The sequence below is a fragment of the Symphalangus syndactylus genome, chromosome 4 (assembly GCF_028878055.3).
Source record: "Symphalangus syndactylus isolate Jambi chromosome 4, NHGRI_mSymSyn1-v2.1_pri, whole genome shotgun sequence".
Taxonomy (NCBI): Eukaryota; Metazoa; Chordata; class Mammalia; order Primates; family Hylobatidae; genus Symphalangus; species Symphalangus syndactylus.
Window position 1 is genome coordinate 64,043,573 of NC_072426.2, and position 126,005 is coordinate 64,169,577.

Sequence of the window (126,005 nt, forward strand, 5' to 3'; positions counted from 1 at the left end):
GAAAAAAAGTGTACTGGGCACTTCACAGAGAAATAATAATAATAAAACATGCATGTGTCCACCACTAAGACTTAGAGCTAGAACATACCAGACCCTCAGAAGCCCTGGAGTACCTATCACTGAAGGCATCCTCTTCTAGCTCCAAAGACAACTACTCTTTTTTCCTGATTTTTTTTCCTTTGTTGTTGTTATTTGTTTCTTTGTTTGCTTTAGACAGGGTCTCGCTCTGTCATCTCGGGCTGATCATAGCTCACTGCAGCCTTGAACTCGAGGCCTCCAGTGATCCTTCTGTCTCGGCCTCCCGAAGTGCTGGGATTACAGGTGTGAGCCACTGTGCCCAGCCAACAACTACACTTCTGATTTTTTTGGCAGTGATTCCCTTGCTTTTCTTCATAGTTTTACCACTTAAGCCTGTATCCACAAACAATATATTGTTTAATTTTCCCTGCTTATAAAATTTATATAAAGGAATTATTTGGTCATAAAATGAGCTTCTTTTCTATTTTTCTGATTGATCCAGGTTAAACAGCTTTCCAGATTAATCCATTTTCATGTGCATAGCTGTAATTCATTTTTAAACTGCTGTGCAGTATCCCATAATAAAACTATACCATATTTTAAAATTCATGTTACTGTTGGCATTTATGTGGTTTCCAGTTTTTGTTTTTTTGTTTTTTGTTTCTGCGATCATGAACTCTTTTGTATGTGCCTTGAGATACAGAGGTATCTCTCACCAGAAGTATGTAAGAGTATTGATAGGCCCACATCCTTGCTGAAACTGGTACTTACCTAACTTAATAATTTTTGCCAATGGCTGGGTGCGAAGTGGTATCTCATTTTGGTTTCATTCTGCATTGCCCTTATTACTAATGTGACTGATCACCTTTTCATGTGGTGTTGGGGTCACATTTGTGTTCCCACTTCTACCCATCTATCTACTACATTGCTAGTCTCTTTCTTATTGACTTTAGGAAGTGTTTACATATTCTAGATTTATATCTTCCTTTGTCAGCTATATATATCAAAAATTTATTTTCAAAGCTTGAATTTTGTATTTTTACCCTCTTTATGATATGAAGACTAGAGATTCTTAATTTTAATGGCAACTTTTTGATATTTTCCTTTTTCAGGGAGTCTTAAGAAATTTCTCCTTACCCCAAGGTTGTTAAATACACTCCAATAAACTCTTCTGAAACTTTATAGTTTGACCTTCCAAATTTAAGTTTGTATTCTACCTTGGTTGTATGTACAATGCTTACAATAGGGATCTGTTTCATTGTTTCATGAATGGAGAATCAGTCTTCTCAGCTGTATTTATTAATAGTTCATTCTTATACTGCTCAATCATCTTTCAAGTTTCTGTGTGTAGCTCTTTTTTTTTTTTTGAGACAGAGTCTTGTTCTGTCACCAGGCTGGAGTGCAGTGGTGTGATCTCGGCTCACTGCAACCTCTGCCTCCCAGGTTCAAGCGATTCTCCTACCTCAGCCTCCCAAATAGCTGGGATTACAGGCGTGCACCACCATGCCCAGCTAATTTTTGTATTTTTTGTAGAGACAGGGTTTCACCATGTTGGCAGGATGGTCCCGATCTCGACGTCGTGATCCACCTGCCTCGGCCTCCCAAAGTGCTGGGATTATAGGCGTGAGCCACCGTGCCTGGCCATGTAGCTCTTTTTTATTCTATTCACCTACTTGTCTAACCTGAAAGAGTACCATACTTCTTAGTTACTATTGCTTTATAATAATTTCTGGTGTCTGATAGATCAAGTCATTCTATTTAATTCTTCTTCATGTGTAACTTTCTATTTTTCATTGAGTCTATATTCATTTGCATTTACCTACATATTGACCCTTTCAGTTGTTTATTTTTTGCTGTATTTTCATGAGTTCATCTGGGATCATTTTATTTTTGCCTGAAAATTTTTCTTCAATATTTGTATTGGTACAGGTGTTTTGTTGTCCAGTTCTTTGGGTTTTTGTTATCTAAAGTCTTTATTTTGCTTTCGCCTTTGAACACTATTTTTGCTGGCTGGTTGTAGAATTCTAGTTATTTCAACACATTGTTCTATTTTATTTTATTTTATTTTATTTTATTTATTATTTTATATTTTATTTTACTATTTCATTTTATTTTATTTTATTTGAGACAAGGTCTCCCTATGTTGCCTAGCCTAGTCTCGAACTCCTTGGCTCAAGTGATCCCCCCATCCTGGCCTCCCAAAGTGCTGGGATTACAAGTGCGAGCCACTATACTCAGCCAATTATTATATTTTCTGCTGGCATTCATGAATTCCATGGACAAATTATCTGACCATCTTGTTCATTTGAAAATAAAGTTTATTTCAGGCTGCTTTAAAAAATTTTTAAAATTGTATTTATGGTTGATTTGTATTTATCGTTTGGCTTTGTAGTGTCTCAACTTACTATTTTTCATTATTATAATGTTTTCACGTATGATCTCTTCAAATATTGATTTTTACCCCAGTCTTGTTTCTGTCCTTCTACAATTAAAAAGCACATTAGAAGTTTTTTATGTTCTTATGCTTTTTCTGTACTTTCTATTCTTTTTTATTTCTCTTTATGCTTCAGTATGGATGTTTTCTATTGATCTATTTTCTTTTTTTTTAAGATGAAGTCACACACACTATGTCACTGTATTGCCCAGGTTGGTCTTAAACTTTTGGGCTCAAGCAATTCTCTAGCCTCAGCCTCCTGAGCAGCTGGGACTACAGTGTGCTCCACTACACCTGGCTGATCTATTTTCTAGTTCATTAATTCTTTTTCAGCTGTGTTTCATCTGCTGTTAAACCCATTTAATAAGTTCTTACTTTTAGTTATTGTATTTTTGAGTTATTATTATTATTTATATATATATATATATATAGAGAGAGAGAGAGAGAGTCTCGCTCTGTCACGCAGGCTGGAGTGCAGTGGCACGATCTTGGCTCACTGCAACCTCTACCTCCCAGGTTCAAGCGATTCTCCTGCCCCAGTCTCCTGAGTAGCTGGGATTACAGGCGCATGCCACCAGGCCTGGCTAATTTTTGTATTATTAGTAGAGCTGGGGGTTTCACCATGTTGGTCAGGCTGGTCTCGAACTCCTGACCTCGTGATCTGCCTGACTCGGCCTCCCAAAGTGCTGGGATTACAGGTGTGAGCCACTGCACCCAGCCTTTCGAGTTTATTATTTTTAAAGATCCCATTTCTTACTGAAATTCTTTTTCTCACTGTGTATTTTTCAATATATAAACCTAAGTTACTTTAAAATCCATGTTTGATAACTTCAGTTGTTGAATCTCCTGTAGGTCTGCTTATTTGGCCTTTTTTTTCTCTTGTTTTTTGTCTAATTGTCTTATCCCCTGGCTTGTCTGGAAATTTTTTATTGAATGCCAGATGTTGTATATAAAAATTTGAAGACATAATCAGAGATTCTGAATGGCATTATGTTCCTTCAGAGAGAGTTCACTTTTGCTTGTAGCAACATTAAAGATGGGGTCAAATAACTTTAATTCCATTAGGGAATGAATATTTTGAATTTGTGTTTCTTTGTGAGGGCTGGACTGTTTCTAGTTAGATCTTTGGCCTACAATGTAGGTCTTCAAAGATCTTATGTGAAGCCTTGGGTTGGTCATCAGGGCCATTCTTCTTTGGCAGGTCCTAAATTCTGATTTTTGTCTCCTAGCCTCATAACAATGGCAAAAGCTCTGCTCAACTTCTCATGTTACTGCTATTTTCTGTATTCTTCTTTTAGCCTGCTGTTTACAAATTAGCAAACGCTGGAAGAGGAAAAGTGACACACTGAGTGTCACGTTTATCTCTTTGCATTTCTCATTCTTTCTTAAGATCTTAGCCCCTAGAATCCTCATTGCCTTAGTATTTATCTGATGCCTTCAAATGGATTTTTTTAATCCAGTTTTCTTAATTATTCTTAGCAGTAGGTTTCTGATAAATCCAGATGTTCATAGCTAGACCTTCTCATGTGAATTTTAGAATTAGTTTGCCAGGTTTAATGGAAAAAACATGAGATTTTTATTAAAATATTATTGAATTATCTGGGGAGAATTAATGACTTTATAACATTAAGACTTTCTATTAATGAACTTAGTATATCTTCTTTTAGGCTATCTTTCAATCTTTAATGTCTTTCCCCTTTTTTTTTTTTTTTTTTCAAGAGACAGAGGCTCACTGTATTGCCCAGGCTGGTCTCAAACTCCTGGGCTCAAGTCATCCTCCTGCCTCAAGCTCCCAAAGTGCTGGTATTACAGGTGTGAGCTACTGCACCCAGCCAGTGTCTTTCCACTTTTAATTTTCTGCATAATGGGCTTGGACACCTGTTAGATTTATTCACGGTTACTTCACATTTATATTACCATTATAATTTACTCATTTTAACCACATTTTCTAGTAAGCATTCCTGAGATATATTTTGTGTTCCTACTTATAATTTAACTATAGATCATTTTGCATTTTATCTGGACAGCTATATCATCTGCAAATAGAGTGTAACTAAAAATTTTAAATCCCTACATATTTTAAAAATCTAATCTTACTGCTTTGGGATATTATCGTGCTGTCAGATTACTAAGATACCTAGAATAGGTATCCCACTGAAAAGAAGTGATGATAGTGTTGCATCCTTAGTCCTGATCTTAAAGGGAATACTCTCAATATTTCATTATTAAGTATTATGTTTGCTGGGAGTAGCAGACTTGATAGATTTCATCAAGTTAAGGAATTTAACTTTTCTTTATATTTTTGCTAAGAAGTTCTGTTGTGAATACATGTTGAATTTTATTGAAAATTATTTCTGCCCCTACTCAAAATATGCTTTTTTTTTCTCTTTTGCTTTGGTCCTATATTGAATGATGACTAATGATTTTAAATATTTAACCAATCTTTCATTTATTATATAATTACCAATTGGCTATGAAATGTTATTTTTCCAATATGCTGCCAAGGCCTTTTTTAAATATTTTGTTTAGACTTTTTGAATCTATATTTGTAATTGAGTTTGACCTGTAATCTTTCTTTCTTGTGCTATACTTGTCTACTATAGAAATAAGGATAATACTCCATAAAATGAGGTGAGGAGTGTTTTCTTTTTTCTATTATATAGAAGAATTTGTATAATATGAGAATTACGTGTACCTTGAATATTTGGTTGAATTTGCCTGTTGTATCAGAGTTCAATCAAGGAAGCAAATCATTGAGTAATATGTCATAAAAATAATTTATTATAGAAATTAAACCTTACCTAATTGCAAGAAGAGGTGGGAAAATAAGGTAAAGAAAGGGGATTTGGAGGATTAGAACAAAGTCACTGATCAGCACTCCGATGCAATGGGACGCATGGACAGGTTGGAGTTGGCTGGGAAACCCATGAAGTCAAGCATTCCCCGCTTCGCAAGTGGAAGGGAGCGTCCAGTGGAGTGGGCAGGGAAGTCTATGGAAGGATGCTGTGTCTGTGTCTGGTGGTGGGCCTGGAATCATCAGTGTGCATCAGAACCAACAGTCAGGAAAAAGAGATTTAGAAAACACTAAGGAAAGGACAGTGGTGACAATCCGCAGGCTGACAGCAACCACCACCAGGAAAAGTGAGGATGAGCTGGCACCTGTGCATCTGTCTTTTGCTGCATCTAACCACAGTAACCAACTGTAACCCAATGATATGCAGGGATGAAAGTCTGGGAAACAGTTACAGCTTACCTGGTTCACACAGTAGAAAACTGCCAGGCATGTAAAGCCTGGTGTTTTCCTTGTTGCTAGCATATGGCCTCTAGCTACAGAAACCCTGTCAAGTTCCAAACAGGAAAGTTTGGAATTCCTGTTTCAGAATGAACCAATGTGGAAAAGAGTTTCTCATTTAAAGACTTAAAGAATGAAGAGGAAATAAAAAGAAAACAAACCAAACCATAAAATCTTGCCTGTCACAGCTACTTAAATTGACTAGATATTTTCTGTTTCTTTCAGCCTTTTGTTGGTTTTGGTTGCATGTGTATGTGTGTTTTTTAAGGATTTATAATTTAGTGCTGCTATTACATTTTCAGTGATCACACAATAATCATTTATTCTCATGAAAAGAACATCAATTGGAAATCAAGGCTAATAGTTGGACTGGAATCATATGGTTTCAAAAGAGTACAATGTGTTAAGCCTTTATTAGAAGCTAGAAAAGAGGCCAATATGCTCATTTTTTACTTAGTAGGGGACATTTAGTCAAACAGAAGCTCAATCAGGCATTGCGCGCAATGAGACCATGAGAGTTAGGGAGGAAAAGTATTCAGTCTGGAAAAAACACAAATTGAGTTTTTACATGAAAATGCTGTTCTTAAAACTTGAATTTTTAAAGAAAAGAGGACATTACTGGTAAAGATGTGAAGTTGCAAGAAGAAGATATCTTTGCAGGGTGGCTTGGTGATTAAAAAACACAAAGTGCGTTTTTTCTTTAATCTGACCAGGAGCTGGTAGATAGCCTAGTCAAAGACTTAGCAGAGTCGCAGTTTCTAAGGTACCAGAGTCATTAAGAAGGAAACAAGGATTTTCTGGTACAAAGATAATGGTATGTTATGGGTAGCTGTGGTCTTGTGTCATTTCTTTTGTCATCACTGAACCCCTAAAATACAAAAATGTAATCTAAACCCAAAAGTGAGCTTTTGGAGGAAGAAAAAATATTCACACTTAGGGAAAGAAAACTTTGGGGGAAATTATGGTTATTATTTTTCTGAGGCCAGTGACTCAGCAGAAATAGACAAGTCTTCTGATCCTCCAGGATATTAATTGTCAATGAAAGCAAAACCGAATATAGAAAAATCTAAATTGGCTGGGCTAGGTATCATACTGAATAATTAACTAATATCCACAAACCTCAAGTCATCCTCCCATCACCAAATCTTTACCAAAATTCCTATAAAGTATCCATTTGAAAACAGGTACTTCAATTTCTTTTTATTCTGATGTCTGGTATCACCAAAGTCCAAGGAGTTGAGAAATGAAAGATAAACAAAGGGACTAGTTACTGCATAAACTGAATGATTCAAAGCCCCCAAAATTCAAAGTTACCATATCAGGTTGTGTTATCTGTAGTAACAATATCTTGGCTGCAAGAAAAATATTTAATTAGAATACCATGTGAAATTTTAATCTATAGAGTTGTAGATTTAAAATTTTTTTTAAAGAGTTACAAGGCTGGGCACCGTGGCTAATGCCTGTAATCTAGTATGTTGGGAGGCTGAAAGTCAATCACAATTCATTTTGCAAAATTACCAGCATGACCTTGCTTGAGGCCAGGAGTTCAAGACCAGCCTGGGCAACATTGTGTGATCCCCATGTCTACAAAAAATAAAAATAAAAAACTTAGCCAGGCATGGTGGCCTGTGCCTGTGGTCCTAGTTACTCGGGAGGCTGAGGCAGGAGGACTGCTTGAGCCCAGGAGTTTGAGGCTGCACTGAGCTATGATTGTGCCATTGCACACTCCAGCCTGGATAACAGAGTGAGATCCTATCCTCTCTCTGGAAAAAACAAACAAACAAACAAACAAACAAAAAACAGAAACATCCGCAAGCTTGACAAATCATTTTGGTTCAACTCTAGTACTGCCTTAGACTATAATTAACTACTTAATCAGGCATACAATAAAATGTTTACGTTTTTTGGTGATTTTATTTAAATAATTAGAAGAAATTCATCAATGTCTATAATGAAAATAAATCGGGCAATTTACTTACAATCTTGTAACTGAAAATACATACAAATTCTGTGCAATCACACCAAGAGGGAAAATTCTGTAGGGGAAAAGGACAGTAATGACTGAGAAACCCCGAAGCCTCCTGTGTAATATTTTAAAAATAAAATGTTTTCATTCAAATTTTTTTTAAAAAAATAAGCCATCTAATTCTGAAGAAATCAGTTTCTAAATTACATTTTTCATTGATTCATCACAACTCATTTTGCAAAATCATCAGAATGGACCACGCCAATGAGGAGTTAAATGCCTACACTGTATCTTAACGGTATTGTAATATTCCAATCATTTCATGAAATTGATATAAATGTTCTGTCCAGGTCAAAGAAATTACTTTGTAACTGACCAAACCAGTGTGATTGTCTGCTTTAACCCCTAATTTCTTCTGGGGCTGCAGGAACAACAAAAACAAAAATCTATTTGTATTGACTGCTGAAGACAATACAATTTACAAAGCACTGTTGTCCCAATTTGGGTTTCTAATAAGTTACCTAGTGATTCTCCCAGTGATTCTCCCAGTAATTATTTCCTAGTGATTCTTACTTGGAAATAAGACTGCAGTGAGACTGCTAAAAAAGAGCAAACAAAAGCACAACTACATATCTGTCTCCAGGCATTGAGTAGGTGATTAGTCGTAGAGACTGTGGAACCAAAACCTATAGTTTTCCTCTACTTTTGAAAGAAAAGATACTGTGCATCGACGTAGTTCATTCTTCTTGACTTTCCTTTTAATTCCAGTTTTCACTGAGTCAGCTCCATTTGGTGTGGTGGGTCCAGGGCCCTTTGTTGCCATAATGGGTTAGCTGATAGGAGAGAATGGGGCTTCTCAACACCCCCTTCAAGGGGCTGTGTCCCATAGGAGGGCATATGAAAGCTTTGCTCCATTACCTGGGGACAGGAGCCCTTATCACTGGATACTGGAATCCAGAAGCCTTGCTCTGTGCCCATTCCACATAACTGGGGCTCCTGCCTCCATGAAGTTGGTTGCACTGACCCTATACAAAAGACAAAAGAAATTTCAATATTCATATCATTCACAATAGATAGGCAAGAGAGACCCTAAATGGTAGTGGTTGAAGAACTGGCCTGAAAATAAGACACAAAGATAACCCATTTTCAAACTACTCTGGACACATTTTTTTCTTCTTTTTTTTTTGATAAACATCTCTGTCATCCAGGCAGATTGTGCAGTGGCACAATCACAGCTCACCACAGCCTCTTCCTCCTAGGCTCAGGTGATCCTTCCACCTCAGCCTCCTGAGTAGCTAGGACTACCCAGCTAACTTTTGTATTTTTTGTAGAGACAGGGTTGCCATGTTGGCCAGGCTGGTTTTGAACTCCTGGGCTCAAGCGATTCGCCCACCTCAACCTCACAAAGTGCTAGAATTACAGGTATGAGACACCGCGCCCCACCCTCGGCCCAATTTTTAAAAAATTAAAATAGGCCAGTGCAGGGGCTCATGTTTGTAACTCCAGCAGTTTGAGAGGCTGAGGTGGGAGGATGGCTTGCACACAAGGGTTCAAGACCAGCCTGAGTAACATAGGGAGTCTCTATCTCTACATAAAATAAAAAACTAGCTGGGCATGGTAGTGCATGCCTGTGGTCCCAGCTACTTAGGAGGCTGAGGTGGGAGGATTGCTTGAGCCTGGGGAGGCCAAGACAGCAATGAGCCATGACCAAGCCGCTGCACTTTAGCCTGGGTGACAGAGTAAGACCTTGACTTAAAAGAATTTTTTAAAAATTAAAATAGTCTTGGTTGGTTCAGATGATTTAAAGAACTGTACTACCTGACACATTGCTCTTTAGCTTTTACCATGTACTTCTGTCTCTCCATCTGGACCACAAATGACTTGAGAGTAGATAGAGCTCAAGTTTTTTGTTTTTTGTTTTTGAGATGGAGTCTCACTCTATCTTTGTTTTGAGATGGAGTCTCACTGGAGTACAGTGTTGAGATCTCAGCTCACTGCAACCTCCATCTCCCAGGCTCAAGGGATCCTCCTACTTCAGCCTCCCGAGTAGCTGGGACTACAGGTATGCACCACCATGCCAGGCTAATTTTTGTGCTTTTTGGTAGAGATAGCGTTCCACCATGTTGGCCAGGCTGGTCTCAAACTCCTGACCTCAAGTGATCTGCCCACCTTGGCCTCCCAAAGTGCTCGGATTACAGGTGTGAGCCACTGTGCCTGGTCTGAGTTCAGATTTTAGATGTATTTCTTTTCCTTTCCCCTGGCATAGTCAGCTGCCCCTAGCATGCACTCTGCACTTAACCTGTGTCAACTGATATCGGCTGAGCTCAGTGAAGACGGTTTTATGGAACTACACTAGCATTGTGCTGTAATGAGTTTTCCAGGAGCAGAGAAGAGACTGGCTCAGAGCCAAACTTGATCTTTTATTTCATTCCTCACTCGATCTCCCCCCACCCCAATCTCTATGTGCATTTTCACCCCAGGCATTTATGAGACAGCTGGACATGAGCGGGGATGTGATCACTCATGCTGGGAGGCAGTTATACGAGTGGCCCACAGAGAATGGGTCAAATTGTTTGCAGTACAGTGCGGGGGGAAAAAAACAACAACAGCAAAAGAGACATTCTAATATATTCCTGAGTACTCAGCTAACTGTAATGAGTCCTTAGTTCTTTTCTAAGTTTAACCAAATTCCTGTAAAATCATTGTGCTATTAGCTTGCAAAATTATATTATATGTGCCTCTATAGTGGGCTACCATTATAGAAAGAATTATGCACTTTTAGCTGCTCAAGGAAAAGTAGTAGCTACAAATATTCCATTACTTTTTAATAGTGCTACCAATAACAATAAGCACTGAAGCAAATTTTTGAAAATGCTAAATTTTTTCATTATCGGGGAAAGTAATGATCCATATAAAAAACTACGTTATTTATTGTAGTTTTCATATTCAATTCTTAAGTGTACCTTAATATCCAGGCCTTCTTCAAATTAGGTAATAAAGTTGTACTGAATTCAGTATTTGGGGTTTCATGGCAACATAGGTATGAGAAGGGAATTTAGAGTGAGTTTTCCAAAACAAGAAGCCTATGTTCTTTCCAGAAAGAAATCTGAGGAGGAGGTTATGATAATAAGCACATTGAAGAAAGAAAAATATAGAAAATTTAATTGGAGTTGATATTTCATTAGCTCCTTTCATTAGCAGAGGAACTGTTTTTGTTGGCCAAAAGTTTCTCTAAACCTTTCCAAAGGCTCACAACACAAAGGCCTGTGAAACAACATCCTCTGGCCTGTGAAACAAAACTCAATCTGAGACCCAAAACCAAAAGGTTGATCATAATACAACTCTTAAGGGTATCTGAGTTCATTTCTATCTGAAGTAGACTGAGTTCCTGAGAACCTGGGTTGATTTTATGGTCTCTCCACAAGTGGCTTGGCTGGACTTCACAGACAGCCAGGCGTCTGGCTAAGGTCATGCCCCTGATAAGACCTGAATACTCTGAAATCCCCAGGACAATCCTCAGATCAACTTAAATTTACAGAAACACTTCCCAGTAGATGGGTTGAACATGGAACATGTTTTCTTGGAGCCATTTACAACTTAACTGGAACTATACCTACAGCTACCAGTATAGATCCTGGACCCTAAGAATGACCTCAAAACACAATTCAAATCAAGGAGTCATCCATTGTGTTCTTGCTCAAAGTGCAAGAACACGGGCGGCCCTGTGACTAGAGTTTTGAGTGAACATGGTAACCTCATATAAGATAGAACTCCAGTGCAAATCAGGTCCATGGCATTTCAATACAGCCCAGCTACTCACATAGCTTATACAATTTAGTTATTTTGTTTGTGTGTGTGTGTGTGTGTGTGTGTGGTTAAATGAGACTTTTTATTGAAAAACAGTCAGGATCTAAGTAAAAATAACCATTCACAGGAGCCAGGGATAAAAACTGACCAACATCTGCTGCCTGTCCATCCTCACCAGCCACTGGTTGACTCCCATTCCTGAGGTCTTGGTGTTCCTTTACAACCACAAACTGCAGACAACAAAAAGGAGGGAGAGAGGATATTGTTAAAATTCACAAATTATCTCAACGTACATTGAATCAAAGTCTATGGCTTTACGACGTTCATCCTATGGAAAGTGAAAGTCAGAAGAAAGGCCCTGTGAAGTTAGTCTTTCTAGCTAAAGAGAGATTCAACATTCAGTGAGGAGCCTTGTGTTACTTTCTCTTAAAGCAACTAGGCACTACCAATATGTTAACTGAAGAATCTATTCTAATTATGGAATCTCAGCTTTTAGGTCACGGATCCCTGGAGGCCACTGATTTACTGTAAGCAATCCAAGAATCCATAAGTATTCTAAGAACTGCCCATAGGCCAGGCAAATAATATCTCATATATGTGTGTGCTACAACTTTTCATACACACACACGCACATACACGCATTAATAACACTCATTTAAACATGCTATCAAGTTCTGAGTAATTTGGGGCCATTAAAGGTAGTAATAACTGCTACTGCAATGACAATTTTGCAAGCTGGTTGAACAGCCTAGGGACCTAGAATTTTAATAGGGAGGAACAGAAAACAACATTTCTCTTCAGTCAACAAAATGATTACTTTTGTCATTATCTGTATTATCAAAAATTGGGCACTTGCAATGCAGGCTGACCAGAGTTCACTGGCTCACATTCACTCTAGATAGATTAGATATTAAAACAGATCCATGCTACAAGGAAAGAAAAGAAGTGACCCCATACAACAGGACAAAGGACATCATTTGGTGAAGTCCTTCCTTGTCAATCAGTAACCAGTGCAAGGACTGCCCCAAGGTTTTGGCCGATCAGGCTTCATTGGTTCAGAAATGGGCGCTCCACAGAAAGTAGCATACAACTCAGAAACAACAGAAAGAGGAGTAGAAAACAATCTCTTTCCCCATCTTTTCCTTTGAGAAAGGTGTAGAAAGGCATAATGACTGGGGTCAATTAGGGAGAAGACAGGGAAATGTTGGTAAGGGAAGGGTGAATCCACAGAACATGTATTTTCATTTTCTTATTTTTTATAATACAAATCATGCTTCATCTCCTCCTCATTGATGATCTCCTGCAGCAACACATTGCTAAATCAACACACGACCCACTGTTTAAAGACACATGCCCATTATTTCTGTCTCAAGTCAAAATCCAACCCGCTGCACTGCAAATTTTCTAACCTCGTGCCTCTCTGCCAGAAGAACATAGGTCCCGAAATTCTGGGCTGAGGTGGGGAAAGGAGCTGATGGAACTAGATTTGTTTCTGCTGTTTCTTCTCCTAGTTTGAGCGTTCAGCTCTCTCCAAATCCCACTGATATCTACGGCAGCAGTTGCTGTCAACGACAGTTACGACGGCTGTGGGGGACTGAGTTCGGCAGCCCCAGGCCTCCTAACATAGCTCTGAGCCAACAAGCTGCTCATGACAGCAGCAAATGCTTTCGATTTTTTAATAGACATACACAGATTGTGTTTCTCCTTCATTCCCATGATGATGAATTAATGAGATGAATTAAACCTGCTACTCAAAACCTGAATGAAATACCATGTAGACTGACAAGTGAAATCTGGGTAATTTAGAAGTTCACAAAGTCATGAGGCCTCAAAGAACCAACACATTCTAGAGCTTAGTCCTAGAATCACACACTTGTGGAATTGATAAAGACTGAAGGGATCTTAGAGATCATCTAATCCAAACCCCTTGTACTGAGCGGGCGGCAGAGGTCTGCATACGTTAAAGAATTGCTGAAGATTAGATAGCCAACTGGTGGGAGAATAAGGCTAGAACTCACGTTCTTTCTCACTTTTTAGAGACAAGGTCTCACTCTGTCACTTAGGCTGGAGTGCAGTGGTGCTATCATAGCTCACTGCAACCTTGAACTCTTGGGTTCAAGTGACCCTCCTGCTTCAGCCTCTTGAGTACCTGGAACTGCAAGTACCACCACACCCAGCAAAGTTTTTTTTTTTAATCTTTTTAAAGAAATATGATCTTGCTATGTTGTCCAGGCTGGTCCCAAGCTCCTGGCCTCAAGCAATCCTGCCTTGGCCTCCCAAAGTGTGGGGATTACAGGCATGAGCAAACTTGCCCAGCCTCTATTTTTTTTTTCCCCCATACTTGAGTCCGGCCAAAAAATAAATAAATAAATAAGGAAACACTGAATGCCTGTTACAGGTAGGAAAAGATGACCACCTGGCAGTCAAAAGCACAGTCACAGGAAAGCTACTTTCTGAGAACTCACAGTGAGATGGGAGCTGGGGAGTAGGGGTAATAATGTGGGAAGGACCCCAAACATTGCCTTTGCTCCTCCATTACCTCTCTCTAATAGCTCTTCCCTAAGGATTCAATCCTCCATGGGCCTGCCATATATTCCAGTCTCTTCCACAATATATACCACAAATAATGCCAACAGCACACACTGAATCAGTCGTTAACTCTGACAGGTTTCTAGAAATGGAAATTCCCTTAACTGATTCAAGAATGTGTAGCCTGTTTCAAGACTGCCCTCTTGTGTTCCAAGATCAATTACTGAAGTGGGTGATTAATGAAGCATCTTGAACTTCCCAAACCTCTGTGCTTTTTGGAAAATATCTAGGATTGTCAGATAAAATACAGAACCCAGTTAAATTTAACTTTGAATTTAAATTTGAACTTTCAGTATAAGTATGAATTTAACTAGGCATCCTATATTTTTATTTGTTAAATCTGGCAACTATTTTGCTACTGAAGTTTAGGGAGTTGAAATGTGTAATATTAAGAAAATTAGAGCTGAGTGCAGTGGCTCATGCCTGCAATTCCAGCACTTTGAGAGGCCCGGGCAGGTGGATTGCTTGAGCCCAAGAGTTTGAGACCAGCCTGGGCAACATGGTGAAACTCTGTCTGTACAAAAAACACAAAAATTAGCTGGGTGTGGCAGTGTGTGCCGGTAGTCCCAGCTATTTGGGAGGCTGAGCTGGGAGGATCGTTTGAGCCCAGGAGTTCGAGGCTGCAGTGAGCAGTGAGTGGTTGGACTACTGCTCTCCAGCCTGGGCAATAGAGCAAGATCTTGTCAAAAAAAAAAAAAAAAGAGAGAGAGAGAGAGAAAAAGAAAAGAAAGAAAAAAAAAATTAGAAGCATAATCTTGGGTTTTTAAGACATCTATCTGGAATGTATCAACTAAAAATATGGGAAGTCTTCACATAACACATACAAATCTAAGTTATAGAAAGAATCTACATGAAAGAAAAAAATTCCAAAACTTTATTGTGCCATTAAATTATGGCATTATTATAACTCATCTGATTCCTTTAGTTAACGACACAGTTCCCCCACCCTCCCACCCAGGACCTCCCTAGCTGATGTGGTCTTGGCTAACATTGACACCAGCTGGAAGCTATAACTGATTCCAGTCATTCTGAACTCAGTGAAAAAAACAGAAAAAATGAACAGGGGTTAATATCAAGCCAATTCCTTGCTTCATCTGCTTTGGTCACATTACCCAAGGTTGAGGGCCAGAGGACATCCCATCCTCAGTGTCAGCAGGCCTGCGACTCCTCACGTCTCTGCTCGACTCCTCATAAGGATTCTTTGGATTTTTCGATAGCAGCTTCTGAGTCCTGTGATAAAGCCAAAATTTGAGACAATCTCACAACAAAACAAAATACTCAGCCCACTCAGTGATGATCAGGGACAACTAACTGCTTTTGCTACTAAAATTTAAGTACTTGTGTGGGAGAGAAGAAATATGAAGATAACTAGGAACATAACTTTAGATGTTTAAGGCATTCTTTTATGCAGAACTCAAAATACTTTCCAGATAGTGTTTCACTCTTTCCAAGGTTCTGTGAGGTAGAGGGTGTGGGTGTGTGTGTGTGTGTGTGTGTGCGCGCACGTGTGCTTGTATGCCCATGCATGTTGGGGGGAATAGCCTTGCATTCATTCATTCACAGTTATCTACTGAGTACTAACTATACCCCAGGCACTATCCTAGTACTGATGATATAGCAATGAAAAAACAACTTACTAATTTTGCAGGGAGGAGTGGGGCAGTCTGTGTAAAAAATATCTCAGCAACTGTGTGAGGCAGACTATGTTAGCTCCATTTACAAGTGAAGCCATGGGGGCTTGGAAATGGCAGTGACTCACCTAAGGCACACAGCTACCAAGGGTAGTGTAAGAAGTGGGTCATAATGACACAAAGCCTAGGCTGCTCTTACTGGCCCACTGCAATCTCTCACTCATAAAGAAATTACAGGCAAAAACAGAAGGAGTGGATGACCCAAGATAAGAAAATCTCACAGTGGCTAAGCCAGAAAATACACTAGGTATCTTGCTTCCAAATCCAGTTTTTTAGAGTACTGCCTTGTTTGACGTTCAACGCTAAGTCTATACACGGCACGGTGCCATTCACTAGGGGTGGGGGTGGGGAGATTTAGCATGGAGATGGATCCCCATCCTCAAAGCAGTAGCCTCTAGAGCGGTTCATCTGTGAGACTCCACAATAGCACCATTGTCCTGGGGCAGATAGGCAGCTTAATTGCCTCTAGGAATGCAACCCTCTGTCAAAAGCCCTACCTGGACATTCCGGGAAGAGTGATAAGGATAGGAGGGGCTGCTGTGAATCTGGCATCACAGACAGTACCAAGAGATGGTATGGGTTATTATGTGTTTTAATCAAAGGCTTCAACGAAAAAAATTGAAGCAAGTGGCTAAAATAAACAATTGCAAAGTTGCAAAGGTACAACGTTATAATTTGTACCAGTCAGAATGGCTATTAATAAAAAGTAAAAAAAAAAAAAAAAAAGATGCTGGTGAAATTTTGGAGAAAAGGAAACACTTATACACTGTTGGAGAGAGAGTAAATTAGTTCAACCATTATGGAAAGTGGTATGGTGATGATTATTCAAAGAGTTAACTGCAGAACTACCATTTGACCCAGCAATTCCATTACTGGGTATATACCCAGAGGAATATAAATCATTCTACCATAAAGACACATGGATGTCAATGTTCATAGCAGCACTGTTCACAATAGCAAAGACATGGAATCAACCTAAATGCCCATCAATGACTGACTGGATAAAGAAAATATGGCACATACACACCATGGAATACTATGCAACCATAAAAAGGAATGAGATCATGTCTTTTGTAGGAACATGGATGGAGCTGGAGGCTATTATCCTTAGCAAACTAACACAGGAACAGAAAACCAAATATCACATCTTCTAACTTATAAGTGGGAGCTAAATGATGGGAACTTAGGAACACAAAAGAAGGGAACAACAGACACTGGGGGCTACCTGAGGGTAGAGGGTGGGAGGAGGAACAGGAGCAGAAAACATAACCATTGGGTACTGGGCTTAATACCTGGGTGATGAAATAATCTGTACAACAAACCCCAGTGACACAAGTTTACCTGTGTAACAAATCTTCACATATACCCCTGAACCTAAAATAAAAGTTAAAAAAAAAACCCACAAAAAAACAAAGTTATAGTTTGTGATGAAATACTTCCTGTTGATTTTCTTACAAAGGAGTCCTTCCAAGAAATCACATGTTGTCAACTAATAATATTTGAATACTTGAAAAATTTATTTAGTTTCACAAACATTAGTCTTTTTTGTTTTGTTTTGTTTTGTTTTTGTTTTTGAGACAGAATCTCACTCTGTCACCCAGGCTGGAGAGCAGTGGTGCAATCACGGCTCACTGTAATCACTGCCTCCCTGGCTCAAGTGATCCTTCCACCTTAGCCTCCCAAGTAGGTGGTACTACAGCTGTGTGCCACCATGCCTGGGTAATTTTTTGTAATTTTAGTAGAGGCAGGGTTTTGCCATGGTGCCCAGGTTGGTTTGAACTCCTGGGCTCAAGCAATCTGCCTGCCTTGGCCTCCCAAAATGCTGGGATTATAGGCATGAGCCACCACACCCAGCCCACAAACAATTAATCCTTTGAGAGACACAGAAGACAAACAATATCAAACAAGCTAGACAAGACAGGCAAGGAATGGTATAAGGGAGGAAATAACTGATTTTAACCCTTTAAAGAAAAACATTTAGCATGTCTAACTGAAAAACTCAATGTTAGAGCTGTATTTGTTGGTACAGTTGAGTATGACATGGCAACATTCAGACTAGCAGTTTTAATTTGATCTTGTCAGAATTGATCTATAGTGCAAACGTAGTTATGCACATAGCTGAAATTTTGCAGAGAGGTAAGCAGGTACACTGATCAGAATTGTTAGGTAAATAACCATAGATTCACTCAGAAAGAATTGTGCAACTCTGGATGCATTTCAGTGAAGAGAAAAAGAAAGGGTTCTGACAAGCTTTCTTTTTGAAGGAATAGTCTTTTCACTTCTGATTTTAGGTGTATGAGAGTCTGAGGTTGAAGATACTCTTACATGTATGTAAAGTCTATATTCATCTTTCAGCTGAACTGGTCTTTGAATTCCAAGTTTAAAAAGTCAGCAATTTGCTGTTAGCTTTCAATCCAGATCTCTGAAAAATGCCAGTAGAACATAAGACATACTATGTCATAACACAACAAATAGGAAAACACAATAGGAAAAAACACTTAATAATTATGGCACACATGAACTTAAGTTTCTAGTTTCCACTTTTTTTCCTGTCTTTTGGCAATGATCCAACGGGATGAACCATTGATCATTCAATATTCTTTCTACACATATCCAAGATATTGATTACACACCAGGCTAAAAAGTACAATGTTATCGATGGACTACTGAATTAAAATGTCAAGTTTGTGCCTAAGAATCTTGTCTCTCAAGAGGTGGTAGAAAAGGGCTTAGAGCATATGACTCTTTTGGGGGAAGGTTACAGTTCATAAAAAATCAAAATAATAACAGATAGCATTTATTAATTCCTATATGCCAGACCTACACTAAAGCCTTTACTTAGGTTAACCAAATTAATCTCACAATAACCCTTGAGATAAGTACTATTCTTGTTCCTACTTTATAGCAAAGGAAATTAATGAATACAGAGGTTAGGACACATGTCTGGTGTTATTTAGACACTAACTTGGATTTGAACCTGTATAATCTGATTCCAGAGCCTGTGCTCTTAACCACTAAACTAGGCTATAGCAGGATCTCTGATAAGTACATCTTGGCTGATATGTTGAATTTTCCAGAACACAAGACAGTTGCCACTGGAGTGGTTGTGTAGTACCCGTAAATGTAGTTAAATTTTTATCTACAGATGGTGGCAGATATTTTGTACATTCTCAGAGAATTGGGACCTATTAGTCAAGTGGGTCTTAGGTCCTCCAGCCATGAAATGATAAGATTGAACTAGATAATTCCATAAAGTCCCCTTCAGCCCTAAAGTTTTATGACTCCCTGATTTTGTACAGCACAAACTATAACCGTACATAAAATGCTTTTCAATATTGATGATAATAGAGGAAGCTGTCCTACTTTCTAAGAAAACAGAAAATGAGCAGTGTGATGCCTGTGCCTGCACCCTAATGTAGTGTTAGTTTTAAAGAACTAAATGTATAAATGTTATTGTTCTACAGTTTTTAATTGTTAACTTGAAATTATTAAAAGCACAAAATCTGAGGACCAGAAATTTCCTTCCAAATTAGGGAAGATACTGATTTTCTTTTATGACAGTTAATATTTTGTGGGAAATCAACTCAATGGAAGGCAGCCATGAAAAATTATAGTTATGCTGGCTATGGGGGGGAGCATATAATATTAAACGAAGAGAGTGGGACGCAAAACCATATTATGATTGATAAATAACACACATACTATGCAGGTGTATGGACAATGACTGGAATGGAACAAGGAAAAAGTAAAAGCACTGATGTTTCAGAGCAATGAAATCCTGAGCTAACAGTAAAAATTGTACTGTTATTTCACTTTTTTTTTTTTTTTTTTGACATGGAGTCTCGCTCTATCGCCCAGGCTGGAGTGCAGTGGCATGATCTTGGCTCACTGCAACCCCTGCCTCCCAGGTTCAAGTGATTCTCATGCCTCAGCCTCCCGAGTAGCTGAGATTACCGATGTGCATCACTACGCCTGTTACTTTTTGCCTTTTTAGTGGAGACGGGGTTTCACCATGTTGGCTAGGCTGGTCTCGAACTCCTGACCTCAAGTGATCTGCCCGCCTCGGCCTCCCAAAATGCTGGGATTGCAGGCATGGGTCACTGCACCCAGCCTATTTCACGTTCTAAATGTAGTATGTAGATGTACTATCTCATACATCTCATCTCAAGGAGGCAGGCATTCCCCTGGGAGGTCTTAGAAAGAGGTTTCCAGTACCAAAGGAAAGACAGGGTCACCTGTAGTAGTGGGCCCCCCACAGGCTCAGGAGGAGCAGCACGACAAGCACCACCACGCAGACAGCCACCACGGTGACCTTCCGCTGCTGCCCGTGGCCAGCGTGGCGCAGTTCCCACCACTTCAGGTCTTGGTACTGACATCGCTCCCCGATGTAGCCAACAACACAGCTGTGACAACACACAAACAGAGGTCATCAGAGATGCCTGGCCAAAAACACTGATAGTTTTGACACTCAATATTCAGCTATCTCTCAACCTCTGCATTTCTAGACTCAGCTCTTTGGAAGCATATAGAAAATCCATCAGGGGTCAGTTGAAAGTGCTATGATTTACAAGTTAATGCAGCATGGACTTCTCCCTTTCGTCTGTTTGCTCTGGGATTTATGGGGGATTATTTGCATACTGCCTCTATAAGGCATTACAGGACATTGATTAAAGATCACTTTCTGTTAGGCTAAAATCCTGAGGAGCCACCTTTTAAAACCAACACAAAGCAACTCTGCCCTAAGAGCCAAGGGAGTTTTGGAAACAAATGTTTGGCCAGATTGCAATGAGTATAGGTGAAAGGAAAGGAGAATTTGAAGGCAGAGTTCCTCACTCGAAACCAGGCTATAAAAGAAGAATGTGTGCAGTTTCTGAACAGAACACATAACCTAGTCTGCAGGGAAAACTTTTTTCCTTTAAAAAAAAAATCACTACTAGTGCAAGGGAAGACCCAGTAACAACATACATACAGGCATTTGCCTATTTTCTTCAATGGGGGAAAAAGCTCTACGGAGGAAAAACGGTCGTTCACCTACAAACACCCTGCTGTCCTATTAGTGAAACTGTCACTAGAGTGAACTGCTGAACTTTTTTGAAGTAAATGAAGCAATGCTGCCATCTACTGGGAATGTGCATTTCTAGAAACGATTAAGATCTCAGGTAAACATCTGTATTCTATTATCCTTTGCAAAAGCATCAACTTTGAAAAACATCCTATTAAACACTCTGTAATGCCCATTTATTAAAAATTCCTTCCTTTGGGCCCTGAATCAACTATTTATTCATCCATGTCCCCATTTTATTCCAAAAGGACTTAAAGGAATAAAAATACAGAGAACTGACACCAGTGCCCATAGTGAGAAGAGGCAGCTTGGAAAAAACACTGGACAAAGCTCCAGAAGATCTGGGCTCTAGGCCTGTCTCTAACCTTTAGCTGGTCAGAGGGACTGGGCAACTCACTCACAGAGGAAGGAGGGAAATGAATTAGTACTTGTTAACCATCTTGTGTGTTTGACATCCTGCTAGGCACTTTTACTCATTTTATTTTTGGTGGCATATTCCTGTATTACGGATAAGGAAACTGAGGCTCAAGGAGTTTGTACAAGGTCACACAGCTATGAGTGACAGGTTTGACTCCAATGGTTCTCTGATTTCAAAGCCTATGTTCTTTCCACTATACCATGCTGCTTCCAAAAAGAGTTTTATGCTCTATTCACCTCTGAAAAGCTATCTTCCGGAACTAACCATGCAAGAGCTATCAGGATCTTAGTGCAGAAGCATAAAGGACCATCATTCTTGCAGGATTTCTTGGATGCTGTTTTAATTCTAGCTATTTTTGGTTACAGCCATTTACTATCAATGCCTAGCAGCACCACTTTTAAACTGTTGGATGTTAATGGGCCACACCTCTGATCCTTTCAGAAAGTCTGGGATCTTAAGGAATATGTTAGTCCCTTAGCCAAGAGTTCTGGAGATCCAAGTCAGCTGCAATAGTAGAGCCTCACTGAGTCTTATAAGGCCCAGAATAGTCATTCAGCATTTTCCAAGGTGGGAGTGGGACACAGGATACTAGTTCTTTGGTTATGAATTAGTTCTTCTGTTAAACTAAACAAAAGATTCTCTGGCCAAATAAGTTTGCCTTTCCATAGTCAAATAATTTTGAGACATTTTAGACTCAATACAGATAAACAAGGCTTATTTTATTTTATTTTTTTTTTTATGGACAGGGTCTCACTCTGTCGCCCAGGCTGGAGTGCAGTGGTGCCATCACAACTCATTGCAATCTCAGCTTCCTGGGCTCAAGCGATTCTCCCACCTCAGCCTCCCAAGTAGCTGGGAATACAGATGTGTGCCACCATACCTGGCTAACTTTGGGAGGCCCAGGCGGGCGGATCACGAGGTCAGGAGATCGAAACCATCCTGGCTAACACGGTGAAACCCCATCTCCATTACAAATATAAAAAATGGTGGCAGGCGCCTGTAGTCCCAGCTACTCGGGAGGGTGAGGCAGGAGAATGGTGTGAACCCGGGAGGCGGAGCTTGCAGTGAGCCAAGATTGCGCCACTGCACTCCAGCCTGGGCAACAGAGCGAGACTCCATCACAAAAAAAAAAAAGAAAAAAAAAATTTGGTAGAGATGGAGTCTCACCATGTTACCCAGGCTGGTAAACAAGACTTTTTAAAGTGTTGTGGTATACTATGAATCAAGAATTGAGGGCTAGACAAAAGATTAGAAATTATAGTTTAGGAGTCATGCAGCTGGAGGCTACAAGATTCTGAACCTCCCTATACTGCTCCTAAGATCAATGCTTGAGATATTCTGTAGACCCCGCACTTGATGGATCAGCTGACACCACCCAGATCAATTAACTGGCTCATCTGAACTTGTGGCCCCCACCCAGGAACTGACTCAGCGCAAGAAGACAGCTTCAACTCTCTATGATTTCATCCCTGACCCATCAGCACTCCTGGCTCACTGGCTTCCCCTAACCCACCAAGCTGTCCTTAAAAACTCTGCTCCCCGAATGCTCAGGGAGACCAATTTGAGTAATAATAAGATGATGGTCTCCCGAAAAAAAAAATTGAGGGTAGAGTATGATGCATCTCTCAACATGATCTGACCATACAGCCTGTTTTTAAAAAGCATTTCACAGGACTGATGGTGGGGGGTCTTGGTCTAAAGAAGACCTGTTCAGAAGGGTGTTTGGCTGAAAGACAGAATGAACGAGGACCTCCTCTGAGCCCAGAAGGTTTGGAGCCTCCTGAGCATCTCCAAACCAGGAAATCTTCGAGGAATACCTTGGGCATGGAGATTCCCAACTCTCACTTCCTCTGCATCACCCCGGGGGCACCCTGTGGTTTCTTGTGGCTGAGGGGAACTTCCAGTGCCTCTAAGAAAGGAAGAGCTGGCTCTTCCAAAACCTGCTTACAGCATGAAGAACACTCTGTACAGAATGACACCTGCCTAGAAAGTGTTTCTAATAAAAGTTGGACTGGTAAAGCACTTCCTAGAGACTTGTTATTATGGAATTAATAAAAGATAAGGTGAGGTCATCAGGGCAGGAGGAGGCAAGGGTTGAATAGTTAATTAAACCACACTTTTATTAAATATACAATTTAAAAACAAGATTATGATCCAGATTACTGTGAACTCTGGTAATATTTTAAATATTGCTTTAGGTTCAAGGTCCTTAAATTTGAGTCTTATCTCCAGTTTGTCATTTGTAGCAACTCATGTTTAAAACATTATCAGGGAAATATGATATTTTCATCAGGATTTAATGACAGAAAGAAAAGCAGTGTGCTAACCAGTTCATCAATCATTTAATAAATGGAGGCTATCAGATCCAAATGAAAACATTGTTCTCAATGCAATATGTAACCCTGTAGTACCCTTTATATTATTATAATGATTTTTATAATCTAAAGTATCATGGAGGAAAACAACCATGACCTAATACATTCGGACATTTGTTTTTGTAATTTCATTATTTGGGATGATCAGAAACAATGAACAGGCAAAACCAATTAGATTCTTAACATTAAAACTAGCAATAACTATTGCAAATACCCAATTTATCATAGGTTAGGAAAATTATAGCATGTAAATATGAATATGAAAACAGAATTCTATAAGGACTGAGTCATTTTTACTAGTATTCATGAGCAATTTTTCACTATTTTTGTCATGCGGACATGATTTCTAGTGCAAGGCCATACGCTTTGTCACAGAATATAGCTTACTCTTCCACGAATTTAGTTACTCTGTTCATTATTACTGATGAAATAAGAGAAGACTTTAAGGTTATAGTAGCTACTTGTGAGGATCAGACTATTTCATTACCCCTCCCTCAGGCACAGAGAAAATTATCAATGGATCAGGAGCCTGACCCTGGGAGACCTATTAGTTTTTTGGTATCTATCAGTTTCCTCCTATTGCCTTGAAAATATGAAATGAATTAAAAGTAAAATTTGAGGCAGAACTGGCTATTGTGGGTTTGGGTTTTGTTAAAGGGTCCACAGGAAAGGTTTTCGGAGTGAGCACAGTGGGAATGCCTCATAGTTTTAGGGCTTCCTCAAATCTCCTTTCCAGGTTGACACGTCACCCACTGTGAAACCCTCATGGGGGCAAAAAGGGAGCAAAAAGCAGCAGCTGCAGTATCAGCAATTGTTACTAAACAACAAAATGTAAAAGTCAACTGTTAGGAAGTGAAGAAAAAATATACATATGTTTAGTTTTAAAGAAAAATATTTTTGGACTCTGGCAAGAAGTCCAGTGTGAATATGTACCAAACTTTTGTAAATCCAGAAACAGATCACGGATGCTCACACATAATATAAAGCACATTTGATGGAAAAAAAAGTTTTAAGGAATTATCTCACAAACCTAAGTTTTTCAACCAGGATGAGACATTTAATTCCTAGACTATACTAGTAGTAACATCAAATTATTTCAGTAAAAGGGGAAATCACCAACTCCTTAGATTTATACCTATCACCGGTAACTGGAAGGGGGCATCGTGATACACAAGGAGGATGCAATGAAGTGCACACACATGGTTCATATGTGTATGTTTATATTTTTCCAAAATAACACCTAATTGCAGAATAACATCCTGAGTGTAAATTTTACAAATTAGCTACAAGTTATGGACTGAATAGCATCTCTCTGTGCCATCAGCAAGACAGTTTAACTTACTTGCATGCATACTTGTCCAGTGCTTCAATATACATGCACACACCATCATGGAGACAGTACCCATCGTGGGACAGGGGACATCCAGAGTCACTATTTCTTATGGAATAGTGGTGGTCATCTTCCCTGAGGTGAGGGGGTGGAGTAGAGTCTAAAAGAACCCAAGACATTACTTTTACTTTCTGAATGGATTAGTGTCTTTCAAGTATCAACATCAGGAACTAGTTTCTGTGAATAGTTTGTGACATAAATCTTTTAGTGACAGAAGAACTACTAGAAGGAACAATAGTTTCACTTTCCTAGCTGGACCTTAGTCATTCACTATGAAACCAGCCGTTCTTCCTTTGGGCTCAGTATTATCTGATACATAAAGCATATTGGAGGCAGGTAAAAGAACGCCCAGTCCTAAGTCGCCATGTGAATTCAGAGTCACTGATCTCATAAAAACAAACCTGTCACACACAAACATACACTAACCATGCGAAGTGACAGTTAGCTTCAAGGTCTCACTGAACAACTGGTAACGCTATGGTTTAAAACCTACCCATCAATGTGCAGTCCATTACCTCCAATATCCTGGAGTCTCGAAAATTTTTTTCTCACAGTGCTTTCTTCTAAAAACTAACTTTCAGAGGAGCCCTCAAGGACAAGACTGTAGCAACTCTGACAGGAAGAAAATGTTCCCATAACAGAAGGTATGCCAAAATATCATAGTAAAGTCTCTTTTATTGAATGGTTCACTGCTCCTTAAAAGGTAAACATGTGCAGCTGACTATATAAATATAAGCAGTTTTTCAATACCTTTAAGAAGAGCAAATTATTTGAGAAAAATAATATGCTAAAAAAAAAAAAAAACAGAGACCAAGTAAGCACAGAATTTTTCTTCTTAGGATGTTTTCTGCTTATAGGGCTGACAGGCAAAAAGTGGGCAGCGATGGGAAAGATCCCTATCCTGGTCTCCAGGGTCTAGGTGAAGTCAGCTCCCCTTCTGGGGTGCTGATGGTGAGATGATACTGCTGTTATGGGAAGAAGGTTCAGGAAGCAAGAGTCAACCATTATGAATACTGAAAAAAGAAAGAGAAGAGAGCTGGAGTTCTAATTCAAAACAAGAAATACTGCCTTTTTAAAGTAACATTTTAAAATCCTTGAAAGTGATTTAAAATGCTGAGTCCAGACACTCTCATCGACCTGCCTAGCCCTGCAAAATTTCTCCAGCAGCCCCACAAATCAACATTACAAATAGTGAGATTAGTTGCACATTTAAAGAGAGACACCCATGTTCCCATCTTAATTGGATTGTGAGTAATAAAAAAGGATTTATTCCAGATGCTATTAAATTAAGAAAACTTGGACCATTTCAAATTCTTAAGCCCAGCATCGTCCTAATCAGGAAAGCCAGCTCTGCAGCCTGACTGAACTGAATGATTTTTAGAATCTCTAATGCAAATAGAGATTAGGGTATAGAATATCCACGAGCCAAGTCCCTCCCTTCAATGTAGACCACCCACCAACCTACCAGGGCAAATCAGTCCTGGTTCAGACAGGCGTCCAGCACACATGCAGGTATAGCCTCCCTCTGTATTTGTGCAGCTGGCATTCTCTCCACAGCTGTGCACCCCCAGCTGGCACTCATCAATATCTGTCAGAAAAGACAGAGTAGGGGAGAGAAAAGTGGGGTACAGAAAAAGAGGGTTTTACAGTTGGACAGCCTCTGGAAGAGGAGCTTCATCAGCTTCTGTCATGCTATATGTTCTCAGAGACCTATGCATTTTTTAAATATTTTATTATACTTTAAGTTCAAGGGTACATGTGCACAACGTGCAGGTTTGTTACGTATGTATACATGTGCCATGTTGGTGTGCTGCACCCATTAACTCGTCATTTACATTAGGTATACCTCCTAATGCTATCCCTCCCCCCTCCCCCCACCCCACAACAGGCCCTGGAGTGTGATGTTCCCCACCCTGTGTCCATGTGTTCTCATTGTTTAATTCCCACCTATGAGTGAGAACAAGCGGTGTTTGGTTTTTTGTCCTTGCGATAGTTTGCTGAGAATGATGGTTTCCAGCTTCATCCATGTCCCTACAAAGGACGTGAACTCATCATTTTTTATGGCTGCGCAGTATTCCATGGTGTATATGTGCCACATTTTCTTAATCCAGTCTATCATTGTTGGACATTTGGGTTGGTTCCAAGTCTTTGCTATTGTGAATAGTACTGTAATAAACATACGTGTGCATGTGTCTTTACAGAAGCATGATTTATATTCCTTTGGGTATATACCCAGTAAAGGGATGGCTGGGTCAAATGGTATTTCTAGTTCTAGATCCCTGAGGAATCACACTATCTTCCACAGTGGTTGAACCAGTTTACAGTCCCACCAACAGTGTAAAAGTGTTCCTATTTCTCCACATCCTCTCCAGCACCTGTTGTTTCCTGACTTTAAAAATATGGAACGCTTCACGAATTTGCATGTCCTCCTTGTGCAGGGGCCATGCTAATCTTCTCTGTATCATTCCAATTTTAGTATACGTGCTGCCAAAGTGAGCACAGCCCTATGCATTTTTAGGTTTAAAGGGACTTTCATGAATGTTGGAGAGATGAACTAGGTCCTACAACGCATGCCCATGCAGGTGTTGTTTTCCTTTTTTGTTTCCGTTATTTCTCTCTCTCTCTTTTTTTTTTTTTTTTTTTTTGAAAGAATCTTGCTTGGTTGCTAAGGATGAGGTACAGTGGTGTGATCATGGCTCATTGTAGCCTTGACCTCCCAGGGTCAAACAATTCTTCCAGCTCAACCCCCCAAGTAGCTTGGACTACAGGCTTGCATCACCATGCTTGGTTAGTTCTTGTTTGCTTATTTGTTTTTAAATTTTTTGTGTGGAGAACAGTGTTTCACTATGTTGCCCAGGCTGTCTCAAACTCCTGGCCTCAAGTAATCCTCCTGCCTTGGCCTCCCAGAGTGTTGGGTTTACAGGCATGAGCCACCACACCCAGCCCCATGCAGGTGTTCTAAGCTCCTGTGAGAGGCTGGAAGCTTTCTTCCTGCTTTGAAGGAAAGGAGACTTCCCAAAGTTGGAGATTAGTAAACAACCTCTAGGCAAACATTTAAAAGTTCAGATCCTAAAGATTCATACTTAACTTTTTTGAATAGACATCCTGTCATTGACATACATATTACATCAAATACAACAGTTTTGCTTTTTATATAAGAATAAACTATATCAGAAAAATCATCCTTTCTTTCCCAACTACCCACCATTTTTTCTTTCTCAGCTACTGCCACCCTAACATTTAGGGCCTCTCTTCCTCTCAATTTCACATTACTGCAAGAACAGCCTTACTCATTCCTGGATCCCATGTTTCCTCCACGCCATGCCTAAACACCAGTGCCATATTATTCTCCCTCCAGCACAACAATGATAAACCCATCATTGCACCACTTTACTCAAATGCTGCCAGTGGCTCTCTGTTGCCTAGAACTTTGCTGTCCAAATTCCTAGCCATCGCCATATGAGAGTATTAAGTACTCAAAATGCATCTAGTTCATATTGAGAAGTGCTGTATAAAACACACATTAGAGTTTGAAGACTTAGTACCAAAATAAAAAAGAATATTAAATATCTCAATAATTTTTACACTGATTATGTATTAAAATGTTAATATTTTGGATATATTTGAATACATAAAATATTATTGCTAAAATTCATTTCACCTGTTTCATTTTACAGTTGTAATGTGGTTAGTAGAAACTTTGGGACAACACTGACTGTCTGACCCTCAGCCAGTTTCACTGGAGAAGTGAAACCTCAGTGACTAATCCTCAGATTTTAGTCTTCCACAGAGGTAACCCAACCCATCTCTTACAGGCTGAAATGTGTCCCTGCCCCTCCAATTCATATGATGAGCCCTAGCTCCCAAAGTGACTGTATTTGAAGAAAGCATCTACCAAGAGGAAAGTAAGGTTACCTGGGGTCATAAGGGTGGGGTCCTAATCCAATAGCATCGGTGCCCTTAACAGAAGAGGAAGAAAAAAACAAAAGAGGAAGAGAAACTAGAGCGTTCTCTCGCTCTCTGTCTGTCTCTCTCTCTCCACATCAAAGAGGTAAGGCCATGTGAGAACACAGTGAGCAGGTGGCCATCTGCAAGCCAGGAAGAGATCCTTCACCCAAAACCAAATCAGCCAGCACCTTGATCTAGGACTTCGAGCCTCCAGAACCATGAGAGGATATATTTCTGTTGCTTAAGTCATCCAGTCTGGGATATTTTGTTACAGCATACACTACTTTATCAGCCTTAGTTTCTGTTCTTCCCCTCATATAACCTAAACTTAGTGCTCAACTAGGCTACTCTCTACCCTTAATGGCAGTCATGTGATCTGTTCATGCCTGGACTCCTCCCATCCCTTCATATTTCTGCAAATGAAATTACTTATCCCCCATGCTCCTTCCAAAATGACACTTCCTCCCTGAAATCTTTCCCAATACCTCAAACAAATATTTCTCCCAGTTCTGAACTTTCATTGTGGTTTTTACTTCTCTTAAGATGTGCACCCTTCTTCATCACTGATCACAGTTATATTTCTTTTAGGTCACAGTTTCCTTGCAATCAAAGACTACCTTTCTCATCCTGATATTTCTCAGGGTTTCTAGCACTGTGGCCTTATTCTTAATAGGGGCCAATTAAATATTTAACACATTGAATTGCTATCCTGGATGGCCCAAACTGACTCTTTTATGAGTTCCTGTTATAATTTCAATAAACTATCACCTTGAGAGAAAGAGAGAGCTTTTCCAAAGCAAAGACAAAGACGTATGCTTGACCAAGAAACTCAACTACTCTTAATAATAAGAAGGATAACAATTTTACCTAGCACTTTTTATGTGCCAGACAAGGTTCAAAGTATTATAACTACATATATATATGGGGCGGGGAGAGAGAGTGAGAGTGAGCTGGGGGAGAGAGAATAGAGGAGCAAGCCCACTGCTTTCATGGAGTCTGAGGACTCCATGCCAACCACGCAGGCAGGGTGAGCACACCCCATTGTCTGCTCGATACTGGAAGGAGATGAGTTAGTAACAGTGTGAGAAACCAGAGCCTAATGAGTTTAAACATCCAAGAAGAGATACCTTCCTTTTTCTTCAAAGGAAATTAAATATGAAATCAGCTTGCCTAAATTATCTATGGGCCTGCTTAATTAGAGCAGTGACATTTTCCTGACTGACAGCCAAATATGTGCTTAAAAGAGTGTTTACAGATGTCTGTGGATTCCACAAAACTAATCCAATAAAGGTCTGATTGAAATCAACCAGATTCAAAAGATTGATAGTTATGATTGATATTTCATCTTTAACCTTAACAAGTGGGAGAAAGCCGTATAATTTGAGTTTCTTATCAGTTTCTTATGTTTTCAGAAGGAGGGAAAGAAAATACTGAAAGAGAAGTTTTAAAGCGCTGTAAAACTTCAGATAATCACTTCACCATGCCTCAGACGGCTTCAGGCAGGTTTTCACTTGTACATGGTGCGATGCTACTGACACCTGGAAATGTACGAGACATCCACGACACGAACTCCCAATCCAACGTGCCACACCCAGACCTCGCCAGAGGACGGGGATTACGAAAGAGGGTTGAATCATTCTTTACTTGTATCTCAACGTCAGTGGCTTGACCCTCCCACCTATTGAACTTATCAAGAAATGTGAGAGGAGCCCTTTGACAAGCCACACCTCCTTTTCTTTATATACACAGCAGTGACTTCCAACAAACTGTCATCAGCTCTGCAGTTCACCACATTTCTCTTACCAAATTCACTGACCAGTAAATGCTGTCCAACTCCCCCCATGATGGCTCAAGGTGGGAAGTATTGATGAGACACTGGTGTCACTCAAACCCCAGAAAGAATTAGAAAGGCAGAGGAGTAAGCAGCCTCCAAAGGGGCTTGAAGCTGACTAGGGCAGTAATAACACAAGGGCACAAACTTGGCTGTTCACCAAGAATGGAAATATGTCAGTTTGAGCAGGTCGTACAACTCTTTAAATCTTGACATGTGTGTCACCCCAATTATATCCTGTCTTCTCTCTGCTCACTGCACCCACACTATTTCCCGATTTCTGAGGCCTGCCTCTGCCCTCCTCCCTCAGCACATGTGTCCTCTTACCAAGACAGTGAATCCCATCTCCTCGGTAGCCTTCTGAGCACCGGCAGACATAGCCACCTTCGGTGTTGATGCACTTGGAGGAGGCAGGGGGGCACACTGGGACACCCATCTCACATTCATCTATATCTGTGGGCAAAGTTATGAACTAGCACAATATTTAGGCAATCCTGATATAAATGAGACTAGTTGGAAAGAATAAGCATAATCATATATTCGATTCTTATTCAGTCCTTTACAGGTGCTGTTTGCCAACATCATGCACGCCCTGCATCTTGGACATAAAGTTCACAAGTTACTGCTGAATCAGTCTTTACAGAGTTCCCACCTATCCGATTAGGCAAATATGTAAATAAATCACTTTCTGCCAGAGTTTCAGACCATAAGGACTGAGATCTTTCCAGCAATCATTAAATTATAATTTTGAGGCTATTAATATAAAATAAGAACCTGTCCATTAATCTATTCATTTGAGTAAAACTTATGACCTAAGCTTCCGGGGCAAAAAAAAAAAAACAGTTGTGTTTTCATTGGAATTGATGAAGTCATAAGCTTGACTTGAACTCAAATTCATGCTTCTAAAGCTAATTATAAATTCTTCCCCTTAGTGTCAACTGCATATATTGCATAATCATAAAATTTTGCTATGAACTCAATGTAATATATTTGTGTAAATATATTTATATGTCTCATATTTTCTATGCATGTCATTCAATTTTTTTTTTTAGCTAACATCAAATAACTTATTCAAATCTGCTGATTACATAAATCCTTCTGGAGTTTTTGAGTCAGAAAGAGCAGAAAAAATGTTTCTGGTTCAGTATTGTCCAAATATGTGTATTTGCCCTTTTCTCTTACCAGAACATAGTTTTCCATCCCCAGCAAATCCTTTCAAACACTGACATGTGGCATCCTCTCCCTCTGAAATACACCGAGCATACGTGCTGCATCCCACAGGAGCACAGTCATCTTGATCTGCAAATAGCAAGAATCCCGTGCAGTTATTTCTAGACCTTAGAGAAGAAAACGGACTTTAATGTTCTGGTTCTACAGAACAGTCCACCACTTCTTTCCCAAGTTCTGGGATAGGTTAACCTCCAAATAGAAACACTTACTTGACCTATAAACTATATCTACATTAAAAGATCCATAGCTGGCTGGGTGCAGTGGTTCATGCTTGTAATCCCAGCACTTTGGGAGGCCGAGGATGGATTGCTTGAGCCCAGGAGTTCGAGACCAGCCTGGGCAACGTGGTGAAACTCTGTCTCTACTAAAAACATGGTATATAGTCCCAGCTACTTGGGGGGCTGAGGTAGGAGAATCAGGAGGTTGATGCTGCAGTGAGCCAAGATGGTGCCACTGCACTCTAGCCTGGGTGACAAAGTGAGACACTGTCAAAAAAAAAAAAAAAAAAAAAAAAGAGATGCATAGTCCCATAGTCCCATAGCCATGTTTCTGTTTATGTGCTCTCAAACAAATTTAGTCTTAAAGCACTAGCTGGTGTGTTCAAGGAACCCTATATGAACTTATTTATAATTTTTAAAAGCATTTGCAAATGTAAATTATAAAATTGCTAGAAGCAAATAGACTCAAATTTGAAAGGTCTGTTGCTTATTTTGAAACTTCCCAACCATTTTGACAACAAAAGGAGTCAATCTATTCTTATCTCCCAAAGATACACAGACTAATATTTAGCAAGTAGATCTGTGCACCAACATGTCAAAGAAATTCAATCATAAAAAGATTTACTGCCAATTTACTAATATCATATATAATGGAATATGTATGTCACAATGTGTGTTTATTATCAAGATTTATGTAGTGACTTGCACACCTCAAGGCACTTTTACAAAATCATGAACCATACAAGTTAAGTGCAGTAAATGGATCATTTCATTTCATACTCCATTGAAATGCAAGTGCCCTGGGGAACAGAGTTACATGTTGAGCCATAAACATGAGCAGGATTTTTACTTTTTTGTCTTTACTTTACTTACGTATGTAATCATTCTCCAAATGCCACTCTGCCCTACCTTTTTGGAGTTGGGGGAATCTGACATACCACAGTAAAATATAATTTATCATCTGTCTATTCACTGGTAAGCTTGCTCATCTTAGTACAGGAGAGATTTTTTAAAAAGCCCTCCAAACTTGCCAATAAATTAAAGAAAGTTAAATGATCTAAGTAGGATTCAGGTGGCATGTGAATGCAGACATTGGGTAATTGCATTTGATTTGCTTAGCTACTTGAGCGAGATTTCTCTTGTGGGAGCAGATGCCTTTCATGCTTGCTTGGTCATCTCCTGTCACTCATGACTCTTAGAGATGGATAAGATCAGACCAAATCAATTATCCATTTAATTCAGCATTTATGTGGAAGACTAGCTCCCAAATCACAAGGCTGCTCAGAGTGTAGAGTGGACAGTATCCGATTACCCAAGATGTTTTAAATCACTTGCAGAATTATCTTAAATTAGAATATGATTCAGGATTTACTTGGTAACATGCAAACCCAAGGCAGCTGTGCGTAATGAAAAGCAATAGTTATGCAGTTGTAGGAGGGACAGGCTACAGCCAAAGTTGTTGTTGTTGTTTCTACCACAAAGAAGCTCTGGAAGAAATAAATGCCTGTGTTCACATTCCTCTTCTCTAAAACAGCAGTGACAATTTTTGCCAGGTCTATTTTTCATGATGATTCTAAGGACTAGAATAAAAAGTGACCTTAAAAAAAAAAACCCTTTGATCAAGATATTTAATCAAATATTTGATCACTCTTTGATACATATTTAAATAAGGATGACAAAGAAAGATATTGTGATAATTTAAATAAGAATTAACCTTATCACACTAGAAGAGACTCCAGGTCCTGTTAGTAAAACTAATATAATTCATTTGAAAGTACCTACTACGTATTGGGCCTTCCTGAGAGGCAAAAATACAGTAGTGAAGAATAGGGCTCTGCTATTGACAAGGGCTCTGCTGTTTTGCATAATTAGTTACTGAAGTACAAGTGTGATGAGTATGATCAAGGGGCAGAAGTGAGGTTCTAAGGGAGCTGTAATAGGCAGCCCTAGCCCAGTCAGGAACTAGGAAAGGCTTTCTGAGCCAGAGGGCGAAGGACACACAGGACTTTGAAGGGCTAAGAAACACACCACGGGCTGAGAAAACAACTAGCGCACATGTCCGTGTCTGTTAGAAACAAGGCCAGGGTGAGGGAAGCAGACCACAGAAAGCCGAAGGCAAGAGGGCTAGTAAGCCCTTGTTGAGGCTGGGGAGGTATCTAAAGGTTGTTTCATACAGGGCCCAACAGGCCATGTTAAGAATTTTAGATTATACTCTAAAATCCTAATGTGGAGTTTTCACATTGTCTTTTAGCCATAGACACTTTGTTGATGTGAAATCTCACTCTGAAAGAGAAATTAGACCCCCGAGCCTGACTTAGGTGGAAGTAAGACTTCACAAGCTAGGACAACACAGAACAAAATCCAGGTATGGAAAGATGAAGGGTTTTTCACCAGGACAATCAGCTCCCTCTATTCTGCATTAGGCTCCAGGTGCAGAATTCCACTAAGCCAAATTCACAAATCCTTGGTCACTTAATCACTCCCCCATTCCCACCCATCTGTCATTTATCTTAGTCTTTCAGTCCCTCAACCATTAGTCTTTCAAAATATGCTCTATGAATCTCTAGGGATTCCTGGTGACTTTGCAAAGGTTCTCTACATCACTAAAATTGGTTTAAAGTATTTTATTCTATCATGCTGTTTGTCTCCACAACTAACTGTGGCCTTGAGGACTGGGATGGTATTTAGCTCATCTTGGTATCCCCAGCACTTAGCACAGTGTATGCCAAATAAATTGCTGAACACACAATATCCTAATGTTAATGAAGTTTTCCAGAACGTCTTATTTTCACATGAGTTAATTATTTGGTCATAATTTTCAAAAACCTTTGGTCAAGTCACTAACTTAATAGATCTCAGTCTCTCAGCTTTCACATCTGTGAACCGATCTGTAATGAGGATCAAATTAGAGATTACAGTTGACCCTTGAACAACACGGGTTTGAACTGCACAGGTCCACTTATACCTGGATGTTTTTCAACTGAACACAGATCAGTAATATTGGTGGGATGTGAAACCTGCCTCCACAGATGCCTGATGTTTTGTATACCTGGGTTCCATGGGGTGACTTTGGGACTTGCATATGTGCACATTTTGATATGCTCAGGAATCCTGGAATCAATCCCCTGTGGATATAGAGGGATGACTGTATATATAATCTAATGTTCTTTGCAAATGTTATTGTTATTACTAAAATTATGAACCTCCTTATTTATATCTTAAAAAAAATCACACTCATAAGGTGAGGTAAGAGGTACTCAGAGCCACGTACATCAACAAAGTAGTTTGCAGACCACAAAAGTTGGGTAAAGCATCTCCTTAGATGTCCTAATGTGGAGTTTTGAAATCTTTTCCTTTTTTTTGCCACATACATCTTGTTAAAGTGTTACTTAATAACACAAACAAATAAAATGTTTCAAAGTCAAATTGCACCGCTTGAAGGGCAGTGACCTAAAGTGAAAGGATGGGGTTTGCAGAAGCTCTAGGCATGAGCTGAACCCAGCTGGAAAAACCACTGACATCCTGAGTGAATATGGAACAAGAAAGACTTAGGTTCCCTAAAGTTGTTACATACTGAACACACGATTTGGCATTTTAGTGACAAACATGCAACACAGAAGAAAAGAATTCCAACATTTGCTGTTTGTGGACTTTCTGCAACAATTGAAGTGCTCAACCTATATTTGTTTATCAATTACTATCAACTTTTCAGGCTAATGGAAAAACGGCAAGGGGGACCAAATACCAAAAATATCAGGGGTGGATGGAAATACATTCAAATATGTTGTCCTATGTTTTACTTTTGTTTCCAAGTTACTTTGTTTCTTCACAGAACAAAAACTCACATCCAAAGACTCTCAAGATGTCCTGTTTATGTCCAGACTAATATGCAGCCATCTTTCTCAGGCACATCATTCAGAAGAGACAGACTTGAGTCCAAGGTTTGGCTTCATTAGCCTTGTGTAAAATTTAGCCAATATTAAGTTAGAAAGGTAATTCAAAATTTCTGATTGGTAGGATGGAAACTGTTGGAACCAAAGGTCTATTGGAGAACTAGTTATTCATACCTGACACCATGATTTCAGCCACTAGCATTTGTTGAGATTCTGTAATGTTATCTTCTGACACTCTAGTCTTGGACAAGATGTCCAATGGTGTTACTTGGTTCTTTAGATCAACTTCACCACCTATTGAAGGTCAATAGATGCAATTAAATTTAGCTTTTCTGTTACAAAAAAAAAGTTCGATTTCATTTATGTTTATGACTATTCATTGGTTGTGAGTTCAGACTCATTCTTACAGTAAGATGATTCAGAAAAACTGTCAGGGTCTTGGTAACTTAGTAAACCTCACCCTGCTATCCCACACCCTCTCATTTTCACTGAGCACTTAATGATTTGGGGGATAAGGAACCAGTACGGAAGAAAGATAGGACTCTTTCAGGTACTGGCAAACAAACAAGAGTAAAATACCAAAATCCTCAGGGACACAATCAGCTCATAATCACAGCCCACAGTTCTTAAGGACAAAATAGACGATCTCCCCAACTTGTCTTCCATACACATTCTTCCTCCTTTATGCTGCTTTCATGCTTATTTTAGCCTGATTTTACCCACATCTTATAATATGAAAGGACATTAAAAAGTCATGATTTAATACAGGCATAAGATTCATGCACTCCCCACTCTCAGAACAGGGGAGAAATGGATTCTCTAAGACAGCAGTTTTCTAAACTGTGATCCACAGAACCCTGGGATCTTCCTTCAGAACGTCCCTAGTCATAACTCTTTTCATAATAATACCATAAAGTTAATTGCCTTTTTCCACCATGTTTACATTTGTACTGATATGGCAAAAGGAATGTGGGTAACAGCTGGTGTCTTAGTATGAAAAAAGGAAATGACAGCAAACTCTACCAGTAGCTGAGCTCTTCACTGCCACACACTCATATTAAAAAAAAAAAAGAAGAAAAGAAAAGAAAAGAAAAGGAAAGAAAAGAAAAAAGGCCGGGCACAGTGGCTCGTGCCTGTAATCACAGCACTTTGGGAGGCCAAGGCGGGTGGATCACATGAGGCCAAGAGTTTGAGACCAGCCTGGCCAACATGGTGAAACCCTGTCTCTACTAAAAATACAAAAATCAGCTGGGCATGACGGTGCACGCCTATAATCTTGGCTACTCGGGAGGCTGAGGCAGGAGAATCTCTTGAATGCTAGAGGCAGAGGTTGCAGTGAGCTGAGATCATGCCACTGCACTCCAGCCTGGGTGACAGAGCAAGACCCTGTCTCAAAAAAATAAAAAGAAAAAGAAAAAGAAAAAAAAATTGGCTGGGCAGGGTAGCTTACACCTGTAATCCCAGCACTTTGGGAGGCCAAGGTGGGAAGACCACTTGAGGCCAGAAGTTCAAGACCAGCCTAGGCAACATAGCATGACCTTGTCTCTACAAAAAATAAAAATAAAACAATAATTTAAATACATTAATAATTAATAATTTAAATAAATTAAGTAAAAATAAAAATAAATTAGCCAGGCATGGTGGTGCATGCCTGTGGTCCCAGCTACTAGGAAGCTAAGGTGGGGTCCCAGCTATTTGAGCCCGGGTGGGGCCAAGGCTGCAGTGAGCCATGATCATGCCACTGTACTCCAGCCTGAGCAACAGAGGGAGACCCTGTCTCAAAAAATAAAAATAAAACCTAGTTTCACAAGAAGATTGTTGTGAATCAATAAGAATTATTAATTTTTAAAACTCTTGACCATTGACTACACAGCTTTTTAACACTCTATGTAATAACATAAGAAATACATATAAATTCTTTCAGTGCATACTAAAGTTATGATGGTTAGCTAGAGGAAAAACTAAGTAAATTTTGAATTGTGAGCTGAAACTAGCCTCTTTTTTTCATTGCGTAACTTTTGTTTTGTTTATTTTTCATCAATCTGTCACTTTACTTATATTTACACCATGCCTACCAGATAAATATAAATTTTTAAAAAATTTAATAAAATGTAAATTATCTTTGGTATATTTCTGCTAGAAAGATATCAAGGGATGAATCCACAGATGCCCAGATTGTTTGGGTGCACATTCAAGGGAGGCAAATAAGTACTACTGGTTATACCTCACACTTGGTTTACTCTTCCTCTTCCTCAAAGTCATATCTAGTTTGTAAAAAAGTACATCACACGCCTTCTCAGGCTGGATTTTCCACATTTGTTTGATATCCTGAAGTTATTTTTTATAAAGAACTTTGATTTTCTTATTAAGACTTGTCATGTGATAAGAGATCATATACTACTACCTCTAAAATTGAGGACGTAAAACTTCTAAACAACATATCGCTGAACATTTTTGTGAGGTGATAACATTTTGACATTTATTTCCAAGCCTGGGACCCACTCCACTATGAATGCGGAGGTGGAGGGCTTGGAGCTTAAGACTGTTATCACTAGAAGTCAATTGAATTTTGCCTGTAATAAGGAACTCAAAACTCAGCAGAAGAGAACAAATAAACAAATTCTTAGCATTCCTAAAAACAGTTAACATCCAAAATATTCAAAATCAGCCAAAGGATAGAGATTGATGTACAGCTGTATTTCTGCGCCAAGGTTAGGTAATTTGCCACATAATTTATTATATTACCTGCCAACAGCTGATGACCATCCAGAGCCAGACACGTTTTCCCATCTGAGGCTTTCATAAAACCTTCACGACACGAACACCAAGCAGTTCCAAGCCTCTCTTTGCAAATATGTTCACAGCCTCCGTTTTGATATAAGCAGGGATCTGCTCCTAGTAGAGAAAAGAAACAAATTCACAAGTGGGTTTGAAGATGAAAAGGATCCCATTAATGCAAGTCTGCAGCTTGCTTTTAGGGAGCTACAGCTTTTAGGGAGAGAAACACAGTGTATCTAAACAGAGGGTATATCAATAGCTATTTCAGAAGATTTCCCCCAAGGAGCCACTGATTCTAAGATAAGCCCAGAACGTTATTACCTTATTGGTACTGAGTATAGCCAGCACTTTTTTCAAGAAGCTCTTTAGTCAAATGTGATTCTTATTTCCTGACTCACCATCTAGTCAAACTGACAAAGAGCAATTCAGAAAGAAGAGCTACTATAAAATGTGAAATGCCTTTTCCATTTGCTCACTCTTCAGGAGTATGGAAAGGTCCAAGTGTTGACAGAAGCTTCCACTGCAGGTGTCTAAATTGCCTGCCTCAACCCAAGGCTCTTTGAAATGCAGCAGGTAAGTAAAAGTTGTTCAAGAAAAGAGATGAAATTGGAGAGATAAAGCCCCAATTACCAAACTACCAGATTGTCTTAAACAAACCTAAATCTTAGAAAATCTTAACATCTAGACAGTTAGTGAAAGTTACAAAATCCCCTCCACCTCCACCCCAACTGCATGACATTAAACAATTAAAACAGTTGCAGATTCCAGCCAAGGAAAGACTGTGTAACATCTCCAGTATGTACCTGGTTTTGCCAATGGATGAACCACAACCAGTGATGAGGGCTTCAGCATGCTGCCTTGGAGACGTACTCTATCTTTGCCAGTCCTCTTGTTTACTCTCATTACTGACGGCATAGCCCAATCTGAGAACCACACATAATCCTCAAACACGGCTACAGCAAATGGGTGACCTGGAAACAATTCAGGTTTGTTAAATACACCTTCTTTGTCTTTGCAATGACTATTTACGAAAGGACAAGGCTTGAAATTTACACAATATTCCTACACTAAATCAACTCTTCAGCTACTCAGCAAGTTATGAGTGAGCAATCGACTTACACACCTGCCTCAAGGAGAGCCCACATGAGAAGGGAACATCACCTTAGAATGGGAACATAGTGGCATGAGGTCCCAGCAAGGCCCACTATCACCCAGCACTTGCAGAGTGGGAGAATGTGGGCTGATTGTCTTCCTAGCACCATGAAGGAGGCAAAGGTGGAATTTTCCTTGTTTAGTACATCTGTCACTATTTATAGACTAAATTTAGTTACTCGAGTAACTATCTTACCACTCTTTGCCTTAGGTTCCTACTCTTTTGAGCAGCAGTAATAAGCAGTAGATCAAATTCACAGGTTGTTGTAAGGATTTTTCAAAATTTGAGGTAATTGTATAAGAGTCTCCCCACATTCCCATCTCCACCAACACATTCGCCTGCATTAGTCCCCCACCTTCTTTCCCCTCTCTCCTTATTTAATATTGACCTGTGCCCCTGATGTCACCCTTCCTGCCTTCTCTAGGGCCTGGATCCATCAACAATCACCCCTTTCTCTTACATCTTCCCTCTCTTCATTCCACTAGCTTTGTTCCCTCTGTCTACTATATCCTCTCTCCCATCTTCATTTCCTCATCCCCGTGACCCCTCTAGCTCATCTTTGTCTCTTTCCTTCCCTTTTTAGCCAAGTTTTTGAAAGAGTCATTTATTATCTGCTGCCTCCATTTTCATGCCTCCTACTAACAGTAAGTGGGCATCTTTCCGAGCCCACCTTCACCAAACCTACCTCTCTGTGCCACTGGAACTGCTCTGTGAAGGCATTCAAGTATTGAATATGCAAGTTTAACATACTATCTCAGGTGGTTAGAGACTAAAGCTAAGGAGGCTCAAGTTGGATGTTTTAATCAAGGCTACTCACATTCCCACAGACCACTCTTTTTGTAAACGAGCAATGGATTTGACAGATTAGAATGAATGTCTTCCCCTACTGGTGGAAAACTCAAATAACTTGTTCCGGTTACAATGAGTCTCCACTTATCATTGTTGATCAGGATCATTAAGATTCATTCTAGTCTCTGGCCCTTTGTCCCAAATTAAAGCCTTAAGTACAGCAAGGGAATTTTTAACATAGCTATAGTTCTTTTTTATCATGGTGAAAAAGTGTAACAGAAAAGTTAACATCTCAACCATTTCTAAGTTCAGTAGTGTTAAGTACATTCGCACATTGTTGTACAACCAATCTCCAGAATTTTTTCATCTTGCAAAACTGAAACTCTATGTCCATTAAACAACTTCTCATTTCCTCTCCCACATCCCCTGGAAACCACCATTCTCCTTTCTTTTCCTATGAATTTGGCTACTCTAGATACCTCAAATAATTGGAATTGTACAGTATGTGTCTTTTTGTGACTAGTTTATTTCACTTGACATAATGTCCTCAGGAATTAATCCATGTTAAAGCACATGTTAGAATTAGCTATAGTTTAAACAAATACCCCACACTAGACATAATCTTTCTTATTTTTTGTTTACAGAAGAACCACAATTAATTGCATTTTAAATTAAGAATATCTTCAACCTTTTAAAATACATTTTTAATGTACAAACAATATTATATGTTTTTATTGTGTACAGCACGATGTTTTAAAATATGTATACATTGTGGAATGGCTGAATCTAGCCAATTAACAAATGCATTACCTCAGTTATCATTTTTGTGGTAACAGCACGTAACATCCACTCTTAGAAATCCTGAACTGGTAGCTGGGAAGCCACCACATATACACCAGTAGATGGCACTGTAATAATGGGAATGTTACTTACATAATTTAATATAAAATTATTTGATAATGGCCTTCAATAGTCAGTTGTATTAGTCATATAATATAGTAGCAATATAAATGATACACAAAGTATCTGCTATGCTTTTTGGTTTAAAATATGGTGTCATCACATTCTGGTTAGAAATTTTCAAATTCCTTTCTACCTTTTTATGTCAAAGATACAATTTTACATTTATTTAGGTGATGTATTTTTTGGTTTTTGTTTTTTTGAGACGGTCTCACTCTGTCACCCAGGCTGGAGTACAGTTGCACAATCATGGCTCACTACAGCCTCAACCTCCCAGGCTCAAGCGATCTTTTCACCTCAGCCTCCTGAGTGGCAGAGGGATTACAGGCACTCACCACCACGCCTAGCTAATTTTTGTATTTTTAGTGGAGACAGAGTTTCGCCATGTTGGCCAGGCTGGACTCGAACTCCTGGGCTCTAGTGATCCTCCCACTTTGGCCTCCCAAAGTGCTGGGATTACAGGTGTGAGTCACCATGCCCAGCCTGGATGATTTTTTTTTTAATACTGTATGTGTTCTGCACTAGATTCCTTGGCTTTACAGATATCATATTTGTTTTACCCTCCACTGTATCTTCAGCTCCTGTAATGTGTCAATAAATACCCCTGAAGTAAATGGATGATGAAGTCTAAGGTTGTGCATAAGCATATCACTTATTGTGAAGTGTATCTTTAATTTTTAGAGAATCTTAGAAATACATAAAATTTTAAATTATACTTATCTGGAGCCAAAGAGAATGGGCAAAATAGGTATCTTATACAGATTATTAGTTTGTTAGCTTCTTCCTAAATGACAGAAATCATGTTTTTTCATCTTCCCAACCAATTTCTAACTCTCCAAAGCATCTTCAACACTTCCCTGGCTCTCATTTTCTATATGCAATCTGTTACAAAATCCTCTTAATTTTTTATGCACATAATTTTTAATACCATAATCCTTCATTCCATTTTTAAATGACAATGTTCAAACTCAGGCCATCACCGGTTGTTGCCTGGACAGCCACTATATGCTTCTAACAGATTTCCTTCTCTCCAAATTCCAATCGAACTCCTATACTTTACCTAAGCAGCTATCCAGAGGTGCCAATCTTAACATATACATTCTATGTGCAAGACCATTCAGTGCCCCTCTACTAAATTCAGAGTTTAAGTTTAGTCAACATATCCTGGCAGTACTAACATACAAAGACCAATTTTTGCAGCCTTATAATCTTTTGTCATCATCTATTTACCACAAGGCCCAGTTTAAATACTGTCTTTGTACATTCCTGGAGTCAAAATCAATTTCCCACTGCCTATTTCATAGCCATTTTGTACTTCCTTTAACAGCTGGCATGAGCTACAATGTTTTAAAGATATTTATGAAAATATATGACACCCCATGTAAAATCTGAAAATAATAGGGGAGGAAACTATATTAATCTTTGCACATGTTATCAACTGACATTCATTCATGCCTAAAAGTGCCTATAATATCACTGTTGTGAAACAACTTGTCTAAAACATAAGAAATGAAAACAGCTGAACCAAGTTCTTATTCCTAAAGGAGTTTAGAAAATTTTAATATTTTCATTCTGATTTGGGGACTTCTTGGAAAGAGAAATGATTATGCAACACTACTTTTTACCCAGTATTCCAATGTTAAGGTAAGCCTTGCAGCTCATGATTCCCTGGAGAAGTCTGTCTCTATTCCATATTCACCCATACAGCTAAGTGGTATGTGTGTGTGTGTGTGAACATATTTTGTATTTAACACTCATAAACACTCAGTCAAGATGAAGAAATCACCCATCCCAAAGCCTCACCTACATCATTCTGGGTAAGTCTTTGGCGTTTTGAACCATCCAGATTGGCCATTTCAATCACAGACTGCTTGGCATCGCACCAATACAACTTGTCAGTTAAGAAGTCAATCGTTATTCCACTGGGCCAGATTAGATCAGAGCTGGCTATAACCAGTCGGCCAAGGCCTTGGAGGGAAGAACTTTCAATTCGTGGATTAATCCCTGTATCAGTCCAGAATAATCTCCTTTAATCAAGAAAGCACACAACAAATAATATCTGCATGAAATAAATTATTCTATTCTTTCATCATTGAAAATATCAATGTAAATTACTTCATGATATACTAAAGTGGTACACTAGGGAATACAGAAGAGATAGCGCTGTATGTTGGGCAAATAATTTTGAAACACAGAGCAATTAACTTGTCTATGTAAAGCATCTTCGAAAAGAAACGTTGAATTAAAGCTCAGATCATTAGATTAAAAAAGAAATTAGTTTAAAAATTGCAATATATGACTAATCAAATAGTCATGAGTAAATAGGCTTGAGTAAAATATTCTTGAATTAGCATTTTGTACTGCAAAAAGGCAATGAAATCTTGCTAGCCTGTTCTTCTGTTATGCATATGTAAAATTCACTGCATTTGTAAAACTACAACATAAAGGAAAGATCGTATTTATCTGTTACCCAGTTTTATGCAACGTACTCTATTAACTCAGTTAATTTCAACTTCCATAAATCAGGTGCTGGGCACATTTTTTTTGAAGTCAATATGGCTTATATTTTTTTTTATTGGCCTATTTAGAAATGGTTACATTCTCACAGTTTTAATCATTTGGCTGGCTCCAAATCAATTATCAACTACTATCAATATATTACCTCCCATAAATCATTGTGAAATTTCCAGTGTAAATAAAATAGGGTTGGTTTTTATCTTTGTTTTTTAACAACTAGGAAGAAATCCTTTATTGTCCTTAAATCTCTAATCTGTAAACAAAAATGTGTCACTAACTCACAATTAACAGCATAGTCTTCTAACCTTTCACAATTTCCGTTTTCTGTCATCTAAAATCTAGGAAGGACCTATATCTTATGATTTTTCTAAATAGAATCCATAAGTCATATAATCCAAATATCCTTTTCTGCTCAGTAAACAACAATGCAAATTTTTAAAGAAAATAGATGAATGAGCTTGAGTCTAGTCAGTTAATGAATTACAGTGCATTTTTCTTTCAAAAACAAATTGAATTTATTTAAAAGAGCATATTAACAATAAAATTATTATACAAGAATAGAAAATCAAGACATTAAAAGCATGAGGAATTCATGCTGAAGATTTGAACAAATTGCATGGATTTTCTTGGTTTCTGGTTTTGGACACTAGCATATCAACCATGAACTGTCACATGACCTCTGCAGAGCAGTGCCTTATTTTTACAAATACCTACTTGGCCATTGGATGAACAGCAATTCCTCGTGGTTGAGAGATGTTCTCCTTAGTGATTATTTTGGAACGTTTTCCATTTAAATCACTCCTTCCAATCAGAGATTTCCTAAAATATGTGCAAAATAAGGGAGTTTGTTATAACAACTTTACTTTTCAAACAAAAATACTCCTTTCTCCTCTTTCTGAAATGCAAAGATAGGCATTCTAAACCAGCTCCTATTTCTGTTTCCCTCTCTCTCTCTCTTACTTTCTCTCTCCCCCACCCACAAAGTAGCAGCAATAAGCCCATAGATTTTATATTTTTAAACACTTTTAATTAGCATCCCAATATTTATTCCAGGTAATGAAAATACACAATGACAGGACAAGGTAAAAGGATTGTGTCAGTGGCTGGGTGAGGACATTCTCTTTATAACTTCCAATCTCCTGCTGAAACCAATGGAAGCTAGAAGCAAAGAGACTGTTAGCCTCATGGGATCATGAAGAGGAGGGAGACAAGCCAGCACAAAGATAGTAGGTGGAGATCTACAATGGCTTTAATTTTCTTCCATTTAATTCTAAGACAAATGAGAGTACAATTGTCCCTTGGCATCTGTGGGGGATTGGTACCAGAACTCTCCAAGGATGCTCAATTCCCTGATATAAAATGGCACAGTATTTGGATACAATCTATGTACATTTTCCTGTATACTTTAAATCATCTCTAGATTACTTATACCTAATGTAATGTAAATGCTATGTAAATACAGTTTTAAGTTATTGGTTTTATTTATATTATTTTTATGACTGTATTCTTATTTTTAATTGAATTTACTTTTTGAATATTTTTTATCTAAAGTTGGTAGAATCCTCAGATGTGGAGCCTGTAGATAAACAGGGCCAATGGTACTGAAATATTACTTGCTAATCTTTACATTAAATAACCCAATGGAATCTGGCAGGGTAGGAAATTCTTATTTCCTGATTTTTCTATTTATTTGTCAAACAAATATTTACTGAGCACCAATTGTGTGTCAGGGATTGTTCTAAGCATTGGAGATACAACAGTAAATAAAGCCCTGTCTCTGTCCTTATAGAGCTCATAGTTCAACAGGAACAGAGGGAGAGGGAGGCAGAGGGAGAGGGAGGCAGAGGTGGGAGGGGAAGAGAAAGGGTTAGGTGGACTGGACGGGGAGGGGAAGAAAAGGTGGAGGGAAAGGGAAGGAGGAGAGGTTGGGGGAAGTAAGAGGAGAAAGAGAGAGAGAGGGGATTATAACACAGCACTTGAAAGCACATGCTGAGAAGAAGGATGTAAAGAATGTAATTGGAAGACTCAGGGAGGGTGACACGGTGGGTAGCCCAGCCAAGCAGGGATCGGAGAAGGATTCCTGGAGATGATAACAAACGAAGATGAGAAGCAGGCAGCCAGGCAAAGGTGGCTGGGGATGGAAAGAGTACCCTAAGCAAGGGAATGTACATATACAAGTTCTAAAGTAGTGGACCTAAAGAATGTGGGGCAGTTATACTTGCACTTTAGAAAGTTTGCTGTGGCTTTAGTGTGAAAGGGTGAGGCAGGCAGGAGATGACAGTGAGGAGATAAAACAGTAGCAGAAGAAATGGAGAAAACTGGATGGATTTAAATGCTAAACATGACTCTATAGCATCCCTGCCCCCTTCAGGAGCAAACAAGGGACGATCAGCAGCTTCTTGGAGCAGGCGAGACCACAGGCAGAGGGGATATAAAGAGGGCTAAGAAGAGCCTCCCTTTCCCCATGTACTGCCTGCTTTCCCTGTTTCCCTGCTGCAAACCAGAATATATAACCTGCTGCAAACCAGAATATATATAATTCATTCAATAAACATCTGTTAAAGGCCTCTCACCTTGCTCTTCAGGGCAATGTCTGCATGAAACAAGCCTACCTAGAAACACAAGGTAGGGCCATTCCCTGCTCCTGGTTTTACAAAATGCTAAGGAGACCTTCTCCGGTGGCTGGTTCACCAACTATTTTCTAGGTACTGTGTAGGGAACAGGACTCTATGCACAGGGCTCTATGCACAGGGCCTTATTCACAGGCAGTATGCAGAAGAGAGGTGAAGGTAAAACTGGCTCAGTGCCTATGCTGGGTTGGGAACACTTTGCAAACTACCAACTAAAGGCAGTGGAGAATTTGAAACCATTTCTACTCCAGTGCCACTTTAAAAAGATAATTTTACTCCCAGATGAAGTGGTCATAGGAAGGATACTGCTGGGTGGAAGATATTTTTGAACTTAATGTGTCAAGTTCTGTTCTCAGACACAACTGTCACTGTGCCTCTTCCCTTGGTGGGAGGAAAGAAATTCTAAGGCCACTTGCTTGTGACCAGGGGAGACGAAACTGTCAATTCTGATCTCATGATGATCTCTAATCATCTTAGAGATGAGAGACATCATCTCTAAATTCTGTTTCGGGCAGGAATTAAGTGATGAGACGAGAATGACATAAGCTCCTGAGTGTGCAGCTGTCTCAAGGCAGGATTGCTGGAATTTACTTTTAAAGCTCCCCCAAGGTGCTCACCTAATATACTTCTATTTGATTCAGCTAGAGAGCAAATCTCAAACTCCAGTGTTGGTAATGAGAAACCAAAGACCAGCAGGGATATTTGGGTTCATGGGAGTTCAAGCATCATCTTTAATCTGGTGGCGTGTCCTTCTCTCTCTAACCATTATCTAATCGTCCCAGTGCCACTGAGATCCTCCAAGAGAAAAACTCACCCTCCTTCTAGGGTAAGAGCTGTCCATCAAGAACCCCAGAAGAGTGATTTTTTTTTTTTTTTTACCTCAGATTAGTTTTTGTTATCTCAAAAGAATAAGTAAATAGATAGCTTATATTTTTACCCTCTTGATTCTTTACTAGGCAATTGACTTTAGGAATCAGTATTCCTTGATACTAAATAACAGCATTACCATTGGAATTTTCAATGTGCTTCCTTCCTACATTTAGATGTTAATTTGAATCTGTCTTTTCCCAGGCCAAAAAGGAACTGCAAGCATCACACTTTGCCTCTTTTGATTGGCTAAGAGTTACCATGTGATCTAATATTATGAGATTGGAATCTCAGTTATTTACATCCAATTTCTAGGTAATATCAAGGTTTCCAAACCATAAACCTTTCATTTCCAGACAAATTAAAGGTTTTCTCTTAGCAGCTGCCTTTAGAGCCAGGAGGACTTAAGAAAGGCTTGTTATTACTGAAGCCAATGAACTGGGGAATTTAGGGTCTGATTCTCCAGGAAACAGTGGTGCCTGTCTATCTCCTGAACGCATTGCCTCTGCAGTCGGTACCATGGTACTATTAATCAAACCCTGTTAAAATTAGAGGCCCCTTGTGAATGTGGGGAAATATGAGAAGACTTGGCACCCTTAGTGGACCCGAGAGTGGCTGACATCTGCCATTTTGATCATCGTTTACCCTTCCGAGAACAACTATGTACAGCTCTGTTATTATACACAGCTGACATTTAAAATATTCTTTTAAGTAGGTTCAACACAGAGGAGGTCATTATTATGATTTTTATAATTATTACAACTGAAGTTGATTTTAATTTGTCACATGACTCTGAGTCAACCATATGTTAAATCCACACTGGTTTGGGGCGGTGGTACATCTCTATGACTATTAAAAGAATATGCTTCGCAAATGGCCATCTTTGAGTTCCAATTACAGATCCACATGGTACTTGTTGACTGCTTGACCTTGGGAAAGTTATTTTACCTCTCCAATTATCAATTTTCTTAATCTTTAAATTGGAGATAACAAAACTTACCTTTGGGGATTTAATAGTGTCATGGATATAAAGCACAGTATCTGGTGCGTTGCAATTATTCAGTAAATAAATACTCAAATAATAAAGAAATGAAGGTATGATTAGATGAACAAATGAATGAATGAAAGAAAATATGCCCACCTTGGATGTAAAATGGCCATATTATTGATAACTGATAACCATATCATACAGATAACCACATCAACAGATTTTTTCTTTTTTTTGAGACGGAGTCTCGCTCTGCCACCCAGGCTGGAGTGCAGTGGCACGATCTCCGCTCACTGCAAGCTCCACCTTCTGGGTTCACACCATTCTGCCTCAGCCTCCCGAGCAGCTGGGACTATAGGCGCCCACCACCCGCCCGGCTAATTTTTTGTATTTTTAGTAGAGACGGGGTTTCACCGTGTTAGCCAGCCAGGATGGTCTCGATCTCCTGACCTTGTGATCTGCCCGCCTCTGCCTCCCAAAGCACATCAACAGATTTTTAAAAACCTGTTTCCCATGGATTATCCTGATTAAAAGAGATATTCTGGGACATAAAATGCCTACCCCAAGCATAGAAACCCATTCCCTGGGACTTCTCCCTCTGTGTTGGAACTGCTGATTTCACAGAGGTTAAACCCTTTCTCCCTTCTTTTACTTTTACTTGGTTGCATTGGTACCAGATGTTCGGGATGGCCACCATTTCACTTTCTGGCTTTCGGTTACTCTGAGAATATATCTCAGAGTACATTGCATCTCTAATATGATTTTGTGAGGGGTCTATCGTTAGCAGCTTCTCTTACAGTTCTGTAAGGAAGTGGGATCTCATTCGCACACATAAGGGATACAGCCACTTCCTTCCTGCTTCCTGCCATTCAGTTCTGAGGTTCACGCAGGCTGCATACACACCAAGTACAATAGCCCTTCCTGCAGCTCTGAGAGTGGGGTTTCACAACTGCACTCTGGTTCTGTTTTTTCCCAACATAGGGAAACAAAGAGCATCCCCTTTATCTCAAGCACTTTCCTCACAACTCCAGCTGAAGTTCTCCTCCCTCCTTCATGCTTGTTGAACAGGGAGTCAACATTCTAGTCCAAGATTTGTCACTTGCATGCCGAAGTTCATTCCATGACGGCTCCCTTTGGGAGTGTACACCTGTCATTTGGCAATTATTTATGTGTGGCCCTATGACATTTCTTGAACTGCTATTTAGACCAAGAATTTGTATTAATTATTTTGCTGGGGAAATATACCTTATCTCCCCAGCTAAACTAAGAACTGACTGAAAAGATGGAGCATATCTTAGGCTCCTCTGTATCTCCCACGTGACTTAGGAGAAAGTCTTATTTCCATAGCAGATGCTCCAAGAATGCTTATTGCTATATTCAGACAGGTTTTGAGTTTCCCTGATAACAAAAGCCTGAACTGCCAAAACACAGGCTACTTTTTTTTTTATATTTTAAGTTCTGGGATACATGTGCAGAACGTGCAGGTTTGTTACATAGATATACGTGTGCCATGGTGGTTTGCTACACCCATCAACCCGTCATCTACATTAGGTATTTCTCCTAAAGCTATCCCTCCCCTTGCCACCCAGCCTCCAAAAGGCCCCGGTGTGTGATGTTCCCCTCCCTCTGTCCATGTGTTCTCATTGTTCAACTCCCACTTATGAGTGAGAACATGGCGTGTTCGGTTTTCTGTTCTTAACACAGGCTACTTTCTTGGTCTTCAAAATCCTCCCTCGCACACAGATGCAATCTTGATGAAAGGAGGAAGTGGAGGGAGTGTGGACCGTAATGGTGGTCTCTTTTCTCCAATCCCAACCAAATGCCCAGCAACATTTTTCTGTGTTCAAAGTGGAGGATGAAGCCAATAGTATTACCTATCCCATCACTCCCATCCCACACAGCTTAAAACTGATGCAGAAAACATACCCTCTGTCTGTCCAATAGACTCTACGGCCAATCCAGTCCACAGCAAGACCTTCTGGCACATCTACTCCTTCCTCAATAAGCCTTTCTCGCTGGGAACCATCCATATTAGCTCTCTCTATCCACTTCAGGGCTGTATGGGCAAAGTATATCTACGAAAGAGAACACAGGCATTTCTGATTTTTTTAAAAACTAATGTGGAATGTATACAAATGGCACTTGTCTTTAGGTTGTACAGGGTGTTAAGAGCTTGACTTTGGAGATAGGCACACCTGCAACTAAATTCGAACTAGGCTGCTTCCCAGATACGTGTACTTAAGCAAGTTATTCAATGTCTCAGAATCTTAGTTTCCTCATCGGTAAAATGAAGATAATAATATCAAGCTTATTAGGTAGGTAGGTAGGTAGGTAGGTAGGTAGGTAGGTAGGTAGGTAGGTAGATAGATAGATAGATAGATAGATAGATAGATAGATACATAGATAGATACATAGATAGATACATAGATAGATACATAGATAGATAGATGTATATAGATATAAATATATATGTATATTTATATCTCCTTAGCCATGTGTCTGGCACATATTGCTATTGCTATTGGTATTGCTATAGATAGATAGAGAGATAGATAGATAGACAGATCTCCATAGCCATGTATCTGGCACATATTGCTACTGCTATTGGTAATTTATTAAGCCTTGATCATTGGTCAATGACATAGCCATCATGCTTGAACTACCATGGCTTCTGAAAGAGGGCAATGATTTGCAGTTAATGAGGGCTACAAGCTGGGCTCAGTCTGTAGCACCCCACTTCACTGCAAGTCAAGAGACACTTAGTCACTGCAGGTCAAAACTGATTCCCAGTTTTGTCACTTATTTGCTTGATTGCTTTGGATAAATTCTTTAACCTCAATTTTCTCAACTGTAAAAATGAGGAAGTTAGACTAGGTATTTGCTAAAGTTCCTTTAGTCTCTAACCTTATAATCAGATGCCACATAATAACATTTCGGTTGACGACAAACTGCATATACGATGGTGATTCCGTAAGACGATAATGGAACTGAAAAATATCTATCACCTAGTGACATTGTAGCATTCAAAATGTCATAGTGAAATTACTTTTTTTATAAGTTTAGTGTAGCCTAAATGTTCAGTGTTTGCCTACAGCAATGTACAGTAATGTCCTAAGCCTTCACATTAATTCACCACTCACTGACTCATCCAGTGCAACTTCCAGTTCTGCAAGCTTCATTCATGGTAAGTGCCCTATAAAGGTGTATCATTTAAAAATATCTCTTATACCATATTTTTTACTGTAACTTTTCTATGTTTAGATACATAAATTTTTACTATTGTGTTACAATACTGCTTACAGTATTCAGCATAGTAACATCCGCACAGGTTTGTAGCCCAGGAGCAAGAAGTTAGACCATATAGCTTAAGTGAGTGTAGCTTACACTATCTAAGTTTGTGTAAGTGCACTCTACGATGTTTGCACAATGACAAAATTGCCTAATGACACACCTGTCATTAGTGATGCATGACTGTAATTTCATTTTAATTCATCCATCTTGTTCAATAGAAGATTTCTTGCCAATGCAAAGTTCTTTTTCAGTCTATATGCAGCCTATCACACAGGTACAAGAATTTCCATAAGACTGTTTAAAAATGACCCAAAGCAATATACAGATACAATGCAAGTCTTATCATTCTTCACAGAATTAGAAAAAACAATCCTAAAATTCACTTGGAACCAAAAATAAGCCTGAAGAGCACAGACAATCCTAAGCAAAAAGAAATAAAGGTGAAGGCACCATAGTACCTGACTTTATACTATAAGGCTGTAGTAACCCAAACAGTATGGTACTAGTATAAAAACAGACACATAAACCAATGGAATGGAATAGAGAACCCAGAAGTCATATGCCTACATCCAACTCATCTTTGACAAAGTCCACAAAAATACACGTTGGGGAAAGGATATCTTATTCAGTAAATTGTGCTGGGGAAATTGGAGTGCCATAAACAGTAGAATGAAACTGGACTCTTATCTCTCACCATATAAAAAATTAACTCAAGATGGATTAAACACGTAGGTGTAAGCCTGAAACTATAAAAATCCTAGAAGAAGACCTAAAAGAAACTCTTCTGGACATTTGCCTAGGCAAAGAAATCATGACTAAGCCCTCAAAAGGAAATGCAACAAAAACAAAGATAGACAAATGGGAATTAATTAAACTACAAAGCTTCTGCACAGCAAAAGAAATAATCAACAGAGTAAACAGATAACCTACAGTATGGGAGAAAATACTTGCAAACAATGCAATTCACAAAGGGCTAATATCCAGAATCTATAAGGAACTCAAACAACCCAAGAAGAAAAAAACAAATAACCCCATTAAAAAGTGGGCAAAGGATATAAACAGACATTTTTCAAAAGAAGACATACAAGCAGCCTACAAACATATGAAAAAATGCTTAACATCACTAGTCATCAGAGAAATGAAAATCAAAACCACAATGAGATGTCATCTTACACCCATCAGAATGACTATTATTAAAAAGTCAAAAAACAACAGATGTTGGCATGGATGTGAAGAAAAAAACAACTCTTATACATTGTTGGTGGGAATGTAAATTTGCAATCCTCTAGGGAAAAAGTATGATAATTTCTCAAGAGCTAAAAATAGAATGACTTTTTAATCCAGCAATCCCAGTACTGGCTATCTACCCGATGGAAAAGAAAGTATTATATCAAAAAGACACCTGCACTTGTATGTTTATCACAGCACTGTTCATAATAGCAAAGTCATGGAATCAATCTAAGTGCCCATCAATGGATGAGTGGATTTTTAAAATGTGTCATATATATACAATGGAATACTGCTCATAAAAAAGAATGAAATCATTATGGGCAGCAACATGGATGGAATTGAAAGGCATTATACTAAGTGAAATGAATCAAATAGAAAATCAAAAATTGCATTTTCTCACCTATATGTGAGAGCTGAACAATGGGTACACATGGACATACAGAGTGGAATAACAGACATTGGAGACTGTAAGGGTGGGAGGGTGTAGGGGGGTAACAGATGAAATACTACCTATGGGAACAATGTTCACTATTCAGGTGATGGGTAACTTAAAAGCCCAGACTTCACCACTACACAATCTATTCATGTAAGACAACTGTACTTGTACCCCTAAACCTATAAAAATTTAAAATATATATATATATTTTTTAAAAGCTATGGGTCAGTTGATAATTTAATGAAAACACTGTAGAATTTTAACTGTGAGTACACATATGTACATAAACTTACAATCAATAATGAGACTATTCAGAAAGTGGTAAGTCGTTAAATAATGGGTTACTCTTCTTTCTAAATGAAATAGAAAAGGTTATGTTTCATAAATACAAATAGGGGTACTTCATTCCACTGGTACTGTGCTTCTCAAACTCTAATGTGCATAAGAATCACCTGAGAATATTGTTAAAATGCAGATACTGATTTAGTGGTCGGGGTGGAACCTGGAGGACTGCAGTTCTAATAATCTCCAGGTGTTGTTGACACTGCTGGCTCAAAGATCACAATTTGAGTAGCAAGAAAATAAGAAAATTAACCCAAGAAACAAAAACCAGCCACCTGCCTTAAAATTCATTCTAGGTCTCCATATTCACTTGTTGTAAGAATACTGATTCTGCAGGAATAAAACTAGTTTGGTAATAAATGAATCTTGAACTACCTTTTTTCTATTAATTATTTTTTTCTGTTATTGTAACTGTTCTATGAAACCATATAGATTCAGGTCAGGGAAAAGAAAGAATTGTTTGCTAGTGTTCAACTGCAAAACTTTAATTTGCAAAAATACTTCTATTCGGCTACCAATCCATACCTATTAAATATAGAATCAATTTGCTTCACTTTGTTTCTTTTGGCCATTTACCAGACTGCTTCAAATCAGGAAGAAACAAAAGCCCAAAGTTTGAAAGTCTAGGAATTAATGTACCACACAGTAATAACTAAATAATTATGCAGGGTAATTAATAACTATATAAATTTATCATTATTGGGTGATTAATCTCCAAAAGACACTGTAACATCATTTCAAGCACATTCCAACCTAGCACAGATACAACTAAGAAATTAGAGATCAAATGGCCAGCTGACACAGAAATTCTAAGTTACACACAAAACTCATATAAAATGTTTATGTAAATAATGTTATTAGTTAGATTGCCATTCTCATGTGAGCTATAAAACTTACGTTCCCTGATTTTCATGGTTAAGAGGTCACTGAATCTCCTCTCCCAAAAGACATATGTAAAACACAAATTACTAATCCATACTTCCTATGCCCCAAACTCAACCTCTCACTCCTCTCACCACCAGCAAGTAATAAAAAACCTGGTTATGAAGCTCCTTCTATATGCATGACAGTGTGCTAGTCTCCCATCCTCATCTCCAAAGAGGAAACTAAACTGAAAATCCTGTGTGATCATCTCCAATAAAACGGCTAATCGTAGCGAGGACTAGGGTAGCATTATGATGGCAAGAAAGTCCTTAAAATTTCTCAAGTGTTACTCCAATATCTATATTTAACTTGTTCTGTGCCTAATCATTCAGAGCTTAGCAGAGGATTTTCAAGTAGGCCAGGTCATTTGTTAGGATAAAATCCTCTACTCTGTCCTTAAAGCATGTCCACATCTGTTCAAGTAACAAAACCATACCTTATTTTCCACAGGGTCATGATCTAGGGCATAAACCATTCCCATCTGCTGGCTGAGCAGAGTTCCATAGTCTGTTCCATCAAAATGCATGTGTCGAATATCTTGAGAATTGGCAAACAGCAAAAATGGTTGTGGTCCTGTTAACCAAATTTCAAATATGGCTGAATTTAAAACGTGCCTTAGAAACTAAGAGGCATCTCTGACTCTTCCCTTTCACTGTACCTTTTTACCGAATTTCTACAGTGCTTGTTTTCTTAATTTCCCTCTAGTGTGGTATAGGTGAAGACAGGCAAGAGGATGTCCTCTTCCAGGAGGTGACATATTGCCAGAATTTCATCTCTGGCTTCTTCCCTCTCCAAGTATTTGCTTTTAAAAGCTACTTACTTATAGAAAGAGACAGTGTTAAATAACCAACACCATAGCTAAATGATGAAAGTCTTAGGGTTATACATCTTCTTGATTCACACATACTGAAACACTAATATTAGTAGATTGTATACTTTCATGTCCAAATAAGTAACTTTCCCTGGCCTGGGCACTTCTCAAAGGGAGGCACAATGATTTGAGTTAATAGCAAGACCCTTGATAATTTTAAGGATTTAGGTTATGCTATATTAATGAAGGCCCTGAGAAGTTAACAGTATTGTGGTTTCACTAGGGCAAGGTGTACAGGATCATCATTACATGACAGCATTATGAGCATTGTATGTTAAAAACATAATGAACCTTCAGGAGATATTAAATCAATTTGGTATAAATCTAGAATTTCCATGGCTGTTGAAGGATGCAAAAGAGGTAATATCAGAAGACAAAAAAAATAGCTGAAGCATACAACTTTATATTGAATTTTGACATAAAAAGGACAGAATTTGTCAGTGTTATGATTATATTCACTAGAGAGATAAAAATCAAATCAATCAACAAATACTTCTTAAATGCCTCTTAACTACAAACTGTTTTAAGACTATTCTTGTCATGACTTTCTCATATACTAAAAATATCCTATCTGATATTATGGCAAATCTTTGCTGGATGCTAATTAAGAACAGAAATAGTCCTTAAAAGCCTGGTTACTAGTTATATTGTTATTACTCATATTATTCATATTTACAGTGTGATTTGCTTCTTTTCCATTTCAAAAATACAAAACCATAAGCAGTTAACTTTCCATCTTTCTAAACAAAAGGTTTTCATGAATCTTTTTTCAGGGACACAGTTCCAAACAACCACAGCACTAACCTGAAGCTGCACAGCTTTTTTTATCCAGTTGTAGGTCATACCCAGGAAAGCAATCACATTCCCAGGATACTGGGCTGAGAGGAATGCAGAGCTGGCTACATCCACCATTATCAGGTGAGGAACAACCTACAAAAACAATTGCTTGGTAATGATGCTATGTCATCCAAAATATAATTATTTTTCATCAAAGGATGGGGGCGAGCCAACCATTTGTTGATTTTGTTTGTTTGTTTGTTTGTTTGTTTTTTGAGATGGAGTTTCACTCTTTCACCCAGGCTAGAGTGCAATGGTGCTATCTCGGCTCATTGCAACCTCCTGCCTCCCGAGTTCAAGCAATTCTCCTGCCTTAGCTTCCCAAGTAGCTGGGATTACAGGCACCCGCCACCACGCCCGGCGAATTTTTGCATTTTTAGTAGAGACGGGGTTTCACCATGTTGGCCAGGCTGGTCTCAAACTCCTGACCTCAGGAGATCTATCTGCCTCAGCCTCCCAAAATGCTAGGATTACAGGCATGAGCCACTGCACTCAGCCCATATGTTGATTTTTTAAAACATTTCCACAATCACTCATATGGTTGCAATCAAGGTTATTTTTCAGAGATAAAAATCAAAATGTCACCCTATAACCCAACATCTTGGATGTTAATCCTTCACATTCCAGTGGCCCTTTTCCTCTTATTCTACCAATGAGTTCAGGAGCAAGTGCACTGGCAGCTGTCTAGAACGAAAAATCCATTTGATGAGTTTGGCAGCTGGTCTAGCTCTTCCTAGTAATTTTTTTCTCTCACACATTTTTAGCTGCTTGGCTTTGTTTTATTAGAAAATCAAAAAAAACACACACAATTCTTCTGCTAATTCTGAGTTACATCCAGTTATCTATACACTTAAGTCTCTATGAAGATAAAAGTAGAGAGGTGTTTATTAGGTGCAAGAAACAGACTAAGCACTCTGCATGTGAAGTCTCATTTAATCGAGGTGGCAAGTATCAGTATCTCTGCAGTTGAAGAAACAAAGACCAAGAGAGGGCAAGTATCTAGACCAAAATCAAAACTGCTAGTAACTGGTAATGCTACCTCAGGGCTGTCAAGCCTCAAAGCCCTTGCTCATAACCACTACACTATGCTGTCTAAACAAAAACAAAAACAAAAAAGCCAAAAACCCAAAAATACTAAATTTAAATCTATGTTAATCTGTTGTATCAATATCTTTCAGTATACAATATTGGAAAATCGATTCTTCTTTGACAACAAGATCAATTTTTAGATGTCACTGAGCAAATGTATGTTTTCAAACAAACAAAAGGTAAATAAAGCAAATAAACTCACCGCTACATGTTTTCCCATCTCTCTCAAGCACCGAGCCTTCAGGACAGAAACATAAGGGACCTTCTGATGTCAGAACACAGTCATGGCTGCATTCAGACACATTGCTTGGACAGGAAACAAGTTCTAATTAATAAAGAACAAGGTCAAGATTAGTATTAAATCAGGTTTGCAAAAATTTATTGCAATCAGTTGCTAATATTGCCAGGTGATCCTCCTGCCTTGACCTCCCAAAGTATTGGGATTACAGGTGTGAGGCACTGTGCCTAGCCTTAATTTTTTAATGTATAATAATGGTATTGTGGTTATGCCTGAAAATTAACTGGACATTAAATGATAGGAAGGAATTATAGTTAAGTTTTTTAGATACAATAATGTATCATGATTATGTTTTTTACATGCCTATCTTTTAGAGATATACAATGAAATGTAGTACCCAATAGTTATTTTTAAAGATTAACAAATTAAAATAAAAAAGAGATAGACAATGAAATATAAGGTAATACAGACAAAGAAACAGGAAAATACCTATAATAAATAGATTTTAGATGATTTGTTTCCCAACCTTAGAGGTTCTGATTGGATAGGTCTGGGGTAGAGTCCAGTCATCCATGGTTTTTGTTTTGTTTTGCTTTTTGAGACAGGGTCTCACTCCATCAACCAGGCTGAAGTGCAGTGGCTTGATTTCGGCTCACTGCAGCCTCCTCCTCCCAGTTCAAGTGATCTTTCTGCCTCAGCCTCCTCCATAGCTGGGACCACTGGCGTGGGCCAACATGCCTGGCTAATTATTTTTTTTTGTATTTTTAGTAGAGATAGGGTCTCACCATGTTGCCCAGGCTGGCAGTCATCCATGTTTTAAAAAGCCAAACAAAATAAAACTCCAAGGTAATTATGATGCACACTGCTGATTGAAGATCACCAACCCAGATCATAGCCACCTTGGGACAGCATTAGGAGATATACCTAATGCTAAATGACGAGTTAATGGGTGCAGCAAACCAACATGGCACATGGATACATATGTAACAAACCTGCACATTGTGCACATGTACCCTAAAACCTAAAGTATAATAACAAAATTTTAAAAAAGAAAATGAAGACAAATAATGCAACAAATACTTGTTGCTATGACTTACGATGACATCGTTTCCCATCAGGAAGCAGAACAAATCCTACAGGGCATGTGCAGTAATAGGATCCAGGGGTGTTTTTACACCCAAGAGTACAGCCATGATTCCAAAAAGCACATTCATTAACATCTGCACAATGACAACAGCACAATACATTCAAATGGCTATTTTTGAAAATAAATTGTGCTATCACTAATAAGTCATCACAACGCAGGGTATCTCGCATTTGTATACGCTGTAATTGATCATGGAAAGTCTGTTTTCCATACTCTAGCAAAGGGTAAAATAAGTCAATTAAATGATGATAAAAGTCATTTCTATTCTGTCACATTTTATGCCTTTGTTTTCCCTGAGATAGAGTCTGGCTCTGTCACTCAGGCTGGAGTGCAATGCCACGATCTCAGCTCACTGCAACCTCTGCTTCCCAAGCTCAAGTGATCCTCCCACCTCAGCCTCCTGAGTAGCTGGGACTACAGGTGCATACCACAACACTCAGCTAATTTTTGTATATTTTGTAGACATGGGGTTTTGCTACATTGCTGAGGCTAATCTCGAACTCCAGGACTCAAGTGATCTGCCCGCCTTGGCTTCCCAAAGTGCTGGGATTACAAGTGTGAGTCACCACACCTGGCCCAGCTTATACTTTCAAATACAGATTTTCATATTAGAGTAACCGTTGTGAAAAAGGTAGTATTATTTCCCTTGAAATGATATAGCATGCCATTTAAGTTAGGGACTCCTGAAAGCTCTTTACAAGCTTAGGACATTTCCTATTGTGCTCTTCACCCTTTAAGACTGACCAGAGCCCTTTCCCTAAATGTGGAAACCTTCTCCAGCAGTTTTATTCTGGCTGAAGCCCCAGCTTTCCAGCTCACTATCTCTATGCCATGGCTTTCACCCATTGGTCCCATGTAAGCAGGGGATTATAATTAACAGGCAGATGCTAGATTTACCTGAGGTCTCACCCCAGCTAATTCCACTGGATGTGTGCTGCAGCCATTGGATTCTTTTCATCACTAAACTACTGCACCTTCCAGGAAAAAGGACATAGTATTTCTCCTGAGTTCATTGCACTTGGTCCAGAATCTCAAAATAGGAGGATCCCTAGACAAACCAGCCTGGTTCAGTTTCCCAGGCTTTCTACTAGATCTTCTTGGGATAAGATAGGAGTCACATACTCTCTGAGACTCTTACGATCCCTATGAAACCACTCCCCTAAAAATGTACACATACTGAAATTTTGCACACAAATGCAGAGGTTGGTAGAATCCACTTAGACAATCCTTGCCTTGTATCAACCCCTAAGCATCCTCTCAGAGTGTTTGATCTAGAAACACAAGATATGAAGATAGGAAAGTATTATAAAGGCTTCACAAACAAGAAAAAATAAATAAAACATAGTCTTCAGGGGTTATGCGGGGGACGGGGAGAATGGACTTGAAGTTGGTTTTCCACTGAGGCTCTGGCTGGCCCACTGAAGACAAGCCGCTGGCTCAGTTGAGCATTCCTCCCCTCAAGCAGCGACTCTTCCATTACCTTCACAGTACTTCCGGTCTCGACTTAGGGCGTATCCCTCTGCACACGTGCACAAGTGTGACTGGCGGTCTTGCCCACACACAGTGCTGCTGCAGTTTCCTTTCCTCAATTTGCGAAGTTTCTGCTCTAAAAGAGAAGATGCTTTATTTGGAGTGGGGCCGTGTTTTGACAGAGGACACTGCTAAATCTCTTCCCGATTCTTAAGAGGTCTTACCTCCCTACAACGTCTGCAGCTGCATCTCTCACGGAGGCAAACTTAGCCAGAGCCCAGATTCCCCAGCATCCCGAAGCCCATTTTTTTCTCCAACGGTATTACTTCTCCGAAACCTCTCAGGATTGGGCATCCTGATTAGCTGGAGATGTCATTTCTTAGGTTGCGAATACTGAACACTACTTACTAGCTTTTTCATTCTAATTTACTTTTATCACAAAAAAGCACACAAATTCTGCAAATGAAATAATCTGCTTAAGAAATAAAAACAGATTCAAACCTAAGAATACTTTTTTTTTGAGACAGGGTCTCCCTCTGTCACCCAGGCTAGAGTGCAGTGGCACGATCTTGGCTCACTGCAACCTCAGCCTTCTGTGTTCAAGCGATTCTCCTGCCTTGGCCCCCTAAGTAGCTGGGATTACAGGCACACACCACCACACCCGGCTAATTTTTGTATTTTTAGTAGAGACAGGGTTGGCCAGGCTGGTCTCGAACTCCTGACCTCAAGTGATCTGCCCACCTCAGCCTCCCAAAGTGTTGGGATTACAGGCATGAGCCACCGTGCCTGGCCAAGAATACTTTTTAAGTGTAATAGTTATAGGTTAGATATTTAGCTGTTTTTAATATCATTATTTAATGAACATCTTTCAGACTCAATATATACCATTGCCATATCTCTGCTCCTCAAATTTCTGAAGTTATTGCTGCCAGTGTCCCACGTGTTCCAAATATTCCATAATAAACAGTAAAATCTGCTCAGTGAGTTGGGTGTTTGGGTTGAATTAGCCAGCTATATTGAACAAGTGGTCAATTTTGTACCATTGATTTTCAGAGCCAGAATCAAGGGCTAAACTAGTAACACCTACAGTTGGCCCTCCATATCTGTGGATTCAACCAACTTAGGAATGAAAATATTTAGGAAAAAAATTCCACAAAGCAAAGTTCCAAAAAGCAAAACATGAATTTGCCACATGCCAAGCGCTATGTTGAATTCACAAGAATGAAGTGATGTAGGCATTGTATTAGGTATTATAAGTAATTTGGAGATGATTTAAAGTATATGGGAGGATGTGGCTAGGTTATATACAAATACACCATTTTATATTAGGGACTTAAGCAACTGCAGATTTGGGTATCTTGGGGGATAACAATCCCCCACGGATACTGAGGTACAACTGCATATCTCTTTCCAAAAAGTTAATGAGATTTTTGTCTCTTTTGCACCTTATTTTTTGCCCATTTTAGAAACAATAGGACCATTGTAACATACTATGAGAAATACAGGAGTAAGCTTGAGCATAAGGGCAGATACCTAGAATGCAGGTAGATACAGAGGCCAGAGGTCTGGCAAGAGGTGAAGGCCAAGGAAAACTATTGGGGTCATGGATTCTGAAGCCATGGCATTGTTAAAATCAGCTAGAGCTGATGTATCATGGGAAAAGCTGACGACCTGAGGAAAGGACTGCTGAGAATACCACCATTTCTGGGAAGGACACAGGAAACAAATCAGCAAGAGTCTGAGCAAAGTGGGCAGAGGGCCTGAGACTGTTCTCCAAATAGGCTTGGTTTCTCTGATCTGTTTATCTACTAATAAAGAAGTCTCCTCTGTCTGTACCCATTTTCTTCTACTTCAAATCTCAAAAGATAAAATTTCAACACATTTAATTAAATGGTCAAATTGGCTTTTACTTGGGATTCATGAATTGGGCAACATCTTGTCTAAAAATAGACAGATGCTACACTGGCTGTGGCAGCACATTCAGTTTTGTGATATCACTTGAGCATGATACATATAGTGGATTGGTTAACATCAGTTTACTTCAGGTTACTTTCCTCGTAAAGGTTAAACCAGATGGGATTTCCTTATGATACCAGTTAAAGCTGACCTGTTTGGGGATTTGGCTATCATCTCTCTCCTGATCCCTCAGGGGGTCAGATAAACAAGTTAGTTTTGGTTTGTTGACGTGGAATTTTAGCATGAGTGACTTCATTTTGGTTTGGTCTGTTGGGGCCTATTGCAGGAGCTCAGTCCAAATCAGTTGCCTCCCATAAATTTTATTTAACATCACTAGACATGACCAATAACAGTAAGATTCAGTAGAAACATATCCTTGCCCCCTTGAAAATGTCCCTAGTGTACATTGAGATAACCGGAGAGTATGCCACCCTCTAGAGATTCTGATTTGGTAAATCAGAGGCTCAGGAATCTGCATTTTTACAGAATCAGGAGTGATTATGATGTCAGGAGGCTGCTTCACACCACACTTTGAGAAACATTAGCCTAATGTACTAGTGAAACAGTACACCTTCATCTTAGTTACAAGTAATTACTTTTAGCTAGTCTGTATTATTTCCTTAGTTATTTTGAACCTGTTTTTTCAAATCTCTTTACAAAATTAATTGCAAAATCAGTCTTGTCAACTTTCAATACCATTGTAGTATTACCTGCTAAATCAGTTAAGATTTACATTGAATGTTCTTATGGATAATTGATTCCAAAAATTTTATTTCTTGCCTATGATTTTTATGCCAATTATACATGTATAGTTACATTATTTTTCATGTTCTAGTGCTTCACTTAAACTATCAAAATTTTAAGCAAAATTAAAAATAAAAGGGCCTAAATTTTAAAAGTAAATGACTAAAATTAGAAACTTGTAAATATTGGAGACAAAATTCATCCACTTTAAATTTCTTTTTAAAAAGCAGTAATGTGTTTAACTTTTATTTTTACAAACTTTACAAGTTAACAACAACAAAAATCCAGGAAGGTTTGCGTTGGCCTTTTAATAGCATTGAAATGCTACACTTTCTTGAGGTAACAAAAAATTGAAACATCATGCTTCTTTTAAAAAATCTTTCCTTTGCCCTATAAAAATCTTTCCAAACTCAGCATGCTGGATGATTACTGGATTATGAATCAGGAAAACTGAATTTTGTCTTGGTTCTTCCTTTTACAGCACATCACTTTATCTCTTTGACCTAAGTTTCCTAATTCACAAAATAAACTTGTTGAAATAGATATTCGCTGAGATCTCTCTTTTAAAAAAATTCTATAGTTATAAACAGAATTAAATGTTGGTGAAAAATTCTTCTGAGTTTATACTTCTAAAGATTATCAAACCTTAATTACTGCTTATAGTATGGTAACAGAGAATCAAACTGTCTAATGAAGAAAATAACTATTGTCTCAGGTATAGAAAATGCTTTATTCTTCTAGATCCAGTATATATTTTTCTTTTTTGCCATACATTTCTACTACCTCTCACCTGGATTTGTATCTGTTTTTATCACAATCATCCCCATTGTCACCACCACAATTATGTATATGCATCTTTCTTCCATTGATAAATTTCTGAGGATAAGGCATGTGCCCTATTCACATTTATAGTCCCAGTAACACCTAGCATGGTGCCTTTTACAACATAGGCATCCAGTAAACGTCTAATACATCCACAAAAAAACCCTGTGATCATGTCACCTGCAACCTAACTCCCTATTTGTTTTTTCCTCAAAGTTCCAATCAACCTTAGAGCTAGAACTCAAAACAGTTTGCCACAAGATGCTAGCCAGTACTTTTTCCACTATACCATGCTGCTGATGGCTTTTAGTGATGCTTATTAACAATATACAATCACTCTTCAATAATGGACATAGGCAGGAAAGAAATCACTATTCTCCTCTGCCTAGTTGTGCTGATGACGTGACCTGAATTCAGACACTAAACACTTTAAAAGGTCATTTTAGGTGGTGGCAAAACACAGAGGATTGAGGGTTATATTTTCTTTAATTAATCTCCTTAATCTTCTGCTGTTCTTTAGCTTCAAAATAGGCCAAAGCCAGCACTGAGAATGCTGCTGCTGACCTCAGATAACACCCCTTCTCAGAGCTGAGCAATGAGGCTTAATTACCTCTGAGATCAATTAAAGCTCCTAATCATGGAGTTTAATGTCCACCACCAACTGCACCTTCAATAACTGCCTGGCTAGCACACAGGCACTCATGAGCTTTACTATAGCCCAGTGAATCTGCAGATTTTACCCTGGCCCAGTTCTGAAACAATGCACTTGGGATTCCCTTTCCTGTTTTTTTCCACTGATCACATCTTTGTCTACCTCAAATTCCATGTAAGACTCACCTCATCAACAAAGCCTTTCTAGTCTCTTCCATTCAAACCCATTAACTTTGGTCATTCTAAAGTCATAACTAAATATTTGGCATCTCCAATATTTAGCACATAACAATAAAATTTTTGAATAACACTTTGCAAAGTATTTATATTATCACATTTCATTTTCATAACAAGCCCTTGAGCTATGCAGAGCAAGTATCATCTTCCATTTTACAGATTAGGAAATAGTGCCTTGTTAAGGATCACACAGAAAATAGAGTGTAGAACTGGGATGCTATTCCAAGCCCTTTGACTGTAACCCCCCCTCTTTTTACCAGATATGTAAAATTCTATGTGTGTGTGTTTATATTTATGCATGTGTATAAATATAAACATGCACATAAAATATGTTAGTTTTATGAAATGTCTATAAAAACCTGGTTATATTTTTGCTTCATTTATTGTCTTCATCATTAATGAGTTCTTAGTAATGACTGCCTCAACGTCCTCAAAAAACTTCTCAAACTGAACAGTATAGAAGTTTACTCTTGTCAGTAATAGAAATACAAGGAAGAAAATACAAGAATGGCCATTCTGTGCTGTTGGAATTCCTAATTACAGTAAAAAAAGAAAAAAATCACCTAGCCAGAATTTAGCCACTTGGTATCATATCCATCTGTACCCTTTTAGGAATCAAAAAGTAAATGAATCAACAAACTTAAAGCACTTTAAAAATAATGCTTTTGGCCAGGCGCAGTGGCTCACACCTGTAATCCCAGCACTTTGGGAGGCCAAGGCGGGCAGATCACCTGAGGCCAGGAGTTGGAGACCAGCCTGGCCAACATGATGAAACCCCGTCTCTACTAAAAATACAAAAATTAGCCAGGTGTGGTGGCACGCACCTGTAGTCCCAGCTTCTTGGGAGGCTGAGACATGAGAATTGCTTGAACCTGGGAGGCGGAGGTTGCAGTGAGCCGAGATCATGCCATTGCACTCCAGCATGGGTGACAGAGCGAGACTCAAAATAAATAAATAAATAAAATGCTTTTAACTCTTAGAAGAGCCCTTCAGGCCCATTGAGTCTTTTCTTATTGTATCCTCATTTCTGGCAGTTTGGTTGCCCATAGCAGGAAGATGGAAAATACAAGGTATGACATATGTACAACTATTATGTATCCATAATTAAAAATACATTTTAAAAAGACAAGGTGTGTATGCCTGCACTCCCATTGTCACCACCGCACCCCACCCACATTCACCAATGGTAGAAGTGGCTGCGTGAGTCCAGTGTTCTTTCTTACTAAGCCCAGATGTAGCCTTAACCTTGCATTCCAGACCGCCAGTGTCAATGGCTGCAAGACAGTTGGTAATTTCCCACACAGACTAGAAACTCCAGGTCAGGGTTCCTTCCAGAGAAAGATAGTACAATTTGAGTATCAAAATGGTAATAATTACAGTGAATAAAAATGTCAATTATTTTTTAAAATCCATGACTTTATAGAGATGATTAAAGAAAAAGTGACCTTTGGAGAATACTGGAGGGTTAGGACACTAACTCTTTATTTTGAAAACAGGTAAATTAAGAAATAGGATCGAACACTGAATTTACCTTTCCTATAAAAGCTCCTCCTCCTCAGGACAATCATATATCTGATTTGGAAAGGCTCCTCTTTGTATAAGAATCCCAGCTAATATATGCATAAACAGTGATAGAATGTCATTGCTTTGAACCTCTAATAAAAAATGGCTCCAGGCGGTGATAATCAATAGCTTCTAAAACCATTAAGCAAAAGGCTGATGGGGAACTTGCAGTGGCTGGACCAGGCTGGTGACCTCTGAAATGCTAATTAATTTTGAACATCACGAAAAAGAATAAGAACCAGCCCCATGTGCCTTTTAATGTGATACAAAGGGGAAGCTTACAGAACCACCTGCCGTGCCACCCATAAAGCATTCTTGCAAACAATCTGATCCTGATCAGATTTCTAAGCCTAAACTACCAATTTATAGGTAACAAGGAAATTAGAGAAACATGTGAAATGACACATGGGGATATAATCTGCAAAATCCAGAAAGTGAAAAATTCTACAGGACTAATGATCTGGTTTCCTGAATAAACAAGTGGCAAGAAAAAGCCTCAGGTTAGAAAATAAACAGAGGCCACAGCCAGGCATGTGAAAACCTGTAAGATGTGAGAGCCAGCAGCAAGAAAGAAAACATAAAAACGATAAAGAGCCATTTCAAGTATTTAAAAGACATTTCAAATGGCAGCCATTTGGTGTCAGGGCAAACCCACCTTTGCCCCAAACCAGTCCTATGCTTGCTGCAATGGCATGTATCCTTGTAAATGTGACTCTAGTCACTAAGAAAATGTCAATAACTACAAATGATGCTAGGAAAATATAGCAATCCATATTTTACTAATATTTCCATGAAGAATAACAGAATTTTATGTGTTTAAACTAATAATTTAAAATTATATGAACTAAATATTTATCTTTCTAGGATGATTCTTTTCCAGTGGTTTCAAAATAACCAAGATTTTATAGTAGACACTCCAGCAACAAAATAATCAAAATGAATTAGACTCCCACCTTGGCAATTTTAGCTATACTAATTGCTTCCAGAAGCAAGTACATTTCCAGGTGGAGACAATTATCCTTCATGAACTCACAGGATTAAATTCAGCCATCTTTTTGTGCATGAAATGAATGTAAAGCATTTTACACAGTGTTAGTCATAAATAACCTTCATTTCCCAAAGAATATGCTTTTGAAGCTCTCTTATAGCTTAAAACTGAAATCTGCATTTAAAGAATACAGAAAAAAGCAAAAATATTTGGACCTTTTACAACATAATATCTATGAGCAATAAAGTAGCTGTAAAATCCCCAGAAGTTGAACTTGAAATAATTGTCATTAAGATGTGTACAAAAATGTTCCCACACTATTTCTGAGATTTGTATAATAGTGTAGGTATCAGGGCAGCCAGGATATCTGGCTAATAAGTTTAATCATGCCAACAAAAAATGTGAGATTCATTCTGTGCCTGTTTTCGGACAGCCGGGGAGAAGTAAGAGAGAAAGAGAAAGATTTTAAGTTTCTGAAACTGAAAAAAAAAAAATTAAAGAAAAATGTAACAAAAGAGAGAGAAATAGGGTTTTGACTCCATGATCTGTGCAAACTGAAGCACTTAACTACCAGGAGGCGATGGATAAATAATGATATGTTGAATTACAGGCTTCTCAAAACAAATAAGGTACATCTAATATATGAAATGATAGATAATAGAGTGTATTTGGAGAGGCAGCATGTTATCAGTCTGCCTGGTTTCAAATCCCAATTCCACCACCCTGTGACCTTCAACAGGCTCTTGTGACATCTCTAAACCTCAGAACTTCTAACTTATAATATTACACTAATTATCACACTTAATTAATAGAGCTGCTGTAAAGATTAAGTGAGATATTATAAGGAAAGCCCTTAAATTATCACAAGAACAGATAATTTTGTACCCATGCAATAATTATGGCATCTCTGTGAGCCAAGAAGTTGCATGTACTTAGATGGGTCATTTCAAATTCTAAATGAAACAAACAAACAACAGCAAAAAAAACCTATGTACTCAGATATTACGTATCTTTAAAACTTATTCCTTATTATATTATTTAGGAGATAGAGTGCCAAAGAATTTTTTTTCACTTAGTTTTTTTTTTTTTTGTGGGGGGTGGGGTTTGAGACAGAGTCTTGCTCTGCTGCCCAGACTACAGTACAGTGGCCCAATCTGGGCTCACTAAAATCTCCGCCCCCTGGGTTCAAGTGGTTCTCCTGTCTCAGCCTCCCAAATAGCTGGGATTACAGGCAGACGCCACCACACCCAGCTAATTTTTGTATTTTATTTTTATTTTATTTTATTTTATTTTTTAGTAGAGACAGGGTTTCACCATGTTGGCCAGGCTGGCCTTGAACTCCTGACCTCAAGTGATCCACCCGCCTTGGCCTCCCAAGGTGCTGGGATTACAGGTGTGAGCCACCGTGCCTGGCTTGCTTGTTTTTTCAACTCTTGTTTCTTAAAGTCATTTAGGCATTGGGAATGCAATGGAAAGTTGTATTCTCTGTCCTCCAAGGACTAAAGAATATAAAAAGACAGACAACTCCAGCAAAGCATGGTAAGTGTCATATGATTAGGGAAATTCTCTGAGAACACATTCCCTGAGAATACCTTCTCTGGAACAGCTAACTTAGGCTCACAGTGGATCAAGGAAGGTGTTCCTGAAGGAAGTCATGTTGGAGCTGTTTCTCAGAGGATGAGGAGAGACAGCCGGTGAAGAGACGGAGGTGGCAAGTTCCTGAGCCTGCAGACTGGGCTGCAGGAGAGAGCAAGTGTGCCTCATGAAAGGAAAGTACATCTTTGAGAATGGTTGCAACAGAGAATGTAATATAAACAAGGGTGAGAGAAGAAGCTGAAAAATGAGCAGAAGGCTTGGTGAGCCCAAGAAAGAGACTTCACTTTAATTATTGGTGATTAGGAATTGTCAGCGGATTTTAATCAAAGAGTGACATGACTGGGCCTTCTTTTTTGAGGGATTATGCTCCCTGCAGCAGAGAAAATGGAGACAGGGATACTAGTCAGGAGGATGCTGGAGAGAGAAACCTGCAGGAAGGGCAGAGTGGTTAGATCGTAAGGGGTAGAATTGTTGGGATGCAGAGACTGATTTCGTGGGATGAGAGTGAGGAAGATGAAGGAACAGGCAACTCCTTGGTTTCTGCTTTGGGAGATGTGGTGGAGAGTGATGCCATTTACTGGGTTGATGACACTAGAGGGAGAGGAGCTGGGGAAGGGGGAGGTGAAAGTTGGTAGGTTAGTTATTTTCTATGAGCCTGAAACACTTGCAAGAAATCCAAGTAGACATGCTTACAAGGCAGATAATTATAAGGGCCTTGATAAGGATATTTTTACTGAGCCCAAACACATGCATTTTATGTGCCCACTACAGGACCAGAGCTTGGAAGGTGCAGACAGCAAGCAAGCATGGCCCAGAAGAAGGACCAGGGCAACCGCTCTTCAGGAAACTGGTCAGATCATCAGAAAACGGCCTGATGGTGAAACTGTGGCTCTATTACTTTGACTTGGGGTGCAGCATGCAGACATATCTGCAGCATGAAGCTCCTCCAGAACCAGACAACCTGAATCTACAAGGCAAGGACTTGTTCAAACCAACAAATCAATCTTCCATGTGAAGCTCTGTGGCTTTGCCTTTGTAAGCCCCTCCCTTGCCTTGGCCAGATCGTCTTCACCAGAGCTGTTCCTTTTTGTATATTATGAATAAATTCCCATGTTTTAAGTCAATTATCTCTGTAGTTTAACTCTATAGCAGATCTTTGCAGATTGACACTCATTATGCCTGAGTCCTTTTTAAAAAAAAAATTTGTCTAGAGCTCAAAAAAAAAAAAAGAGGTCTGAACTACAAATAATAGATTCAAGAGTCCTGTGGGCTGCTGCATAGGAAATAAAACAGAAAAATGACATGGGTTGTGTCACCTTTAAAGAGTAATGATGCACACAACCGTATGAATAGTTCTTAGAAATTCCACTCAAGAAAAAACTCATTCAACTTTATTGAACACACCATCTCTAAATCACTTGGCCCCGAAAGGTTTTTTTCCCCTACGTAACCTCATTAAATCCCATAGAACTAGAGTTTTGAGGCCAGGCACGGTGGCTCAAGCCTGTAATCCCAGCACTTTGGGAGGCTGAGGCAGGTGGATCACCTGAGGTCAAGAGTTTAAGACCAGCCCGGCCAATATCGCAAAACCCCATCTCTACTAAAAATATGAATTAGCTGGGCGTGGTGGTGGGTGCCTGTAATCCCAGTGACTTGGGAGCTGAGGCAGAGAGAATTGCTTAAAACCCAGGAGGCAGAGGTTGCAGTGAGCTGACATTGCACCACTACACTCCAGCCTCCGCAATAGAGCGAGACTCCGTCTCAAAAAAAAAAAAGAACTAGAGTTTTGTAGAACATGCTTTGATAAATGATAGCTTACGCATTTTGCAAGAAGTAAGTTTATTGATACTCATATTTGTATATTTATATTTTATAACAAAAATAATATCAATCAGATTATATGATTTTTCTGTTATTTCTTCATTGAAGTAGTTTCACTACTAAATGCTTTGTAAAGCAAAGTACCACTTTCCAGATCACCAGAGGAGCTGCAATTTAGGCATAATATCCATGAGGAACCAACCAGCCCCTAGAGAAGTATGTCTTTATATCTGAAGGATGGGCTGGGCACAGTGGCTCAAGCCTGTAACCCCAGCACTTTGGGAGGCTGAGGCAGGCAGATTGCTTGAGCTCAGGAGTTTGAGACCAGCCTGGGTAATATGGTGAAACCCCACCTCTACCAAAAATACAAGAAAATTAGCCAGATGTGGTGATGCATGCCTGTAATCCCAGCTACTCGGGAGGCTGAGGCAGGAGAATTGCTTGATGCCAGGAGATGGAGGTTGCAGTGAGCCGAGATTGCACATTGCACTCCAGCCTGGGCAGCAGAGCCAGACTTCATCCCCCACCAAAAAAAAAAAAAAAATCTGAAGGATGTCAAACACATACATTGAAAACCTGATAAAATTTATATACCATCTCCCTAGGTGGAACAGTGCATATTTTCATCCAACCCATAAAATCAAGAGATCCACAGGCTCTACATCACAGGTAAAGAGCTCCTGCTTCCTAAGACACTAAAGCAATTTAAACCTAATCAATAATGGGCAAAGTAGCAGTGCCCCTGAAATCAAAAGTCCTTTGCCTGTGGAGTGTGTGTGAAGTGTATCCTTTGGTCAGTAACTGGAGCCAATCTCCAATGCCAACTGTCTTCCGGGTTCCGGATTTGTCTGTGGCTCTGCAGCTGGCAGAGGCTTTCCAATCAAATTCTATTACTTGCCACATTGTTTGGGGCCGCTCTTTAGTGAATCATTGTAGATTTTCTTCTGAAATTCATGCTTTCAGTTATCCTATTTGAACGCCCTGTCACAGAAGCTGAGTAGTGAGGGGTTCTGAAGAGACAATATATTTATGGTAGAAAGAACACTAAACTGAGAGATTGATGATAGGAAATTTTCCCCCACATTCATCATTAACTAGCTATGTGATCATGGAAAAGGTGCTCTATTTCTTCAGGTTTCTCAATGACGAAATAAGTACAATTATTCCTACCCTTCCTGTCTCACAACATTGCTGTGACAAACCGATAAACTAAAGCCCATGAAAACACTTTGAAAATTCTGAGGTTACATATAAATGTAAGAGAGGGTGATGGTGATGGCAGACATATCTCTAATTATTATGAATGGGACTCAGTAAATACTTATTCATAATGGTCCTTGGTTATGATTTTGTTGTGAGTCATCACCACTCAGACAATGAGTTGTATGTGAAGACAGCTTGAGTTGAAATTTCCCATGGAAGGTATGTAGCAATGTATCAGAGTCACTACCTTTATATGTAGACTATCTATACTACCATTATGGGTTTACCCATCTACTTTATAGCATTACTACTAGGTTGTTGCTATTTAATGTGGTGCTAGAACCCACAGTTGAACTGTTTCCCACAACTCTTGCTTTGTGAATTCAAGTGAGATTGTGCCACTGCACTCCAGCCTGGGCGACAGAGCAAGACTCCATCTTAAAAAAAAAAAAAAAGAAAATAGAAGATATAAACAATTCTATCTCTGTTTCTGCACTTCAGAGGGCTGTTTAAGGCTAACATTAAATATATTTGAAAACCTTCTTGAAATAAAACTTTTACATAAAGGTGAGATGTTAGCATCACATCATTTATGAGGTACGTTGAGCAGCCTAACGATTATAACAAATTTTTAAAAACCTGACAACTTTTTTTCCTGTAGGCCCCTTGTGGTATTTCATAAAAGCCTAACAACTTTTTTTTTTTAATTTTAATTTGAGACAGAGTCTCACTCTGTCACCCATCTGGAGTGCAGTGGAATGATCTTGGCTCACTGTGGCCTCTGCCTCCTGGGTTCAAGTGATCCTCCTGCCTCAGCCTCCCGAATAGCTTGGACTACAGGCATGCGCCACCATGCCCGGCTAATTTTTCTATTTTTAGTAGAGACATTGGCTGGACTGGTCTCAAACTCCTGACCTCAAGTGATCTATCCGCCTCGGCCTCCCAAAGTGCTGGGATTACAGGCCTGACAACTTTTTAAAAACAATTACATGCTAAAGAATTTAAACAGAGAAGACTACATTTAGAAGTGGAAATTTGGGACTGTGACTAGATTCGGTCAATCACTCATTCTTTTTACTAACATTTACCATCTAAAATTAATTTATTTATAAATATCTACTGTATATACAGTGGCTAAAAAAAACAAACAAAATAGACATGGTTTCTACCTGTATGGCACTTACAATCAAATGGGAGAGAGAATCCAAAAAGAAAGCAAATGAGTATGTAGTTATACCTCGTGATGAGCTCAATGAAAGGTGTACTATGAAAAAAGTAAGAGGTAAAGGGGCCTATTTTGATTAGCTTATCAGAGAAGACCTATCTGAGCACATGACATTTAAGCTCAGAACTGAAGAGAAGTCTAAGCCAAGGAAGAGTGACTGCAAAACCCTAAAGGAATGAAGGGGATTAGCATATTTGAGGAGTTACAGCAAGACTTGCACTAAGTTTTAGTGAGGGCAGAGATCACTAGAGCAGGTTGGTCAAATATTGATGAGACTGGTAAAATGCTGAACTTCAACCTAAGTGCAAAGAAAAGCTTTTGAAGGATTTTATGCAGGGGAGTGAATGCATCAGATTCAGAAAACAGAAGGATCAGTTGAGTGGCTACTATAGTAGGCCAAACAAAAATACCTGTCTGCTTAGACTGTGGCAGTGGCGGTAGAGAAGAGAAGCGGACATTTGAAATGTATTTAGAAGGTAGAATGGAATGGATTTGGTGTTGGATTAGAAATTGGGGGTGAGACAGTGGGAAAAATCGAAGATGGCCCTGTAAGATCCCAGAATATGCCCCTCCAAAATGGGAAGGATTCTTGAGCTTCAAACAATTAAAAAGAAAGAGATGCAGAAAAGCTCTATTTGCCTAAACGCAAGACATAGATTTACGAAGACAATAGGTACCGCCTCTCTACCAAGAATAACAAAAGTTAATCACTGAAGACAATTTTAGATCCTTATGGCCTGGCAATGGCTGCAGAGGTACCTACATTAACAAGCTTTATTAACTAGCATTTATCTGCCATTTATTTGCCTTCCCCCAAGTTGCTGCTCATAGAAACTCAAAGTCCTTTTCCTCTGTCTTGTCACTTCTCTAAAAATTTACTGTTCTTTATTAAAGATACTATATAAACTGGCATTTAAAGCCACCTCTTTGAGAGCTATTCATTCCCCAGGTTTCTCTCACGTATATATAAAATGTACATGTTAATCCATTTCTATTTGTTTTTCTTTCTTTCTTTCGTTTTTGTAGAGACAGAGTCTTGCTATGTTGTCCAGGCTGGTCTCAAACTCCTGGCCTCAAGCAATCCTCCCACCTCAGCCTTCCAAAATGTGGAGATTACAAGTGTGAGCCACCATGCCTGGCCTTCTATTTGTTTTTTTCTTGTTAATCTGTCTTTTCTTACAGGGGTCTATTATAACTAAGAATATATGAGGGTTGAAGAAAAAGATTTTTTTTCCCCTACAACCCGTCATTGTCTGGCTCAAGCAGGTGAATGGGTGGGAACTATGTGTCAGGCCCTGCACAAGGTCAATGATGACTCACCAGGCTCCTGGGCATCATCTTCTGCCTTGGGTTGTGCGAGTGGATGCACTACTTTCAGTTCACCAGGTGGTACAAATGATGAATGGAGGTTAATTCTAACCATATCCTTTCCAGTGTGTTTGTTGGCTATCCAAATTGTCTTCATTTTCCATGTTAAATAGAAGATATGGTCACCAAAAACGGACATTGCAAACACATTGTGCCTAAAAAGCAACCACAAAAGAAAAAAGAACAACAGAACATTTGTTCCTTGGCTTATTAGAATTTCACTTCATTTCAATTTATTGTCTGTTTTAACCACCTACCTTTTCAATTGTTTCTCATTTAAGTTTAGAAAAGTATATTAAGTTTAAAATTTTATTTATGTCCTCATACTCTGAGCTAATAAGATATAATTTCTAGCTCCAGATCCATTGTCTCATTCTTCTTTTAGTCATCCAATAAGTGTGATGAAAATGGGGAAGAAAATAGGAATAGGGTAAGAGTGGGTTTCTAGTGACATCAATTTCATATGAGGAATTTCTGCCTCTTGCCACAAAGCTGGGAAGTCAGTTGCTGGCATGATAGCAAACCAATGAAAGATAAAAATATATAACATAATAATTCCAAAAAGAATAACTATGGTCAACATGTGAGAACTTATTATGTGCCAAATACTCTGTTAATTATTTGTTTGTATTCATTTACTTTCCTTTCACAATAATCCCAAGAGACAGATACTATGATTATCCTCCCATTAAAGGAAACTGAGGATAAGAGAAGTTATAGAACCTACTCAAAGTCACTCATCTAACAGATGGTAAATCTGGAGCTTGAACTCAAGTCTTTTTTTTTTTTTTTTTTTTTTTTGAGACGGAGTCTTGCTCTGTCACCCAGGCTGGAGTGCAGTGGCAAGATCTTGGCTCACTGCAAGCTCCGCCTCCTGGGTTCTCACCATTCTCCTGCTTCAGCCTCCCGAGTAGCTGAGACTACAGATGCCCGCCACCACGCCCGGCTAATTTTTTGTATTTTTAGTAGAGACGGGGTTTCACCGTGTTAGCCAGGATGGTCTTGATCTCCTGACTTCGTGATCTGCCTGCCTTGGCCTCCCGAAGTGCTGGGATTACAGGCGTGAGCCGCCGCGTCTGGCCGAACTCAAGCCTTTTGGATTAAAAATCTATGGCCTAAACCACTATACCAGTTCCATTGACAAAAGTAAAATTAATTTATCTTGTGGACTTCAAATGACAATTGTTTTATTTTATACCAAGAGTAAAACTTACTGTGTTGGATGTTTACTAATGTGGACAGAACCTCCATCATAATCACAGGAGCAAATAAGAGAATTGCTTCCTTCTCTGTTGTACTGAATCCAAAACAGCCGCTTATCAAGCACATCCAATGACACAGCTGTTATTTTCTCTGATGTCTCCAACAGAGCCTTCACTTCCACACCATCGAGATCTGCTCTATAAAGGCTGCCAGCCACCTCTGAAGACCAAAATATAAACCTGAGGGCAAACACATTACATAGACCCAAAAATGAATGTATAGTGCCTTAAATGGCCAACTCTCTCAATGTTTCAGCAGCTCCTTCACAGGGCAAGTTTGACTATTTTGAATGAAAATTTATTCAAGTAAACACTGCCCTACTGTAGACATTACAAGTGATTTCAAGTTAGAAAGGGAATTATGCCTCTATAGCAGAAAACCATGATAGTTAGGAATATTTATGGGGGAATCCTGTCTCAGTTGAAATGCAGGCAACTGTCCTATAGAAAATGGTGCCTGTGTGCTGCAAAAGAGGGCTTTGGTCTCAGTGAGAGGATCCCTTTGAATTTAAAATGTTATACTTCTATCAGTCTTCACTAGATTTGTAAATATATTTCAATGTCTGAATACAGCAGAATTTACCTTTCTACTGGATCAACTGCTATATTTGCAGGATATTTTAAAGCACTTAAAAGAACGTGGGAATTATTTCCTTTCATATCTGTTACTGTAATGATTCCTTCCTGTTGATTTGACCAAATAACTTCTTCATTTATCCAATTTATTGCCATTCCAGAAACATTTTTCTCTATATTACATACTCTCTGAAAAATCAAATTTTAAAATTGTTATTAATACTTCCCCCATTCACAACAAAATTATTTTAATTGTTATATATAAAAAGTCTATTCTTTTAAGTACTTGTCATCTTCATGCATTTCCAAAATTGTTTAAATAATAAAATAGTCACAGATATGGTGACTTTGTTTTGATGCAGCATTATTAAACTTCCTCTGACCCCTAAGTAAATATTTCTGGAAATAGTATTTATATCATAGCTTTGAAACTAAAAATTATCTTACACACTATTTAAATTAGGAAGCCAACCATAATGTATTGATCATTTCAACTATAGTAATGGTGAAATTTTGATGCAACCGTAAAGACAGCTTATTCAATTCCATTTGCTAATGGAAATTTCCAGATCTTCAACTGAACTAATTCCAAGCTATGCAAGATTTCCTTGGAGTCTGAGCTTACAGACATGAACTCGATGAATTTCTCATTGTGGCCTTTATTCTTCTGGCCCTCCTCCTACAATAGGCCCCTTCCTTCCATAGTCCTTCAGGCTGTCACACTGTGACCAGAGTAGCAGAGCGTCTTTTTAGGCACCTTGGGCTGTATTCCCAACCCTTTCATGATAAAAATGCCCAACCAAAACCTTTCATATCTTAATTTCAGCCATGGGCAGGTAAGCTGGTCTTCTTGGGGGATGGAGGTTGCGAGGTGGGCAGAAGCCCCAATTTGTACTGTTAAAGATTTTCATGGTGTAAATATTCTACCATGGCAGACGTCCAGCTACCCAGGTGACATCACTGAAATCAGAGTTGGGCTGAAATTGCATAATCTCATAAGCCTGTGCTATTTCTATATCTCATACAAAGAAATCTAGCCAACTTATTTTACCATTGAAAATAATGGCCAAAACCGCAATTACCTTTGCACCAACCCAATCCATTCATAAATTAGCTCACCTAGGTAAATTGTTTGCATTTTAACAGTTGTCCTTTATAAACAATGTTTTAACCCAAAGGAAGGAATATAAGGATGGAATTTTAGGCATCAGGCTGATCCTTTCCTAATGACTTGACCTAAATTCACAACTATTTTAAGTTTTTCCATGTTCTTGATAGGAAACCCTTCAGATTCTTAGACTCAGGAGTTTAAAACTATACTACCAGATGTCTGGAGGATAATGAATAGCCATCCTTGTTAAAAGTGAGATTAGCAAGTATTGGAGATGTGATAAAACAGATTAGCACCTAATTGAAGCTTTTAAGAATAATTGGAAAGAGAAAGATTTGGCTAAAAAACAAAAAATATGGTGGACTTTGCGTTGAGAATCAACTCTTAAAGTTTCTCTAGTCACGTGCTCTTTGTAATCCATCACCAAATTGAGAGAAACATTCCCCCTGGGACTCACGTAAGGGTTCTACCAGCTAAAAAGAAAGATTAAGGATCTTTTGTATGTACTTGAAGTAAAGTACTTATCTGTCATCTGCTAGATTATTTTTTTTCCGGAGTGCAAGCACTGTGAGAATAAAAAGAAGAAAATTTTTCTTTCTACATGTCAGGTGCCAAAACCCATGACGGAGATTTTATACAGATAAAACAGGGTCTCTCAACTTCAGTACTATTGACATTTGGGGCTGGACAATTCTTTATTCTGGGGCTGTTCTGCACAGTGTGAGCTGTTTTGCAGCATCCCAGGCCTTTACCCACTAGATGCCTGTATCTGTCTCCACCTTCCTACCTCACCTACTTGTGACAACCAAAAATGTTTCCAGACACTGCCAATTGTTCCCTCGGGCAAAAATTGCCCCCCACCTGAGAACTACTGGGGTACCTTACAAATAGCAAGAAATAATCATGCAAATAATCTATCTTAATCATAAAATGGTGATCTGACTTAATAAACTCAGGTATTTTCAAAATTACATTCATATCCTCACTTTCTCATTTTGGGGCTTCTGAATACCAATGTGTGAATTTATTCAAGAATATACACCACAGATGTAGATTAAATAAATGCCTATATTTGGCAGACACACATTTGAACTGTTATATAATTTTCATTTATCTATACATTAAGTATTCAATATATTATATTTGTCAGCCTGTATAAAAACAGCTCAAACACTGTAGGTAATGGTATTTTACCTCTTGCCTTGACCCATTCAGAAAAACTCTTTGCAAAAGTTGTCTTTCTAAATCCACCCAATAGATTATTTTCTCATTATAATGAAAATCCATGATCACTGAGACACCAGCATCCACCACCAATTGCTCATAATTGGTTCCTTCTGTGTCAATCCTAAAGATACTATTTCCGTGGGAGAAAATTAAGAAGGGTGCAGGACCTGGGTGGGAAGAAAGAGACCAAACTATATACTTTTAATATTTTATCTCATTTAAACAAAATACTTCCCAATGACAACCAACACAAGCAGAAATAACTTTTAATTACTGGTTTTCTGTTTAAAATAAAGTCTATTTATAGATAATAAAGAGTTCCTGTAGATATTCACACTCCATTTTGTAAATTGTCTTCTCCACAAACTGATTATAAGACATGAACATTGGTAAATTATGAAAAATGAACTCTCTGAAGAGAAAGACACTTTTTACTCTTTATCCATAAAATACCTTTTTATATTCAAAAAGGAACCATCCACCATATTCTATTGTGGAAAGGATTTATATAAGTGTAAAATTTAATTATGTAAATTAGAACTAAAATTACAGATATTATCATTTTGGAAATGGACTCCTTGGGTCTTACCTGTGACCAGAGCCTTCAGCATAATGACCTAGAAGATGGTGGTAAAAACTAAAAGGTCTTACATGGAAGCAGGAAAAATTGAAATGCTGTTTCAATTTCAGAATCCTGTAAAGGTTCTGAAATATTTTGACCCTGTTAGCTTTACCACATAAATACAGGATGCCCAAATAAATTTGAATTCCATATATATTGCATCGGACATACACTAAAAATTTGTTCTGTATTTACCTGAAATTCAAATTTGACTGGGCACTTTGCATTTTTATTTGCTAAATCTGGGTGGCAAACCTCACTGGATTTCTTGGTGCCTATAGGGCCTTGCTTGGTACCCTAATCCTGTACCTGGGGTCCTCTCCTGTTCTAGGTGATGGCCACCTACCAACTTTGATGCCCCAATATTCAGTATCTACTTGGGAAGCTGATCCCTTCTTGGGAAACCTCACCACTAATTACTGACAGACTCCACACACAGCTTGCCTTTGATGCTCTGAGATGACACCAGAGGATGAAATTAGTTACATCAAGTCAAGTTAGTTTCCTTGGTCTCTCTCTCTTGACCAAGTGTGAGGAGGCTTGGGCCACTCTGCCTTTAGAAAATGACAGAATCACTGGGGTAAGTGGGGAACGGAGGGGAATTCTAACATATTCTTGCTTCTGTGCTGGGCTTACTCCATTCTGTTTTATCATCAAAAGTAATACCTTAATATGACTTAATAAATGTGTTTATTGTAAGCATTGAACAAAACGATGGGTTAACATCCTTTTACTCAGGGACTATGTTCTAGAGTCAGAAAACACTAACTCCACTTTGGAGAGTACATTGAATTAAACCTACAAGAGGGTTGGCACTTCCAAGATGGCCGAATAGGAACAGCTCAGGTCTACAGCTCCCAGCAAGATCGACACAGAAAATGGGTGATTTCTGCATTTCCAACTGAGGTACCTGGTTCATCTCACTAGGACTGGCTGGACAGTGGGTGCAGCCCATGGACGGTGAGCCGAAGCAGGGCGGGGTGTTGCCTCATGCGGGAAGTGCAATGGGTCAGGGGATTTCCCTTTCCTAGCCAAGGGAAGTCATGAGCGCCTGTACCTGGAGGAACTGTACACTCTTGTCCAAATACTGCGCTTTTCCCACAGTCTTTGCAACCAGCAGGCCAGGAGGTTCCCTCCCCTGCCTGGCTCGGCTGGTCCCATACCCATGGAGCCTTGCTCACTGCTAGCACAGCATTCTGAGATCGACCTGGGATGCTAAAGCTTGGTGGAGGGAGGGACGCCACCATTGCTGAGGCTTGAGTAGGTAGTTCTATGCTCACAGTGTAAACAAAGATGCAGGGAAGCTCAAACTGGGCAGAGCCCACTGCAGCTCAACAAGGCCTGCTGCCCCTCCAACTTCCACCTCTGGAGGCAGGGCATATCTGAACAAAAGGCAGCAGACAGCTTCTACAGACTTAAACATCCCTGCCTGACAACTCTGAAGACAGCAGTGGTTCTCCCAGCACAGCATTCAAGATCCATTAACAGACACACTGCCTCCTCACGTGGGTCCCTGAGCCTGTGTAGCCTCACTGGGAGACACCTCCTAGTAGGGGCCAACAAACACCTCATACAGGCAAGTGCCCCTCTGGGACAAAGCTTCCAGAGGAAGAATCAGGCAGCAATATTTGCTGTTCTGCAGCCTCCGCTGGTGATACCCGGGCAAACAAGGTCTGGAGTGGACCTCCAGCAAACTCCAACAGACCTACAGCTGAGGGGCCTGTCTGTTAGAAGGAAAACTAACAAACAGAAAGGAATAACATCAACATCAACAGAAAGGACATCCACATCAAAACCCCATCCGCAGGTCACCAACATCAAAGACCAAAGGTAGATAAAACCTCTAAGATGGGAAGAAACCAGAGCAGAAAGGCTGAAAATTCCAAAAACCAGAACGCCTCTTCTTTTCCAAAGGAACACAATTCCTTGCCAGCAAGGGAACAAAACTGGACAAAGAATGAGTTTGACGAATTGACAGAAGTAGGCTTCGGAAGATCAGTAATAACAAATTTCTCCAAGCTAAAGGAGCATGTTCTAACCCATCGCAAGGAAGCTAAAAACCTTGAAAAAGGTTAGACAAATGGATAACTAGAATCAATGGTGTAGAGAAGAGCTTAAATGACCTGATGGAGCTGAAAACCACAGCACAGGAACTTTGTGATCCATGTACAAGCTTCAATAGTCAATTCAATCGAGTGGAAGAAAGGATGTCAACAATTGATGATCAAATTAATGAAATAAAGCAAGAAGACAAGATTAGAGAAAAAAGAGTGAAAAGAAACAAAGCCTCAAAGAAATATGGAACTATGTGAAAAGACCAAATCTACATTTGATTGGTGTACCTGAAAGTGACGGGGAGAATGGAACCAAGTTAGAAAACACTCTTCGGCATATTATCCAGGAGAATATCCCCAACCTAGCAAGGCAGGCCAACATTCAAATTCAGGAAATACAGAAAACACCCCAAAGATACTCCTCGAGAAGAGCAACCCCAAGACACATAATTATCAGACTCACAAAGGTTGAAATGAAGGAAAAAACGTTAAGGGCAGCCAGAGAGAAGGGTCGAGTTACCCACAAAGGGAAGCCCATCAGACTAACAGCAGATCTCTCTGCAGAAACCCTACAGCCAGAAGAGAGTGGGGGCCAATATTCAACATTCTTAAAGAAAAGAATTTTCAACCCAAAATTTCATATCCAGACAAACTAAGCTTCATAAGTGAAGGAGAAATAAAATCCTTTAAAGACAAGCAAATGCTGAGAGATTTTGTCACCACCAGGCCTGCCTTACAAGAGCTCCTGAAAGAAGCACTAAATATGGAAAGGAAGAACCGGTACCAGCCACTGCAAAAACATGTCAAATGGTAAAGACCATGGACGCTATGAAGAAATTGCATCAATTACCAGGCGAAGAACCAGCTAACATCATAATGACAGGATCAAATTCACACATAACAATATTAACCTTAAATGTAAATGGGCTAAATGCCCCAATTAAAAGACACAGACTGGCAAATTGGATAAAGAGTCAAGACCATCAGTGTGCTGTATTCAAGAGGCCCATCTCATGTGCAAAGACACACATAGGCTCAAAATAAAGGGATGGAGGAAGATCTACCAAGCAAATAGAAAGCAAAAAAAAAAAAAAAAGCAGGGATTGCAATCCTGGTCTCTGATAAACAGACTTTAGACCAACAAAGATCAAAAGAGACAAAGAAGGCCATTACATAATGTTAAAGGGATCAATGCAACAAGAAGAGATAACTACCCTAATTATATATACACCCAATACAGGAGCATCCAGATTCATAAAGCAAGTTCTTAGAGACCTACAAAGAGACTTAGACTCTCACACAATAAAAGTGGGAGACAGTAACACCCCACTGTCAATATTAGACAGATCAACGAGAAAGAAAATTAACAAGGATATTCAGGACTTGAACTCAGCTCCGGACCAAGCAGACCTAATAGACATCTACAGAACTCTCCACCCCAAATCGACAGAATGCACATTCTTCTCAGCATCACATCACACTTATTCTAAAATTGAACACGTAATTGGAAGTAAAACACTCCTCAGCAAATGCAAAAGAACGGAAATCGTAACAAACAGTCTCTCAGACCACAGTCCAATCAAATTAGAACTCAGGATTAAGAAACTCACTCAAAACCCCACAACTACATGGAAACTGAGCAACCTTCTCCCGAATGACTACTGGGTAAATAATGAAATTAAGGGAGAAATAAATAAGTTATTTGAAACCAATGAGAACAAAGACACAATGTACCAGAATCTCTGAGACACAGCTAAAGCAGTGTTTATACGGAAATTTATACACTAAATGCCCACAGAAGAAAGCAAGAAATATCTAAAATCGACACCCTAACATCACAATTAAAACAACTAGTGAAGCAAGAGCAAATTCAAAAGTTAGCAGAAGACAAGGAATAACTAAGATCAGAGCAGAACTGAAGGAGATAGAGACATGAAAATCTCTTCAAAAAATTAATGAATCCAGGAACTCGTTTTTTAAAAAAGATTAACAAAATAGACTGCTAGCCAGACTAATAAAGAAGAAAAGACAGAAGAATCAAATAGACACAATAAAAAATGATAAAGGGGATATCACCACCGATCTCACAGAAATACCAACTACCATTACAGAATACTATAAACACCTCTATGCAAATAAACTAGAAAACCTGGAAGAAATGGATAAATTCCTGGACGCATACCCCCTCCCAAGACTAAACCAGGAAGAAGTTGAATCTCTGAATAGACCAATAACAGGCTCTGAAATTGAGGCAATAATTAATAGCCTACCAACCATAAAAAGTCCAGGACCAGACAGATTCACAGCCGAATTCTACCAGAGGTACAAAGAGGAGCTGGTACTATTCCTTCTGAAACTATTCCAATCAATAGAAAAAGAGAGAATCCTCCCTAACTCATTTTATGAGGCCAGCATCATCCTGATATCAAAGCCTGGCAGAGACACAACAAAAAAAGGGAATTCTAGGCCAATATCCCTGATGAATATTGACATGAAAATCCTCAATAAAACACTGGCAAACCGAATCCAGCAGCACATCAAAAAGCTTATCCACCACGACCGAGTTGGCTTCACCCCTGGGATGCAAGACTGCTTCAACATACACAAATCAATAAACATAATTCATCACAAACAGAATCAATGACAAAAACCACATGATTATCTCAATAGATGCAGAAAAGGCCTTCGATAAAATTCAACACCCTTTCATGCTAAAAACTCTCAGTAAACTAGGTATCGATGGAACATATCTCAAAATAATAAAAGCTACTTATGACAAACCCACAGTCAATATCATACTGAGTGGGCAAAAACAGGAAGCATTCCCTTTGAACACTGGTACAAGACAAGGATGCCCTCTCTCACCACTCCTATTCAACATAGTATCGGAAGTTCTGACCAGGGCAATCAGGCAAGAGGAAGAAATAAAGGGTATTCAATTAGGAAAAAGGGACGTCAAATCGTCTCTGTTTGCAGATGACATGACTGTATATTTAGCAAACCCCATCGTCTTAGCCCAAAATCTCCTTAAGCTGATAAGCAACTTCAGCAAACTCTCAGGATACAAAATCAATGTGCAAAAATCACAAGCATTCCTATACACCAATAACAGACAAACAGAGAGCCAAATCATGAATGAACTCCCATTCACAATTACTACAAAGATAATAAAATACCTAGAAATCCAACTCATAAGGGATGTGAAGAACCTCTTCAAGGAGAACTACAAACCACTGCTCAAGGAAATAAAAGAGGACAAAAACAAATGGAAGAACATTCCATGCTCATGGATAGGAAGAATCAATATCGTGAAAATGGCCATACTGCCAAAGTAATTTATAAATTCAGTGCTATCCCCATCAAGCTACCACTGACTTTCTTCACAGAATTGGAAAAAACTACTTTAAAGTTCATATGTAATGAAAAAAGAGCCCCTATACCCAAGAAAATCCTAAGCAAAAAGAACAAAGCTGGAAGCATCATGCTACCTTACTTCAAAATACACTACAAGGCTACAGTAACCAAAACAGCACGGTACTGGTACCAAAACAAATATATAGACCCATGGAACAGAACAGAGGCCTCAGAAATAACACCACACATCTACAACCATCTGATCTTTGACAAGCCTGACAAAAACGAGCAATAGGGAAAGGATTCCCTTTTTAATAAACAATGCTGGGAAAACTGGCTAGCCATATGTAGAAAGCTGAAACTGGATCCCTTCCTTACACCTTACACAAAAATTTACTCAAGATTGATTAAAGACTTAAATGTAAGACCTAAAACCATAAAAACCCTAGAAGAAAACCTAGTCAATACCATTCAGGACATAGGCATGGGCAAAGACTTCATGACTAAAATACCAAAGCAATGGCAACAAAAACCAAAATAGACAAATGGGATCTAATTAAACTAAAGGGCTTCTGCACAGCAAAAGAAACTATCATCAGAGTGAACAGGCAGCCTACAGAATGGGAGAAAATTTTTGCAATCTACCTATCTGACAAAGGACTAATATCTAGAATATACGAAGAACTTAAACAAATTTACAAGAAAAAACCAAACAACCCCATCAAAAAGTGGATGAAGAATATGAATGGATACTTTCCAAAAGACCACATTTATGCAGCCAACAGACACATGAAAAAATGCTCATCATCACTAGTCATCAGAGAAATGCAAATCAAAACCAAAGTGAGATACCATCTTATGCCAGTTAGAATGGCGAGCATTAAAAAGCCAGGAAACAACAGATGTTGGAGAGGATGTGGAGAAACAGGAACACTTTTACACTGTTGGTGGGAGTATAAATTAGTTCAACCATTGTGGAAGACAGTGTGGTAATTCCTCAAGGATCTAGAACTAGAAATACCATTTGACCCAGCAATCCCATTACTGGATATATACCCAAAGGATTATAAATCATGCTACTATACAGACACATGCACACATATGTTTACTGTGGCACCATTCACAGTAGCAATGACTTGGAACCAACCCAAATGTCTATCGATAATAGACTGGATAAAGAAAATGTGGCACATATACACCATGGAATACTATGCCACCATAAAAAAGGATGAGTTCATGTCCTTTGCAGGGACAGGGTTGAAGCTGGAAACCATCATTCTCAGCAAACTATCACAAGGACAGAAAACCAAACACTGCATGTTCTCACTCAAAAGTGGGAGTTGAACAATGAGAACACATGGACACAGGGAGGGGAACATCACACACTGGGGCCTGTTGGGAGGTGGGGGGCTGGTGGAGGGATAGCACTGGGAGAAATACCTAATGTAAATGACAAGTTGACAGGTGCAGCAAACTAACATGGCACATATATACCTATGTAACAAACCTGCCCGTTGTGCACATGTATTGTAGAACTTAAAGTATAAAAAAAAAAAAAAAAAAAAAGAAACGCTACAAGAGGCTGGGAGAACTGTAAGATCATGAGAGTTTGAAATAGGTGCCAGCATAAATGTTTAAGAGAATTCACTCAAATTACTATTCCCGGATCTTTGCTACAATACAAGCCCCACTATGCAGACATGTAGTGAGGGCCCATGCTCCATTGCAGTTGTAGAATCACGTAGGCAACTTGGGAAAAAGGCAAAGGGCACCAGACAGAAAGCCAGACGCCTGGTTTCCAGTCCTGGCCCCACCAGCTTCGCTTCTCTGGACATCTCACAGGATCTCCCCTGCCTGTATCAGAGGATTATTATGGAAAAAAAAAGAAATTATAGATGTGAAAGTATTTTATTAATTGTGGAGGACTACATGTATATCATTTGCCATTGCTTTTTGCCAGAACCAAGTTTTCCCTACACAGGTTGTGCAACTGCTTGGATTTGAACCCAGGGACTAGAACATTGGTATAACTTGTCTCTAATAATTTGTCTCTAATACAGCAATTCATCATAGAGAAAATGAAGACACTAGGAAGAGACACCTTAAACTCATAGCTACTAATTCGTGGGGCAAAGATTACCACGGACATCTAGATTTATTTCTAAGAGTTCTCTGCTATGTGTATCATGCATGCTCTATAGTCTATGCTGAATAAATGTATGCAACACATATTGTTAATTTCCTAATGCATTGACATATTGGTGAGATCAATAAAATATTTTATTTATTAAAAAATATTGGGCCGGGTGCAGTGGCTCACGCCTGTAATCCCAGCACTTTGGGAGGCCGAGGTGGGCGGATCACGAGGTCAGGAGATAGAGACCTTCCTGGCTAACACGGTGAAACCCCGTCTCTACTAAAAATACAAAAAAAAAAAAAAAAAAATTAGCCAGGTGTGGTGGCAGGCGCCTGTAGTCCCAGCTACTCGGGAGGCTGAGGCAGGAGAATGGTGTGAACCCGAGTGGCAGAGCTTGCAGTGAGCTGAGATCGCGCCACTGCACTCCAGCCTGGGCGACAGAGCGAGACTCCATCTCAAAAAAAAAAAAAATTACTAAATGGGAGGCTTTCATGTAAAAAAAAAGAGAAAGAAAAGGCTTTTTAAACATTTTAATATTCCTTACCACATAACACAGTACAATCCTCTGTACATAATAGGCACTCAAAAATTTTGAATAAATCAATAAACTAATGAAGAAATAATTGTGTTCTGTTTATTTGAGCTTTTACTAATAGGAACAAAGCCATAGAAACAGATATATCAAATTAATAAAAGATGGGTCTAGTCAATGGTAGTTATTTTACTAACAGCAATAATAACAAATTTTTACATCCTGACCTCATTTATCCTCAACATAACACCATGAACCAATAAACCAAAAAGTCAAAGGGAAAAGAGAAATCGCAAGAATTTTTAAATTCATAAAACACAAATTATAGCACTAACTTCTGTAACTTTTCAAAAAAATAGAGTAATTATAAAACTATAAAATCAAAGTATAAATAATTAATACATTTTATCTTCAGATTTTGCCCATCTAAGGGCTAATCACAGCATACAGTTCCTAGCAACTAGGAAGACTCTTGACATTTTCAAATTGTTTCCCAAAATTGTTTGTTTAAGAGAATCACCCAGGGTGCCTCTGTGTGAGTGAATGTTCGTAATTTTTGCAGATCCCTACTCTACTCTTGAGATTCCAGTTAATCCAGCAGGGCTGGGCTGAGGGCTATGCTTTTTTCTTTTCTTTTTTTTTTTTTTAAAACAGGCACTCCAGGTGATTCTCAGGTCTTGGTGAACCGGGAAAACACGGATCTAATTAAGAGGAAATTCAATGATGTTTCCCAAAGTCCCACCACTAGTAGGTGGTAGACTTGGAATTAGAATCCAGGTACTGCAGTCGCAATCTAGTGCACTCGCAATCTAGTACACTTCCAACTCTCCCCTGCCTTGGTCTGGGTTGTCACATGTCAAGATATTACAATCTTCATTTTCTTTGCGTAACCAATTGTAATTCCATTCCCTCAAAGCACCGTTTATTTTTCCTACACTGTCAACATCATTTTATGTAAACCAGAGCCCAGGCTATATTTGTAAGAATGTAATAAAATATAATTTTAAAGAAAATGAAACACTTTGAGAATTAGGCTTTGTGAATAATAATTACAGATGTGAAAGTATTTTATTAATTGTGGAGGACTACATGTATATCATTTGCCATTATTCTGTTCTAACAATGGAAATGATAAATATGGTAATGTTTTTTCAGACCTGTCAAGGACTCTGTAAACACTGATGTGTGGTACAGTCTGTGGATTTGAATGTCAGCAAGGTGTGCATGTTTGAACAGCTAAAGCTTTCCCATGTCAAAACCTACAACATTTGTTTTGGGTGCAGTTCAGTAAGGGGGGAAGTACATAGAAAACGAAACATCATTTCTAGGGAACACAAACCTTAAGGCAGCAAACAGCAAATCAATTAGAACCTCTGACTTCTCAACCCAGGGATTAGTAGGGGATCTTCAGGAATTAGAAAGGAGTTCAGAATGTTTGGAGCACATTGAAGATGTTCATCAGTGACTAGAAAGAACTATGACTACATAGCACAGAGGTCAGTGATGAAAAGCAGGCTTTGCTTGAAGTAGGAGACAGAAACAGAACATTTCATAACACACACCCCTTCATCCTCTGTGAGTCTGAGGGAGTGCCCCACACAGGTAAGTGAGAGGAGACATTACCTGTCTTCTGCAGGCCTTGGGGGCAAACACTCATGAGAGCTAGTTAACACATAAATGATAGCCACAACCAGATTAACAAGAAATCCTAGCTGTCTCCCAGGTCAACACTGCCACCTGCCCTCAACACCACAGGTTTCTTTCCCTAAATCTAGAGACAGACTGAAAACTCACAAGATGAAGAGAGTGCAAACGGAGCTTCTGGACCTCAAAAACTTCAGTGACACCATGAGAAAAGAATGTGGTTCTAAGCTAATGGACCTACATAAGGAAGGCTGAGGCCTCCTCACACTGCTCCCACTGAAAGCCCCTGAGAAGAGTCATTTATTACTACTCCCCAGGGGCTGACTTAAATGACAGCTTGTACTTTTATGAAGTACAGAGCGTTTCGTTCACTCTGAAAAACTATCTCATCTCCTCTTCAGTTACGGTACTTAAAAGAGCACTGTATTAGTCCATTTTCACACTGCTATAAAGAAATACCCAAGACTGCGTAACACAAAGGAAAGAGGTTTAATTGACTGACAGCTCCACACAGCTGGTGAGGCCTCGGGAAACTTACAATCATGGCGGAAGGCAAAGTGGAAGCAAAGACCTTCTTCACATGCGGCAGGAGCGAGAAGAGACAGCAAACCGGTGAAGCCCCTTATAAAACCATCAGATCTCGTGAGAACTCACTCACTATCACGAGAACACAATTGGGGAAACTGCCCTCATGATCCAATCACTTCCCACCAGGTCTCTCCCTCAACACCTGGGGATTACAATTCAAGATGGAATTTAGGTGGGGACGCAGAGCCAACCATATCAAGCACAAATTTCTTTTCACAGCTTTCTTCTCAGTTTATTCATCTATGTCAAAATTCAGGTCAAGTGAGAGAGAGAAGCCAGATGATTTAAAAATAATACACCCAGAAATAAGAGCCAGGAGATTTGAATTTAAGTCTTAATTCCATTAAAAAAAAAATGCTCTGGAACTCATTTTGCTTCCCCAAAATTGTGAATGAAGATTGCCTAGAGTAGTGATAGAAATGTGTCATCCAGAGCAGAAAACAGCCCCTACCTACCCCCAACCACATTTACATGTAAACTGAAGAGGTTTAGTTCCCAGGTCCTCAGGCTATTAATTGAGACTAGCAAGTTCTGCAACATGAAACTTGTTTCGTTTTGTTTTCAACAGGACTTCTCAGTCTTTAATGTGCTATTCCACACTCAACACTCTAACAGGGTGGGTGGTGAATTTCATCAGAATAATTATAGTCAACATATTGTGTGTTATCTGTGGGGTAGCATATTGAATGCATTATTTCATTTAATTAGAGAACACTAGGAGGTAAATGCTCTCAACATCTCTATTTTACAGAAGAAGAAAGGAAAGTTTCAAGCAGTTAACTTGCCACAAGTCACAAGGCCAATAAATAGCGGGGTAGGGGTACAAAGCTATGCCTTTCTCATCACACATCCTAGCTTTTAAAGACCAAGCTATACTGCTTATCTGAATGTACTAGAATTTGTTCAGTGTGTTTTAGTTCAGTTGTGTCAAGGAACCCACAATCTCACCATAAGGCTAGATTCCCTACATCCATCTTCCAGAATTAATTATAAAGCAGGTCCCTTTAAATAGATTCCTATAATTACATCACCTGAATAATTTTATGTCTACTTCTATAATATATTGCATTTGTAAACAAAAAATAAAATTCTAAGCCTCCCAACCAACTGAATAGACCCCTGCTCTCAGCCAAGGGCATTTCAAAGTCAACCTGAAAAACTAGTTCAGGCCATCATGGGAAGTGAGGGTGGGACATGCCTTATTACACCCTCCTCCCGTTGGAATTCAGGCACAGCTGACCAGCATTAACATTAAAAGAACGATCTTAAGATTGACAAAACAGACTTTTTGTAGCAATAAGACAAACAAATTCCAGCCTAGCTCTAGTATAGCATCACATGACAAATAGCAGACCCTGAAAGAAAGCAAAATATTTTATCCCAAAATATATTTCTTTGACATGTTTTGAAATGGTCCTGCAAAGCTGTCTCTTGATGGGAAAATCTACATTCTGCAGATAACCCCCATTCATTTCTAGGTCTTTCCCCTGACCCAGGAGAGAATTAACTAAGAGTCTGGCACCTTTTTAGATCTTATAAGAGCTCTGAAGCCTGCTACCTGGAGGCTTCATCTGCATAATAAAACCTTGGTCTCCACAACCCCTTATCTTAACCCAGACATTCCTTTCTACTGATTCCAGGTCCTTAGATGATAAGTCTTTTAATTAATTGCCAATCAGAAAATCTTTGAAAAATTTTCTGTGACCTGGAACCTACCCCCACCCTACCCTACTCTTTGAGTTGTCCCACCTTTCCTGATCAAACTAATGTATTGATTGATGTTTATTATTTTGCTTATAGATGTCTAATTGGTCCAACACCCTTTGTTGAAAAAGACTGGCCTTTCACCATTAAATTGCTTTAACATCTTTGTTAAATATCAAATGAATGTACTTGTGTGAGTCCATTTCTGAACTTTCTCTTCTGTTCTATTAATTTATGTGTCTATCCGTTATCCAATACTACAGCTCATTATAACTTTTAAAACTCATAATAATTCAGTTTTGCAGAACAGTGAACTGTTATAATGTTCCTGTGCTGTAGGTAATCCTTCATCTTAGGTAAGAATGTTTAAACACCCCTCAGCTTTTCAACACAAATTATGCTCAATTTTATTACCAACATTAAAGCATTAGAAAAGTTTTTCCAAATGTTTCACACACACACACACACACACACACGCACACACGCACACGGCAAAATTCAGAAATCACCATCCTGATCTGCCTACTGAGTTTTGCATCTACTTTTGGACGTGTCTTTTTTTTTTTTTTTTTTTTTTTTGAGACGGAGTCTCACTCTGTCGCCCAGGCTGGAGTGCAGTGGCACAATCTCCATTCACTGCAAACTCCGCCTCCCGGGTTCGTTCGCCATTCTCCTGCCTCAGCCTCCAGAGTAGCTGGGACCACAGGCGCCTGCCGCCATGCCTGGCTAATTTTTTGTGTTTTTAGTAGAGACGGGGTTTCACCGAGTTAGCCAGGATGGTCTCGATCTCCTGACCTCGTGATCCACCTGCCTCAGCCTCCCAAAATGCTAGGATTACAGGCGTGAGCCACCGCGTCCGGCCTGGACATGTCTTTGGTGGACATCTCCAGTTGGGAATGTCCCACAGTCCCAAAAGTCCCCCTGCGTGTTAAAAATTGAGATTACATAACACCTTCTGATTAGTTTGCGTTTACTGAAAAGCTTGAATTTGATAAAAAATCTAGTTTAAAGATCAACATGTTTTGATATTTGGTTTTTGACAGCTTTTTTAAACAAAAATAATTTTTCACAATTATGTCTATATCAAATGAAATAAATACATCATTGGCTGTATTTACAAAATCACGAAATTTACTTTTTAATTACATCCCTCAATTATTCACAAATTTTGTTGAATTAGACCAGCAAATTTCTATCTTTCTAGATTTTAAACAGTAAATGAAAACTAACCAGAAGGTATTGCGTTTTATGTTTTTAACAAGTGGATTTAAAAAGACAAAAACTCTGTATTTGGAAGATTTTTAAAAATAGCTTAGAAAGCTGTCTGTAAATGTTGTAAAAGCGCAGACACAAGAATTTTTAACAGGTGACATATTGGCATTGATTCAACAATAAAATCACACAACAATGGAAACATCTCCAACATCTATCTTCAAACTGCTCTCTTTCTACACAAATTTCTTATAATTAGTAGTCACTTTCTCACTTGTTAAAACATCACCTGTAACTTGGATAAAGTTTTGTTGTTGTAGTTACTTTTTGGGTAGCATACTACTGACATCTATCTGTAATCACAAACATTTTAAAAAAGCCAAAAATTGTTAAACACTTGTCCTTTTCTTTTTCTTCTTTTAAAGACAGCGTCTCAGCCGGGCGCGGTGGCTCACGCCTGTAATCCCAGCACCTTGGGAGGCCGAGGCGGGCGGATCACGAGCTCAGGAGACCGAGACCATCCTGGCTAACTCGGTGAAACCCCGTCTCTACTAAAAATACAAAAAAAAAAATTAGCTGGGCGTGGTGGCGGGCGCCTGTAGTCCCAGCTACTCGGGAGGCTGAGGCAGGAGAATGGCGTGAACCCGAGAGGCGGAGCTTGCAGTGAGATGAGATCGTGCCACTGCACTCCAGCCTGGGCGACAGAGCGAGACTCCGTCTCAAAAAAAGAAAAAAAAAGCCTCTCACTCTGTTGCCCAGGCTGGAGTGTAGTAGCACAATCCTAGCTCACTTCAGCCTTGAACTCCTGGGCTCAAGAGATCCTCCCACCTCAGCCTTCCGAAAAGCCAAGACTACAGTCACATACCACCATGCCCAGCTAAGTTTTTAAGTTATTTGTAGAGATAGGGTCTCCTATGTTGCCTAGGCTGGTCACAAACTCTGGCCTCAAGCAGTCCTCCTGCTTGTGACATTTGACGTTTTGTGACATGTGACATTTGACTGTTCTATTAAGTGCTTTGCTTCAAGATACTATGTGGAAAATATGTAAGACAAATATTTTTATGATTACTCCCCATCCAATACAAAGTATTATAAAGAGACTAGTCTTGTTTTATAGGAATAACTACATCAGTGACGTTCCATAATGCTTGATGCAATTCCAGTTTCAACTTCTTTGCCACACGTCTTGCTGTGAAGGCTGTAGTGTTCTCTGTGATCTCACCAAGAATGCTTTTTGGTTGATGTTCTAGTAAATGCAGTGGCTGTACCACTGCGGAATACACTTATACTATTTTTTTCATAGAACATTTTTTGATATATAAAATTCATTTCTGACTTCTGAGAACTTTCACTGAGAAAATTTCTTTTCTGTTGCATGTTTCCCTTACTCTCTCATAGAAAAGAATTATAGTTCTCTGAGCATTTCATTGTTGAGGTAATTATGATAGTGGCTAAGATTACTGGCACTGGAGACAGAGTACTCATGTTGACTCTTTACTGGCTCCAATACTATTGGCAGTGTGGCCTTCAGCACATGACTTAAGCTCTCCGTGTCTTGGTTTCTTCATCTGCAAAAATAAAAGGGGAATAATAGTAATACTTACCTCAGAGATTGTTAAAAAGAATAAGTAAAATAATTCATCTAAAGTGCTTAGAATCTTGTCTGACACATAGTGAGTTCCCAGTAAATGTTGGCTATTACTTTCTAGAAAATAACCATACGCTGTAATATATTAGAAACACCTTTACTTTCATTCATCAGTATAATTGCTTAGTACTTACTTCATCACATTTTCATTGATTCTTTCTGCACAGTTCTCAGCAGTATTTGTTTACAAAGGAACACATTTTAATTTGTTGTCACGTGGTTTTTCATGTATTATTTTAGCAATATTTTACCACCACAGGAAGCAGGAAGAACAAGTGTTTCACCAATAATATCAGGCTTTTCCTCTTTTGCCGTAATGTAAGAAACCTCGAGAGAGGCTTCTGACTTTTTTCATTAAGCTTAGTAAATAGAGTCTTCTTAACTATCATAACTTTGAACACAACTGTAAAAATTATAAAAAATCATTTTCAGATCCTGGATACTCATTTACAAATATCTTGCTTGTCCTGATGACTTCATGTTACCATTAGCTAACATCTTCCCAGGTACACTTTACAATTTTTGTGAGGTTCATCGCTAATAATAACAATTGTAAATCCATTTTTCAGGCTGTCTTCTTGTTAATTTCTTGTTTTAACTTTTTTTTGGTCAGATCTATGGAGATTTACATTGCGTTCAGCTCTTATGTAGCCAACAAAAAGCTCATCCTAGGAATAAGAAAGGTGTCAAGGCTGCCCTTTCCTCATTATTCTCTTAGGTTTGCAATATTAGTGTTGTCTGCAATCTTTAGTTTCTTTGCAGGAAGGCATCTGAGCCACTTGTTGAATTTTGTAAGAGTTAGTTTTGATAAAACCAAATAAGAGGATCCGTAAGTCATCAGGTAAACTGCTGACTGAGCTCTGGAGCCCCATTGCCCTGTCAGGGAACCCTGTGTATGTGGATCAGTGATATCTCCACTGTCAGCCCAAGCACCTAGCGTCCAATAAATACTTGCTGACTTGATTTGAGTTAATTCATGGATGTAATTTATATAAAAGGAAATTTCATTTATTCAATCCTACTTTCAAAGTGCTTTCAACATAGAGAACTAGATATATTAAGAAAGTTTTCCTAAACCAACTTTAAACTATTAATTTTTTTTTGGTAGAAAGAACTAATAAAATCATTACATTGATGGACTTTCAACAATCAGTCTTGGGAGGTGTCATGTGCATTGTAAATTTCGCAGAATAAGAGTCTAGGGTCCTGAGCTATATTCTCATAGGACCTGAGAAGCTACTTCATCTGTCTGGATCTCAGCCTCTCATCCATAATAAGAAGCAGTTGGGCTAAATGATCTTGAAGATCCTTTGTAATATGACATTTATCAATTTAATTCATATTCTGTATGCACTAAAGAATTCAATAACTTTCTTGTTTGTGACACTTTAGCAAGGAGGTTTAAACTTGTAATAAATTCCTACATAAATATTATTCACCTTAACCTCTACTTTCTGTGAATTGTTTCCTTCTCTGTTTCTTGGAACTTCAAATATGAAATCAATAATGTGTCATAGGCCAGGCGTGGTGGCTCACACCTATAATCCCAGCACTTGGGAGGCCAAGGTGGGTGGCTCTCTTGGGCCCAGGAGTTCAAGACCAGCCTGGGCAACATGGTGAAATCCTGTCTCTACTAAAAATACGGAAATTAGTTGGGTGTGCTGGCGTACACCTGTAGTTCCAGCTACTCAGGAAGCTGATGTGGAAGCATCACCTGAGCTCAGGAAGTCAAGGCTGCAGTGTGCCTTGATTGCACCATTGCCCTCCAGCCTGGGTGACAAGAGTGAGACCCTGTCTCAAAAAATAATAAAAATAATTTTAAAATATGTCATCATGAGTCCTACTAAATGAAGTAAAACATAACTTAAAACAAATAACTTCCCCCTAAGTGACACTAAACACTCAACTTTCTAAAGGAATTCTAAAAATTAATCTACTGATTAAATCTATAAAAAATTTATTGGAGGTACAAAATTTGGTGTAAGTCTCATTTATACTGAATACAATTATCTTCTCTCTTTTTTAACCAGCTTTAAATTTAGTTTCTCAAATTGCAAGGATAAACACATAAATATTTGCCCGTAGATACTATATCCTGAGTGTTCTAGACAAAAAGATAAAAATGAGGTAAAATTAAGAAGTGTTGGCGTATTGTTATTTCCTGAGCCCAGTTTCACTGTTCTCATTAATCCTACACTGGTCATTAAGTTCTGGGCCCTACCTATATACATATATACCTATAGGTACAGCTATATAAATATACAGAAAGAATATTTTACATAATTCTCTTGAAGACATATGTAACAAATAGCAAGATTAACTATTAAAAAATAATTAATGGGGAGTTTTGTCTTACGTTAGGATAATAAAAAGGGTAATTTCTAAAAAATCACGAAGAACCTGCTGGTTAAGATGGTTTTTAGGACTTAGCTCATCCCAGGAAACCGACTTCTCTAAGCATTGTTGAAAATTTGAAGAAAATAATATATTATTTTCTAATAATATATTAGAAAAATTATAGAAGGCAAAGATGTTTCTAATATGTCTCATTTATGGTTTTTGGTAGAGAGTAATAGCCAATATTTGCTGATAACTCACTGTGTCAGCTAAGATTCTAAGCACTTTACATGAATTAATCCATTTAGTACTCATAGCAATCTAAGAGGTAGGTATTAACAGCTTGTATCAGCTCCAGAATTAGACCCTATCAATTTCAAAAGCTGAGGCCTAACATGACATGCCAGACACAGGACGCTGACCAAAGATGAGAGAACTTCTTGCAAAGTAAGGCAACAAGCAAATGTAACACTAGAACAATCTGCCCAAAAACTGCTCCATTTTTGCCTGTGTGACAAGATCAACCCACTGTATAAAGAACCAACCAGAATTCACTCTGCTTAAAATGTATCCTTTGTTTGAAAATGGCACTGCATTTCTTGGAAGTAATAAATCTGGTAACTTCATATGTGTCAACATAGCTCATGTTAAAGAGGATGTCGTGCGCTATGTGTTTCTATTAGCTCCTGTCTCAGAAGACAACATGTCAGAATTGAAAGACAGTCACTTATCCTCTTGTAGGTATCCATGATTGGGTGCTTTTTAATGGATTGAAATCCTAGATGAACATTTTTCTTCAAATACCTCATTTTTTCCCACTTACATGAAATTTTTGCCATGATTCATTAGAATAACCAGGAGAGATAAAAGTTCCAGTAGGCTTTTCAAATTTGTCTTCCAAAAAATAATAAGCCTTTTGATCCACTTAGAGCATTGAACATTCTAAACAATGTTGCTTGAATCTAAAAGATATAGTGGGTAAATTAGCATTAATGACAATAACCTTTGCAATTTCCCTGCACACCAAGGAGAAGTTAATTTCCTTTGTGTTGAAAATCTTACGGTAAACAGAATAATTATGCACTTCAGAGGAAGGGAGAAAAACACCAGAATACCCTTGGTAACTTCAACCGTTCGGCATGTTTTTAAACCTCGTAAGGGAAGGCCTGTGCTGGAAGAGCAGAGGATTGGTGTCAACCGGCACGTATTATGACAATGTTCAGTTTGACTAATCTGTTTTTGACCTGTTTATACAAGAATGGTGTATGTGAAAAAGAAAGATCCTTCTTGAAGCTTGTAAAATTTTAACCAGAAAAGTATTGGAGTGAATGAAATAAAACACTATTTCTCAACTGATACACCATGTGCTGAAGAACAAGGCAGCTGCCATGATGCTGTTGCGACTATCTGTAGCCTAGCAACCACCTACCCACAGAAAGAACCACTTCATGGATGTAATTCCCTTACTACGCACAAAGCTGGTCTATAGCACCCTGGGAGGGTAGTCTGAATGGAGGAAGGAGGCAGTGCTTTCCTCAAAAGGGCTCTTACATCACTAGGAAGAAGCTTTGCAAATAAATTGGTGCCTGCCATGAATCACTGTCACAGCAGTTGGCTGGCTCTCAAATACCTTCACACACACACACACAAATTCCAGTGTACTGAATGTCCTAGGAAATACTTGGGAAATCCAGACACTGAGAGGCATTAGTATGTTTGGCCAACTTGGGAGAATCAGAAAATCAAGTCAGAATTAAAAAAAAAAAACAAAACAGATGCCCACACCAATTCAGATTCCAGACTTAGCAAGGAGGTCAACAGGTGATGAGAGTAGAAGTTTCTGCCTTGTATTTGGCTAAAACAACTGAAGTTTCTATACATTTGCTAATTCCAAGAATTGAGAAAAAAGCTCTGGAAGATGCTGTTAAGAAATAGAACATCTCCTAAAGAAAGACATATTGACAAGCATTATTCCACAATTGCCTTTGGAAGTTATTAACTTTGGCCATATAAAACAAGAGAGTAAAACATTTTCAGAGATAGTAAGATCTTTCAAGAAGTGTAAAGATCCCTTCTGTTCAGTGTAATTTTTTCTTCTTCTACACCGGGCAATAGTAGTATTCATCCTTCCAGACCTGACTCTCAGTCATCTTGTCATGAGCCCCAGCAAACAGGACAGCTGGGAAGGGCCTGGGATGGCTGTGTGCACAGCCACCTCAGTGGTAATAAAGAATCTCTACAAAGTGAATCTATGTTCTTAGTTCACCTAATATCTAGGCAATACTTCCTTCATGGTGAACAATATTAGCATTCTGGAGGAAAGCACTGGCCTGTAGGCAAGAAGTAAATAGACAATGGGGACAATTACATTCCAATGGTCAGGATCTCTGTAGTTGCTGTTGTTGTTTCTGGTTCTTTCTTAAAGTTAATTCTAATTCTCACATGAGAAACTATAATATAACAAGACTAATATTTTGTTTACTAGCTCTAGGATGGCCCAAATTTGGAGTAATAATTAAACTAAGCACTAAACTGCTTCCTGGAATTTAAAATTTCTTGAAAAAGATTTAGGAGTCCTTTAAAAGAGTGTGATTTCTTTCTTTAAAACTGACCTAGACCTGTCTGAGAGATTCCAGGGCCTGACTGTCTTATCCTTGCCCCATCAAGGGCTCTCCTCTGTTCTCCTTGACCTCTGGCCACACCAGTGAGAGAAAGCGATTTCTTTCTTAAAAACTGACCATTTTGAAAATGCTCTCCAATGCAGTCATTTCCAGCTATTGAGGATAGTTATTGAGTCTTTAATTGTTTTGTTCGCAATAAGTTTATAAAAACTACTTCTGTACAATAATTGCTAAAATAGCTTAGATCAGGGAATTTACATTGGAAAGTTGCTAGGTTCTCCTAGTTTCCTCTGTTGTAATCAAAGTGACAAAAAGTTTAAGGACTTTGAACAGATTTTAGAAGACTTATTTTCCAGGTAAGAAATCTTTGTTACCTTTCATCTGAGGTTCAATGTTTGGCTTTTTAACTCTGTATGGATTACAAAACAACTTATAAATTGATCTATATGAATTTGTGAAATGAAACCTACACATCAATGATAAAAATAAAAGACATTGTACTGATTCACAAGCCAAACTATTTGATGCTCCCAATAGCAGACCACTGACTGACTAGGGAATATTCTGAGAATACTTCTCTATTTACGGATGTGTATAGTTTACACTTGACCTGACCAGTCAGTAACTACTAAATAAGGGCACATTTCTTTTTTATAGTGAAATTTTTTGGACCATGCCACCACAAGCAAATTGCTGGAAATCAGCCTCCTTTAAAATCCTCCTACCCTAGACCTTTCTGAGAGATTTCGGGGCCTACCTCCCTCATCCTCACCCCATCAAGAGCTCTCCTCTGATCTCCTTGATGTCTGGCCACGCCAATGTGAGGCCACAGTGCTCCTGGAAGTAGGTCCCCCCTACCTGTCACTCATTTCACCTGAGCACAAGTGAGATCAATCTCTAACTTTTACTAAAATCCTCTTTAAGGATTGTGGATAATGGAGGAGGGCAACCTATAGCATAACTCACAATCACTGGCCATGACCAGACCTGTTCGTACATGTCAACATAGCTCATGTTAAAGAGGATGTCATGCGCTATGTGTTTCTATTAGCTCCTGTCTCAGAAGACAATGTGTCAGTATTGAAAGACAGTCACTTATCCTCTTGTAGGTGTCCATGATTGGGTGCTTTTTAATGGATTGAAATCCTAGATGAACATTTTTCTTCAAATACCTCATTTTTTCCCACTTACATGAAATCTTTGCTGTGATTCATTAGAATAACCAGGAGAGAAAAGTCTCTTTTCAAGTCAGTGCCCTGCCTTACTTATGACTTGTGTCCACCAAGCCAAAGTAAAGGCACTCCCCAGCCCTGAAGTGCTGTAGTCCCTTCCCAGACTCAGAATATAAGACAGAGAGAGAGAGAGAAGCAAAATTAACATCTCCCATTGTAGAAGGAAAAGGAAAATGATTACTTTGAAACCAGGAGCCAGAAATTCTCAAAGGAGTACACAACTGTTTTTGTTTAGCAAAACACATCAGTGCACTATTTAATAGTTTTTTAAAGTTATTTTCATTTAAAAAGGCAGGTCTCAGATATGATCAGAAAAGCAAAACTGGAGGAAGAAGAAATCTAAAATGTTCTGTAGAAGGATGTGGATGGTCTGAAGTAGATTAAGGAGGCCCAGGAAAGGGGCCAAGGTGCAGGTCAGTATCACTGTGGGAGAAAGAGAGTTTGGCTCATGTGGTGGAAGACTAAGGCCCAAGAAAAAGAGATGCCTGGCAAGTCCCTTCCACAGATGACATTGTGTCACTTTTAGGAACAGGAATGAAAAATGTTTTACTTTGTTGTTGGAAGTGCTGGGATGTAAGCAGCCCCTGCCCCTGCTGCAACCCTCCCAACAGCAAACCTTCAGGTAAAGTCTGTCCCCTCACAGCTCATAACAATTGTTTCCTCGTTCTTTCAAGAAGTAAGTGAGACAGGGTGGTGGCTGGTGTGAGGTGGTGAAGTATGGGAAAGGGACAGTACATGAGGGCAGCGAGACACACAGTAGATGAATCATTCAGTAGGAGGCCCAGAAGGGACACATAGCCTTGCCTTCCTCATCACAGCGCCCACCTCCAGCATCTTCCAAGACAGAGGAGAGAGGCACTGGGTTTCCTGGAACATATGATGGAGGTGCAGGTCACTTTAATTTAAATAGATGCTGAGTCCAGCAAGCCACAGGACTTGGGCATTTCTCAAACTCCAGGTCCCTCTCAGGAACATCATCTGGCCTTCTGCTCCTTCTGGAAGAATCTCAGCACAACCACATGCATTTCTGTTTCTACCATTACACACTCTGAGAAAAGTCATTCACTATGAATAATCCACCTTTACTTGAAATTAAAAAAAAAAAAACACACCTAGCAATCAAGAGAAAGGAACAGAGCTTACAGTGAAGAAAAGGTAAACGTTTATTCTACCATTTCACTTATTTTCTAAAACTGTCTTCCAAGGAAGGTGTATATCACATAGAGGCTAGTAAGATGGTTTGCTATTGTGTAGAAAGAAAATATTAGATATATTATTTGTTGTGTAATGTTCATTACATACACATGTTCATGTGTACAGTGTACATATTACATGTATGTAATTGATAAATAAATGTGTTTATTAGAAGCATATGCTTACATTTTAATTATTTTACTGATGGAACGGAGTCTGGAGACTACTGATTTAATAAACCAACTGAGGCCAGTCGTGGTGGCTCATGGCTGTAATCCCAGCACTTTGGGAGGCTGAGGCGGGCTGATCACTTGAGGTCAAGAGTTTGAGACCAGCCTGGCCAACATGATGAAACCCCTTCTCTATAAAAATACAAAAATTAGCAGGTGTGGTGGCACATGCCTATAATCCCAACTACTCAGGAGGCTGAGGCAGGAGAATTGCTTGAACCTGGGAGGCGGAGGTTGCAGTGAGCCAAGATCATGCCACTGCACTCTAGCCTGGGCAACAGAGCAAAACCTGTCTCAAAAAATAAAAAAACCAACTGATCACATGGGATCAATAGAAGCCCAAACCTCACCATCACACAATATCCCCTTGTAACAAACCTCCACATGTACACCTGAATGTAAAGTAAAAATTGAAATAAAAAAAAAAGACAGAAACTAAAAGCTAAAAAGCCTCCAACCAATCATACTACCCAAGGAATAATTTGAAATGGATTTTCACAAAGGCAGATTTGTAAATTATAAAGTAAGGTTTTTAATTTACTTGAGCCAAATTATTAGTCTGTTTACTTTTGATGGAAACAATCAATTACTTGCTCTACCCTGAACACAAGCAACTTCTAAATTGAATGTCAAATATCTGGACAAGCTCAAATTAGCCCCAAAATGTAAATTAACTGAGAAAACTAATTTACCATTTTTATATGCTTTTAATAGCTTTAAAAATCGTCAAGGGCAGGGTTCCACACATGGGCAAAAATATGTAAAAAATTGAAATAATCACTATTACTTTCAAGTGGCTTGTTTTCGCTGCTGTTAAAATAAGATTATTACCGGTAAGAAACCTGACAAACAGACTTAATTTGCAATGAATGAAATTTTTTATCAGTTGGTATAAGGAAAAGACAAACACCAGAGCCACAGTTTCACAAAGGTACTTACTCAAATCAAGTTGATATGTTTTTGTATTTTTAATAAACATTACTTCTGATTACAAAAATATGAGTTATGTATTTTAAAATTATTTTGACTGCAATTTTTAATGTTGTAGAACTATTATTGGGTTTTTCAATATGGCATTTTGGCATGTATAAAAAATGTTCAATGATTATAGGCTAAACCAAGCCACATTTAGAAAATACTATTACATTCATAAAAATAATTTTTAAAACAACAAAAGCATTAATAGAATCTCAGGCTTATGGAGTGTTTATTGTATGCCAAGCTCTGTTTTGTGCACTTTACATATATTAAGTCAGTGGTTCTAATCCAGGCTGTTGGTTAGAATCACCACGAGAACATTAAAAAAAAAATGAGGCCTAGATTCCACTCCCAGAAGAGACTCTGATCCAGACTGCCTGGGGTGGCCACCCAGACATTAGTGATTCTAATGTGCAGCCAGCATCGAAAATGAATACATTAACGCAATACTACAAGAGTCCTCGGAAGAGGGTACAATTATCTTCATTTTAGGGTAAGGCAAATGAGACACACAGTTCACAAGCAGCAGAAATGGGATTTGAACCCAGGCAAGCAATCTGTCTCCAAAATTTATGCTTCTTTACCGCTAAGCTCAATGACCAAACGCCACTGAATATTTGGAGGATAGTTTCACTGCCGTTAGAAAAAAAAAAAAAAATTGCATAACCCTGGCTGAAAAAACAAACAAGCCCCTGGTCTCAGAATTACTCTGGTTTGCACATGACTGGGACGCTGACCACACCTTAGCCGGTACTGAAATCAGTGATTTCACTGTTTACTACTAAAAGTGATCTACCCAGTTGGATAACTTAGTGCCACCCCAGGATCCCTCCTGCAGCTGGAAGGCTGTACTTCTTCCTTACCCTTTATTACCAAAAAAGTTCATACAAATAATGCAGGTACAGAAGCCAAACAGGAACAGTTTTTCAACTGTTATTTGTCCTCCAGGGTAAATAGCCTTGAAAGTTCAGACACCACTTGCCAGCAGTTTTCTTTCCTGCTCTCCTCACCTGCTGTAGCTCAAGTAGACGCTAACAGAACACTCAGTTAAAAGGAGGGAGAGGGAGGGGAATAGAAAGAAACCTAACTGTGTTGCTATCACTTGGTTTATCCGGCTAGCAGTCACATGAGTAACAATCTTGCATAAGTTTACCTGAATACTGTTAGACCATAAAGCATTCTTCCTGCTGGATCAGGTGGCTGCAGAGGTGATCTGTCTCAACGCCAAGGGCAAGAAATAAGGCAAGTAGAATTTAAATGAGGGAAAAATAGATGATGGCACCATATCTATTTAGAGAGGAGAAAGAAATACTATCCTCTGAAATGCACACAGTGACAGAGGGTGACCCAGGCAGTTATCAGTTAACATGAGACCAGGAGTGTAAAGTATGGGATTTAAACCAGTGACTTGCAAGAAATGAGGAAGCAGAGAGGCAGGGAGTCCCAAAGTGCCATCCACACATTCCACACTCCATGGATCTGTGCCGTGTCACTGCACTGTTCAAATACAGCATCTCATCATACGACTTGATCAAAGAGATTTAGCCAAGACGTGGAGCCCAAGAGGACATTTATTGAGCGTACTCTGCTAAGCACCATGCTTTGGTACATGCTAGGTTATCTCATGTGATTCCCCACAAAAAAATCCTAAAAGCAGTGGGCGAGGGTATTATTTCCCACAGATATTCTAAGGTAACTCAGCTATTAAGTTGGTAGCATGGATATGAAATGAGGCTTGTTTGTTTCTAAAACCTGTGGTTCCTTCCACGCTGTGACACAGTCTCCCCAACTCATTGTTTCTATCCTGGGTTTCATATTTATTGGGTACAACCTACCTCAATGAAGGCACTTCTGAGCCACCAGAGGTGGCAAGGAAAACAAGGCATAGACTTGCTTGCCAGCAGGAATCAGACTATTCTGGGATCCTAGAGCCATCCATAAAAGCTCATTTTTGTAATTTCTTGGGTTCTGCTTCAGCAACCTGAGTTCTTCTTTCCTAGCTTCTGGCTGCCTGATAGATTGGCCCAGCCATCACCCCTCACATCCCATGCAAATGACAGTGCCCAACTCTAGATATTTGCCAATTACTCCACGGAAAATTCTCCCACCCCAAAGAGAGTCCAGTCCATTTGACATAACTGTATACAAAAGTTTTACTTCTGCCTCCAACAGCTGAGTCTAAGGTTCATGGGGCCATTTTTGTCTTTTGTCACCCTCTTTTTGTTGCTGTTCTCTAGGACAATGTCATTAGCAGATCAGAGAAAGACGCCTCATTCATACACGAGAATTTGCTGAGTACACGCTGTGGAAGCAGGAATGTCCTAGGTGCTGGGAACATAGAGATCACTAGGATTAAGTCTTTATTTCAAATACCCTAGAGTTCTGCTCACCTGTTACAAGGAGTGCTACCTGAGAACAGAGTCCAGAGATTCTGAGCAAAAGCACCTGATTTCCTCATCGGGAACTTCCTTAATGGGAGAGCCAGGACAGCAGCCTAGCTTTGGCAATTTGGCTCCATTCTGCTCTCTTTATTCAAACTATTGCCTATTGTGTACTGTCTTCCATAGGTGTCTCTTCTGGAAACTGTACTGTGTTTTCCCCCTCGATCTACCTCTTTTTAAAAGCCAGACCCCATCTCAAAAGGGCAAGCTGATAAAAATGGAATATCGGGGCAGCTCATACCCTCTCATCGACGGAGGCGGCTGCCGTGTCTAAGCAGCAGGTTGGAGACCCACCCGAGGATTAAATAAATGAATTAACAGTTAGAGAGAGAATGTTTTTCAGGCAATATCCTTTGGCAGGATTGTAATTCGCATTCAGTCAAGCTCCCATTTCCCCTTGGCGAAAAACCCATTTAATATGAGAGGACAGTGTGGCTTATTTACCCATTGTCATATTTGGCAGTTCTCAAAGTTGCAATGCACCTGTTACTAAAACTCTGGAATTGTGTCAGAGCCTCAGAAACAGTAAGAGTGGGGAGAAAGTGAAGGAGGTTCAAATTGAAATTTAGGTTAATTTTCACAATTACCTTTGTTCACAGTTCCCTTTCTATTTTTCAATAATTTTTAGCAACTTCTAAATTCTTACACTAAGTTATCAGAAGGAAGAATTTTTTTCTTTGTGGCTTAAGAGTTTCAAACAGACAAACAAAAAATCAACCATCTGTTTCCCTAATTTCCAAGCCAATCAGCCAGGTGTTAATTACTCCTCTTGTCAGAGTAAAAGCTGAAACTTCCATGAAATGTTCTGCTAGTTTAAAATGAGGCATATTCATTTACTTATACACAGAAGTACAGTTTGAGTGTTATGAAATTTTATAGTTGGTAGCAGATTAGCTCTAATGGCTAGTAAGAAAATAAACATGCATCAGAAAACAAAAATTAAGCAACTATACATACCCAAAGACAAACTTTTTTAAATGCCCAAGTATACCAGATTGAACCAACAGGGATGTGGGGGCAGTTTCCGGAGACCTGGAGCTCCTTTTCATTGGAATACTTACCCACACAAGTAGAATTCCCATTTCCTGCGAGAGTACCTTCAGGACATCTCCAGTGCTGCGGTGCTGAGAGACTAACAAAACTAAATTTTAAAACTACTGGCAACAGAATGAAAAGAATGAGCAGCATAATCTTGATGAGTTTGAACTTTCAAAAGAAAACAGCTTGATTTTGCTGGAGCATGACTCGGGCAAGGTGAGTATGACTGACCCCAGATGCGGCTGCCTGAGCGGGGGCCTCAGCCCTGGGGCATCTTTTACTCTCCTGTTGTGCTGTTGTCCTCCAAGCTCTTTCTTCAACTGAGAGACCTTCTGAATGCAGCCTGCCAAGGGAAGCCACAGGAAAGATTTCTTTATCTATGTCTCTTTGGAAGCCAATAAGGAATACCTGACACCCTTATGACAAATTTCACAGAGTTTAACAGCCCTGCTCTGGCCGACTTCACTGTGACAGACAGAGCAAGGCAAAGGCTTAGAGAGGAAAAAGAAAGGAAGAACTGATGGAAAGTTCCAGCCACAACCCTTGGATTGGGGCTGAAAGAAGAAATATGGAGATACGATTCCTCTCCCAGCACAGTTTCTCTTTTTGAAAAGTGGAATGACTCAGCTTTGCTTTTTAAAGCTCTTCAGGCTCCACCTCCTTTCCTTTAGTGACACTTGAGTGAGCCTCTGTTTGCAAATGAGAATGTGGGCAATTCCTCCACACAGGAAAGTAGGGATGGCTGCCAAAGAGGAGATAACTTGCTACTCACCATAAATATCCTGGGCAGAACTGGGAGAGAGGAGTTAGGGGGCTGTGGAGGTGCTCATGGTGAATGGCGGGAACTGCTAAATATTGGCTATGTTTTAATTTCTGGAAGGATGGAGACAAAATTAAATCGTGCAGTATAAATCAATAATGAGCAGCACTGCTGATAGTTTGGATTGATAATAATTGATCATTCACATGAGCAATAGTAAAGATATTTCACCTTCAGCCCATTATTTGAATGAAATGTCAATACCAGTGCACATTCCAGGAGCTTTATCTTATTTTTCTCTTTCTCCTGTATAGTTTATAGCGGAATTTGAAAGATTATTCTTTCCAAATCAAAGGGAAATCCCTGAAGCCAAATGAAGAGATACAGTATGCACAGACACCTTTTCTTTCAGCATGAGCATGATAAAACATCACGAGGGGCCAGGAGTGCAGAGAAAGGAGTGGATTGTTATTATAGGGCCGTTGGAAAAAATAAGCTAACAGTGCAAAAGCTGGGAAGCACTGGAAATCCAGCACAGAGGAATGCTGTTCCTTCTCAGATAATTTAGGCTATTTTTTTCACATCTCTGTGATAGAAAATAAGAACTGGACGTATCTGTTAGCTGTCTCCTCAACCACTTTCTACTTGGAGCAACAGCGGTTATTTCTTCAGGAGTACAACTAGGGCCCAAAAATACCCAGAAGGCAAACAACTTATAGCAGATTTGATTCACAATGGAAATTTCTGTCAGTTTACTCCATCCTGGAAAATGGACTTTCATTTAAGTTACCCTGAGGTAGTGTTCCAAGTGCTAGTCAAAATGTATGTAAAAGCAACAGTCTCAAAAACAACCGTCACATTAGTGAACACCCAATTACAGAGGAGAACAGACTAACTCTAAGCCTTTTACTCATACTTAATTATGTCCTGATTATTCTCCAAAGACTGGGTCACTTTCCTGAAACAGCTTAAGTCAGGATTTCTCCTATTTCAGCCAGCTTCTGCCAGGCAGCTCTGAACCCTTACAGGAGAAACAGACCCTGGGGAAGGGGGAAAGAGAAGTCCTTTGGGTGGATATGTGGAATATTCCATTGTTTTCTGGACTCAGTCAGACTCAAGACTCATAATGAGCATCCTACAGATAACCTACACTGACTCTTCAAGTTACTAACTTTATTAATAAGCTTGCCTTTCAGCACAATACATTGCCAGCATCCCAGATGACAGCAATGGAAGGGGCTTAGAGGACAATCAAGCATCAAGCTGTGTCAGTGGAGTGGAGTGGAGAGAATGGTACGAAGACAAACATGAAATGATCCACAGCTCTGTTCTGTTTGGATTTGGAATCTCTCATATTATTTTTGGTTGGAAAAAGGTTTACTTTCTTAATTACATGTCACCTGGGCTAATGTTGTCATTAATGTTGAGTACAAGCCCCCTAGGAGATGACGGAGTCAACAGAGGTATAGCAGATGCTATTGCTGATGACTGTTGATGAAAATCAATCCCAGCAAAGAATCACAGGACAGAGCTACCCAACTAGGAAGGATTTCCGGAGATATTTAATAAGTTTATATTCCTGCCAGGCGTGGTGGCTGACGCCTGTAATCCCAGCACTTTGGGAGGCCAAGGTGGGCAGATCACACTTCAGGAGATCTAGGCCACCCTGGCTAACATGGTGAAAACCCATCTCTAAAATACAAAATACAAAATATTAGCCAGGCGTGGTGGCACATGCCTATAGTCCCAGCTATTCATGAGGCTGAGGTAGGAGAATCGCTTGAACCCAGGAGGCGGAGGTTGCAGTGAGCCGATAACATGCCACTGCATTCCAGCCTGGGTGACAGAGCAAGACTCTATCTCAAAAAATAAATAAATAAATAAATAAATAAATAAATAAATAAATATGTTTATGTTCCTACTTCTAGATAAAACTGAACCTTTCTTGCACTCAAGAAAGGTTGAAATAAACTCTTTATTTTAAAATTGACAAGAAATGCACTATAACATAGGTCTGAGCTGCCAAATATGTTTTAATTTCTGGAATTGAGTTAAAGTTAACTAATTCATTCATTAATTAAACAGCTATATATGATAGGACACTGTCTGGAGTACAAGAAACAGAAGTCATGGTCATTAACATCAAGAGCTTGCTGAGGTTGATTAACAGCAACAACAGAGAGTATGAGTATGAGCTAATGAATGACCAGCCACCAAGTACGTGACTGGCCACATACTGGGTGTCAGGAAAGAAGGAGGGGAGCTGCAATGTACTTTGGACTACAGCATGCAGTGTGAAGCTCTGTGGAGTAATTAGGATGCCTCAGAAGGACATAGAGAAGGAGAAGGGTCATGCTGACAGAATGTGGAACTGGAATGGACAAAAAATTTTTTTCTTATTTAATAGTTCCTTAGATCCTGAAGGGACACAGCTGGGTGGAGGAAACCCTGCTGGCAGGCCAGTAAGAAAGTTAGACATTAATAGCAAGGAGATAGCTCTGAATGGTTATAAGTGTGAGTGGACAGCAATAGGTGGAAGGGACTATTGGGACACATATTTATGTGTGCTAGTCACAAAATTCTAACTTTTCTGATGAAATTTCCTCATTGAAACACAGGGCACCTAATTCTCCTGGGTTATGTATTTACGGTGCTCAGCACCTCTTACTAAATCATTGCCACCACCACACCATCAACAGATTACCTCCTTAATTACAGCATGCCTCTTCATCATTCTCCCAGGTATTTTGGTTTCTAAAAATGTAAAGGTTTAGGGAAAGAATTTTGGATTTCCCAAAACAATCTTTCCCCGGCCTTCAATTCTGCTCAACCTATAAGAAGTACAGTACCATTAAATGAAGAGCACTTCAAGTGCTCTACAAGGCTTGACAAGAGAACTAGAGATACTGTAAACTGCATATAATGAAACACTACTTGCTGGAAGTAATGAAAATGCAGACCACTATTTGCAGCTCTTATTACATGTATAAAACTGTGAATCAGCCTGGGCACGGTGGCTCACGCCTGTAATCCCAACACTTTGGGAGGCTGAGGTGGGTGGATCATAAGATCAGAAGTTCGAGACCAGCCTGGCCAATATGGTGAAACTCCATTTCTACTAAAAAAAAAAAACAAACTGTGAATTAGTATCCTCTTTGCTTGCCACTCAAAACTGGAAAGATGTATAAAATAGATGGTGGAGAGAAAATATTTGAGTTGATGACACGGATTATTTCAATTTTAAATACCAGAGAAACAAAATAAATTAAGTTGCTTTCCTTCGGTTTTCCCAGCCTGATTTCTAATTAAGATGCATTCTTTTTCATTTTCATTAAAGTAAAATTTATATAAAGTGAACAGATCTTAAGTGTACAATCTGATGAGTTGTGATAAATGTACATATACACTTCATCAATACTTCAAACTGTCTTTTTAAAAACACCATTTTTGGTAGAAATTTCCAAGCATAGAACATTTCCTTTATAGTCAAAATTTTCCATATACTCCTTCAAGTGAATCCTGCTTATAGGTAACCATTGTTCTTCTTTCTCTCATTATAGATAAGTTTTGTCTGTTCTTGAACTTTATATAAAGGCAAACATATGGTACGTTCAACTTTGGGTCTAGCTTCTTTTGTTTAACATAATGTTTTTGAGGCTCATGTAGGTTGTGCATATCAGTACTTTATTCTTTTTTATTGCTGGGAAGTATTTTTATATGAATATAGTACAATTTGTTTATCTATTCTCTTGTTCATGAACCTTTGGATCGTTTCCAGGTTTGGCTCAATGAATGTTTTCATTTCTCAACAGTTAATACCTAATTACTAGTTCATAGGATAGATATATGTTTAACTTCATAAGTAACTGCCAAATATTTTTCCAAAGTGGCTGTTCCGTTTTATATGCTCCCCAGCAATGTCTGTGAGATCCATTGTTCCATGTTTTCACCCACATTTGGTATTGTTAGTCTTTTAAATGTTAACCATTTTTGTACATGTGACACAACACATTGCAATTTTAATTTGCCTTTTCCTAATGACTAGCGGTACTGACCATCTTTTTTTGTGTTAATTGATCATTCATATATACTCTTTTGTAAGACATCTGTTCAAACTTTTTGCCTATGTTTATTGTATTGCTCGAAGTTTCATTATTGATTTGTAGAAGTTCTTTATATATAATCTAGATTCAAATTCTTTGTCAAATCTTTGTGTTACAAATATTTTTTCTAGTTTGGAGCTTATGTATTCCTTTTCTTTTTCTTTTTCTTTTTTAAGAAAAGGTCTCACTCTATTGCCTAGGTTGGAGTATAGTGGCACAATCATAGCTCATTGTAACATCAAATTTCAAGCAATCCTCTTACCTCAGTCCGTCAAGTAGCTAGGATTATAGGTGCACACCACCATGTCTGGCTAGTATTTTTATTTTTTTGTAGAGATAGGGGTCTCACTATGTTGCCCAGGCTGGTCTCAAACTCCTGGCTTCAAGCAATCCTCCCACCTTGGCCTCCCAAAGTGTTGGGATTACAGGCATAAGCCGCCACACCTGCCCTCTATTTATTTTCTTCATGGTGTCTTTTTTTTTCCAATAGGTTTTTGGGGAATAGGTGGTGTTTGGTTACATGAATAAGTTCTTTAGTGGTGATTTCTGAGATTCTGGTGCACCTGAGCAGTGTACACTGTACCCAGTGTGTAGTCTTTTATCCCTCATATCCTTCTCACACTTTCCCCCAGGTCCCCAAAGCCCATTGTATCATTCTTATGCCTTTGTGTCCTCATAGCTTAGCTCCCACTTATGAGTGAGAACATACAATGTTTGGTTTTCCATTTCTGAGTTACTTCACTTAAAATAATGTTTTCCAATTCCACCCAGGTTGTTGCAAATGCCATTATTTCATTCCTTTTTATGGTTGAGTAGTATTCCGTGGTATGTAGGTACCACATTTTCTTTATCCACTTGTTGATTGATGGGCATTTGGGCTGGTTCCATATTTTTGCAATTGCAAATTGTGCTGCTACAAGCATCCGTGCACAAGTGTCTTTTTTGTATAATGACTTCTTTTCATCTGGGTAGATACCCAGGAGTTGAATTGCTTCATCAAATGGTAGACTTACTTTTAGTTCTTTAAAGAATCTCCACACTGTTTTCCATGGTTTACATTCTCACCAATAGCATAAAAATATTCCCTTTTCACCACATCCGCTCCAACATCCAGTGTTTTTTTATTATGGCCATTCTTACAGGAGTGAGGTGGTATCTCATTGTGGTTTTGATTTGCATTTCCCTGATCATTAGAGATGTTGAGCGTTTTTCATATGTTTATTGGCCATTTATATATCATCTTTTGAGAATTGTCTATTCACGTCCTTAGCTCACTTTTTGATGGGATTGTTTGTTTGTTTGTTTGTTTGTTTGTTTGTTTCTTGCTGATTTGCTTGAGTTCCTTGTAGATTCTGGATATTAGTCCTTTGTTGGATGTATAGATTGTGAAGATTTTCTCCCACTCTGTGGGTTATCTATTTATTCTGCCAATTATTTCTGTTGCTGTGCAGAAGCTTTTTAGTTTAGTTAAGTCCCATTAATTTACCTTTGTTTTTGTTCCATTTGCTTTTGCACTCTTGGTCATGAAGTCTTTGCCTAAGCCAAAATCTGGAAGGGTTTTTCCAATGTTATCTTCTACAATTCTTATGGTTTCAGATCTTAGATTTAAGTCTTTGGTCATCTTGACTTGATTTTTGTATAAGATGAGAGATGAGGATCCAGTTTCATTCTTTTGCATGTGGCTTGCCAATTATCCCAGCACCGTTTGTTGAATAGGATGTCCTTTCCCCACTTTATGTTTTTGTTTTCTTTGTCAAAGATCAGTTGACTGTAAGTATTTGGGTTTATTTCTGGGTTCTCTATTCTGTTCCATTGGTCTGTGTGCCTGTTTTTATACCAGTACTATGCTGTTTTGGTGACTATGGCCTTTTAGTATAGTTTCAAGTCAGGTAATGTGATGCTTCCTGATTTGTTCTTTTTGCCCAGTCTTGCTTTGGCTATGTGGACTCTTTTTATGTTTCATATGAATTTCATGATTGTTTTTTCTAGTTCTGTGAAAAATGACAGTTGTATTTTGATGGGAATTGCATTGAATTTGTAGATTGTTTTTGGCAGTGTGGTCATTTTCACAATATTGATTCTACCCTGCCATGAGCAGGAGTTTTGTTTCCGTTTGTTTGTGTCAGCTATGATTTCTTTCAGCAGTGTCTTGTAGTTTTCCTTGTAGAAGTCTTTCACCTTCTTGGTTAAGTATATTCCTCTGTATTGTATTTTTTTCAAGCTGTTGTAAAAGGAGTTGTGTTCTTGATTTGAATCTCAGCTCGGCCGCTGTTGGTGTATAACAGGGCTACTGATTTGTGTACATTAATTTTGTATCCTGAAACTTTGCTGAATTCATTTACCAGTCCTAGGAGCTTTTTTGGATGAGTCATTAGGGTTTTCTAGGTACAGGATCATGTCATGAGCAAGCAGCAAGAGTTTGACTTCCTCTTTACTGATTTGGATGCCCTTTATTTCTTTCTCTTGTCTGATTGCTCTGGCTAGGACCATAGTGTCTTTTAACAAACAGGTGATTTTAATTTTGATAAAGTTCAATTTATCATTTTTTTCTTTTGTTGTTAGCATTTTTTGTGTTCTCTTTAGTGGTGATTTGTGAGATTTTGGTGCACCCTTCACCTAAGCAGTGTACACTGTATCCAATGGGAATTGCATTGAATTAATAGATTTTGCAGAAATCATAATAAATCATTCTATTTTTTTCTAGGTATTTTTGAAGTTTTTGCTTTTTGTGTTTGGGTTTGTGATTCATATTAATTAATGTTTGTATATTATGTAAAGTAGAAGTTGAAGGGTTTTTTTCTCCATTTAGATATTCAATTGCTTCAATGTCATTTTATGAAGAGAGTTTTCTTTCCTCTTGAATTGCTTTGACACTTAGTGAAAAATCATTTGACCATCTAAGTGTGGGTCTATTTTCAGACTTGATTTGTTGACTGCTTTGTCTGTCCTCATGCCAATACCATATGGTCTTGATTACTATTGCTTTGTAGTAAGTCTTTAAAATCTGGTAGGGTACATCCTCAGACTTTGCTGTTGTTGTTTTTCAAGATTATTTTTGGCTATTCTTGGTTCTTTGCATTTCCATATACATTTTAAAATTAGTTTGTTAATTTCTACCAAAAATTTCTTTTGGAGTTTTGACTGGGATGTCAATGAATATATAGTCCAATTTGGGAAGAACAATCTTAACAATATTGAGTCTTCCAGCCTATAAACATAGCATATTTCTCCATTTATATAGATCTTCTTTAATTTCTCTCATCAATATTTTTGACTGTTTAGTGTAGAGCTTTACACATCTTTTGTTAAATTTGTTTTTGTTTTGTGCTTTTTAGATGCTTTTATAGATAGGATACTTCTATTTTTTATATTCCAATTTTTTGCTGGTGCTTTATATAAATAAAATTGAGTTTTGTATATGGGCCTTGCATCTTTCCACCTTGCTAAATACTTTATTATGTCTGGAGTTTGTTTATTGAGTCCAAAAGCTAATATTTCTCCCACAATATCAGAGGTAAAATAAAAATAATAGAATAAAATGCCTATCTGGGTTTTTCAAATATCAGCCACCTTCGTTTGCCATCATTCAGGACCCACCACAAGGAAGAAGATTGAGGAAGAAAAGCATTATCTAACCTTGATGAAAGTAGGCATTAACTCCATTTATGGAAGATAAATCTGAGGTTAGAAAAGTTAAAGAAGGCTCCACATGGTGACTCACACCTGTAATTCCAGCACTTTGGGAGGCCAAGACAGAAGAATTGCTTAAAGCCAGGAGTTGGAGACCAGCCTGGGCAAAAGAGTGAGACCCTGTGTCTCCAAAAATTTTTTTAATTAGCTGGGAGTGGTGGTGGTATATATACCTGTAGTCCCAGCTACTCAAGAGGCTGAGGTGGGAGGATCTCTTGAGCCCGGAGGCTGCACTGGGCTATGATTGTGCCACTACACTTCAACCCAGACAATAGCGCAAGACTATGTCTCAAAACAGAAAAGATAAGGAATTTGCCCAAAGTCTCACAACTGTCTCTAGTACATGAACCTAAAACACACTGTTTTTTAAGGTTTATTTTATTTCACTAATAATGTTATAATGAGCACCCATTCCCCCATGCTTGCTCCTAAGACCATCCCATCCATTCTTCCTGGTTTTACCAACTTATTTGGTGTTACCCTGCATTTAAAATTCCACGTGTAAGGTATATCTGGCTGCTGCTGAATGCCATAATTTGTGTTGTTTGAGAAATGAAGTACTCTTCTTCAGTGATCCATAAAGATGTCCCTGGAGATAATAAGAAAAAGAGGCAGCCATGAAACTAAATAAACAGATGCGCTGATCTTCAAGGAAGTTTAAATCAGTACTCAAGACCAGAAAATCAAATAAGAATGTAAGAAAAGGAAACAACCCCAAGAATAAATGCAAGTGAGTATCTTACTTGTGGAATAGCCAATAAATGGTGTTATTCCCAATTTTACACAAAGATTTTAAGTATTTTGGAGGGAGAAGAAAGAAAGGGATTTAGCCACTTTTGCTAAGACTAAAAGTCATCCTGAGGCAATTTTAAAAACACCAGATCTCAGGTCCTGTCACCTGATTTAAATCGATGTCATGGAAAGGGTCTATTCTCTCTGAGGTCACCTATGGCTCCAATTTCCCTAAGTGCTTTCACATATATATTTTAGCCATTTCATGAAATGCATCTGCGAAATCAAGAATAATAAAACAATGCAACTCTGGCACTGTGCAGATGAAATCGCTTATGTAAGGTATTTTTTAAACTATGCCTCAGAATCTGACTGCTTTATTTATTAAGAGGAAAATTATATTCTTTCCAAGAAGTTTGGGAACCAGTTGTAATTTTTTTTCTTTTTTTCTTGAAACAAGGTCTCGCTCTGTGGTCCAGGCTGGAGTGCAGTGGTACAATCACAGCCCATGGCAGCCTCAACCCCTCAAGGGCTCCTCCCGTCTCAGCCTTCCAAGTAGCTAGGACTACAGGCACATGCAACCTGGCTCATTTTAAAAATATTTTGTGGAGATGGGGTTCGCCATGTTGCCCAGGCTGGTCTCAGACTTCTGGGCTCAAGCAACTCCCTACCTCAGCCTCCCAAAGAGCTGGAATTACAGACGTGAGCCATCTCACCGGCCATAATCTTCATTTTTAATCCTCTCAAGTGTTGGAGATTATGAAGTAAAATGAGATCCAACATGCATATACACAAGTAAAATTATAGCCTCAGCCCTCTCACGTATGCTGTGGCAAAAAGAAGAATGGAAATAATCATACCTGAGGCTTGGGCCACAGTGTGTCCAAAATGTGGCTTAGAGAAGAGGGGATCTGCTTCAAAATTATCACCAAAGGGCCAGGCGTGATGGCTCACACCTGTAATCCCAGCATTTTAGGAGGCCAAGGCAGGCGGATCTCTTGAGGTCAGGAATTCAAGACCAGCCTGATCAACCTGGTGAAACCCCATCTCTAATAAAAATACAAAAATTAGCAAGGTGTGGTGGAGGGTGCTGTAATCTCAGCTACTCAGGAGGCCAAGGCAGGAGAATCGCTTGAAACCAGGAGGCAGAGGTTGCAGTGAGCCGAGATCACGCCACTGCACTCCAGGCTGGACGGCAGAGCAAGACTCCGTCACAATTAGAAAAAAAAAAAAAAATTATGACCAAAATGAAAAGAACTGAGGTTTGTGATTGCTTGGCCCATTCATAACATGAAGATTTTGGCACAATTCCTGGATTATATTCTTATTCTGTATGTTAAGAAATGATATATTTTATTTCTCACCAGTTGATAGTTAATGTGGCACATATGTTGATCTTGTATCAAAAGAAGTTTGACCTTTAAAAGCCAAGTTGCATTTGGTATAGCCCTTCCAGCAAGCTATGTGGCAACACATTTTAGAGTCATGAAAATATTCATAGGTGTTGGCCATGTAATCTCACTCCAGGCAATTCTCCCTAAAGGAATAATCTCTCCACTATAAAAAGAAATTCTAGTCATACAAATATATATCGTAATGTTATTCATAGTAGTAAACATTTAATACCATTTTCAGTTACAGTTAGAGAAACGGTTAAGACATTGTTATAAGAACATGATATAGTCATTAAAAGGGAAGTGTTTACCACAATATTAATAGAAAAAATACAAAATCATATCTACTCTACAATTATATTATTTTTTATTTTCATATACATGGATAAGAAACACAGAAAAAATGAAAATAGTTTATTTGAATAGGTAGTCAGATTATGGGCTTTTTCCTTTTTGATTTAAATTTTTGTTATTTAAAGTTGTAATTTTAGGCCGAGCTGAGTGGCTCATGCCTATAATCCCAGCATTCTGGGAGGCCGAAGCAGGCAGATCACTTGAGATCAGGAGTTTGAGACCAGCCTGGCCAACATGACAAAACCCCGTCGCTACTAAAAATACAAAAGCTAGCCAGGCGTGGTGGCACACCTGTAATTCCAGCTACTCAGGAGGCTGAGGCAATGAGAATCGCTTGAACGGGGAAACAGAGGTTGCAGTGAGCCAAGATCGTGCCACTGCATTCCAGCCTGGGTGACAGAGCGAGACTGTCTAAAAGCAAAAAAAAAAAAAAGGCATAATTTTAATGAGATTTATCTATGATGGCGCTCCCCTGCCCTCCATTCTGATTCAGAAGTTTTCAGCTCTATCAGACCCAATTCCCCCACTAATATCCCAAAATGACATTGACAGATAATAACCTCCCTGCCCACATATTTTTTAAAAATCAACATAATTATTAATTGTATTATAAATGAGAAATAGAAAGTAAATCAACCTATGTATATAAATATATAAATGTTTGGGCATGATTATACTAGGGAAGACCCATTGAAAATGTCAAAACTTACCAAAGTAGGAGGATCGCTGTGAATTCAACAGCTACCAATACAGATAGAATGAATTAACATCTCAAATACTATGACTGGTCTTGCCATCAGGGGCTCAACTTTCCAAAGGGTGAACAGCTCTTAGGAACAGTTCAAAACAAATCAAAGTATAGCCTTTCTTCCATTTACATGGTGTCATAAAAGATTCCCTGTACCTAAAACCATATAAAAATACATTGTGTTTATATGTAAAAAGAGTTAGTCTCTAGGCTAGTAATTGTTAACCGTGACTGCATATTAAAACAGCCCAGGAAGCCTTCAATGCTCCAGATGCATAGGACTCACCCCAGTCAGTTCAATCACGCCTTCTGGGAGGGGGACCCATGAACCAGTGTCTTTGCATCACCTGCAGCTGGTTATATGGGACTCTCAGGCCCCACATAAGACCTGAAGAATTAGAATCTTCATTACATAAATATAAGTAGATAGAAAGGATAAGTTCTAATATTCAATAATACAGTAGGGAAATTATAATAAATAATAATTTATTGTATATTTCAAAGTCGCTAGAAGAGAAGAATTGTAATGTTCCCAACACAAAGAGAGGATCAATATTGCAGTTAATGGATATCCCAATTACCTGACTTGATCATTCCACATTGTATACATGTATTAAAACACCATATGTACCTCAAAAATATACATCTATGATATATCAATTTTAAAAATACAAAAAAAAACCCTTCACTACATGAAGGCTCCCAAGTGGTTCATATGCCTATTAAAGTTTGAGAAACACTGGTCTAGGCTCAGATAATCACACAGAAAAGTGCTCCATTAGCCTGAAAATCCAGCAGAACTTCCAGGGGCTGTTTGAGATTTGGAAAACTCTTTATAGTGTGGGACTTTCTAATACATGGGGACATCTAGCATTCCTGTCTCCCTACCAATAATTACCAGTTAGACAAACCTCCCCACTACAATCATTCTGATAACTGAAAACACCCCAGAACTCTCTAAACACTTCCTAGGAGTTGGAAGTACTAACCTAGGAAGAATTAACCTAATTTTTTGAAAAGTCAAGTTTACTTTCCTTGCCTTCACTACCAAACTACCTACTCTTCCCTTAATGGTAAAACTGTCACCTTGGGACTCCTAGTTGCGGTCTGTTACCATTTCACACTCTCCTTTTCCTCACAGAGTCTCTTCAGATAGAGACTAGTCATCATTCTGTCCATTATCCACTCAACACAATATTTATTGAAAGCACTCACAAATGTTTATTGTTATTGAGTTAATGTTATTCACTCAACAAATATTTATTTATGCAAAGCACTACTCTAGATTTAAAAAACTGAGTAAGACCCAATTCAATTGTGCCTTATCTAAGAGGGAAAAGCCATGTGCTAGATACTGTAATATGATGAAATAAGAGTCATAATAAAAATGTATTTTAAAACTTACATGAAAGAAAAAGAGGAGAGCATAACAACATATTCATAATTAGCAACATCTGGTAATACAGAATTAAATTGAGAAGGTTGAGAACTTTCCTTCTCTCAGAAAAGTGGATTTTAACTGGATAAATAAGACACTACAAACTTTTGCATACTAATTTGCAAAGTAGCAAAATTTTTCTGTATAAACAATCCAACAGTAAAGCCATTCCAATCAAATAAATAATTTTGCAGACTTAATTAGTGGAACCCAGATTAATAAAACTTGTTTTATTCTAGCTCTAGAGCTCTGATAAATAATTTCTCTTTAAACAGCAAAACATGGATATCGGTGATCAAACCAGTAGTAAAAACATTTTAAAGGCAGACTGTATTAGTCCATCCTCACATTGCTGTAAAGGACTACCTGAGACTGGGTGGTTTATAAAGAAAAGAGGTTTAATTTACTCACAGTTCCACAGGAGGCATGGCTGCGGATGCCTCAGGAAACTTACGATCATGGAGGAAGGTGAAGGAGAAGTAGGCACAACTTTCACATGGCAGAGCAGGAGAGAGAGAGAGCGAAGGAGGAGGTGCTACATACTTTTAAACAACTAGATCTCATGAGAACTCATTCACTAACACGAGAACAGCAAGGTGGAAATCTGCCCCCATGATCCAATCACCTCACACCAGGTCCCTCCCCCATAACTGGGGATTATAATTCAACATGAGATTTGGGTGGGGACACAGAGCCAAACCATATCAGACTCTTTAGAGTGTTCTCCTGCTTCTAGCTGAGTCACAGCTAAACTACTAAAAATTTCATGCAGAATTCAAGACTTCATGTAGGTAAGGATTCTATAACCTAGTCCTTATAGTTCATGTCAAGAACATTCTGAGTCAAAAACAAACAATCTCTTTAAAAATTGAGGTATTAAGGTTAAAAATATTCTCCAGAGGATGTATGGCTTAAAATTTCAAATCTCTATATTGACCATTGTAATTAAGTTAATTTGAGACTTAAGCTGGGACTACAGGCACATGCCACCATGCCTGGCTAATTTTTTAAATTTGTGTACAGATTGCCCACATTAGTCTTGAACTCCTGGCATCAACTGATCCTTCTGCCTTGGCCTTTCAAATTACTAGGATCATAGGCCTAAGCCACTGTGCCTGGCCAGCACATTAATTTTTTTATCAACACATCACATATTTCCAGCATAGGAAGAGAAACACAAAGCCTCAACAGGACACTTTTCCCCAGACAATGACTAAAAAAATAGATGTTTATTTAACATGATGATTGAAAGTAGGCATATATTGGTAATACATGTGCTTAATCAGTTTTATTTTGTATGATAGTTTTCTATTTCTGCCTTACTTAACTAGTTTCCCTTCTGTCTATTTTTTGATGTATATGTACGGATGTATTAAAGTATTTCTTTCAAAACTCCTTTGAGAATATCTGGAGTTAGCCCACCACTGTGTCTCTTCAAGATGAGACTTTCCATCACTTTCTATAAGTTCGTTGGTTTTATAGCGTTAAATGTTTTACTTATATTCAAGTAAGTGTTAAAGTAATAATGTAATGCAGTTATATATTTTTTAATATTTTATTTCCATAGGTTTTTGGGGAACAGGTGGTGTTTGTTTACATAAGTAAGTTCTTTAGTGGTGATTTCTGAGATTTTGGTGCACCCATTACCCAAGCACTATATGCTAAGCCCAATTTGTAGCCTTTTATACTTCACCCCTTTCCCATCCTTTCCCCTTGAGTCCCCAAAGTCCATTGTGTCATTCTTATCCCTTTGCATCCTCATAGCTTAGTTCCCATTTAAGAGTGAGAACATACAATGTTTGATTTTCCCATTCCTGAGTTACTTCACTTACATTAAGTCTCCCATTTCAACCAGGTCACTGCAAATGCTGTTAATCCATTCCTTATTATGGCTGAGTAGTATTCCATTGTGTACATATTTATCACAGTTTCTTTATCCACTTGTTGATTGATGGGCATTTGGGTTTGTTCCTCATTTTTGCAATTGTGCATTGTGCTGCTATAAACATGTGTGTGCAACTATCTTTTTCATATAATGACTTCTTTTCTTCTGGGTAGATACCTAGTAGTGGGATTGCTGGATCAAATGGTAATTCTACCTTCAGTTCTTTAAGGAATCTCCATACTGTTTTCCATAGTGGTTGTATTAGTTTACATTCCAACCAGCAGTGTAGAAGTGTTTCCCTTTCACCGTATCCACACCAACAGCTACTATTTTTTGATCTTTTGATTATGGCCATTCTGGCAGGAGTAAAGTGGTATCAAATTGTGGTTATGATATGCATTTCCCTGATCATTATAAATTTTTTAAACCAGTTTCCATGTGGAATGTTTCATGTGTAGCAATCTTACCACATCTGAGTCTTCAATGAGAAGAGCTGGTCTCATGAGTCCCCATTCTTTGAGGAAAATATAAATGCCTAGTCCTGAGAGTAGCAGCAAACATAGCCCCAAAAGGGTAATATTGGCATAGGGATTAAAAGACAAAGACATGTCCTTGGGCTATAAATTGAAGATTTTTTCATTTATGGAGAAAAACAATTTCTTATCTCCTACATTTACCGAGAGGAGTACCAAAACCATAAAATCAAATTAAAAGTTAGAAATCCTTTTTGATTATATCACTGATAATTTATATATGATAGCCATAGGATCTTCTGGATTCAACAAACATATAAGATAGCCTTGACATTTATCTGAACGGTTTGGTGCAGTTTCAGCATAGGAACCTGATTCCTACGGTACTCCCGGAACAAACGAAACTACATCAAACCCTTCAGATTAACTCAAAATCACATAACTGAGAAGGCTTGTGCTGGGAAAAGAGCCTGGATCTTAAAATTTTCCCACTTTTTTTTTTTTTTTTTTGAGTCCTGAAAATATATTACTGCTTGATGACTGCCTTATTTTTTATTCAAAGTTAATGATCTCAGAGGAAACTTCTCCAAAGTGCTTCTACCATATTCCTAAGTCATATGACCAACCAGACATTTTGTCCATCCAGAGACACTGTCTGCAACAGAGCAGGCACTCAGTATGTCTTTGTCAAGTCAATAAATGAATGACCAGTGGGTTAAAAGTGAAAAGAAGCAGAAAAAAACATCTTGTAGCACGTGCGCACGCGCGCGTGCGTGTGTGTGTGTATGCAAATATAAAGACTCAAAAAATCAACTCATAGGCGAATATTTTTCAAAAATGCTGCAATAATAACCTTCACAAGGCTGATGATCACGTAAAGTGCCTCTCCCTTGTGGAAATTGTCCCCAGAATATAACATCAGTCCAAGGTAAAAACCCACCTAATCATTTGGAAACTTTTAAGGAATCTGCAAGGGGAACAGAAATGTGTCACTTCTACCCTAGGGGGAAATTAGGCCACTGGGAAGGAGAAGCAATGCCCCCCTGTGAGAAGCCCTGTGACCCTATACAACCTCCCAGCTGCCCAGGAAGCAAAGCCAACATGTGGATCTCAACCTCAAATGCCATGATGAGAGAAAATCTAGAGTGTGGCATCTGAGTCCCATAGCCAGAGACACACCCTGTTTTGGGTCACAGCTGTCCATGCTGTTCTTGGATGGGAGGGACGAGGAGGAGGCCAACTGAGAGTAAAGTCAGAAGACTTTGGCTCAGGTCATAGGAATGAATTTGTTGGCTGGACAATATCTAAACAAATTGATCTGTGCTACAATTAATTTATTTTAAACTAGAACTTCATTTGATGACCCCTTGTTCTTATTTTTTCCAACACGCCACATAGCTTGGGGTAATTCACATTTACTGACACTTACGTAACATTCACTTGGAAGTTACTGATTATAAAGGAACCAAATCAAGAGTTAGAGAACACCAGGTTCACCAAAACCCAATAATAGGCCTTTTACTTAGTTTGTTATAAACATGCTACTTATTTTGAAATGAAGAAAGGAAAATTTTCAGCACCCACCAGTTTACTTCCCATGCTTTTTTATGTTCCTGAACACTCAGTTAATTGCATTCTTGAGAAGGTGACATTTCTCGGGCACAGAAAGAATGATATTCACAGCTATTTCCCCAATCACATTTACTACCTGGCGCCAAGAATGTCCAGTTGGTGCTCAAGGGAATGTGCTCAAGGGAATGTGTTTCACCTGAGATCCCCTTAGATTGCATGCATTTGTTTTATGCTGTTTATGTTGAGCAAAAGTCTGTTGGATATTTAGTTCAGTAAATCTAAAGCAAATTGTGTTCTGCTAGTCTAACACTTGGTTTTGAGTAATTCACCTGCGTGAAAGTAAGGAAACCTGTGTGCCAACAGGGGCTCTAGTAGCCATAATTGGTATGTTGTTATGTTGCTTTATTAAAAAGGAAAATGAAAAATGAACATACTCATGTTAACATTTTGCCTTACAAAGCTCTTGCAAAAGTTTTCCATTTTGAATGTGCAATTAAATCGTAGTAGAAAGTAATACCTATAAAACAAATTAATAAATTCACTGTCATGGGAAATTATTCTGAAAACTTTTATTAGACTGATCAGTTCTTCAGTTCTCTTAAATCCATTGTGTAGATTCAAATGCATTTAGAAGAGTGTGTAGATTTTATCAACCCAATACCAAGGTCCTAGTGGTTTCCTTAGAACAATGGATTATGGCCCAGGATTGGAAGGCCTTAGAACTGAAATTTAGAGAAATATTACTTGAATCATAGTTAAACTTTTAGCAAATAATATCAGATAGGCATCATTAGAAATCTTTAAGGCAGTGGTTCTCAACCTTAGCTACGCACTATATAATCACCTGGGGAGCTTTTAAAATCCAAGGCAGCTAGGCCCTGACCAACAAAATCAGAATCTCCAGGGTCTGGCAGGAGCATTTTTAAAAGCAAGTGATTACTTCAACCTGAGAAGGCTGATTGCAAAAAAATAAAATAAAATAAAATAAAAGCAAGTGATTCCAATGGAACATTTCAGATTGAGAACTCTGGTTTAGAGAAAAAAACGGAACTCCATCCCCTCAATAATTCTTAGAATGTATAGAATATTTCGTCTAAATGGCCAAAACATATGTCATTCACTTGTCCCACAATGCAGATTACCTAAGCAGATCATATATCCGTCTTGTGGTTCGGTGTTCCACAACTCATAAGTAGTAACCCTCGCAATCAATTCACCTCAGAGATGACTGAGATAATCAGAGAGGTATGTTTTGCTCAGCTATATTATTTTCCCTAATGCTCATTGTAAATGTATTACATTTCATACACGTCAAGTCTGATCCTTCTACTGTATAATTCCAAAAAATATTTTTAAATTTACAAACCAAGTTAATTTCAGTTCACCCCATTTGGCATTATATTTGCCCTCTATTTCATATCATACATAAATTAAATTTTATATAGATTAGAAACTCCAAAGTAAAATACAATTATGAAAAGTCCAGAACTTTTGGAGAATATGTAAGCAATTTCAGGATGAGGAGACCTTTTCAAGCATGGTAATAAAGCCAGAAACCATAAGAGTAATATGAACTGATATTACACAACAATGTAAAACTTCTTTATTTAAAACTTCATAAATAAAAGCTGAAAGACAAGTGAAAAACAGGGGATGAATATTTGCAGTATATATAGCAGATGAAGAGTTAATATCCTTAAGAGTTCAATGTTTTTACAAACTAAAAAGGCAAAGATGACCAACCCAGTAGAAAAATGTGTAAAGTCTCCAAATAAACTATTCACAAAGAAGCATAAACAACCAAAATAGATGAAGAGATATTCGATCTCAGCGAGAAAAAAGAAATTGAAATTGAAATAATGAAGAAGTGTTTGAGTACTTATCTGACTTGCCACGATTTGATAATGTCAGTGATTTCAATGGTGTGGGAAACAGACACTTTAATGCACTACCGGAGCCCAATCTCTCAGCTGAGAATAGTTTGAAAATACGTACTACAATTTTTAAATACACTTTGACTCAACAATCCTGTCTAGGAGTTTATCTTGAGAAAACAGGACATGTAGGCAAAGATGAACAAATTAGGATATTCACTGGAGCATTCTTTTAGTATCAAAAATATGGAAGCAACCTCATTATTCATCAATAGGAACTTGGCTAAATTAATGTGCTTCATCTTTATTAGAGAAAATTGTAAAGGGATGAAGTTGGACTTTATCTA

The 126,005-nt window shown here is 38.7% G+C and overlaps 1 protein-coding gene and 1 non-coding gene across 5 annotated transcripts; both read right to left on the minus strand.

Annotated features, from left to right (window-relative positions):
• Nucleotides 1-8,060: 8,060 nt before the first annotated feature.
• Nucleotides 8,061-106,785, minus strand: EGF (epidermal growth factor). 4 transcript variants are annotated; one of them, XM_055273982.2, is made up of 24 exons: nt 106,659-106,785; nt 79,037-79,236; nt 76,739-76,920; nt 76,108-76,335; nt 74,846-75,048; nt 60,730-60,855; nt 59,200-59,322; nt 58,067-58,189; nt 56,743-56,868; nt 55,504-55,640; nt 50,771-50,919; nt 45,074-45,178; nt 43,646-43,869; nt 39,744-39,911; nt 38,908-39,057; nt 36,337-36,456; nt 32,004-32,120; nt 31,149-31,274; nt 26,508-26,630; nt 24,995-25,142; nt 20,033-20,200; nt 15,219-15,336; nt 11,666-11,747; nt 8,061-8,735 (listed from the first exon to the last, which is right to left on the minus strand). In XM_055273982.2, the coding sequence occupies exons 1-24, from the start codon at nt 106,783-106,785 to the stop codon at nt 8,482-8,484; spliced, it is 3,627 nt and encodes a 1,208-aa protein (XP_055129957.1). In that variant the 3' UTR covers nt 8,061-8,481. The 4 variants fall into 4 exon arrangements, with proteins under 4 accessions (XP_055129957.1, XP_055129958.1, XP_063493842.1 ...); XM_055273983.2 differs by lacking the exon at nt 60,730-60,855; XM_063637772.1 differs by lacking the exon at nt 26,508-26,630.
• On the minus strand, nt 27,436-27,542 carry LOC129481510 (U6 spliceosomal RNA). The gene has a single exon (XR_008657476.1). It is a non-coding gene; the product is annotated as a U6 spliceosomal RNA (small nuclear RNA).
• Nucleotides 106,786-126,005: the final 19,220 nt, after the last annotated feature.

Bases quoted from the DNA above. Each gene is read 5' to 3' on its own strand.
- EGF (XM_055273982.2), bottom strand. From the start codon at position 106,785: ATGCTGCTCATTCTTTTCATTCTGTTGCCAGTAGTTTTAAAATTTAGT. The intron at 50,920-55,503 runs GTATGGTTTTGT...TCTCTTTCGTAG, and splicing joins ATGACCCTGTGGAAAATAAG to ATATACTTTGCCCATACAGC. The intron at 45,179-50,770 runs GTATGTTTTCTG...CACATATTTTAG, and splicing joins GTCTATTGGACAGACAGAGG to GAAATCTCTGATTGGAAGGA.